Source organism: Spermophilus citellus (assembly GCF_964194105.1).
Source record: "Spermophilus citellus genome assembly, chromosome: 7".
Lineage (NCBI taxonomy): Eukaryota > Metazoa > Chordata > Mammalia > Rodentia > Sciuridae > Spermophilus > Spermophilus citellus.
In genome coordinates this window covers 113,031,342-113,175,520 of record NC_138188.1, presented here as the reverse complement: position 1 = coordinate 113,175,520, position 144,179 = coordinate 113,031,342, and the positions used below count along the sequence as shown (strand labels likewise).

At 42.8% G+C, this 144,179-nt stretch overlaps 3 protein-coding genes across 9 annotated transcripts; 1 reads left to right on the top strand and 2 right to left on the bottom strand.

Moving 5' to 3' along the window:
- Positions 1-35,877: 35,877 nt before the first annotated feature.
- Positions 35,878-81,717, bottom strand: TMEM44 (transmembrane protein 44). 6 transcript variants are annotated; one of them, XM_081302928.1, is made up of 11 exons: positions 81,652-81,717; positions 69,116-69,242; positions 67,599-67,692; positions 66,490-66,656; positions 66,169-66,255; positions 63,357-63,527; positions 61,965-62,111; positions 59,714-59,818; positions 53,803-53,961; positions 42,159-42,191; positions 35,878-38,717 (listed from the first exon to the last, which is right to left on the bottom strand). In XM_081302928.1, the coding sequence occupies exons 3-11, from the start codon at positions 67,645-67,647 to the stop codon at positions 38,607-38,609; spliced, it is 1,029 nt and encodes a 342-aa protein (XP_081159054.1). In that variant the 5' UTR covers positions 67,648-67,692; positions 69,116-69,242; positions 81,652-81,717; the 3' UTR covers positions 35,878-38,606. The 6 variants fall into 6 exon arrangements, with proteins under 6 accessions (XP_081159054.1, XP_081159053.1, XP_081159052.1 ...); XM_081302927.1 differs by lacking the exon at positions 81,652-81,717 and adding an exon at positions 72,645-72,717; XM_081302926.1 differs by lacking the exon at positions 81,652-81,717 and adding an exon at positions 72,526-72,649.
- Positions 81,718-90,227: 8,510 nt separating this feature from the next.
- Positions 90,228-123,169, bottom strand: LSG1 (large 60S subunit nuclear export GTPase 1). Of its 2 annotated transcripts, none has more exons than XM_081302922.1 (14): positions 123,041-123,169; positions 121,354-121,480; positions 115,203-115,323; positions 114,949-115,035; positions 109,475-109,561; positions 105,131-105,191; positions 104,315-104,491; positions 100,263-100,676; positions 98,284-98,385; positions 98,054-98,197; positions 96,110-96,233; positions 94,814-94,893; positions 92,564-92,741; positions 90,228-90,748 (listed from the first exon to the last, which is right to left on the bottom strand). In XM_081302922.1, the coding sequence occupies exons 1-14, from the start codon at positions 123,137-123,139 to the stop codon at positions 90,666-90,668; spliced, it is 1,884 nt and encodes a 627-aa protein (XP_081159048.1). In that variant the 5' UTR covers positions 123,140-123,169; the 3' UTR covers positions 90,228-90,665. The 2 variants fall into 2 exon arrangements, with proteins under 2 accessions (XP_081159048.1, XP_081159047.1); XM_081302921.1 differs by having other exon boundaries at positions 90,228-90,751; positions 92,568-92,741.
- A 9,829-nt stretch (positions 123,170-132,998) lies between these two features.
- On the top strand, positions 132,999-137,721 carry FAM43A (family with sequence similarity 43 member A). Its single transcript, XM_081302659.1, has one exon. It carries the CDS (start codon positions 133,225-133,227, stop codon positions 134,518-134,520), a length of 1,296 nt encoding a protein of 431 aa, XP_081158785.1. The 5' UTR covers positions 132,999-133,224; the 3' UTR covers positions 134,521-137,721.
- Positions 137,722-144,179: the final 6,458 nt, after the last annotated feature.

Sequence of the window (144,179 nt, the reverse complement as noted above, 5' to 3'; positions counted from 1 at the left end):
ACACAGAGATGAACAAGCTTTCGGGGGTCTCTCTTTATATATATATATATATGAAATATATATATTTTTTAAAGTTGTGGATGAACCTTTATTTTTATTTATTTATATGTGGTGCTGAGAATTGAACCCATGCCAGGCAAGTGCACTACCACTGAGCCACAACCCCAGCCTTGGGATCTCTTTTATAAAGGTTATTAATCCCATTCATGGGGGTCTATCCAGTGACCTAATCACTTCCTAAAGTCCCCACATCTTAAAACCTTCACCTGGGGAGTAAGGATTTAAACATACAAGTTCTGAGAGAACACAAATGTTCAGACCATAGCATATATAGATACACAGCTAGATGAAAAGGTACACAGGATATGGTCCAGAAGGGTCTTAAACACAGGGGCTTCTGTCCCCATGGAGTCGGGATGTACCATGTGAATGCATTTATCAACTCTAAAGCTCTTTCAGCCTCACAGTTTAAGGATATTTTTGTGGAACCTTCATTTTGTAGGCATGGTTTATTACTAATAGTTCCCAGTCCTCCTCCACTTCCCAGAAGATGGGGGATAAGACTGAAATCTTCCAGTCATGGCCTGGTCTTTCTGGTGACCAGCCTAGTATTCTGAAGATATCCAAGAGCTCATCAGGAGTTACCTCATTAGGACAATAGATGTGCCTACCACCCAGGAAATTCCAAAGGATTTAGGAGTTCTGTGTCAGGAACTAAGGGCAGAAACCAAACATGCATTTCTTATTATGTCGCAGGAAGTAGTCAAGGTTAAATGAGGTCATAGGGTGGGGCCTGATCTTGTAGGATTATTGTCCTTACAGGAAGAGACACCAGAGAGCATCCCCCACCCCCACTCTCCCTACCATCCCTCCCTCACCCTCTTTCTCTCTGTCACCTCAATGCCCATTCTCTAGAAGTGACTTTATATAAGGGGTTTAAGTCACTTTGTATATGGTATTTTATTGTGGCAACCTGAGTTAATATATTTGGTAAGAATATATGTAGTTTCTGTAAGAAACTGACAAACTATCTTTCAAAATGGCCATTTCCTCTTGCCCTCCCTTCTGCAGTGAACAAGAGTTTCTCTTGTCCACATTCTTGCCAGCCTTTGATGTTGTGTTTTGGATTTGGGCCATTCTAATAGATAGGTAGTGTTAAAACCTTACTTTAATTTGCAATTCCCTGATGATATATGATGTTAAACATCCTTTTTTATGCTTATTTGCCAACCCTACAACTTCTAAGGTGAAGTGTCTGTTCAGGTATTTTGCACATTTTTAAATTGAGTTGTTTCCTCCCTCCCTCCCTCCCTCCCTCCCTTCCTTCTTCTACCAGGGATTGATTCCAGGGGTGCTTTACCACTAAGCCACATCTCGGCCCTTTTTTTTTTTTTTTTTTTTGTATTTTATTTAGAGTTGCTTAGGGCCTTGCTAAATTTCTGAGGCTGACTTAGAACTCAGGATCCTCCTATCTTAGTCTCCCAGGCCACTGGGATTATAGGCATACACCAGTGCACCGGAGAGTTGTTTGTTTTCTTACTCTTGAGTTTCAAGTGTTCTTTGATTGTTTGGGATAATGGTCCTTATCAGATGGGTCTTTGGCAAATATTTTCTATGGCTTGTCTTTTCATTCTCTTGGCCTTGTTTTTCATAGAGTAGTTTTTGATCTTAATGAAGTCCAGATTATCAATTTTTTTTTCTTTCATGGATGGTTGCTTTTGGTGGTGTATCTAAAGTCATTACCATGCCCAAAGGTCATCTAAGTTTTTGCCTATGTTATCTTTCCAGGAATTTCATAGTTTGGGCCTCTGATTCATTAAGTTAATTTTTATGCAGGGTCTGTGTCTAGATTAATTTTTTAAATATAGATTTCCAGTTGTTTCAGCATTGTGTATTAAAACAAACATCTTTTCCTCAGTGGTCTGCCAACGAACTTACATTTTTACTCATGTCTGTCTGTTGTCTCTCTAGTTCTTGTCCTTCCATATATTAATGATGAAGCAAAAATAATCAAAGAAAGTAACTGTGAGTCATAATTCCACTACCTAGAGACAACCACTGTTAACGTTTGGACAAACACCTTTCCAATCTTTATCGTGTGTGTGTGTGTGTGTGTGTGTGTGTAGGGTTTTGTTTTTTAATAAAAAACAAAATTGGATGGTCAGGCTGGGGATATAGATCAGTTGATAGAGTGCATACCTCACATGACAAGGCCCTGGATTCAATCACCAGCACCACACACACACACACAAAAGATAATATGTTCTGTTTTGTAACTAAAATTTTCCCTCAATAATAAATCACACCCATGTTTCCCTATCAGTAAATATACCTTTAGAATGTAATTTTTATTGGATGTGTGGTACATCCTTACATGAATATACTGTAAGGGTCCGGCGGAGTGTCGGAGAAAGAGACCACACAAGAGACTGGCTCCATGCAATTGGCAAAAGGGGATTTATTGGGGATCCATTCCAGCGCGCTGGGGCTCCGTGCTCACTCAAGAAGGGAGAGCAGCCCAGAGCCCAGAGCAGAGGTCAAGCAGAGCTTAAGTACACTTTTTGGGAAGGGCGGGGGGGGGGGGCTTTGCATACATCAGAACAAATCATCATGAGGCGCGAGAAAATTGAACAACAACTCTGAGACGTGATTAGCACATTCATTGGCGGGAACAGGTCGGGCGGGGGTGATTGGTCACTCCTAAGCGGGTTACACATTCAAACTGATTGGTTCGGGCCCTGTGACAAACTGCACAGGGCCCTAGGCTAAATGGCCAGTAGGGCGTTGTTTTAACTATCTCAGGAATTTCAGGTTCTGGGTATAACAGAGGATTTAATAATACCTAATCTTTTACATTCAAGCTTTCCAGCTTAGAAACTTTACCCTTTCAATACCACAAGTTTTCCGTCTGTCCTTTGTGGTGGGCATGTAACATGTTTCTGTTTTTCCTTTATGGTCAAGTCTTTACTGACATATTTAACAATATCTTATGACAAATTTCCTAGAAGGGGAATTGTTGGATCAAAGAGAGGAAGGGTGCCCCTTTCCAAGCCTGTGCTCAGGTAGCTGTGTTGGTTAAGTTTCAGGCCACCATGTTCTGGGAACCCAGTTAGAGGGTATTTCACGTGCCCAAGTCGTAGGTCCCATGACAGTTTTCCTTTGTTTTCAAAAACAAAGATGTGAATTTTCCACCTTTCCAGAGCCTTCATAAGGAAATTTAGAGGAATTGCAGTGGGAACTGCTAGCCTGGCATCATTTTGAACTAGAAACATCTTAAATTGGATTCTCTGAGGGTGCCCGATCCCCTGTTGCTGGGCCATCACAGAGCCAGTTTGCCCTCAGAGAACTCAGCCTCCTATGCGCATGGGCATTGGGGGTGGGGATGGCAGGAGTGTACACAATTATCCTGAGTGCTACGCAGACAGTGGAGAGTCCTATTATAAAGTATTCTGACAGCCCAAAGGACAGGGTAATTTAGGGTTTGGGTAGGTGGATTTGAGAACCACGAGACATGGAAAAGACTTGGACAAAGGCCCAGAAATGTGGGAAGACTTTGGGGGTAACAATCTTGTGGTTATAGTGAATGGGAGGGATTGTATATGGTGTATGTGTGCGTACGCTCGTGTATGTGGATCTATAAAAGGATATGGTTTACTATTGTGTAAAATCTAATGTGATGTGATGCTTTGAATGAGAGGCCACCAAAGTTAATTCCTGTGCTACTGGCAGCAGGAAACTAGAGAAGGACTCTTAAAATTAATGCACTGCCCAAGCAGCACAATGAGGAATCCAAAACAGAGCACTGTCTATTAGGCTGTAGACTGGTCCCTTGTCATTCTCCTCCTTTTCCCTCTTTCTGACTGGAGATTAGAGAGCAGAGCTGGGGAGATGAAGAGTACATGCCCCAGAGGTCTTGAGAATGGTCAACAACTCTCCTTTTCATTTTTTGTTTTTCTTTATTTGGGACCCTGGATTGAACCCAGGGGTGCTTAACTACTGAGCCACATCTCCAACCCTTTTTATGTTTTATTTTGAGACAGGGTCTCACTAAGGTGCTTAAGGCCTTGATTGCTGAGGCTGGCTTTGAACTCGCTAACCTCCTGCCTAGCCACAGAGATTATAGGCATGTGCCATGCTCGGCTTTATTTACTTCTCATTCAGACAATACCCAAACCTACACCGAGCCATGCTTCTAAAATCTGTTCAACAGGTTCTAGAAGCTAGTTGCTGTCATTTCTCAATGTAGTCCCCAAGGACAAGGTGGTGAAGAGAGGGAGGCTGAAGGCCCAGGGTTCCTGGAATTCCAATGTCCTGACTTTTGTGCCCACAGAATTCACAATAGAATGAGTGACTCTGCTGCTAGGGAGAGGAAGGAGGACCGACTCGCGGGAGAGAATGGTGGTAGGGCCGTTTAGGAAGTTTTCCTGGGGTTCCAAAATTGCTGGTTCCTTTTGTGGCTGCTCCTAATATAGAAGCCTAGTGCTGCCCCCTCTAATCTCACTGTGGCCATTACCACCTTCGACCAGTCTGTTGCTACATCGAAACAGTGGCCTTGACTGCAGTGGAAATCCAGCATCAGCTGAAAGGCCCACCCTGCAATTTCACACATTTCACTAACCATTGCTGTTTAGAATCCTTTCTCAAAGGGACAAGCTTTAATAAGCCAAGACTTACGATCAACACTTATTGGAGAGTTATTCCCAAAGCTCGAGAAAAGCCGGGAATGGTGGTGCATACCTGTAATCCCAGTGGCTTGAGAGGCTGAGGCAAGAGGATCTCGATTTTAAAGCTAGCCTCAACAATTTAAGGAGACCCTGTCTCTAAATAAAATATAAAAAGTGCTGGGGATGTGGTTCTGTGGTTAAGCACCCCTGGGTTCCATTTCTGGATATATATATATATATATATATATATATATATATATATATATATATATCCCCTGAGAAAGCACTGGAAAAGCATTAAAACAAGGCCATCTCTTTTGCCTTCACTGAAAGGAAAAAGTTCTGGGAGAGCCTGTGCTCCTGAGACAGCACTAGAATTATAGTTTGACATGCACATGACAATGAGGACAGCAGAGTTGGAAAACCCAATCTGAAGTCTCCCTGCAGGCTTGAGAGGTGCTGGGGAAACCCAGGAGATCAATCTTCTCCAGCTTGAATAGGCTGCTTAAAGCAAATAAATTTCCCCAAGTTTATCATAACATCAACAAAAGAAGAAACACTTGAGTCAATACACAATTGCCATTTAACTTATCAACTATCTGCCACCTAGCTGCATGTAAAACACTACTATGGTCATTAGCAACAATTGGTAAGCCATGTTAATCCTTTCAAAATATAAACCATATTTTCTGGATTTTCCTCTTCTTGTTTAGCAACTTCTTCTGAAGAGTCACAGTCAAATAATGTTTACCAGTTCCTTCTCATTTGCGGGGGCTTCAGGATCAGTTCTAAGGGCCTCTTCCGATCTCTGTCTACCACTGCCTGGGTCACGGGGTCCACCCCGTGGCTTTCAGTACTATCACAAACTGACTAAGGCAAAGCTTCTCTGGATTCAGATTTCCAAGTGCCATCAACACAAACCCCTGGATGGTAGATGCTGCAGCCTCAGCCTGTTCTTGGACGGCCTGGATGGCGTAGCTGAATTTTTACCCTGTCCTACTCCTGCTTTTCTTTGAAGACTAGATGCCTGAAGGCCAGTTCTTCTGAGGAGGGCGACAGAAACCAGTTGGATGGAAGATGGCTGCCAGAGTGACCCAGACAGCCTCTGACGTCATCATAATAAAGTGCGTGACTCTTCCTTCCCCTTATTAGCCAAGGATAAAAGTCCCATCATTGCTCAATTGGTCTTGTCATGGGTTTCACAATTCCCAGATGGAAACAGAGCCCAGCTTTGGACTAAAAAATCTGTAAAAATCAAGGCCCTGGGTTCAATCCACAGCACTGAAAAAAATTAAAAAATAAAAATAAAACAAGTCAATAACAAATAAGCATCTCTGACTTCACATTTTACTTACACATAGACCCCCAAAGCCTCTCCTCCCATATAGTCTTCATTTTCTCCATAAATTGGAGCCTCTATTTCCAGCTGGGAAGGCCTCAAACCTTGAGGTCACTCTACATTTCTCTCACTTTGTATATGTCATCAGCAAATTCTACTTGCTCCAACTTCAAAATGTACTGAGAATCTCTCTCACCTCCTCTCTTTTTACCATTTTCTGTTGCTATAACAGAACAACTGAGATTGGGTAGTTATAAAGATAAGAAGTTTATTCAGCTCATTTCTCCAAAGGCATGAAGACCAAGATCAGGTGGCTGCCTCTGGCGTGGGCCTCCTGCTGCATTATACCACACTGGAAAAGCAGAGGGGAAGCAGCACACGTGGAGGAGGGAGGAAGCAAGAGGGCCTGGGCTGGGTTTATTACACCCTGTTCCACTTGGGTGAGAACAACCCAATTCTTACTCACCTCCCAATGACACCAAATGGCAATCAAATTTCAATTTGAGGCGACAAACCATATCCAAGCACCATCCTAGAGTGAGATGTCATTATCTCACTTTGGGTGTATCCTAGGAGCTTCCTAAGGGGGCTCCCTACAGCCCACAGGGGTCTTCTCTGAAGCACTTCAGATCAAACCTCTTTACTACTCAAAACTCCTACCTGGTTCTTTTTCACAGTCTCTGTCCCCTTCTCTCTGAGCTGTTCCCTCACCCTCTACGACAGCCACTCTGGCCCTTCCCTACAGCACCACCCCTTTTTCCAAGCCTCTGTTGAGACATTACTCACAAGAGAGACCTTCCCTGGCCGCTCTGTGAAATGGCCTCTCCCCTTCGATGCACACCAGCCCCCTCGGCCTGCTTTCTTCATTGCACATGTCACCACTCAGTACGTTGTCTGTTCAATTACTTGTCTGTCATCCCCCTACTAAAATAAAACCTCAGGGAGAAAAAGGTCTTCATTTTGTTTGCTGCCATGTCCCCCAGTGTCCAATATCTAGTAAGTAGGTGCTCAATAAATACGTGTTAAATGGGGTGACTGAAACTTCTTAGGGTTCATTTGGTGCAAATGTGTCACTTTATACGTGATGCGGAGGCCAGAGAGGACAACTGTCTGAAGAGGCCACTTAGAAGACTAATAGCTGTGCTGGGACAAGAGCCAAGTGCCCTGACACCCAGCCAGCTCTACTACACTGAGGCCCACAGTGTAGGTCCACACCAAGTGAGTGTGTGTGTGTATGTGTGTGTGTGTTGAATACAATACTAAACTGTCTATGTGCAACATAATCTGATGTTTAATTCAACTCTATTTTATTTTTTGAAAAATACTGACCACACACTATTAAATTCATGAGCTATTAATGAATTGTGACCCACAGTTTGGAAATAATACATTATACAACAGAATAAAAAAAATCTTTCTGCATCTTTTATTTTCCTTTCTTAATAGTACTAAAAAGCATGACTGATGCACAAACACATTTCTTTAAAGACTTTTTAGAGTATCAGAGTAAAGCCAGGTGTGGTGGTGTGTGCCTGTTATCCTGAGTTGCTACTCAGGAGACTGAGGCAGGAGGATTGTAAGTTGGAGGCCAGCCTCAGCAACTTAATAAAATCCTGTGCCAAAATAAAAAAGGGCTAGGGGTATACCTCAGTAATAAAGTGTTTGAGAGCATGTGCAAGGCCCTGTATTCAATTCCAGAACTGGGTGGGGTGGGGAGCAAAAATGTGGGGGAAAAAAGATAAAGAAAATAAAAAGTGTCAGAGTAAAATAATCTATTGGCAGTAATTCTATAGTGAATGCAAGCATGCAAAAAAAAAAAAAGAAAGAAAGGAACTAGCTAAGGTCTGGTTTCTTGGCTCTTACATCTCAGGTGTATTAATCTTGAATATCATCTTATCTCTGATTGCAGCCCTATCTCCCTGTTTACAGTTCTGGATTTCATGCTATGCCATGTCATATTCATTTTCTTGGTTTCGTGTCTTATTTTCTGCACCAACTCATGCTTGTAAATTGCTGCTTTGTTCTTGCAGTCAGAACAGTGCATTCCAAGAGGAGGCAGGAGGCATGGTGGGGGCTCTCACATAGCCGATTCTGTTTTGACAGTGATGGTATCTGGCAGAGTGGGAACTGATTATAGCCCAACACCCAGTCCCATTGTGTACACCGACTATTCATAGCTGGTGGGGGCGGGGAGACACACAGGAGTGTGGGGGTGAGAGACTGAGAAGCTGGTCAAACTGAGGACAGGAAAAATGCAGTTATGCAAGGCATGGAGGTCAAGGTCGTGTTAAAAATCAAGTATTTAAAATATTGGCTCCTGCACAATAACTCTGGTCTAAATTTATCCCACTCTTTCAACTCTCACAGGACTGAGAGCAGCTAGTGTTACCATTCAGGAAAAAGGCAAGACAGGATCCAAATCTGTATCTAAAAGAAGTCTCAGGGCAAGATGCAAAGAATGTGACCCGGCTCCTTCAGATGCTTGGGAAAGATGCTCCGGGTAACCAGATATTGTTGTGGTTGTATGAATCTAAGATGATGATACCATCTTCCTTGTCACTGCTGTCATCAACCTGGTTGGGAATTTCACTGGGAGTGTTCCACCTGGTTCAGGCCATTCAAACTTCTCCCGTGCAGAAAGGGGAAAAGACGGAATGGGACCCCAGGCTCTGGTGCTGGTTATTCTCCAGGAAACTGCTCCCCTGTTGACTGCCTCTCCTGCTCTGGGCCCTCTGGGTTTCCACAACTGTATCACATCACCAGGCTCCCAGTTCTTCTGGCTTCCCATTGGCAAGAGATTGGAGGTCCACACATTTAGTCTTCATTCTCTCCCACCCCATGTGCACTGGGGTTTACTGCCTTTACCTTCTTCTACGACTCTGGCTTGTGTGGGGAGGCCCCTCTCCCATGACCACAGCTCTCCCAGACGCCCATCATACCATTTCTTCCCTCACTTCTTCAGGCCTGCTCCCATTCCCGAGGACCTCACTCTTCATGGTTGGTTTCTTAACTCTGGCCACATCTTTATAAATGGTCCCTTCCTCTAGCTTTTATCAAACACATTTGGGCATGGAACTGCTGCCTGCTGGTACCCCCGACTGGTATAACTTGGTCTCCCATCTATGGATGCTCAGGCCTTGCTCACACTGGATCTTGCAGAGAACCAGGCAGACAAAACATTTTGCTGCTGTGAATCTGACCCCTGTGCCTGAAACAGGTCCTTGGCTCTCTCCCTCTGCCCGTTCAGGATCTGTTTTTTCTGGACAGTTGCCAGCCAGAGAATGCTTGCTGCTGGCCAGCTAAAGTAATCTCTTGGGTTGTTGATGCCATCTGGGGTAGGATCAGAGAAGGTCAAAGCTCACAGCAGTGGTCCCAAGTTTTCCAGGCCTAACTCTCTCCCAAGATTTTAGGAGAGATGGAAATGGGATGGTTCACACTTGTCTCTAAGGGGAAACGACTCTCAGTCCCGGAGAGAGTGGAAAAGGTCATCCAGGCCAACCCACTCAGCTCCTTTTACACCTAGCAAAATTGCAGCCCAGGGAGAAAGCTCCTGGAGGTTTGAGGTAAGGCAGAGAATAGGGCAATCCAAAGCTCCTGGATGTTCCTCAACAAGTCTCCGTCCGCGTTGCTGGTGGGACTGCAAATTGGTGCGGCCAATTTGGAAAGCAGTTTGGAGATTCCTGGGAAAGATGGGAATGGAACCACCATTTGACCCTGCTGTTGCCCTTCTCGGACTATTCCCTGAAGACCTTAAAAGAGCATGCTACAGGGATACTGCCACATCGATGTTCATAGCAGCACAATTCACAATAGCTAGACTGTGGAACCAACCCAGATGCCATTCAATAGATGAATGGATAAAAAAAATGTGGCATCTATACACAATGGAGTACTATGCAGCAATAAGAAATGACAAAATCATAGAATTTGCAGGGAAATGGATGGCACTAGAGCAGATTATGCTTAGTGAAGCTAGCCAATCCCTAAAAAACAAATACCAAATGTCTTCTTTGATATAACGAGAGCAACTATGAACAGAGCAGGGAGGAAGAGTAGGAAGAAAAGAGTAACATTAAACAGAGACATGAGATGGGAGGGAAAGGGAGAGAAAAGGGAAATTGCATAGAAATGAAGGGAGACCCTCATTGCTATACAAAATTACATATAAGAGTTTGTGAGGGGAATGGGAAAATTAACAAGGAGAGAAATGAAGTACAGTAGATGGGGTAGAGAGAGAAGATGGGAGGGGAGGGGAGGGGGGATAGTAGGGGATAGGAAAGGTAGCAGAATACAACAATTACTAATAGGGCATTATGTAAAATTGTGGATGTGTAACCGACGTGATTCTGCAATCTGCATTTGGGGTAAAATTGGGGGTTCATAACCCACTTCAATCTAATGTATGAAATATAATATGTCAAGAGCTTTGTAATGTTGTGAACAACCAATAAAAAAATAAATAAAAAAAAAAAAAAGAAAGAGCCTAAAGGTCAAACAGCAGGATGCCAGTGAACAATGAAAGAACGTGTAGTACGGGGCTTTGCACAACCAGAGGCACAGTGGTTTTGGTGTCCTCCAAACTGTAACCTGGGGCTGTCCAGACAAGACAGTTCAGCTCAGTGTAACTCAGAATGAGTCAGCACCCAGGGAAACTCCTTTCCACTCAGTCACCAAGAGCTCCCCACTCCTAGATGGCAAGCTTCCTGGTGACAGGTCACCTGAGCAGCTGCACAAAGCCTTGGCAGTATCTGATTAAATCCAGTGGCAGGGACTTGGCTGTGTCCAAGTTCTTGGGCAGGCAGCTGGATGGGTGGGGTGACCAATCCTCACAGAAGCCAGCAGGAGCTATGGGTCACTCCTGGTTTCTGGTGCTGAAGAAACAGCTTTGCCTTCATGTTTGTCCATCTAGCCAAAAACAAAGGATTCCAGGAGTGCCACCCCCCAGCGGCACCCGTACCATATATTGGAAGGAGTGAGCAATCAACAAGTCTTTGTGAAATGAGGGAGTGTGGGCGGCTGCTCGTGCTAACAACCATGGTTTCTAGGTGAGACACAGTTCCCACCCATCACTCATGTTTGAAGGCAGAGACATCTTCAAGCCCTCTCTCTTGCTCACCTTTCCCAGCCAGCTGCCCTGCCACAGAGTCTAGCTCCAAGGTGTCTCCCATCGACCCTCTCCTTTCTGCCCATCACTTCCCTCTTCACGTCTGTCACCGGAACTGCTCAAATGGCCTCCAGAGAGAGGCATTCTCCCCCTGAAAGATCCCTTACCACCCTGCCTTTAAAGAGTCCTCTTTAAAGCCTTTAAAGAGTCCTCTGATCCTTTTCAGTTCTCAACAGCACACCTGGCCCTGGCCCTACAATGACCTGGATCCCACCAGACATCGCTGGGACACTTTTCTCAGCAAAGCTGCTGGTGAATATCGACATTCTCCTGGGTTTGCAAATGCACAAAGAAGTCTGTTATCACCTATATTGTTTTAAAGGGACAATAATTTAAGAGCACTATTTACATGTTTTTGATAACAACAACAATAATAGCAATGACAGAGATGATAACCCAGCCTTTTTTCTATTGTAGGAAACTTCCAGCCATTCACCCTATCAATCCCTGAAAACAGTCCTTCCTCTCTTGACTCTTCCCTTCTGGGACACGACCTAGGTTTCTATGTCTAATCTCCAAGATCCTGGGGTGGTACACCGCACACAGATTTTTTTTTTTAATTGCTTTAGGCCGTAGGGGATTTTTCTGCCAAGACAATGACATTTGTGTTCTTTCCCACCCTCCTGGAGGAAGAAACATTTCAGGGGGCACCACACCTAAACATCCTGGAAGTGTCCAGCAAATCTCAGTCAGTGAGGAACTGCAGGGGGACGAATATTGAAGTTGAGGCCTCTGTTACTAAAGGTTTTGAGTTATATTAGCCTATATTGACTCCTCTTGGCTCCTTTTTTGAACCCAGGGGCTTGTGCTTGATAGATGAGCACTTTGCCAGGTAGCTATACCCCCCAGCAATATTGCTCTTAAAGTTTTTAAAGGGTAAAAAGTTTCAGTGATATGATTATATGGCATTGGGGGATGGTGCCTTAGTGACCAGTGAGTGAGAGAATGTGAAGTAGGAGTTTAAGGACAACAAGATGGCAGAAGCAAGATAGAAGAAAAATGCCCACGGGAGTACAAGAGAGGGTGATGAGTTGTCATGTCCCAGTTTAACATACATCCCATTACCATGACAACTCCCACCACTGAGGGCTTATCACCATGGCAACTCCCACCACAGGTTCTGTATTCTAATCAGGTGAAAATCAAGTAACGAATGGAAACTGTTTTATTTCATTCATTTATTTATTTATTTATTTATTTATTTATTTATTTGGTATCTGGGATTGAACACAGGGGTGCTTAACCACTGAGCCACATCTCCAGCCCTTTTCATTTTTTATTTTGAGACAGGGTCTTGCTAAGTTGTTTAGAACTTCATTAAGTGGTTGAAACTGTTTCAACCAACCTTGTGATCCTCCTGCCTCAGCCTTGGAAACTGTATTCTAATTAGGTAAAAACAAAGTAACCAATGGGAACAAAGTTACTTACTCCATGGGATAAGGTCTTCAATCAGGTGGGTACAGGGAGAGGACCAAGACACAGCTCATACAGTATGTCAGACAAGACTCACCCACACACAGGGCATTGAGTCAACTCTCTCCAGCTGCTCACTCTGCTCTACTTTATGGAGTTACTTTCAATAAATCTATGCTCTGTTACCTCTGCGTGTCTTGCTCAGTTCTTTGGGATGCCAAGAACCTGGACCCCAACTGGACACCCACCAGTATCAAATGAGTTATTAACCAATTGAATGAATAAATATAAATGGCAATTTATTGGCTTTATCACCGTGTGAGGTAATGTGGTGCAATGGAAAGTGGGCCCACCTGAGTTAGGAGCCCAGGGCTCCAGGTTTAGTCCTGTTATGAACTTAACATGTGATCATAGCAAGATCCTGTCTCAAAATTAAAAAAAAAAAATTTAAAAGAAGCTGGAGATGTGACTCAGTGGCAAAGTACCTGTCGGTTAAATCCCTGGTACACACAAACACACACACACAACACACACACAACACACACACACACAAACACACATTACAGGTGTCTTTATCTGGTTTCGTTGCTATAAGAAACTACTTGAAACTAGGAAATTTACAAAGAATAGAGATTTATTTAGCTTAAGGATCTGAAGACTTGGAAATCTAAGACCGTAGTGCCAGCATCTGATGAGGGCCTTCTTGCTGTATCATAACATGGTGGAGGGCATCCCGCCTAGTTTGAATCTCTCTGCCTCTTCTTAAAAAGCCTCTAATGCCATCATGGGGCCCCACTTTCATGACTTCCTCTAATCCTAATTACCTCCCACAGGTCCCATTTCCAAATACCATTAACATGAATTTGTGGATTAAGTTTCCAATATGTGAACCTTTGGGGGATACATTTAAATCGCAGAGGGGTTGGACTTGGACCAGTACTTTTCATACTTTCTTGTGGACATAAGTCATCTAGGGGTAGCGTTCAATGCATAGTTGGTTCAGGAGGTCTGGGGTGGAGTCTTAGAGTCTTCAGGTCTAACAAGCTATGCATAATGACAATTCTCTGGTCCATGGGCCACACTCTGATTAGTAGGAGTCTCAATGACCTCCAAGTTTCCTTTCCTAGTGTTTAATGGCTCAATACCCTAGAACAATCAGTTTACTTACCACTTAGCAGTAGATCCTATATAAAAAGCAAAGTTCAATCCTTTGGTGGCTTCCCAAAGGATTGGGAATAAAATCCAATTTTGACAATGTAGTCTTGCAAAGCTCCACCTGATCTGATTTTCCCACCTTATCATTTCTCTGACCCCATCTCCTACTACTTCTTCCCCTTGCTTATCTTCAGCCACCTTGACTTTTTGCTGTCCCAGGTTATGCACAATCCTCATTGTCTTTGCCTTTGCTTTTCTCTCTACCTGGCATACTCCCTAGCCCCATATCTACACAGTTTGATCTTTGTTAAAATGTCACCTTATCAAAAGACCTTCTCTGGTCACCATATAAAAGTTGTTCCCTACTTCCATTTTATCACTCTTTAACTCCTTCCCCTCTTTAACTTTTTTAAGACAGGGTAGTACTATGTTGCCTATGTTGGCCTTGAATTCTTGGGCTCAAGCAATCTTCCTGCCTCAACCTCCCCACCAGCTGGGACTATATCCCTACACCATTGTACACTGCTCCATGCTCAAGTGCATAAGAACTCAGGGCTTCACACATGCTAGGCAAGCAGTCTGCTACTGAACTGCACCTCCAGTCCTTTTTATTTTTTATTTCAGTACAGGGCCTTGCTAAGTTCAAGGCTGGCTTTGAACCTGGAATCCTCTTACCTCAGCCAAGTTGCTGGGGTTACAGGTGTACATGACTATGTCTGGCCTCCTCCTAAATTTTTTATAGCAAATATCATCATCTGAAATCTTACATGTAGATTTTTTTATACTTAGCAATTGTCATATTTAATTGATGGTGTACTCATGTGAAAGTAAATGGAAAATTACATGGAAAACATCATTGAAAGAACCTTTCCAAATGGAACCAGGAGGCCACTAGGAACAATTTGTGTACAGTTCCAGTTGCTGCTTGGATAGGAACTTTGATTAGCTCCACTGTGACTGCAGGCACCTGGACTGATCTAAATGATCCACAGAACCAGACGGTCACATTGTGTCCAGGGACTCAAGATGCATATCAAGAGATTATCTGACTCCGGTTTTATGAGCATTTAGTTCTGTTTATACATTCTTTTCTTTATCTTCTATTAGTCACCCAGCCCTGCTCCTTCTCAACAGTAAGCTCCCATTTTTTCTGCTTTCCTCAGAACACTGATTCAAAGCCATCTGAACCCTGGTCTTCAGAATTGCAATTCTGAAGACCCCAAACAAAACCCTTTTCACTTTTGTAGTTTCTGAGTTTGGATCAATCAACACTTGTTTCAATTATTAAGTATTGATTTGAGTATATGCCCATTGTCTTTCTCTCTCCATTAGAAATGCGAAGTCCATGATAGCAAACAGTTTATCTATTTTACTCACTGCCATCTCCCCAGAACCTCAACAGTGTTCTGCCATATTTGTTGGAAGAATGAATAAATGAATGGATGAATAGAAGAAGTAAGACGTGGACAGACATGAAAAAAGCAACAAGAGGGCTTTATGGTGGGATTTGACCTATTTGCACCCTCTCCATCTGCAAGAAAAGCTGTGTGTCCCTAATTGCCCAGAGGTCGCCAGATAGAAGAAGGGCTCTGCCAGAGAATGGCTAGGGATTCGTCTTAGCCACAGAGGAGGTTCTGTATTCACCATTTACCTGGCTTTCCTTTGCAGCGACTGTCACCTGAGAGGTGCATATCACCTGATAAGAAGATGAATGTATTCGGATCACCAAACTAACTCCCCATCTTGACTCCCAGTGCTGCCATTGGCCTTCTGAATGTGATTTGGCTCCCTGTGCCCATTTCCTATAGCAAGAGAGAACAAGCTGACCCAAGTGCCTGCTTCACCTGGCATTCATGAATCTCACCATAAAGTTATCATTAGGCGCTCTGTCTCATCCCCTCTGGGCTCTCTGTGTGAGCCCACAGGGTGTACTCATGTGAAGATTTTCAGAGTCCCGATAACTTTGGGGCAAGGATGGGTTTCTATGTCTGAGTTTTCAAGTCTGGATCCTGAACACAGGCTACTTCTGTACTAACTGGCTGTCCTGCAGAGGTTCTCAGCAGCTGCTCAGCTGGTACTTTCCAGATACTACTCAGCATTACTACGAGATTTCATATTTTCATGTTGACAGCAATGCCACTTAAAGGAGTTTATATTAGCACCTTAATATCCGAGTCTGTCCCCAGAGTTTGGGTAGGTGCCAGAGCTGCTCAGTCTCTAACCCATATAATACCCATTGGAATTTGCTGCTGATGGTGTCTCTCACTATAATGGTCAAGGGAAGGGTTGGTGACAGAATGGCAGTGGTTTGGTAATCTGCCAAAATCCAGAAGTGGGTGAATCTGTGGCCTCATTTATTGACTACGCTGTTAGGTAGCCACATCTCTTGTTGGAGTCACAAAAGCTACAACTGGTTTGGGTGTGCTGAATCCTGGACCAAGGGCTGGGCTTGTCCTCAGGTCTGTTTCTCACCTGAGGCATGTTGACAGGACATGTTTGTAAGATGACTTGGATGTCAGCCAGGGTCAGGAGAGTCTCCAGGCTCTGATATATCTGATATATCCTTAAGATCTTCCCCTGGAGTATAGCCCCAGAGGGACAACAGAACTTCCTACCACCTGCTCTCCTCAGCCTCATAGTTACCCTGTACTGCACTGGAGAAACAAGCTACTTACAGTGTTCCAGGATGATTAACCCTACCAACAGGACCAAGGGACTGCTCTCCTTAAAGCAAGAAATAACCCCCCAAATTAGTGAAAAACAAGGAATAACCTAATCCCCATCAATCCAGTGTTTTCAATTAAAGTTTATTTATACAATGGACTACTATGCACTGTTCAAAATGAAAATGTAGATCTTTACAAATCATTGAGTGAAAAGAAGACTGTGACAAAACTGCATTTATACTCTTTCCCAAATTTTGCAAAACTGTGGATATGTGAGTATAAATAAATGTGCAGGGAGAAATAATTCAATGATAATCATTAAAATGTTAGCAACAATTATCTCTAGATGGTGAGATTTTCTGGTCTTTTATTATTATTATTTTTCATACCAGGGATTAAACCCAGGAGTGCTTAACCACTGAGCCACATCCCCAGCACTTCTTTTAAATTTTATTTAGAGACAGGGTCTTGATGAGTTGCTTAGGGCATTGCTAAATTCCTGAGGCTGGCTTTGAACTCATGACCCTCCTGCCTCAGCCTCCTGAGCCCCTGGGATTATAGGTGTGAGCCACTGCTCACAGTGAGGATCTGTTTTTCAAGTATCTGATGATGAGCTTCTGTACCACAGTGGTTAAGGGAGAAAATACACCAATAGCATGAATTCTGCTCCTTGAAATTGAGGATCGACCCAACCCTCATCTCACCTTTGTTATTGAAGGTTAAGTCTGGTGCTTATTGCAAGAGAGTCCAACTGGGCATTCACCGAGCCCCACCGGACTTGAAAGAAACCCCCTTTCCATTTGCTCATTCTCTTGGATTCTCCTTATTGCTGACCTCTTTTTCCTCCTCCCCTGGACCATTAACTCCAGCTTTCACTCAGTATTTACTTAAAGTTGTCTCTCCTCCACTTACGCTTCCATTCCTCTGGTAACTCATTTTCAAACTTCTCTGTATTATTTGAAGTTTTACAATGACCATGTTTATTGTTTCATCAGGAAAAAATTATTTTTATTTTTATTTTTCATTTTCCATCAAATTTAGTATACTTTAATGTGCAAAAATGCTGCAGTAGCCTCCAGGATGAAGTTCCCAGGAAACAGATTCGAGAGTGGCATTGACTCTGCCTGATAGTAGCTGGGTGAGTGTGCTCTGGATCGCATGGCTTGTGTGGTAGGTCTGCCTATTTCCAGAGTCTATGATTTTTAAGACGCCAAACAGTATCTCCAAATCAAACTATTTATAAGAATCATTTCCTTCATGATGAGTTGGAACTTCCACTAACTACTTGTATGTTTAGATGACATCATCCCTGAGATTTATGTGAAATGACTCTTTTTCCTTGATGTTATCGAAGAGTTTCAGCAGTTGAGTTCCTTATAGTTCTTTGTGTTTAGATCACATCTGATGAAGCTGTCATTTGTCAAGGTTTAATTGTTTCCATTTTCCCCTCCTGGGACAGTTCCAGAAATTGCTAGGCAGACTTGCTAAAGAGAGCTGCAAAGAAGATAGAGTATGCCTACAGGTTGCAGATTTGAGCTGAAACTTTCCATGTATTTAGCTGCATCTCTTTGATTTAGTTAGTCATTTGTTTTCTGGGCCTTAATTTTCTCATTTATATAAAACTGGGGCAGAGGGAAGAAGGAGGTCAAACAAGACCTTCCCCCCATAAACACATGGGTCAGTTATTTTTAATAAATCCTGTGTGTGTGTGTGTGTGTGTGTGTGTATGTTTATAGGTGGTTTTTTTTTTTTTTGACAAAACCTGACTAATATAGATGGGAAGGAGGGGGCATTAAAGAGAAAAAAATTGACAAGTGTTAGACTCTGACCAAATGTAGATTAGGAGGTCAGGGGGAAGAGACAAGAATGGTTCTAAGGGGATTTGCTAAGAGGACTGTAGACTTAAATGAGGTGAGGATGTCAGGAGGTGGAATAGGTTTGAGGGAGAAAAAAGGGAGTTTGAGAGGGATGAGACCCATCTGGGGACAGATGCACAAAATTCATATGCTGACGTATGACCTGTAGGGTAATGACATTAGGAGAGTAGGAACTTTGGGAGTGATTATGTCTGAGGGCTTAGTGCCCTTATAGAGAGGCCCTGAGAGCTAGCTGGCCCTCTTCTGCCATGTGATAACATAGCAAGAAGGCAATGAACCAGGAAATGGGCCCTCACCTGACCCTGAGTCTGCTGGTATCTTGGGCAGTTTGATCTTGAACTTGCCAGCCTCCATAAATGTTAGCAATAAATCTGTTGTTAATAAGCCACCAATTTTTGGTGTTTTGTTATAGCAGGCTGAATGGAACAGACATGGCAGTGACTCGAGACTAATTCCTTACAGGTCCAGTCAGGAGAAAATGATGGGAATCATCTCTACAGGTGGAGTTAAAATTTTAAGAGTAGACAAGACCACATAGCTGATTTCAAAGATGCTTTCCATCTTTGACACTCTTATGATGCATTTCAATTCTGGGATTATGATTGACCTATCCCATAGTCAATATAACTGGTCTTAAATACTCTTAAAGTTATCTTGGGATGTAAATCTTTCAATAATTACAGAATTATATTTTTGAGTAGCACTTCAGAGGCCACTGAGTCCTTCTCATGCTGCCCTTCTAGGTGACCACTTTGTTTTGCCTAACCAGCAGGGACAGGAAGCTTACTGCCTTCCAAGGTAGTTTGGTTCTCTTTAGTCACAAAGAGAAAATGGCTGACTTTTGCAGGAAGTCTAGGATGGAAAGAATTGGAAGGGGCTTTGCCAGTAAAATAGAGGAAGTAGCAGAGGAACAAAGGAGGTTGGTATTAGGGAAGTCAAAGAAAAGGCAAACCAAGTGGGTCCAGGAGAGTTTAAAGTCAGGTTCCTGTAGTTAGAGATGAGGATTAAAGAGAAGATATTTTCAAAAGTGTGGTAAAGACCAAAGTCAGATTCCAGGGGCTAAGAAATGTTTGGTGGGAAAAACTGAAAAGTACCGACTGCTTTATTTGTTCAAGAAGGGCCTCTTTAATTGACTCCGTGGCTTCTTCCAACAGCAAAGTGCATTTGAGTCTTCCTTGGAATTTGCAGTCAGAAGACCTCTCTTAGGAATTCTCAAGAAAAAAAAATGAATGAGTTTAAAATGTAGGTCTAGAATAATCCATCTTTGAATGATTATTTTAGAAACGGGGGTGGCTCATATCCATATGTAACTAGGCTAGAGTCATCTACTACTGCCCCACAACTTGGGGACATAAAACAATGGTTTATTATCCCATTATTTATATGGGTTGGGAACTCAGATGGAGCTTAGTAGGAAAACTTGTCTCTCTTCCATGATATCTGAGACCTCAGCTAAGTCCCAAAAGCTGAAGGACTAGAATCATCTGAAGGCTTAACTGTGGCTGGAGGACTCACTTCTGGACACGGCTCCCTCATCTGCCTGGCAAGTTCAAGCTGGTAAATTGGTTCCTCTCTATATCATGGGCTCTCCATATTGTTGCTTGAGTTTCCTTACAACATGGCAGCTTGTTTCCCCTAAAGGGAACAATTCAAAGGCTCAAGATGGAAGCTGCAATTAAAAAAAAAAATCTCATCTAGGAAGTCACACTATCAGGTCTGCAATATCCTATTGGTCACATGGATTAATGCTCCCAATGAGGCAAGGAAACCAAGATGTATGGATTATTAGGACTCATCTTGGAGACTGGTTGCCACTCTTGGCATGACAGCAGTTAGTTAAAGCCAGGTCAGAGCAGTACTGACAAAATGTTAAAGGACTGACAGCTGGCAAAGACCCAGGCCTTACTGAGGTGGTTCATTGTACTGGCTGTTCCAGACAACAGACCTATAAATGATGTCCCTGCACTATCGGATTTCCCATCAGCCCAAATAACCTTCCACATGGTGGAGAGTTTATAGTTTTCCAAGAGGAAAGCACCAGCTGCACCTTCAAAAAATAATCACACAAAGACCCATCACTGGGCAGAGTGTACTTTGTGCTGGCTGCATAGCCATTAGATGCCCAGTTTCTGGACCTACATTGTCTGTGGTCACTCATGGATTTAGAGCAGACCGGGAAGGGGAAGTGAAACCATGCAAGCTTCAGAAATGATTCTACACTGGGCAAAGCTCAAAGCAAATGTACACGACAGAAAATTTAGATGATAATAGTCTTCTTCTCCTTTGTAATCAGAAGGTCCTAAGTGTGAGTGGGTGGTGATACACCTGCTCTGCACGAGCCTGCTGGGGTTTTCTTTTTGGCACATCATGGCTAAACACTGGAGCACTTCTGCAGCTGTTCCACTGACCCACAGGACAACTGGAAGCCAAATATTTTTCCTTCTCATCACCTCTTCCATCCCCTGGGTGGGAGCTTTCCTGCCATTTTGGCTTTCCGGATAGAATGGTGCAGCTAGGGACGCCCAAGATAGCTTGAGCCAGGACACAAAGGCAGGGAACAACATGTGAAAAAGCTTAGTAAACACAAGAGAGGTACGAGTTGCCGAAAACAGATGCACAGCTGCCTGTTAGACAGGAAGTGTTCTAGAATGCATTCTCTCTTCTTCCTGGCATGGTAGGAGGGCAGAAGTCACCTCAGACAGGTATGACCCTGTGACGAATGGAGCTCACTGCAGCTGAGACCAGCTGCTGCAGAACAGCTAAGTCAGGGTGAAAAGGAAGGGATTTTCCTCTAGGAAAACAAGGGCCCCGTTTCCATTACACAGCCTCTGCTGTGATCGCACTGTGACCTGGACAAGTCTCAACTTTCCACCTGTAGTTTTACATCGTAGGTAATAATGCTACCTCTCTAGGGAATGGACATGTAGTGATTAAATTGAAGAAGGAATGAGTTACTATCACCAAACTCCAAAGCACTATTAAATGAGAGGCTTATGGGAACTCGGGACCAAAGTGAACTATTTCACTCACCTGTAACTCCCCTGACAGCCTGGGCACCCTGGCAGGGACGCTGGCTGAGTGCAGGGAGGCTGGACACCCCTTGCTCTGCCTAAGAACATATTGCTTCCCTGGGGGCCTGACACTATCAAATAAGGGACTTGACCAGTGAATTCTATAGTTCTGTTTGCTCTAATCTTTCCCCAGCCTTGAGTCTAGAGGCTGGGAAAAAAAGAGCAAGATGGTGTCTGAGAAAATAAATAATAAATTAAAACCTGGAATGACCATGTAGTGGGTTGTGAAAAGCAGGCCAGTTGAAAAATCTAGGTTCTAGCCCATCTCCTTAGAAGAGTTGAGAGATTGTCCTACCCTGCCAGTTTTCCACCCTGATTGTACTATAGATCACCTGGGCGAGTTTGTAAAAACTTATCATTTCCCTGCCTCCCCAAGAACAACTGAAGAAGAAACTGAGGTTGGGGCTCTTCTCTGAGTATGTTTTTTATAAAGCTCCCCAGGTGATTCAAATGTGCATTCAGAACTGAGAATCCATTAACCTTTCAGGATATACAGATCTTGGCAGAAAAAGAGCAGAAAGACACAAAAGCCACCCTCCCTTCTACCTGTGCCTTCCACGGCTGCAGGACCTCACCTCATTCCTACTTTTCCTTCAGAAAACCCACCAAGAGCAAACATAGAATTTGGGGGCCTTTCTTCTTCTTCTTTTTTTTTTCTGCTCTTTTTTCTAGCTGTGATTCAAGATCCTGTAACAGCAGAAAGGTTTCATAGACCAGTAGTAAGTAGGTCTGTATTCTGGTTTTAAATGTCTGACCTTAGATAAATCCCTTAATTCCTGTGATCCCATTAACCCGAGAGGCTGAGACAAGAGGATTGCAAATTCAAGGCTAGCCTGGGCAACTTAGGGAGTTCCTATCTCAAAATAAAAAATAAAAAGGACTGGGGGTGTGGCTCAATGGTAAAGCACCTGATTGAATTCCCAGTACCAGAACAACAATTAAAAAAAAAAAAAAAAGGTGTGTGTGGAGGGGGATCTGGAGCCCTGTCTACCTGTCAGGGTTATGAGGATGCTGATTCTTATTAATGTGTGTGAAAGATCTTCATAAGCTGTACAGACTACCTGAATGAGGATATCTATCTATCTATCTATCTATCTATCTATCTATCTATCTATCTATTTTGCAGGATTGAACCCAGGGCCTTGCTTGTGCTAGGTAAGTGTTCTACCACTGAGCTAAGTCCCCAGCCCTTTTATTTTTAGTTATTTTCATTTAATTTTATTTATTTATTTTTGAGACAGGGTCTCACTACGTGGCCCAGGCTGACCTTGAGCTTGCGATCCTTTTACATGAATCTCCCAAGTACTTAGGATTAAAGGCATGCTCCAGCCACTATGCCTGGTGAGTGAGGGTCTTTATTATTTTTTGGATGGGAACACAAGTAGCCACATGGATTAATTTTTCAGGGAACTGAAATATTCTGCCCAAAGCACTCAGGAGTTGAGAAACAGAGCCAGGGATTCTTTGCCTAAGTCAAGAACTGCTGTAGATCTTTGGAGAAAGCCAGAATCTCCCTTATCCTTTCAGAGTGACGCCTCTTGGTATTTGTGGGCTCTCTGAAGGCACAGAATGGCATACAGAGGGAAGTTATGGCATGAATTTGTCCCCTCCTGGATGGCAGAAGTTATCTTGGAGTCAAGTAAGGCCACTTGCACCTGTGTTGTTGCAAAACAAATGGATGATCTTCACAGCTCTCATCTATTGTATCCAATACCTGCATGATGCCCACAAACATTTATTGAGTGAATTGATTCCTGTATAAAGTAGTGCCCATGCTGAACTGCTTATTCTCTTGAGATCTGCAAACGGTCTAATAGACAATAGAAGTAATAGAAGTAATATTCAATTACAGAAGTAACAGACAATACTGAAGATTAAATTAATTTAGAAAACAAGAAATTAACAAACTAATCTCTTCAATTATAGGTTGATACACCTTCATAGTCTATGCTACTATAACAAAATACCTGAGACTGGATAATTTATAAACAGTAGGACTTTATTTCTTACAGTTTTGGATGTGGGATGTCCAACATGGAGATGCTGGCAGGTTTGGTTTCCCGTAAGGTTCTTTCTTATAGATGGTGGTAGGTGTCCACATATGGTAGAAGGGATGGAAGGGCAAAAGGGATGGGATACCACATTCTCCTGTGGCAGAGGAGATGGGAGGGCAGAATGAAGACTCAGCTAGTTCCCTCCAATCCTTTTTTAAGGACACTAATCCATTCATGTGGGCTACGCCCTCAAGGCCTAATCACGCCCTAAATACCCACCTTTTACTTCCTTCCTTCCTTCCTTCCTTCCTTGTACTGGGTATCTAACCCAGGACTTGGTGCATGCTAGTCAAGTGCTCTACCACTGAACTACATTCCTACCCCATAATTATTGATCATTAGGCTTTTAAAGTTCTTATTTATTTTTACAGTGCTTGGGATCAAATCCAGGGCCTCAGGTGTGCTAGGTGGACACTCTATCATTGAGTTATCCTCGTAGCCCAGATTAACACTGTTACTGCTAAATTTCAACATAAATTTTAGAGAGGACACAAATATACCAACATATATATTCATGTAGCTAAGGCATAGTTGTTATAGGTATGTTATATACACACACAACAAAAAGAAATAGAATTAATTCAGTTTCTTTAATTTTACTAGCAAATATTATTAATATGTGCTCCAAAGTATATTGGGCATTGTTGTCGGAGAATATAAATGAATCACCCACAGTATTATAATTAAGGTGAAAGAATAAATGGCGATGAGGGGTCCAGGGAGGGTTTGAGGCATCAGAGAAAGGGTCCTGGGAGAAGAGTCCAATCAGGGAATTGTAAGCAAATGGAAATTCTAGGGCATGTATGGTTAAGTTACATTCCTCTTCATTGAACTTTACTATGTGAAAGCTAAATGCTTTACATCCACTATTTCATTTGGTCCTCCTAGTAGCTATTCTTATTCCCATTTTACATATAAAGAAAATGGAGTTCAGATGGTCACAAAGTTAGTAAACAGCAGAAGCAGGATTCAGACATGGATTTGACTCCCAAGTCTGGCATGATGGAATTCATTGCTCAGGAGTGATACAATGGAGAACAAGCTCAAGGAAGACCTTGATATCCCTTTGGTGGCAATAAGGAGGTGCCTTGAGGTCCCTCTGGTGGCAATAAGGAGGGTGGACTTACTGTATAGGATAGTATAGGATGAGGGTGAGCAGATCTGCTTGCCTTCAAGCCTTGCTACTCAAAGTGCCATCTGCATATAAGCATCTCTGAGTCACTATCAGTTAGTCAGAAATGCAGACTTGTGAGTGTTGGATATGAATGAAAAACTCCAAAATACTGCAGCCTGGGAAAACAGAGTAAAAAAGAAAGCCATACATTGATAGCATTGATCCTTTCACAATGCATTCTTTCCTAGTGACAAGACAAGCCCTGGAGAAGAAATATCCATCCAAGCCCAGACTAGTTTTCTCTGGGAAGAAGCTGAAATACTGATCCTTCCCCAAATAAGTTCTTTCTCAGTGACAGTACAATGAGATCCCGAAGGACTCAAGACCATCCATCTGGTCCACTAACTGCTGACCCTGGACCCTCCATTAGACACGCTCTGGCAATAATTAGGTTACCTCAAAGTATAACCTATATAAACCCAAACTTCCCTTTTGGCCAGTGGCTCATTTTTCTACCAGGAGAGTGGGTCCATCAGAGGTGTATCACCTCATTCCTGCATACCCTGTTCCTGCATGAAACTTTGTTCCTGAATAAGGAGCTGAGCTGACCCGTGACGTTTGCGTCTGGCCTGATCTTTTTTGTGCTAACAGTGAGCCTCATCCAGACCTACTGAATCCGAATCTACACTTTAACCTTATATTCAGATGACTCTAAAGTACACTGACATTTGACTGGCATCAACCGAAAGGTCAAGAGCTCTGCCGGGGATGGGGGTCTCTCTTCCCAGAGACACATACTTTTTTTTTGATCACAGATCCCTTTGAGTATCAGAAAGAAGCCAAGAAATACCCCAGAAAAAAAATTCTGATGTATGCCAACTTTACCCCAAAACTCTAGGGGATTCACAAAGCTCTGAAGAGCATCAGGACCCTGGGTGTGTCTGTAAGGAATCCCCAACTCTTAATTCATTAATAATTTAGTTGGTGGAGGGATGATAAGGAGTTGGCAATTAAAGAAAAATTTAAGTCTGAAGCCTTGGGCTGTCATTTCAGAGATCTCTCCAGAGCAGCCAGGGCCAAGGCTCAGTTCCCATCCTCCCCTCCTATCCCCTGGCATTGTTCTCAGTCCCCTGGGATCCCAGCAGATACCCTTGAGGGAGAAAGGAGGCCCACCCCGGCTTCCTCCAGCAGAACAGGGCCTGCCTGTGAGCTTTTCTTTAGTCTCAGAAAAGCCAAAATTAGCCTCACTGTTGTTTCTTTTCTCAGGAGCCTCTAAATTGTATCTCAGGAAAGGATTATTGTGCTCTGGGGACCCTATCTTATCATGGGGTGTGGGAGAGGCGATGAGTGAAAGGAAAATGGTCTTTGACAAATTGGTTCAATTCGGACAATCACATGACCTTCCAGTAACTGCCCACCACTGCTTTAGTGAAGCTATTGTTTCAGTTCCCAAATATTTAGCCAAGTAGGAGGCCCAAGAGGGCAGGCAAGTGGCAGAGGTTCCAGAGCGTGATGACATGGGGGGAAGGACTTTTTTTGGGTGATCTCTGCATTTGGCTGGGACTGGTGAGCAGGCCTGTCTTTGCCATTTGAGCTGTCACTAACTCTGAAGGAGCAGGGTAGGGAGACACCTCAGGGTCACTCACCACCTTAATGCTAAGATACGGTGGAGGTTTCACCAGAGCCGTGGGTTCTGCAGGTGGAAGCACTTAAGCCTCCTTGGCCTCAGCTCTTCCCTGCTTCACAGCTGGCCAGGCAGCCTTTCTGACCCCTCTGGAGAGCTGTGGGACTATTCTCATGGTGCAAATACCTCAGAAAAACAAAATCACACCCAGGAATTCAGGGGATAGATGTGACCTAAGCTGTCCAGGTAAAGGTTTCACAGGAGGAATTCAAGGCATGATCAGGTATTTTGCAACTTGTCAAAAATGCCTGAATCTGGTGCCTACATGTAATCCAGCTGCTCTGTCTGAGGCAGAACTGCAAGTTCTAGGCCAGTCTGGGCCATTTAACAAAAGCCTGTCTCAAAATAAAAATTTTAAAAGGGCTGTGAGTATATGTCAGTGGTAGAGTGCCCCTGGGTTTTTGATCCCTAATACAAGGGGTGGAAAAAATCCTGGATCTCCAGGGAAAGAGAGCATGAGCTCTGGGTGACCTTGCTCGCTTGTTCTGTCTGCCACCATGAGTTATTTGAGCTATTCGGGAGACGAGGCTGGGGGTGGGGGCAGCAGCACATGAGAAAGTGTGTTATCGATGGGGAACACTTTTCCCCTGCACTCATGTGGTCATCTGTCTGATATGCCTGTGGGTGGAGGTGGGCAGAGGGGAAGGGAGTGTCCAGTCACCGGCGACAGAAAAGAGCCATGAGGTCATTGGAGCACAAGGCTTTCCTCATGACCACTGCAGCAATTGTCTTCCCAGTGCATTCCCAGGGGCTTACCTCCGCTCCCACAGAGGGTTCTGATATTGGGATCTTGCTTTGGACATACTTTTTCTTCTATCTGAAAATATACCCTGATAGCTAGACAGGAACGCTTATTATTTGGCAAGAGATTTGTGACTTAACTTTGAGAACTGCATTTGTTTCCAGATTCTGATGACAACTCTCACATCTGATTCTGTCTGAGATGCTACTGCTGCCTCTCCTGACTCCCTGCCTAGGCAGGACTGCAGGGGCAGCCCTCCACCCACCTAGCCCATGCCTTCCCCACTCAGCACCCTCACCATGGCACCTCAATAGGATTTGGGCTTTCTCCCCACTCCTCCACCCTCAAAATCTACTGAACCAGTGTCACTGATGGGAAGCGGAGCTAAAACCTGGGAATCCGTATTATAGACACAACACTCTGGGGATTCTACTGCCCGAGTTTGAGAATCATTGAGCAGCTAATCCCAAAGAATCAATGTCACTCCAATATTTGAGGATTGCAATATTCTAAGGGATGAAGCCCCAAATGATACACGCACAGCCACTTGTGTTTTAATAACCGTGAAGTCTCAATCTTCCTACCTAGTGATTCTCTATCTTGACAGAATATGAGAATCATGCTTGGGGTTTTTGAAAATTATACATACTGTGGTTTCTAAGCAGGGGATAGACAAGTGGGATTTTCTCCTTTCTCTATGGAAGCAAAAACTTGCCTTGGAATCTCAGACAGTGGCTCCATCAGAAGTGTAGGTGTTAGCACCTGGTAATTGCTTGAGGAATCTCCTTTATGAGGATCATCACCAGAAGCCATGGGGAACAACCTTCTGAACAGAATGGGGTGTGGGGATCCCAACACCTACCATGGTCATCTCCTTTAAAACAATGGATGCACTATCTAGGGAAAGGGATGTCCTTGGACCCTACAGATTCCAGGATGGCCAAGAAAAGCTGCAGCCCCTAGGATGGATGTCTGGGAAGGAGAAGGCTAGAGAGGTTTTGGTTCCATGAACTGGTGGGGAATCAGTTCTGGAATCAGCTCTAACCTGGCATTCCAGGGCCAGCTGGGAGGAGGCTGTGCAGGTGAAATGCATATTAGGAGTCTAAGCAGGGGTTCCCTTAGTCAAGGTTAGCAAAGGAGGAGGGGTGATCTCTCCAAGGGTCACAGTTGTCCTGATAGGCTGCTTGTAGCAGCCAGAGGGTGCCAGCTGAAGACAGAATAGGACCAGTATGTGATAGTGAAACCATGAGATAATGAGGGATCACAGCAAAGGTTATCATAACTGCTCAGATTTCTTTGGTGTCACTTGGCCAGCATTGATCCATGTGTGTCATGCATTCATTTAATAACATGGAATAACTGTTCTGAGATGGAATCATTATCACCCCCATTGTACAAAAGGAAACAGAGGCATGCAGATTACAGAATTAGAGAGCAGTTTCTAGATTATGGACTCAGGCAGCCGTGTGCCAGAACCCACTCCTGGGCTTTGCTATCTTCCTAGTAATAGACATTATTTATTTATTTCTATGGCACTAACAATTGAATCCAGGGGCACTCTACCTCTAAGCTACATCATCAACCCTTTTTATTTGATTTGAGACAGGGTCTTGCAAAGTTGCTCAGGCTGACCTCAAATTTGCAATCCTTCTGCTTTAGCCTCCTGAGTCACTGAGATTGCAGGCATGTGCAACTGTGCCCAGCATAGCCATCATTTATCCAGCACTTACTATCTGCTATTATATTTTCTGTGCACTTTTATTTATTATTCATATTTTGTTATTAATATATCTTATTTGTGGGTATTTGTAAATAGATACATTTTCATATGGTTTATTTACTAGAAATATTTCTTTTTGTATTTGTGTATTTAGACATGTGTATTAAATATATATCTCATTCTAGGAATATGGTGAGACCATCAAGTCAGGCAGATAAAGCCACATATGTATATGAACAAATTTCCATGTTTTATACACAAACATATTTATATGGCTACATACATATTTCTAGTCATTTCCATAATATACATATTTACATATGTCTATAGAACAATAGGCCATATAGATCTCAGTCCAGCATGAAGGATCTAAGAGACACCTGGAAGCCCCCTAGCAGGGTTACTGGTCTTGTATTTCTCATCTTTCTCTGAACTTTCAGTCTTCACCATGAGCCTATGAGATGGGAATTATTTTTATTACCATTTTGCAGATGAGGACATTAAAGCAAGGGGAAAAAGTAGTGGAGTGTGCTGGGCCTACTGCAATAAAACACATGTGCTTGCTTGCTTCCTTCCTTCCTTCCTTCCTTCCTTTCTACCCTCAGTGCTGGGGATCAAAACCAAGACCTTGATATATAGGACAAGTACTCTACCACTGAGCTACAGTCCCAGCCCTGTCCATTCTTTGCTCTTGATCTTCCCTTTGCTTTTTCTACTTGGAAAATCATGTGTGTGTGTGTGTGTGTGTGTGTGTGTGTGTGTGTGTGTGTGTGTGTGTTGCTGGGTGCTGGAGATGGAACCCACAGGGCCTCGAGCATGCTAAGCTTGTGATCTCCCATTGAGCTATACCCAAGCCCCATGATCTGTTCTTCAAAGCCAGGTTCAAGTGTCTTATTCTTGGTGAATACTACCCGTCTCCAGTCTCCCTCTCTCCCAACCTCCACCTTGGGCATTGTGCTCCCCCCACCAGCCAAGACACACTTGAAGTCAAACACTAAATGGTGTTTACACTCTCTCCCTCCAGACCCAGCAGGCTGCCCTGAAAATAGCAGCCTCTCAGAAAGTGTTAGTTAAATGAATAAGAGGAAAAGAAAGATGGGAGGAGTAAAGACAGAGAGATAGGGAAGACAAAAAAAGATATAAAGGTAATCCTGTTTGGAGGATGGTTACTGAAATTGAGTAACCGTGACCTTTTCCCTGACCTATGGGACAGCCAATCAGTGAACTCACCTGTCACCCTGGAACTGTGGCCCTTACTTAGAAAGTAAGTTGAAAGAGCCCATATGTCATCTGGCCCAACCCTCTGGACAATGGTGCACCTTCCCCACACAGAGGAAGGGTGAGGGACTGTGTTGGAAGGACTCTAGTAATGGGGGCTCCCAGAACCAGATGAAAGTGCTCCCTTATGCTGAGTTAAAATCCTCTGTGTCACCTGTCAGTTCAGTCCCCTCCTCCTAAAGACCCATCCAAAGGCATCAGCTCTCTTTCCACTCCATGGGCTCTGCTCTGCCACCCCTGATCCATCACGGGGACTGAGTCTAGGCCCTGCTTACTCCCTTGCAGCAGAGGATGCCAGCACTCACTCCCCTAGGACACTACTGACTCACTGAGACTAGGGGGGTGCGGTGAGTTACTGCTTGCCCGCGGGGAATCTGTTTCCTGGTTAGGGTGCTATCAAAAACATCCTCTGCCACTCTGCTCACGCAAGAGACAACCCAGCTTTTCAGTGTCTCAATCCTGCCTCCTCAGAAGTTCATCCATCTGTACACACAACTTTATACCAACAATGCACTCTGCCTTAACAGACATCCAGGTGACTTTCAAGGAAATTTGGAACTGGACTTTTAAATGGGGATATCTACGAAATAATTGCCTCATGCTGAGTAAGTAATGATAATAACTGATATTTTTGTGACCCTTAGGAGTTGACAAAGTTCTTTCATGATTTGTTATCACTTTTTGCAACCATTCAGTGAGGCCGGTAGAAGAGGGGTATATATACATATATAGAGACACACATATATAGTCTTTTTTTTTTTTTTTTTAAGAATAAAGGGACTCGGGCACTGGGTGGTGTGGCTAGTGGCTAGAGTATAGAATGTGCTTAGCACGCACAAGGCACTGGGCTCCATCCCCAGCACCATAACTAAGAAGAAGAAGAAGAAGGAAACAAAACAAAACAAAACAAAGAATAATGGGAATCAGAGTTCCACAGCTGGTGAGTGTTGGGAGTCACCACTGGCCCCAGACTTTCGGGATCTAAGGTCAATGGTTCTATCCCGTGGGTAGCAGGCCAGCGTCAGCCCCCTGGAGGCTACGTGCCTCCTCCACGGGGCCTGTGCAAAGGCTGCTCCCTGTGGGTGGTGGCAGCACTTCTCTGTAGCCCCACGCTTTATTGTGCATTATCTTATCTCAATAGGAAAAGGCAATTCAGGGGAAGAATTTCCTTGTCGCGGTGCTCCAGGCTTTCCGTTGTCCAGACTTCTTAGCCAGTCCATCCCCTGGGTCTGACCATTACTCATGTCCATGGAGGCACCTTATCATGACTGTCTAAGATATAGGGCATATTTTTTTCTCAACACCAGACAAACTGGAACCTGTCCACCCTTTAATGCCTGCCATCGTCATCAGCCAGCTCAGAATCTAGTACACTTGGAATCTGCTTGAAAAGCAGCCCCTACTAGTCCAGCTCCTTCCTTCACAAAGTCCCAGGAAGTCTGTTGCTAGTAACACAAAATCAAACAACAGCTCTTGGATGTCGGGGTCCTTTGCTGGCAAATGTGACTGTAGTCCCTGGAAAGCCACCTCAACAAGGAGGCCAATTGTGAGTCTGTTCACTGCTATACGTTCTCCAATGCCTTGTTTTGAAGCACTTCAAACCCACAGGAATGATGAAAGAATAACACCATGAACATGTTTAGACCTTTCACCTAGATTCACTAATTGTCCCCTTTGGACACATGTGCTTTTAATAGCTCTCGCTCCACATAAACCTGAAAAAATTATATATTTATATATTTTTTATATATACTTACACACACACACACACACACACACACACACACACACACACACTTAAGGACAGGGTTTGACTGAGCTTGTTTCAAACTCCTGGGCTCAAGTGATCCTTCTGTGTCAGTCCTTCCAGTAGCTGGGACCATGAATCTGCACCATCGTGCCTGGCTATTTTTCTTTTTCATTTTGGTGCCAGGGATTGGACCCAGGGCATTGTACATGATTGGCAAGCCCTCTGCCACTTAAATCTATCTCCAACACTGTCTCCCATCCCTACCCCAGCTGTTTTTCAAATGCCTTTTTTCTTATTCAGAATAAGAACTCTGGAAAAATTCTGCCCCCTGCCTTATTTTTTTTGGGGGGGGCGGGGGTACTGGGGATTGAACACAGGGCTGTTTAACCACTGAGCCACATTCTTACCCCTTTTAAAAATATTTTATTTAGAGACAGGGTCTCACAAAGTTGCTTAGGGCCTCCTTAAATTGCTGAGGCTATCTTTGAACTTGTAGTCCTTCTGCTTCAGCCTCCCAAGTTACTGAGATCACAGGTGTGTGCCACTATACCAACTTCCACATAATCTATCATGGAATCTAATGATTTCTGATACTAATAAATTTTCTCTTGTAATTACTAATAATGGCACATGCTCTCTTGTGTTCTATCTTTTATAGGGGGAGTGGGTACTGGGGATTGAACCCAGGGGTGCTTAACCATTGAGCAACATTCCCAATCATTTTGATTTATTTTTTATTTTGAGACAGGGTCTTGCTAAGTTGCTTTAGGGCATCCAAAAATTGCTGACTCTGGCTTTGAACTTGAGATTCTCCTACCTCAGCCTCCCAAGCTGCTGGGATTATAGGAATGCGCCACTGCCCTGGCTTGTGTTCTCTCTCTCTCTTTCTCTCTTTTTTAACTTGCTTTATTTTGTAGCTGTTTTTTTTTTTTTTTTTTTTTTTTTTTTTAAACCTGACCCATTCAAAGGATTCAGCTCCCTTTCCACTCCTTGGGATCTGTTCTGTCACCCCTGATCTGTCACACTGATATCCTGGACTGAGTCTAGGCCCTGTTTACATCCCTTGCAGCAGAGGGCTGCCAGCCCTGGCTCCCTTAGGACACTGTTGACTCACTGAGACTGGGGGGTGAGTCACTGCTTGCCCACAGGAATCTGTTTCCTGGTTTGGGTGCTATCAAAAACATCCTCTGCCACTCTGCTCACGCAGAGTTGGCTCAGCCTTTCAGTGTCTTAATCCTGCCTCCTCAGAAGTTCAAACATACATACAACTTTATAACCACCACCACAATAAATTTTTTTTTAAAAAAGGATATTTTTTTTTTCACCATGTGAGAACTAGAAATTCATTATCAGAATAACTTGCACTCTGGCATCGCACCAAATAATTTCAAGGCAATTCAGGTATGTGCCTCAGTTTATTGTCCCACAATCTTTTAGACTTCAAGGCAAAATGTAATTTCATTAAATTATACTATTTAGTTGAACATGATATCTCACATATGTAATCTCAACTACTTAGGAAGCAAGTTTGAGGTCAGCCAGGCCACTTATAGAGAACTTGTCTCAAAAAATTAAAAGGGCTAGGGATGTAACTTAGCCCAGAGAGCCCCTGGGTTCAATCCTGGGTTCAATACTGCACACACACAAAAATAAAGGTGTAATGTTTAATGTTTCCCAATCATGAGGTACTTATCACTTTCCCCCCCTATTTTAAGTAGTTTCATGGGAACATCTTCTTACACAAATAGATCAGTTTTAAATTGATTTCCTAAGGACAGTGTTTCTCAACGAGTGGTCCTCTATACTCTGTGACAGAATCACTTGAGGAGCTTAAGATTCCCAGGCCCTGTCCAGACCTAGGCTGGAGCTTAAGAACCTATATTTGAATATCAGAGCTTTAGGTACACATTTCACAAAGTGTGATGGTTAAAACATTAGGCCTATGAAATGGCTCTCTTCACACGTGGCCAGGCTGTCCTTGGGAAAGACTGTAGTGGTGAAAGTGTATACAGTCCTTTGTTCTGGTAGTGGGGTTAGAAAACCCTGTTTTCCACAGGAGATTCCAAGGGCTAAGATATCTGCAGGAGAAGAGGTAGAGGGATAGAGGGAAAGGTCAAATCCAGAGTAGATAGGTAGAACTTGCCAGGTGTCCTGAAGGCAGATGTCAGTTGGAGTGGGCTCAGATCCAGTAACCTGGGACTCAGAAACTGGGTTCTAGTGGTACAAAGGACTCCGCAGTAACCTGCAGATGTGTAGACAGTTCTTAACACCATTCTCAACATGTCAGTATCCCTGTCCCACCTACTGCACCTCATTAGCCTGTAGTTAATGGATTAAGTTAGAGATAATTTAGCTAAAAAACTATAATCTTAGAACTTTGTTGACAGCAGCTGGGTTCCAATTCAAAACTAATAGAGCCCTATGTGCTTGAGTGAGGCCCAGGGTTTCACACCAGCAAAACAAACAAAACAAAAAATCAATGGAGAAAACAGTTGGACAAAACACTTTGGGAACATGAGAAACTGTGATTGCGAGGAAGGAAAGAAGTAAGCAGGTTGGGAACGGAGGGCCAGGGAATTGTTGTTCTTCATAAAGTTGGTCGGATCTGATTTTCTTTTTTAAACCACGCACCTGTATTATATTTATTTCAAAAAAAATTTTAGTGTACTTAAAGAATGGTTTACAGTGCAGGCTAAGGCTGTTGATTGGTCCCAACTACACTAGGAACCAAAAAATAACTATGTGACTAACTCCCTAAAAACTCAGAGGAGACAGACTGACAGCAGCTAGCAGCCGCTGGTGGTCTCCCGGGCCCGGCTGCGCTGGCAGGAGCCCGAAAGCTGCGGACTCCGCGGGGGGCGGGACTCGCACTCCCAGCGGGAGACGGTCGCTGCGGAGTGCGCACGCGCAGGGCTGCGCCTCTTCCCCTCTTCCCGGAAGTACGAGGTGAGTGGTTTGAATGGGCTACCTGCTGTGTGCCGGTGGCGGGTTCGCCCAGGAGGTAGGTGTGGGGAGACGTGGTTCAGTTCCCACTCATATGGACAATGGGCCACCACCCTTCTTTTGGGGAGGCCATCGACTGGCCCTCAGGCGGTTGTGCAGGAGACAGACCCCTCAGCCGTCATAGCTGCAGACCCTGATAAGGACTAGCAAGAGGAGACCAGAGCCTCCTGCCAGTACCCAGATGGAAAATGCCCTAGGGAATTGGGAGGGCGTGCCGAATTCTCCAGGCAATCAATCGACGGAGGTTCTTGGAAGTTAACGCTGGTTAATGACTTGCCCTGCTCCAAAGGAGCAGTCCCGAATGTCCCATGGTTTGTTTGGCTTTCAGGGTTAGATATCAAGAAAAAGCAGATTAGACTTCTAAGTTATTTTATCTAGTATCGTTCTTGAACTTCTTAAGATCGTCCCTCTCACATGATGACTCTTGAATACTAGGAGAGGCATATGTAAACTTCTTGAAGAGTTCTTCCTGGGCACTGCAGTATAGCTTGGGTTCATTCAAAACAGCCACCTCTGCCAGGGCATTGACCTTAACTTCAGAAAAAACAAAGTCCAAGAGAATAGGTCAGTGCCTGCATAGTTGGAAAATTTGAAGGAGAATGGTAAAGGGCAGAAAAAGGAGTGCAGAGAATTTGGGAAGTATGGTAATGGAGTGTGTGTGTGTGTGTGTGTGTGTGTGTGTGTGTGTGTTGAAGGTTGAACCCAGGGCCTTGCACATGCCAATCACATACCCCACCACTCAACCACATCCCAGCACCAGTATTCATCTTAAATGGATATCTTCAAGGCATATCTGAAATTTGTCTTTAACATTATGTTTCTTTTCTGAGCGTTTATAAAAATGTCCGTTTGTTTGTGGGAAACATACTAACTGGCATATTCACAAAAAAAGAAGAAATAAATCTAACCTAGCTTTCATTTTATAAACGAGGAAACTGACCCAGAAAGGGAAATGACAAATATTACATTGAATCAGACCTGGGAAATGGAGCCTCATCATACTCCTTGGCCCAATGCCTGTCCTTAAACTAGTAGCTCATGTCTACTGTAACAAACATGATGTGAATATATCATCAGATGATGCATTTACTGAATTATCAGAGGGACATAAGAAAACTAGTTCTTCAGGCTCTATACAGGCTCTTTAGAAAATTAGAGTCATCAGAATTCTCCCTAAATTATACAAACTTCTTCGGCAGATGAAATTTCGGTTGTTGTTTTCTTTAGATGAGTTTAAGCAGGGGCTGGATAATCACTTATTGTGGTTATTCTTAAGGAGATCCAAATCTCTGAAATCCCTTCCATCTATGGATCTGATTCTTTGGTTTCACTGTCTTTCAGCATATGTGTCCAAAAATATAGGGAGGAGGGAAACTAATCACTCTTCAAAATCTGCTGTTAGTCGGGTATAATGCACTTCATTTATGGTAATTCACTTAGTCATTACCATAAGCTTTCTAGGGAGGTTTCCCAGTCTGTCTTAAGAGTTCACAAAGGTTAGGTAACATGCTTTGGGCCATGTAGATAATAGGTAAGACAACTAAGACATATTACACCATCTCTTCTCTGGATAGGATGATTGCATGGTTTGTTCCCAGCCCTTCCAGTGGAGGTAACTCTTTGCATTGCTTAGTGGGTCCTCAGGGCAAGGACCTTTCATAGTCTTTGTGGCCAGAGTAATAGCTAAAAATAAAGCTGCTCTCCTACTAGGAGAAAGTCGTTTTGGTTGGTACCTCTTTACAAAGGTCCTGGGGTTCTAGAGCTTTGCATACAGGCAGGTTCTCACTAAACAATAAAGCCAAACTTTACTTCCTAAACTCCCAGGGTGGTTCACTGTGGATGAAGAGACTTGAGACAATCTGCGACCATAATGATAGTAACTGGTTTGTGAAGGGAAAAGACTGGGATGATAGGATATAGGGAGATAAATAGCATCTGGAGCTGAAATAGTTTGTGCTACTCCAAGGCAGCAAGATCATTTAGTGTTCTTAAGAATGGCCACTCCTGGGCTGGGGATGTGGCTCAAGCGGTAGCGCGCTCGCCTCGCATGCGTGCGGCCCGGGTTCGATCCTCAGCACCACATACCAACAAAGATGTTGTGTCCGCCGAAAACTAAAAAATAAATATTAAAATTCTCTCACTCTCTCTCCTCTCTCACTCTCTCTAAAATAAAATTAAATTAAATTAAAATAAAGAATGGCCACTCCTATGAGAACTCAAGGGATTCTGATACCCCCAGGGAGCATGATCCAACCTCCCTTTGAGAAAATGTTTGTGAGTGTGTGTATGCACATGCTAAAGGTGAACTTCAGAAATGTCATCCTATCCCTATGCCTTCTGCTTTTCTCAAGCTGATCCCTCCTCCTGCTTGCGGTTACCACTCAATAGTCTTTAAATGAAACACGTTCCCCATGTTCACTCCATACATGACTATACATTTCTGTTTCCTGAAAAGCTATGGCAATAGAAGTAAAAAACTCACTGAGTAGCTGAGCCCCTCAGCAAGTCAGTCACCCTTTGGTATCTTCCATGGCTAGCATCAGCCACAGACTGAAGCACCCACTCCCTAGCCTCCATGCTCCCGTTTCCTTTCCAGTGTCTTCTATCCTCTACAATCCACACTGCACCATCAACTAGATTCCACCCTTCCCTGCCCCCAGGCTTCTACCATTTCACTTACTGGCTTGTTCCCTTCAACTCCCTTTGCCTTGGGCCTCTATTCACCTCTTCTTCCTCCTTCAAAGTACAGCTGCATTGGCTAAGACCACAAAACAAAGTTGCCTTTAGCAATCGTTCTTTTATAAGACAACCAGGAACCGAAAGCAGATAAATGGAATAAGTAGCTTGGAGTTTTCTGCTAGTTCAGAGGTCACCCAGGGGATTAGGATCTATTCAGAGACCTGTGGAACCAACCCACTTTCCCAGCACCCCCTTCCTCATGCTGCCAGGACTTGCACATGCCCTTAGGAGAAACTGGGCAGCTGCAGCTGAGTCACAGGTCACTGTGAGCCAGCCAGCAGCAGAGCGTGTTTCTTGGCATTTATCCCAGTCCCCCTCATGGCAGACTTCTGTGGCTCTGCTGGGATTCTGACTTACCACTATATTCCAGTGTGAGATGCTTTGAGTCACTCAGTTAAATTTTATTCACTCTAGTGATTGTTCCGACCTTAGCCCCATTCCCTTCACCCTTCCCCTCACATGTGATCACACTACCAATCATCTTCAAATGGGGTTACTGTGCTTGAATTAACATGTCCAGCATACCTATTACCCTCTGTATGCTCTCAGTGACCTCCTAAAGCACACAGTGCCCCTCACCTGTAAACCCTGCCTCCACACACGCGTTGCCAGGCTGGAGGAAGTCCTCTTGCTTAGAGCAACTGGCTTTGCTTGTGCTTGCCATACCACTGATCTCACAGATACTTGGTTGACCAAGCAATCCTATGGATAACTTCCAGCAGATACTGGAGGGCAGAAGCCAGGGCTTGCAGGACAGGCTCTGCTGAGGTCCAAACACACGAGCTATTTGTTAGGTGAACTCATTCCTGGCATCCAGCAGATACTGAGTTTACAGTTGCATTTCATGGGAATAGAGGGAAACGAAAGACGGGAAAAGAGGGCCCATTGTCCTTTGGATGAGGGTTTATCCTTACAAAGCAGGAGCCATCTGTGAGCTTCTAATCTTCAGAACAAATGGCATATCCAGGTCTGTCCATAGAACCCACAATCTTAGTTTTATTCTGAGCCAGGTAGACCAGCCACGCTCAGCTCCAGGTTCCTCACTTCCCTGGGCAGCTTCTTCAGTGGCTTAAATTCCTGCTATGGGTGTCACTGTAGGTCCATCTGTGCTCAGTTTTACTAATGAATGCCTCATCCTGGTCTTTGAGCTGATGGACTGGTTTTTAGAAGGTACTAATCAGCAGAGGTCAAGTCTACTGTCGTCAAAGAGCCCCTCGGCACCTGGAATCTGAAGATCTCCATGTTGTCATTGTTCCTTTCAAATCTGACATCTTCAGGATCCCACTGTAAAGAAAAGACACAAAGATATTTTGGTGGGACAGGTCCTTTCCATCTATTACTATCCCGTACCCTAAAAAACAACTCAATCTTAGTTCTGACACAGGCAAAGACAAGGACAACTGGGAGAGGTCAAGTTAACCAGGCCTCTGTTTCCTGCACCTAAAGAGAGCAAGTACACCTTTAAATCAAGGAATTAATGAGCCATTGCCCTGAACAGACCAGCCCCATTTCCCTTGCCACCTCCTTTCTACTGTCCCCCATATTCAGCAAATTCTTATCTAGTGAGTCTGAGACACGATCCCTTTATCTTGAAAATGTCTACCTCCATGCCTAATTCATTCTTGGAAAAGACCAATAAAAACCCATTCTTTGTTTTGTTTTTTTTTTTTTGAGGATGCTAAGAGTTGAACCTAGAGCCTCATGTGTACTAGGCAAGCATTCTTCCGGTGACCTATAGCCCCTCTTTTTATTTTATGTATTTTATTTTGAGACAAGGTCTTGCTACGTTGCCTGGGATGGCCTAGAACTTTTCAGTCCTCCCACCTCAGCTTCCTGAGTAGCTGGGATTGAGGCAAGTGCCACCATACCTGGCCTCAACCCACTCTTGAGAGGAAATACCTCTTCTGGCAGGAAGCCTGCCTTGGCTATGTTAGCCCAGTGAGCTTGCACCTGCTTCTTCTTTCTTTGTATTACATCTGCTACTCATCCGTACCTGCACATGGATGGCCCCAGTCTTTCTTTGGACATCTGCCTTGTTCTCTAAGGGAGATGATGAACTCCTAAAGAACAGGGCTCTCACTTGGTGTTTCCTCTCAATTTGAGGCCCAGACGATTTGTTAAAAATAAATACTTCAGCCACTGTGCCTGGTGTAAGTGCATGTCTGCAATCCCAGCAGCTTGGGAGGCTGAGGCAAGAGGATTATGAGTTCAAAGCCAGCCTCAGCAACTTAGCAAGGCCCTAAGAGACTTAGCAAGACCCTGTCTCAAAAAATAAAAAGGGTTGGGGATGTGGCTCAGTGGTTTAAGTGCCCCCAGGTTCAATCCCTGGCACTGAAAAAATAAACACTTAAAACCCAATTCAGAATGGTGGGCACTGCCAGTGAATATTTCATCATCTGACTCAGTTAAGTATGGGAAAGGGTAAGGGTAAAAAGTTTAAAAAAAAAAAAAAAGCTGGAACATAGCTTTTATGAAGGTGTTTGCAGATGATGGATTAGAGAGAGAACTTTGCACATGGTCAAGACCCAAGGGATTCTTAGTGCTACCCTTGATGTTCTAGCTCCAGAGGCAAGTGGGGACTGGGCCAAGTCCTCCTTCTGTCACAAACTTGCTTGCTCTTCTTTGGGTCTCAGTTTCTCTGTACATAAGCTGAGGGTTGGATCAACAATTAGATAATAAGACCTCTTCCATTTCTGAGCCTCTATATCTGATGATTTTGAGCCATGAGGTCACATTTAACAGTACTGGGAAACCCAGAAACAAGCAACAGTGATGGAAAATGTGGCAGACTAGGCGGGATTATGTATTTGGACAGAGGTCATAGACCCCAGATTTATGTCCGACAAAGACACTCTGCCGGATGTTCAAACTTGAGCTGAATCAAACAGTCTAGTTCTTAGAGGTCCCAAATAAGGTCTCCCAGATAACATCCATGTCATGCCAGTTACAAAACACACATTATGTCTCTATTTTGAAAAGAAAAGCTGGTTCAATTAGAAATTCACTGATAATAATTGAACCAACTTCTACTACTTGATGATTTAAAAACCCATCATGTTAAAAAGACCCCCAGTGACCCTATAGGCCTGGGGATGAGCTGGATTAGTTGATGCAGTTCTGCCCGCTGTACCAGCCACTCCTGGTGTGAACTCCTTATTTACTTGTGGTTGTAGACTTGGCTGGACACCTTTAAGTAAATTATTCCCTGATGTTATCAAAGATTCTAAGTAACAGAGCTCACTGGCCAGCCTCTGTGACCCACTTGCCCAGTGGCATAAGTATGGGCCCATTCCATTCTCAGAGGATGGAAGTGTGCTCTCTGATGAAGGCTGTTTTTGAGCTGAAGCCTGGGTCCTACATCAGAGTTCTCAGAAGGTACTCTGGACCAACCCCACCAGAAGGACCTGGGCTACTGTTCAAAAAGACTGATGCTGAGGACTCACCTCAGCTCCTACCTGCGGTTTGGCATTTTAACAAGTTCCTATGATTTTTCTTAGATGCTCGGATGTTTGAGAACTATGGCTCCAACTGCTGAAATGACTTCTTAAAAGTTATTCTTGCTAATCCTGACCAAATCAGCTGCCCGCAAACAGAAACAACCTGCCACTTTGACCAAGTGAACTCTTTGAAATGAACTAGGTATTAGACAACATTTTAAATCCCTTTCTTTTGAATAATGTGTTGTAAAACTTCATTTATTTCCATATCTGTAATCTCAGGGGCTTGGGAGGCTGAAGTAGGAAAATCACAAGTTCAAAGCCAGACTCAGCAATTTGACAAGACCCTCTCTCAAAATAAAAAATAAAATAGGCTGGGAATGTGGCTCAGTGGTTGAATGCCCCTGGGTTCAAGCTCTGGTACAAAAAAAAAAAAAAAAAGAAAAAAAAAGAAAAAGGAAGGAAGGAAACACAAACAAACAAAAAACCAACTTCATTTTCTCCCACATGGTATTCGGGATTGAATCCAGGGCCTCATACATGCTAGGCAAATGTTCTACCACTGGGCTATACCCCCAGCCCTATTTATTTATTTTTTATTTTGAGACAGGGTCTTGCTGAATTGCTGAGATTGGACTTGAACTTGTGAGCTTCCTGCTTCAGACTTCCAAGTGACTGGGATTAAAGGTATGTGCCACTGTGCCCAGTTAAAACTTCACTTTAAGTAATAAAAATATTGTGGGAAACCATTCATAAAAATAATTTGAACAAAAGATAATGCATTTATTCTCCTCTCAGAAACCATCCTGGGAGATGACAGGCACAGGCAGTTGTCATAAAACATGTGCTCATCTGCTACTGCAAGGCAAAGATGGCATGGTGACAGCAACCAGGTGCCCCAGGTCTCAGAAAGAAAAATGTGTAGAACTGTTTATCATATCAGCTGCTGCAGCCATATCACACCAGCACTACCATTGGTGACCTATGGCGACTCTCACTTGCTCATAGGCCCTGTTCCAATCCATGGATCTTCACTGGGTTATGCCTGTTTTCTGAGTCCCTAGTGGATAGTATGGGCTTATGTGAATTCCCCCAAAGCAAAAGACTCTGAACTAAGAGAGCCCGGCTAGTCCTCAAACTTGTCTCTTGCTTTTTACATCCTTTTTTTTTTTTTTTTTTAATGGATTTTGTCATGTGCCATCATCTGAGAGCCTCTAACAAAAACAGAAGCTAAAATCAAGCCATAGAAGTCCCTCCTGGAAGAGAGAGACAGCATGATTGTCCATACCTGCTCCGAGTTTAGGGCCTCCCAATACTTCTGCTGCAGGATAAAAAGAGAGACAGAAAAATGTTGGACTGATTTTGCTATCATCACACAGCACAGCAGAGCAGAGCTCAGTGCCAGCCCATCTGCTCAGGGAGCCAGGAGACAGACCCTCAGATGGTTTAGGGGCAAAGGGACAGCCAATTTCAGCAAGCAGAAAAGCACCAGTTATTAGCAGTGACAGGTTAGTTAAATGATCAAAAGAATAATCATGATTACTAAAAAGGGCTGCAGGCCCTGGGAAAAATGACTGTAGAGATTTTTAAATTAATATTACTATAAATTAGTGTTATTAGGGACAGTAATAATAATAATAATAATAATAATAATAATAATAATAATAAAGTTAACCACATGGCTGAGATGATTCAACACAAACTCATAAAACTAAGAAAGAGAGATGCAAATAAAATCCCCACCTTAAAATACGGGGTGTTTGCTACCAGCCAAGATTCAGTTTTAATCAGCATTTACTGCAGGGTTGGTTCTACTCCAAGCCTCAAGTATGTCTGACTCAAGTTCCTGGAGCACGGGCACCCAGGTCAGCGCTCCCTCTTCCAGCACACCTGCGCAGCCTGGGAGCCCTGTATTTCTGACACAGAGCTGGGGGCTGCAGACGTGTTAGGCTGATCTGTGAAATATCTGTTAACCTTACTAACTGCCAATATGAACTGTGCACAAGATCTGGGGTCATTGTCACATGAAAACAAAGACTCTGCTGTTCAACTCCTTCAAATTTTCATTTTAAACAGCTTCTTTCAGTCACACAGAAAAGTAAAAGAGTAATCTAATGAACACTAATGGATAAATCCATTTTATTTGATCTAGTGCCCAAATCTTTTCATTTGCTAAAGTATTTTAAAGTAAATAATTTCATTTGTAACTATTCTAGAATGTATCTCATAGATACTGACTTATTTTTAAAAGTTCTAAACATAATGCTGTGATTATATCTAGCAAAACCAGTGGCAATTCCTTAGCATTCACCTTTTTTTAAATTTATTTTTTAGTTGTAGTTGGACACAGTATCTTTATTTTATTTATTTAATTTATGTGGTGCTGAGGATCGAATCCAGGGCCTCACAGGTGCTAGGTGAGCGCTCTACTGCTGAGCCACAACCCCAGCCCCAGCATTCACCTTTTTTTGAGGGGTGGGATGTTGGGGATGAAACTAGGGTCTCATAGGTGTTAATAAGCACATGCTGTACCACTGAGCTACACCCCCAGCTAGCATTACTCTTTTGCTGACATCTGCTGCAGGAACATAAACTGAACATAAATGGTGTTTCCACAGCACCACAAAAAAACAGAAATGCAGATGATGTAAAGTAGGGGTTGAAAAAGCTCAATAACTTACAAAGGTCATGGAAATAGAGAAATTATTTATTTATCCACTGGGGGTTGAACTCAGGGGTGCTTTACCACTGAACTACATCCCCAGTCTTTTTTATTTTTTAATTTTGAGACAGAGTCTTATTACATTAGTGAGGGTCTCACTAAGTTGCTGAGGCTAGCCTCCTCAGCCTTCTGAGTTGTGGAGATCACAGGTGTGTGCCACTGCACCTGGTGGCTAATAAGAGAAATTAAATAAAAATACTAACCATCACCTTTCTGGGAAAATACAGGTATTCATGCAAAATGTAAATGGTAATTTATGATTATTACAGTTAGTGTATATTTGTTTCTTTAAAAAAATTACTAAATACAATATGGTGTCCTGGATTGTAGCCTAAGAATAGAAAAAAGAACATTAGTGGAAAAACTGGTGAAATCCAAACAAAACCTGTGGTTTAGTTAAAAGTAATATACCAGTGCTAATTTCTTAATTTTGATAAATGTAGGAAGGTTATGTAAGCGAATATTAGGGAAATTGGGCAAAAGGCATAAGGAATTCTGTACTAATTTTTGAAACTTTTCTGTACACCTAAAATTATTCCAAAATAAAAAGTTTATTTAAAGCCAAACAAATAAGAAAGCAAACATAAATAGGTTTTGAGTTCCCCAAGTGGATTGAAATAAAACTTTAGAATTGCCTTTAAAAATCTCCATCATGGGGGCTGGGGTTGTAACTCAGTGGTAGAGCACTTGCCTTGCATGTGAGGCACTGGGTTTGATCCTCAGCACCACATTAAAAAAAGGAACCAAACCAAACAAAATGAAGGTATTGTGTCCATTCACACCTAAAAATAAATAAATAAACCCCCAGCATCGAAATTGGAGAAGAGTGCCCTCTAGTGGAGATAGTAGTCAGGATTTTTTTTTTTAAATGTTAAACTGTTTCAAATGAATTATGATAATATCTGAAGGGACAGTTACCCCAAGTCTTTTTAAGTGAGGTCTCTTAATCTCCCCAAAACTGTATAAATAACATTTTATAGTCTTTTACATGCTTGAATAACAAAATGTAAGCCAGGCACAGTGATGTGCTCCTGTAATTCCATCTACTTGGAAGATTGGGGCAAGAGGATCACAAGTTTGAGGCCAGCCTCAGTAAATCTGCAAGGCCACATCTCAAAATAAAAACTAAAAAGGCTGGGGATGTTATTCAGCGGTTTAGTGCTCCCTCCGCCACATCTCAAGTTCACTCCCAGAACCAAAAAAAAAAAAAAAAAAAAAGCAAAAATGTGTTTATCATAGATAAATTTTCAAAAAACACAAGTCCCATAATTCTATCCCTAAAACAGCACTTCTATGAACTGTTACTAAACAGACCTCTGAAACATATATAATAATATATATTTCTAATGAAATATAATTAAATTATTCAAATAGTTTTTCTCCCGCTACATATAACAAACATTTCCACATATTCTCTCTCTTTCTCTCTCTTTCTTTTTTCCTGAGCTGGGTCCTTGCTGTGTTGCCCAGGCTGGCCTCCAGCTTCTGGGCTTTAAGTTGTCTTCCTGCCTCCAGAGTAGCTGGGACTGCTCCAGCTGGCTCCACATATTCTTAACTTGTGTCCAGGACCATGAATCCATCGTCTCTGTGAGCCACAGCATGTGGCATTCCAATTCACTTCGTTCTTTTTTGTGTGTTCTGGGGATTGAACCCAAGGGAACTTAACCATGGAGCCACATCCCCAGCTAAGTTTTTAAAATATTTTATTTAAAAACAGGGTCTTTCTAAGTTGCTTAAGCCTTGCTAAGTTGCTGAGGCTGGCTTTGAACTTGTGATCTTCCTGCCTCAGCCTCCTGAGCCACTAGGATTCCAGGCGTGGGCCAGCACCCAGGGCAATTCACTTCATCTCTACAAGAGCACTTTCCCATGCTTGTGGGAGCAGCACCCTACAGCTCTATAGTCTATACAGCGTGTGGCAACATTTCTTTCATTCCTGAGGAATCGGAGGTATGGCTAAGTCACTGAGGAAATAAGAGTCAGTGTCTTAAATTCAAGCTGGTGGATCCTCAGAGACCATCTGTCCAGCTCCTTCCTCCTGCATCTGGGGAGAAGTGATCTTCCCTAAGGCTGGGAGGGGAGATGGTGCTAGACTTGGTAGAGGTCATAATGTTTTCATGGCTAACTACACACCAGCTTCAGCTCTCCCAGATTCCATTAAACGAACTGCCTTTTGACCAAGTCCCTTTAAAACATTACAGAAAAAAAAATCTCATCTTTCTATTTTTATTACTTATTTATTTATATTGGGGGGTGGGCTGAAGGTTGAACTCAGGGCCATGACCAATGGGGTGAGTGTTCTGCCACTGAATATACGCCAGCCCTACTTTTAAAGTATATGTAAATACACAGTGCTGGGGCTGGGGCTCAGTGGTAGAGCACTTGTCTCACATGTGTGAAGCACTGGGTTCGATGCTCAGCAATGTATATAAATAAACGAATAAGACAAAGGTCCATCAACCACTAAAAGAAATTAAATATATATATACAACCCAAATTATTAAATATATACAAATTATACAATATACATAAACACAAATTATTAAATATATAAAACCCAATTAGAGGGCTGGGGATGTGGCTCAAGCGGTAGCGCGCTCGCCTGGCATGCGTGCGGCCCGGGTTCGATCCTCAGCACCACATACCAACAAAGATGTTGTGTCCGCCGAGAACTAAAAAATAAATATTAAAAAAATTCTAAAAAAAAAATAAAACCCAATTAGAAATATTGTCTAATTAGCCAACACCATGGACGTACTCTGCATCACCCAGGGCTTCACCCCTCAACGGGCTGTATCTCCTCCTCCCTACCTGCTCTGTTTCTTGCTCGCTCTTCCTTCCTGGGATGTTGTGGAGGGAAAGAACTGGGATGTAAGAAGGGAAATGTTACAGAGGCCCTGAAGTGCTCTGTGCAAGGACAAAACCTGACCCCATGGCTGGTTGGTTTGACCATGCAAATCCCTCTCCATTCAGGTCTGCACAGGTCTTTCCTGAGCAGGATCAGTGACAGTGAAGTTCTGACCCCTGTGGACAGACCTCCTTTATTGAGAGGACATAGCGTCCTTGGAAATACCCCAGGGTTGGAAGGAAAGGCCTACCAGGGCAGTGGAATTGGAAATACTCTAGAGACCACAGAGGCGGGGAGGGTTCTGAGTGGAGCTAGGCAGACTCCCAACCAGGTTAGCAAGGACACTGGCAGAGTATGCTTTTGAGTTGCCCATTTCTTTTCCTGAGAGAAGCCTGTCCAAGAATGACCCACATAATCACCCTCTACCTGCCTCTTCCAACATACACCTTCCACTTAGGGTTCTGTTGCAAGGTGGGCCCTGAAAATGGCCCAGTCCAAAGCTGGAGTTTCACAATGGCCTCTGGGTGGACAGCGCTCTGTTGCATTTCAAAGCTCCTTCACATCTGACTTTGGCCAAGCCTCCTTTACCCTCTGGGGCTCATCATCTCCACTCCAGACCAGGTTGTGAAAAGTGAATGGGTGGTGCCCAGTTCTTCAGCCAAACAGGTCAGAGCCAGTATCTGAGCTCAGGCCCTCCGCTTTCTGCATTTTCCACGGCAACAAGTGTGGTGCCTTGGTAATCTTGCAAAGAGCTGGCAGCACTCCCATTGGACCCTTCCAGTCCCTCTCTGTCATATGGGAGCCAGGTCTCATGATTCCCATTTACAGAGGGAGAAACTACAACCTGAGAAGTCCTGTGCAGGCCTAAGCCCCAAACAAGCCCCTGCATGCACCCCACTCCTGTACAGCCCAGGTTCCCCTTGGGGCCAGTGAAGTCTTCTCCTCACCCCAAGGGGAACAGGCTGCCCACACATTTCAGGATGGACTATGTTGTGCTGGTTCTGATGGCAGGTGCCTTCACCTCCCCAGGGAGGAAAAAGACCTGTGGAGGGCAGAAGCTACATCTTGAACTTGATTCCTGACCTTTGCTGCCTCTTGGCATGTTCTAACTTCCTTCTTCATGCTTACATAAATTTTCTTCCAAAATTGGCAACCTACCCCGGTACTGGGGATTGAACCCAGGGGTACTCTACCACTGAGCTACACCCCCAGTTCTTTTTGTTTTTTATTTTGAGACAGAGTCTCGCTAAGTTGCTGAAGCTGGCCTCGAACTTGGGATCTTCCCGTCAGCCTCCTGAATCAGATCACACCTGTGTGCTGCCACGCTCGGCTTAAACTTAGCACTTTTATTGTCATTTCTCTGTCTTTTTCTCCTAAAAGAATGATTTGGCTTTAAGAATGGCACATGTCCAAGGGAATCTGTCCTGGTCAGCTGGTTCTGAATGTGGTTGGGAGACAGAATAAGCAGTCTTGGCTACCAAGAGCCTGAGGCACAGAATTGGTGAGGACACTTGACCCTCTTCCGACACAGCAGTCTGGCGTTCAGCCCTGTTCTCATGCCACACACACACAATGCTGCATGCATTACATGTGCACCCTTGTGCACACACACACACACACACACGGCTGCAGAAGCTCCTGTCCTGGACATCTCTGCTGTGTACACTTTGTGCCAGTGACAGAAACAGCTCCTTACAGAATTCCTACACAGCTTACAGCAGGCCTGTGCCATTGCTGGGAACCCAGATGGAACAGATTAACTCGCTGCCATAAACACTCTTTGGTCACAAGGCCAGACTCTGTGTGTTCTAGAATCCCACAGTCTAAAAGACAGAAGAAAAGAATAAGAAGCCGTCGAAAGCCACACCACAGGAGCAGCAGTGCTGGGTCCTCTGCAGTTTCCCAAGCCTCTACACTCACACTCTCACCCTGCTGTAGGTCAGCACAGGGGGACACAACACACACATCTTTAGCAGTTCCGGTGCTGGGGAAGGTCGGCCCTGCACTCAGATGGCTTCCTGGAAAGTGACAGGCCACTCCTGTAAGCCCTGCTACTATGTTCCTTTGGCCTCCCACTTGTGGACTCAGACTCCATGAGCTCAGTGACCCTTTCTTTTTTTTTTTTGGGGGGGGGTACCAGGGATTGAACTGAGGGGCACTCACCCACTGAGCCACATCTCCACCTCTATTTGGTATATTATTTAGAGACAGGTTTTCACTGAGTTACTCAGTGCCTTGCTTTTATTTGAGGCTGGCTTTGAACTCCCGACCGCTGGGGTTACAATGACCCTTTGTCAGCAGCTGTTCAGTGCACCCTTTGGACGGCTATGCCAGGACCGAGGCTGCCCTGGTGCTGGACAGTGGGTAATGGCTGAGTGAGTGGATCTACGGTCTGCGGAGGGTGCACCTCCTGGAAGGTATCTGGAAACTACAGGGCCCAAGCAAATGGCCTCTCTACATGGCTGTTGGTCTCACTGGGGCTCTTAAACCATTCATCTGGTACCCTGGCTGATCCAGCCCGGGGGATCTTTGAAGAAAGACAAAAACAATTCAAGCTGTCCCTCCATGGTCCTGTCTCATTCCTCCCTGGATTTATTTGTAAATCCCAATGTTTTACCCTCTGTTACTTAGGACATTCAATGGGAATAATGGATAACAGACATGGCCTGCAAAGCCCCCCGGGTACTAGTCCCTTCAAGGCACTGGAGTGCAGTGGGCAACGTGGGAAGTTTCAAAGTGGATGACACTGGGTTCAAACCCCAGATCTGCCTTCTCTTCTCCTTTCTTTCTTTATTCTCTTCATTCGTGTGGCTAATTAAACTCCTCTACTCCTAGTCTCCTGCTTCAAGGCTGCTTAAACAAAGTCCTGGTGAGTCTTCACTATACCACCCCATGCCCAGCACTTTGGCAAGCACCTTACTTCCTTATGAATGGATTTGGAGATGCTTTGTGAACTGAGTGTGTGGAGACGCTGTGCTGCTGAGACCTGCCTGTCCCCCACTCTCCCTGCACACCGCAGGATGTGGTGCTCAGGACACCGGGCACACAGCCAAGAACACAACATCAAAACCTGGCCTCAGAGGTCAGTTATGAGATGATCAAGGACCTTAGGAGATGGACACATCACCTCTGAGTCCAGAATAGCTCCCAGGCCCCTGGGCCTGGACAGTGGGAGTCGGGAAGCATTCACTTGTCAACCCAAAGGGTCAGGGAGAAACCCAGGAGGTCAGTAAGAGGCAGACCATGGAAGCCAACCTCAGTGGAGTCCAGGGCAGAGGGCAGGGGCATGGGCAGGCAAGAGTGGGGAGAGATGCCCTAGGTTACCTGAGTCCAGTGCCATGAAATATGTGAATTCTGCAAGAGAAGTCACAACCCACAGGAAGTAATACCTAAGCCCTGACATTGACCTCTACACTTTCATCTTGTCACACTCCTAAAAGGAGTGTGCGTGAGGCAGAGGATCAGACTGTGGATTGTGGCCAGTTTACCAAGCACTAGACCCACCAGGCTGGGCAGGCTGGGGCCTATGTGTCCTCAGGTATTCTCCCTTTCAATGTGGGCCTTCAGAACACATCTGCTGAATGAGCCACCAGATGGCCAGCTGAGGGGGACTTGTTAACCATCTGCCGAGCCCCGCCTCCCCACAAGCCAACCAGGATCTCCAAAAATACTACTTCCGAAACCTAGGTGGCATATCAAGCATGCCCAGTCCCACATTGGTTGAGTGGGCTTAATTTTCTTCTTTACTTTTTCTTTTTTTGTTTTCCAAATTTTATACCAAAAACATGTACTACATTTATTTCTTTATTTAGAGACAGGGTCTCACTCCATTGCTCAGGCTCAAACTGAAGAACTCAGGCGAACCTCTCGCCTCAGCCTCCTGAACAGGTGGGCGGTGTTACTTTAAAAACAGACGCCCTGATGGATCACACACCCGAAGAAGGCTCCACAGCCTCCTGCTTGCACACTAAACAATCAATACTGGGAGAGACACAATTCCGTTTGATCTGCTAGTATGTGTGGTTAAGGGGAGGTTATCTCTTTATAGGACCCTGGTGGCCTTATCTACTGTGTATTTATGTTTTAGGGTGTGAAGCAGAAAGACTGCAGGGGAGAGGCGGGGGGGGGGGGGGGGGGACTGGGCTTCTGACTGTTCCTTTTACCATGGACAAAAGCATCATTTCCACTTGCTTAATTTAAGAGTATGACCCTGTATCCTTGGAACTGACATATTTTAAACAACAGATTTATAAAAATGGAGAGAAAGTAGAGTAGAACAACAAGGACTGCAAAACAGAGAAATGGCCCAAACCAGCCACAAGGACAGATCTCTGAATTTTCAGTTTCCCTATTCAGTTCTTGCCTCAGCCGAGGGTGGGCAGCAAGACACACTTGTTTCCACAGAGCGAATGCCGCCCACCTCTCCCCCCGAGCCTGCCCTCACCATCTTCCTGTCCCTTCTCCTCACTGAATTCAGTGTCCAGTTTATTCCTTCTCTCTTAGTCTTAGGCCTTGGCAGACACCCCTGTGGACCCTGGGTGTCCCACATGTTCTGAGACTGGATCCAAGAAATACATGACATGGACTCAAAGTGGATCAAGGACCTAGGAATTAAACCAGAGACCCTGCACTTAATAGAAGAAAAGTAGGCCCAAATCCTCATCATGTCAGATTAGGCCCTGACTTCCTTAACAAGACTCCTCTAGCACAAGAAATCAAGAATCAATAAACGGGATGGATTCAAACTAAAAAGCTTCTTCTCAGCAAAAGAAACAATCTGTGAGGTGAATAGAGAACCTACAATTTGGGAACAAATTTTTACTACATGCACATCAGATAGAGCACTAATCTCTAGGATATATAAAGAACTCAAAAATCTTAACAAAAAAAAAAAAAACCAACAACAAATAATCCAGTCAATAAATGGGCCAAGGACCTGAACAGACACTGCTCAGAGATGATATACAGTCAATCAAAAAATATATGAAAAAATGTTCAACATCTCTAGCAATTAGAGAAATGAAAATCAAAACTACTCTAAGATTTCATCTCACTCCAGTCAGAATGGCAGCTATTATAAAGACAAACAACAATAAGTTGTTGGAGAGAATGAGGGGGAAAAGGACTGCAAAAGGGTGCAACCAATAGGGAGAGCAGTATGGAGATTCCTTGGTAAACTTCAAATAGAACCACCACTGGACCCAGCTATCCCACTCCTTGGTTTATTTATACCCAAAGGACTTAAAAACAGCATACTACAGTGATATAGCCACATCATTGTTTATAGCAGCACATTTCACAATAGCTAAACTGTGGAACCAACCTAGATGCCTTCAGTAGATGAATGTATAAAGAAACTGTGGTATATGTACACAATGGAACATTACTCAGCATTAAAAGAGAATAAAATCATGGCATTTGCAGGTAAATGGATGGAGTTGGATAATATTATGCTAGGTGAAGTAAGCTAATCCCCCCAAACCAAATGCTGAATGTTTTCTCTGATATGAGGATGCTGCTCCATAATGGGGATGGGGTGGGGGGTGGAACCTGGAAGGAAAACTTTAGATAGGGCAAAGGAGAGGGAAGGGGAAGGCAGGGGGAGGGGGGTAGGAAAGATGGTGGAATGAGAAGGACATCGTTATCCTAAGTACATGTATGAAGACATGAATGGTGTGACTCTACTTTGTGTACGACCAGAGACATGAAAAATTGTGCTCTATATGTGTAATATGAATTATAATGCATCCTACTGTCATATATAACAAATTAGAATAAACAAACAAAAAATATATGACATGAACTGACACAGAAATATGACCCAAAGGGTGTAGAAGTCCTAACTCCAACCCAGCTCTTCATGCCCACTGTGTTCCAGGGTTTAGGGATAGAGAAAGATGACAGTCACTCCACAGCTCACCAGACCATGCACACTGCCAAAGTGCAGGTGTGTAAGGGACTGTGTGTTCTGGGCACTCAGTGGAAGAGGCTACAGTTAGGGTGGTTTCTCCCAGGAGGTGGCATCTGGATAGGATTATGAACTGAGGAAATGGGGCTAGAAAGATGAGGCCCAAAGGTCTGGGGACAAAGAGTCATCCACGGTCAGGTCAGAGAGCTGGGTGAGGGCATGGAAGAACAGGAGGCTGGGCAAACAGAGAAGGGCTAGAACATCACACTAAGGAACCTGGACTTCATCCCAAGTCAGTGGCTCTGAGTTTTGGATTTCAGGGTCCAGTATAAGTTTGATAAATCTGGGAACTCAGGACAGATAATGATTGTTTTGCCAAATGAGGCCATTAAAAACCAAACCAAGCAGGTGTAGCACCACTCATCTGTAATCTCCAGAACTCTGGAGGCAGGAGGAAAGCAAGTTCAATGCCACTTTCAGCAATTTAGGAAGACCCTGTCCCAAAATAGAAAGGGCTGGGGATGCAACTCAGTGGCAGAGCACCCCTGGGTTTGGTCCTCAGTACTGGGGGTGGGGTGAGGTAGGGTAGGAACCAAACCCGAACCCAAAACTCAGCCCTAACTACCAGCTATTATTACCATCATTTCAAAAAGGGCACTTAACACCAAAAAAGATGGAAGAACACAAAATCAGAAAGAAAGACGGTCCTTCCCTTACCAAAAAGAGACAGCTGGCCCCCTTCTGCCAACATGCCCATGGCCACCACATCGTCCTCATTCTCTTTTTTTCCTCAGACAAATGGAAACTTCCTCATTGAATGGGACAGAAACCACAGCTATGGGACAACTCAGGCATGTGCATCCAAGATGGGATATGAGTTTTGCTCACAGATACAAAATAAAGCAAAGGTAATAAATAAAGTGTATAGCCTGTGTGCTGGCACGGCAGGAGGAGATGACATTCTCTGGGACAAAGAAAAGCTTCCATGGTCAAATGGGCTGGGGAAGCACAAAGGCTTTCTTCTTTTCTTTCTTTCTTTTTTTTTGCAATGGATGGAACAGGGCCTGGTTCATCTGGTGTACGCTAGGCAAGTGTGCTACCACCAAGCCACACCCCTAGCTTTTAAGACTTTTGAGACTTTAAAAACTAGTTTATTATTTGTGCATTTGCTTCTGTAGGACTCAAATGTGCAAGCGATCTCTGATGACTGGACTCCAAAACCCAGTGTTCCCCCGACCAGATTGACCATGGGGCCTTCTTCTCAGTCCCGAGCTGGTTTGGGAAGCTCCTCAGGCAGACTGGCAGCAGGCAGACTGGCAGCTGTGCAGAGGCGCATTCCTTAACAGCAGGGTGAGGTTCACTGGCAAGATCAGAGAAGAGCACAGCAAGCCCGAGGAGGCAGGGTGAGTGTGGGTGAGCGACACATCCCTGCACCTGCCCGCAGGCAGACCCTGTACCTCCAGGTCTGAGTTGATGGAGGACACCTCAGAGGAGCTGCTGGAAGACACTCGGGCCCGGATGACCTGAACGGGAGGGTACGAGGGGGGCTCTTGCAGTGACGCGTCTCCTGTGCTGGTCTGTCCATCACCAGGTAGTCTCATGGCACCACAGCTTGCCTGCAAGGTGTGTGGGAAAGGGCAGGTGGGGACACTTATTTTAGAATTGTTGAAGCATCCGCACACTTCAGTTTTAAAAGGTCCAAAGAGTGTGCAGTGGTCACCTGGCACCATCATCCCTTGACCACCCCGAGGCAGCCAGTGCCCAAGCTCCTGTGTCCTTCCAAATCTTACACACTCTCACACACACAAACACACACATTTCCCATCTGCACAAATTATAGCACAATTCATATTCTCTTACACACTTAATTTTTTTTTTTACTTAACAATATACCTTGAGATAGTTCTATCTTAGAAGCCTTGGAGCTTGGGGGTACCATTGTGGGTGTTCATATCTGTTCATCAGTCCCCTAGTGGTGAAGGTTTAGGGTGCCACTTATCCCTTGCATTTACAATCAGTGCTGACTGCAGCAAATTCCACCAGACATCCAAGATTTCAGGGTATTCAGAAGATAAATTCCTAGAGGGAAAACTAGTGGATCGAAAGGTGTGTGCATGTGTGATTTAGTCAGCTCTTGCCAAAAATGCTCTCCATCTAGGCTTTACCTTACCTATTCCTGCTGTGGCAGCATACGAGAGAACATTTGGGAGAGTTGGGAGGTAGGGGAAAAGGTAACCTGAAAGATATCTATTTATTCTCTGGCGGGGCTCACAGGTGGCTTCCTCAGAGATCAGAGAAACTCCATCACTGGGCTTTCAGAGTCACATAGGAGTCCAGACATTCCAGGCCATGACACAGAAGCCTCAGAAGGAAATCAGCCCTGAGTTTCAGGTTCCTGATCTCTCAAAGCAGGAGGTGATCCATGCTTGGCCTCTGTTGAAGGAGTGTCACGGGGCCCTGGGTAAATGCTGTGGCCATAGGAAAAGAACGCCTGGGAGTGTTTGTCCCCAAATCAAGCAGGGCTTGGCCCTCAATGGGCTAAATGCACAGTGTCATGTGAGTCATTGGAACAGGCAGAGAAAATAAACAAAGAAATACACTCAGTGTTCAGCCCAAGAACATGGGTGAGGTGCCAGCCCTGCGGCTCTCCTCTCCCGCAAAGGTGCTGAAACAGGAACCTGTGGGCGGAGGTGGGGAAGCAGGTGGCTCCCTGGCAACAATAAATCTTATAATCTGCTAGGGCGAGCCACATCCAAGTCAACAAAGAGGTAGAGTTTTCAAATGCTCCAAGCAAGAATGAGGCAGTTGATCTATGAAGCTCTATGTCCCTCTCTAAGCCTGGCCTGAAGGATGAGTGGCACCCCTGGCACCTCCTCAAAGTCTCCCCTTAGGATTGGCTCTTTGTTAGCAAGGGATGCTGGGAAAGCGAGGAGCATCCCTGTGGCCCTTATTACCCATTTCTAGATGACTGTCCAAACAGGATCCGTGTCAGTGCATATGACCAACTGGGCACCTGTCTCACCACAACCTAGCCCACTGGGGTCATCTCATTGAAAAAAGGTAAAACCAAAAAATCACTGAGCAGGTACAATATGGCAGCAGAGGAAGTATGTTCTCTTTATAAAAGCTCAGGCCCCCAACTCAGATAGGCTTAGTCTGAAACCTGTTTCTGTGATTTCCTAACTGTGGAATTTTAGGTAAGTTACTTAAGTTCTTTGTGCCTCAAGTTTTTTGTTATTTTTGTTGTTTTGGTTTTGTGCTGGGATAGAACCCAGGGGTGTTTTCTCACTGAGCTATATCCCCAGCCCTTTAGATGCTTTATTTTGAGATAGGATCCTACTAAGTTGCTGAGGCTGGCCTTGAATGTGCCATGATTGTCTTGCCTCAGTCTCCCGATTGTAGACTTGCTGGGATTGTAGAATTGCGCCACTGCACCTGGATTTTTTTTTTGGAGACCGGGTCTAGCTATGTTACCCAGGTTGGCACTGAACTCCCAGCTCAAATGATCCTTCTGCTTCAGCCTCTATACAGATAGGAGTACAGGTGTGCACCACCATGCTTGGCTCTGTGACTCAACATAATTATTATTAGTTAAGATTAAAAAATAGATTAATAATAGTAATCTACTTCAGGGGCTGTTGTGATAATTTATATTAATATTAACAACTGTTTATAAAGCAATTACTTGGAGTCAGCCATGGTGCTCACTTAGAGGATGGGCAGCATAGTGGGGCAGGGCACAAGCTCAGGTAGAAGCAGGTCTCAATACTGGATCTACTACCATTAAGCTATGGACCTAAGCAAATTGTATACTCTTTCTGTACCCCAGTTTCCTTGTGTGTAAAATGAGAATAATATCTCAAGGGTTGACAATGAGGGTAAAAATGTCAATCTTTGTAAAGGACTTAGATCAGCACTCTATCCCATAAGCACACCAGGTAGTGTTCATGGTTACTGTTTGCTCAGAACCTGGCAAGTAGCCCTCACTCAGTAAGCAGCTGCCGTGCCAGCCCAGGAGCCTTAGGAAGGGCTTTCTGCCAAGGCTGGATGGACTGTGGGGCTCTGGGCTCCCCTCCTGGTCTCGCCCTCTGGTGGACACAGACGGAAGAGCCGGCAGAAGCTCAAACCAGCTGGGGGCTTCAGTTGCTCCCCATGAAAGAGGAACGTGTGTCCCTAGCAGGGACCCAGGCAACCCTGACTTACAGAATCAGTTACAGTGAACATACCTTTTGCCCCTTCTTTCCTGCGGTGCTGGGGATGGAACCCAGGGCCTTGTGTGTGCCAGGCATGTTCTCTACCACATAGTACGTGCCAGCCTCGTACACGGCTTCTTTTTCAGAAGTTAGTTCCATACTTTAAAATCGTCTAGTGCAAAGCTTTGGCCAAATGCCACCAGAGTTCCCCGTGTCCTCCTGAGGGCTTCCCACAACCCACCCACCCTCCTCCTTATGGTCAGAAGGATGGTTTTGTGGCTGAAGTGGATTCTTTAATTGTGATAGCATGCTCTAACTCTGACCTTCGCTTATCACACAGGGGTGGCTGCATCCAACATCCAAGGAACAACAATAGCCAGGAGTAAAGCTTATAGGTCAGGCCAAACTCACTCCCAGCACCAGTGTCCTCTGGGCAGCTGGGCAGGGACCACATTGCTGAGCATGCGCTCAAAACATCCCTTTACCCAGGAGCCATGACTCCCAGGTTACAGGCACTGGGAGCCATCAAGACAGGAGACAAAGTTCTCTCCCAGCAGGAGATGGCCAGCTCACAAAGGTAAGAGGCAGGGGGAAGAGCATTGCAGAGAACTTCCAGAGACAGCAAAGTGACAGGACAGAGCAGTGGAGGCTACTTCTGTCTCGGAGTTGGGGAAGGCCTGTGGGGAAGGTGACAAAGATCAGCAAGAGGCAGCCATGGTGGGCTGGTGTGTGCTCTGTGGTGGGGCACCCCATGCAGCACTGCTGGAGAGGAGTGAAGCAGGGAGAGAACAGGGGGAGCAAAGCGGGCGTGGCCTGGGCCTGGGGAGCCTGGGAGTTTCTGAAAGGAGTTTAGATTTTTGTCTGGCACAGTGGCGCACGCCTATAATCCCAGAGGCTCAGGAGGCTGAGGCAGGAGGATTGCAAGTTCAAAGCCAGCTCTTAGCAAGGCTCTAAGCAACTCAGTGAGACCCTGTCTTTAAATAAAATATAAAAAAGGACTGGGGATGTGGCTCAGTGGTTAAGTGCCCCTGGGGGTTCAATCCCTGGTACCAAAAAAAAAAAAGGAGTTTAGATTCTATTCTGCATGAAAAGGAAAGCCAGAGGAGTGTTTTAATCAAGGACAAGACAGTAATAGGTTTGTATAAGATGCTCTAGCTGCTGGTGCAGGTGGAGTAGTGATGCAGACTAGCTAGGAAGCTGCCGGCCTATTTTATTATTTCATTTCATCTCATTTTATTTTGTTTGTGCTGGGGATGGGACTCAGGGCCTTGCACCTGCTAGGCAAGCACTCTGCCTCAGAGCTATACCCTGAGCCCTCAAGATTTATTTTAAAGGAAGCATTTACAGGAGCCATAAATGGACTGTGGACATGGGGGTATAGCAAGGCCAAGGAAGGAACTTCTGGCTTGAGCCACTGCATGGACAAGGGTGTCATTTACCATGATGAGGAAAATGGGATTAAAGCCAGGAGAGGCAGGAAATCCAGAATTCTGTGTTGGAGGCAAACATGTGAGATGCTGTGTGGTGCCACCAAACAGGCATCTGGGCAGCTGGGACTGGAACTGAGTGGAGAAGAAAAGGACATAGATGCAAACCAGGGAAGCCAGCAAGAGCTGGGACTGTGGTCCTCAAGAGCACACCCACAGAAGGGGGCCCCCCACTCTAAAGCCAAGCGTGATGGGAGGAGCCAGCAGAAGCCATGGGGAAGGATTAGCTTATGAGCATGGTGGGAAAGCCAGGAACACGGGGACCACAGAAATCACAAGAGAAATGACTAGATTTAGCAACAGGAAGGTCACTAGTGACCTTGAAAAGAACAGTCTGATTGGAATAGTAGGACGATGGGGTGAACTTCTCCCCTCTTCCTCAACCCTCTTCCACCTGAGGACCTGGAGTGTGGGCCAGGACCCTGAGAGTCACCCAGAGCCCTCCTTCCCCTTGACCCCACATCCTTGGCCCCTCACACACTCCGCTTCCCAGCTCTTGATTCCACCTCTGCTTCTCCTGCTGCAGCCTTGGTGCAAGTCAAACCACCTCTTCCCAGGACTTAACACTGCCCTGGCTGACGGCCCTGCTTCTAGGAGGCTGAGGTACTCTCTCCTGCTCACCCAACAAGGCCCAGTGAGGCTCTGAAATGCACAACTGACCTGAGTCCAGCACTGAAGCCTCCCGGGTGGGGCTCCCACCACCCTCAGGGTGATCGTTAGCCTCCCTGGGTGGGGATCTGTACCTTTTTATCTCCCTTATTCTGGGAGGATAATAGAATAGGGCACCTCAAATATGCCTTGTTGGCATATGGATTACTTTGAGTTAAACACAAATGAAAACCAGCACAAGTGGAGAAGATATGCACCTAACTGCCTACAAGTAAAGAAGAGTTGTCCCTTGGTGTCGATGGGGAAGTGGTTCAGGACCCCTCAGATGCTCAATTCCTTTGGCTAAATGGCGTGGTATTTGCATATAACCGGTGCACCTCCTCCATATGCTCTACATCACCTCTTAGATACGCCTAATATCTAATTCAATGTAAATGCCATGGAAATGGTTACTATAGTATGTTCTCTAGGAGACAATGACAACTAAAAAAGACTACATTTTCAGTACGGAAATACATTTTTTTTTCAAATATCTTTGAAAAAGTGAATTGATCAAGGATGTAGAACCCATGGATATAAATGTTCCTTGTAAAGGAAATTTATTTTTACAAAGGAAACTTACATTTGTTCCCTGGGACAAGAGCCACTTCCAGAGACAACTCTCACCACTAGAGACTTGTTGCATTAACAAGACAACCCTTAATCACCATACACTTCCTCCCTCGTCTTTCCTAACTTGCTCCCCAATGCCAGAAGCCCCAAACCCCTTTTCCTGCCATAGTTTTTTTTCGTGAACTTCCGCATACAAGTAATTAAAGTGTGCTCTCTCTTACTCATTTCTGTCTTTTGTTGGTTTGATTCATAATCCTCAGCCATTATACCTAAGAGGGTAGAGGAAAAGCCTTTTTCCTCCACTCTGCTCCCCTCCAGCTGTCCCACCTGCAGCCTTGGAGAGATCCTTTTTCACATGGTTCCTATCAGCTAAAGTATCACCTCCTCCAGGAAGCCCTCCAGGAAGCCTTCCAGGACTAATTCCCACCCTTATGGACACTTAGCCATGGCCCAGGCTGGCCACTCACCTGCTGTATAGGCTCGATGGTCAGCTCCATGTAGTGACTGATCGTTGCCATCGATTTCAGTGACTTGCAGTGTGACAGGGTGGTGAGTGGCACCCAATCTGAAGTCTTTGATGTGGAGACAGGGAGAAAGAAATTTTAAAGTCAGAAGGTATTTTCTAGAAACGAGGTCCCATTTTATTTAAAAGAATGCCTAGGGCATTTTGTTTGTTTTTAAGGTACAATTTCATTTTTGGCTTCCTGTAAGATGTGCTCTCTACTGAGGTCACCCATGGGCCAGTGGTTCCTAAATTTTGCAGTGCAATGAAATCAGTTAGGGATCTTAAAAAGCAACACACTGGTGCTTTGTTGCCACCCAAGGACATACTGATGTAATTGGCATAGGATGGAACCCGGGGCTGGGAAACTTCCCAGGTGGTTCTAATGGGCTGCAGAATTTGTGATTCACTGCAGTGGTGTTAAATAATGCATTTGTAAACTGGGCACAGTGGTGCGTGCCTATGATCCCAGCTACTTGGGAAGCTGAGGCAGGAGGATCACAAGTTCCAGGTCAGCATCAATGACCTAGAAAGATATGATATCAACATAAAAAGTTAAAAGGGCTGGAACACAGCTCAATGACAGAGTATCCCCAGGTTCAATCCCCAGTATTGGAAATAAAAAAAAAAAATGCTTTTGTAAAGCACGGGTTCTCAATCTTTAGCATGAGCTTGTTAAAATACAGATTGCTGGACTCCACCAGAGCCCTAGAATTTTCATTCCTAACAGGTTAGCAGGTGAGACTGGTCCAGGGACCACACTTCAAGAATCACTGCTGCCAAGGATTGCTGCAAGATTCCAAAGGTTTCTACTTCTCTATTCAGAATACTCAGACATGCAGAACTTTACATCCTTGGCTTTCCTTTTGGGGTATGATTTCATACCCCATGCTGGAATAGAATGAAAGTAACTTCCCCTTAGGAGTTTTGTAAAGCCTAAAGAAAAGGCTTTTACTTTTGTCATATACACCATCATCTTCTAGCTATTAACTCAGATCACAATGGTAAGCCTGAAATACTCCAAGGAGCAGCTTTGCTTTTTACCTGTTCAAATACACCCACTGTCTACCTCCCTCTTCCTTCTTCCTTCCACAAAGGATGTTGGCTCACAGTCTCATTCCCATTCTCTCTAAAAGGAACTTAAGGTAGCTCAGGTAACAGGCAAAAATATTCCCCCCCCCAAAAAAAAATTAGTGAAAGAGGGAGCTGACTTATATTTAAGTCCTTACAAGTTTTCTTGTATTATGGGTTACTGTCTCAACTCTTTGGAATCAAGTTCTTTTGATGAAGACAAATTGCCTTAATTAGAATAAGTTCTGGCTATTTGTAGAGGTTAAATGATTGAATTGTTAAAAAAAGGAGGCAAAAGTCTGGGGCATGTGTGGAGCTCCTGCCTAGCATGTGTGAGGTCCTGGATTCAATCCTCAGCACCACCAAAAAAAAAAAAATGGCAGAAGGATCACAGTTCAAGGCTGAGGATGTGGCTCAGTGGTAGAGTGTTCCTGAGTTCAATCCCTAGTAACAAACACACGTGAAGGAAACAAACATATTGATCTCAGACATATTAAGTTACTAATGGTATAACAAAGTCATAAATGGTGGACATTATTGTAAATGAAACTTCTGAAGATCAGCTTTTTAGTAATATCAACTAAAGTGTAGTGTGGTAACAGAGCAGTGCTGATCACAAATAGCACGTGGGTCATTGTGGCTTAAGATACATTTCTAGAATCAGCACTGCACACAGATTCTCACAAAGTCCAGACCAAATGACTTGGTAAGGTGATGGGCTCTGGAACATTGTGTCACGTGGAGGTGATGATATGGGTGTCAAAGAGTCATGTGAAAGTGGGCAGACATATTTTTATAAGATATAAATGGAAATCAAAATTTGAAACTAATACATGGATATTATATATGGCGTAGTATGTGAGTTCATCTGTTATCAAGTAATGGAAGTGGATATTTGACTATTATACCTACGTTATTAAAAGTATATCACTGAATAAACTTGATAGACTTTTAAAACTGGGAAGATGGAGGATCCCATTGCATTCAAGGTCATTAGCTTTGGACAGAAACAGCAGCTTTTTAAGTGACCAGCTGGCCAACGGGGGAAGGACTTCCAGAGCTCCCAAGCCCAGCCCTCTGCGAGGCTCTCTGCCTCTCCAGCTAGCAAACACTTCTGTGGGGCCAGAGGTTTTCCCAGGAGAGACCTTGTCCTTGGTCCCGGCCTCCTGGTCCTCTCCCTCCTCCTCTGCACAGTTCAGAAGGGCCTGGGTGTCGGGGCTCTCTCTGGCTTCTGTGGAGAATCCTAAAGCTTGCCCCATCTTGCTCTTCATCACACACGAAAGGAAGATGATCTGAGATTTGGAAGTTAAGGGACAAGGAAGTGGAAAGCTTCCGGCCGCCCGGCACTGCCCCTTACACCACATGCACCCTCCCCAGCAGCCCCTGCTCCATCCTGCTCACCCTGGGCTCCTGTCCCTTCCTTTCCCAGAATTATCCTGCCTGTCTGTCCCCAGACGAGTGCTCATTTGAGAACAGGGTCAGGTGTCTCTCTGCACTCCTGCCCCTGGCAAATACTCATTAAACAAAAACATTTTGAAAAACATCTTTCCTGACTGGCTCTCAGTGACAGAACATAAAGTGGGTTGCAAGTGTCTCTTGAAAATTCATATCCATCTGGAGCTTAGAATATGACCTTAATTTGCAAGTAGGGTCTTTGCTGATTAAATCATTTAAGAGGAAGCCACAGTGGATTGGGGTGGGTCTTAACATCTAATGACCACAGTCCTTATAAGAAGAGAGGACACCAGAGATGCATGAAGAAATGAAGGCTATATGAAGATACAGGCAGAACCCAAGATGATGAGGCCACAAGCCAAGGGGCTACAGAAGCTGGGAGAGGCAAGGGAAGAGTTTCCCCAGAGCCTTCAACCTCAGGGCCCACCCTGCTGGGTTATTCACACTCCGTCACCAATGCAGGCCAGTCCCACTGCCCACGTCCCCAGCAAACCTGCAGTCCACTGCCCGAGTTTAGCTTGCCCTTGAAGCGCTCATGACAAGGTCACCTGGGTACCAGCACATCAGGCACACCTGGGAGAACCAGAAAGGTGCTCTGCAGTCACCAACAGATGCAGCATTTGTCAGCTTTGATCCTTGCTCCTGCACCACAGGCTCCAGCTCCAGAGAGCAGAGCAGAAAGGGAGCAACTCCCTGAGCAGGGCCTGCAGTGCTGGGAGAAAGGCTGGGATCAGGGCTCATGGGAGTGGAGAGAGTGGCACCAATCCAGGAGGAGATGCCCCCTGGGGAGCTGAACTGAGCCTGGCACCTGGGGCTTCTGACCTCAGGGCCAGGAGCCTGCCACTCCTCTTTGCTGTTTCAGAGAGCCCCAACCAGGAGATAAATTCTTGTTGTTTTAAAAAGGGGAAGCACCAAACCACAAATAATTGCATTTGTGTCTGCCTGTCCCAGGCTTCAAACCACCCCATCTCTCAAGAATTCTACCGACAAGAGGGAAGGAAGGAGTATGGGGATGAGAAACAGGCCTCCTCTGGCTGCAATCAGCTCCCCGCTCCCCGACCCATGGGGCCTAGGGTGGATACAGCAAGGTCCAGAGCAGCACGGCCAAGGGAGGTCAGGAACCAGGGTGTAGCCCGAAGCAGGTACTCGGGCTGCTGGTCATGGGCCACAATGGCTGAGGCGTAGAGGAGGCCCGCCAGGGCAGACAGCAGCCGTGTCCACAGGTGGATGTAGGAGAATGACTTCCCCTGACACTGGGCAGAGAGAGAGAGGAGGGGAGTGGCAGGGGAACCCCAGATCCTGAGGCCCAGGACCCTTGGTGGCACAGCAGGTGGCCTGGGGCAAGCCCTCCACCCCAGCCACTCTCCATGGGCCGTGCTGCCTCTGTTTGGCTTTCAGCTTTTGCTCAAGCTGCTTCCTTTGCCTCACAAACTCCTATGCATCCCTCAAAACCTGGCTTAAACTAAACTCTAGGAAACCTTCCCTGGGCCCTTCCACCAGAGGGGGAGCAAGTAACCCTCTCTTCTGGGCCCTGTCACACTAGACCCATCCCCTGGCAGAGTGCCTTTGCTGAGTATGACTTCACTCTTTACACATTCACAGAGCTCCGTGCTAGGTCCTTGCCATCTCAGTGCCCCAGCTCCTGAGGCTGGACTGCAGGACTTCCTGACTGCCAGCTAGGGTAGGTGTGAGACTGAGTTATAAAACACCACACCCACCCTTCTCCTGCTGGGACCCCCAACTTTGAACCAGGACAAATAGAAAAGGTCAGGAAAATGAGAGGTAGTAGCCAAGGGCACATTTCTGCAGAACAAGTAATGGAAACATATTGGTTCAAAAACAAGAAACATGCAATATTTATATGTTAGTAGACTTCACAAGTATTGAACCACCATATATCTATCTATATCTATCTATCTATCTAGATAATATATATGCATGTCCACAAAACTATTAATTGGATAAAATTACATATTTTAAATTACTTCTATTTATGAATATATAGTATTTTTACTAGATGACCACATTTAGAGGCATTGGGACTTGGCTAAGGAATGGGAAAAAATGCAGGGAAGAGCATGTTTGGGCCAATTTCCTCCCATTTTAGTTCTCAAAAAGAATCCTCATGAATGTGTCTGCATTTCATCTACTTTTGCTCTAGGGCCTGTTTCCAGCCACAATCCACTGGAGACTGGTGAATCAAGACAGCACAGTCAGATACAGAGTACCTGGCCAACAGGGGTGGGCCTGGCCCCTGCCCCAGAGGCTGAGGCCCTTTCCCATGGGCCTTCCCACCTCAGACAGGCAACAGGGCAGCTGGAGCTGGAGGCCTTGGGGTTCCCCAGCCTGAAGGCCCCACTGTGGCCCTAGGGAACACCACAGGCAGTCAGGGTGCTGTTCTGGCTCTGTCAAAGGTCTTCTGCAGTGGGGCTCCCCAGTCCCCAGGCCACCCTGAAGACCCACTAAGTGGACTAAGCCCAAGGCTCCCTGTTTCCCCTCTTAAGTCTGAAGCTGGGACACTTGCTGGTGAGGTCATACCCTGGGGTGTTTCTGGCCTTTAGCAAGGGATTAAACCTTCAGGCAAATGAGCACCAGTCCCCAGTCCCTACCCCCATCCTCCCTTCTGTTATTAAAACATGGTGCTTGGGCTGGGGTTGTGGCTCAGTGGTAGAGCACTTGTCTAGCATGTTTGAGGCTCTGAGTTTGTTCTCGGCACCACATATAAATAAATAAAGTCCACTGACAACTAAGAATATATTAACAAAACATGGTGCTTCTGGGCTTGTGATCCTTTTTAGGCCCCATGATGGGCCTCCTACATTCATGGAGTTAGCATTGGCGCTGTTCCTGAGACAGGAACACCTGTGACAGAGTCTGCCAAGAACACCTGGCAGAGCAGTTGTCACACCAGCTCTGGAGCTTGCCCTTCTCAGGCTCTGAGAATGGTGATGTTCCTGTACCTCTTCCTCTGCCCAACTATCCTTCCCTCACCTCTGCTGCCTCATATCCACTTTCCCCTCTGAACCCCCATGAGAGCTCTCTACTGCTCACAGCCTGGCAGCGGGGATGGTCTCCTCTTTGCATGCTAGAACTGCTTAGGAGCCTTCTCCCTCATCTTCCAAAATACCAAACTTTCTTTTCTACCTTTCTTAGAGCACTAAAATATCTTGTTGCACATTCTGTCCCTGATGAGACTACGGGCTCTCCAAGGACACCCCAACAGGACTGGCCAGCAGGGCTTCCTTCACCCCAGATACTTGCAAAACATCTGCTGATAAGATGCTCTGGGACTACAGAGCCCTAGGAGCTGAATGCACCTGACCTCTAGGTCCTTTGCACTTGAGAGGGACCCTTGTTTGTTCCAGCCCAGTGGCTTTTCCTGGTCTGCTTTTCCTTGGCTGTAAGAAATAGGAAACAGGCTGGTGTGATAGCATACGTCTATAATCCCAGTGACTTGAGAGCCTGCAGCAGGAGGACTGAAGTTCAAGGCCAGCCTGGGCAACTTAGTGAGACTCCTACTCAAAATAAAATAAAAAGGGCTGTGGATGTGGCTCAGTGGTAAAGTGCCTGCCTAGCTTGCCTAGCATGCATGAAGCCCTAGATTCATCTTCAGGACCATTAAAAAAAGAAGAAAGAGAAAGAAATGGGAAAGAACACAGTGGGCCTTCCATTAGAGCCCCAGACGGCCTCAGGACGCCCTGGCTCAGCTGCCCACTCCCTGTATACACACCCTCACTTCTGTCATTCGTTGTAGCTCTTCAGAGAAATGTAAGTGCATGTGTATCACATGCACAGTGACACCACAGCTCCAGGATGACCTGGAGCCTCCAGGATGCTCCCTGTGTCCTGGGACCTGCCACATGACCTATAGCCCCAGCCCCACCCCAGCCTCACGATTCTGGAGAGTGGGGGTATCCGAGAGGCCCAGGCGCCCAAGGCAGCAATGACACCCAGCAGGTAGCCGAGGACTTCGGTATTTTCCTGCAAGAATAGATGACATTCTCAGCACTCTATGGGATCATCCATGTATCCCAAGAAGCAGAAGAACCTGATGGGCACTTTTCTGCTTTTAGAAGTTTCCTTCCCAAAATGGCAAGGGCTTACTGGCCCCCAGCCCCACTCCCAACGCACCCAGGGCATTCAGCAAGCAGAGACCCCAAGGAGGGAGGCAACCCCGCTCTACCCTGTGTGCTCACTGAGGGGGCTCAGCCTCACCTGCAGCAGGCTTCCCAGCAGCCTCCGCTGGGGCCCCCGGACTAGAGCTGAAGCCTTTGGAACAGCAGCCCAGAGAGCCCAGCCTGGGCCCAGGCTCAGTGGCAGAGCCAGGGCAAATATGCCAGCTCTGAGCCGCTTCCTCCTCTTCCTCTTTCTGGTGTGTCGGCCTGCAAGAGACACCAAAATCCCATGTGTCTTCTGGAACCTAGAACTTGCCAGCTTGCTGCATGGGAAGAGCTGGCATGTTGTGCTGCAGCTGGATCCTTCCCACCTCAAGTCCCTGGGGTTAGGCCACCTCTTTGAAATGCCTTCCCTCTTCCCCTAACAATTGGTGCCCTTCACTTCAAGGATGGACGCCATGCCCTGGCCATTTCCATAATCTGCACAGAGCAGAACTGGGCCAAGTTTCATGAATGCACCCATGAGTGAACAGTCTATACCAGGCTCGTGCTTGATAAGCAGGACAAACAGCAACAAGAAAAGTCTTTGACAGTTTTCTCGAGATCTAAGACACACACTCCTCTGAGCATCTAAGAACACTTCTCTGGGCAGCATGGAGCATCTGGGGGCACCGCATATCCCTCACTGGATCAAGCAAACCCTCTTTTGAACAAGGACCCCAGCACACGGCTGTCCCTTCTCAGGAACACTCAGTCTCACATACTCAGGGCTCCTTGTCCATCTCAGTCACTTCCAGGCCCTGTTCTGCCAGGGCTGGTCCAAACTTTTTCTGGTATCCATTTACAGAAGTTTGGGGGCTTTGCTTGGCCACCCAGACTTATGTGCTGTTCATCCCTGCTCCCAGCCCTGGCCCAGGCTGTTCTGTTCACCTGACTGCCCCTTCCTGGGCTCCCAGTTCCGTATTGAGTGCTTCCCTGATACCCGCAATCCATTCCCTCTGGTTGCCCACAGTGTGCACACACCTCCAAGCCGACACTAGTGATTAGTGACTAGCTTAGGGCCCTGGCTGTCTCATCTGGCAGATGTCAAGGACCTCATTCATTTGTGCCTGCCTGGGGCCCAGTTCAACTTGTGATAAGCAGCAGGCACCAAGCCAACTGATGAATGAATGTTTGAATGAAGACAGGAGCACACGGCCACACGCTCACCCGAATGAGACTTGAATTTGGATCCACAGACTGGGAAGAGGACGAACATGAAGTTGGCTAAGTCAATAGTCGCTAGGTAGGCACCACTGAAAACCTGGGGGCAGAAGGAAACCCAGTCTTGGTATTTGAGCATCTTTTCCCAGCAATTATGGTGACTATCAGCCCAAGATCCCCTGACCCTGTATAATCAGTCCAGTGATCCCTCCCACTCACATTTGAGCACATGGGGCGTGCTCCAACAACTGACCCCAAGTTACACAGATGCCCACTGGTGGAGATGGGACAAGAACCCAGCCCTTTGTTTCCCTCCGCACACGTTCCATGGCTGTCTAACTATGGCCCAACCACTGAATCTCCCTGAACCTCAGTTTTCCCACCTGTGAAACAGGCATAACAGAGCCTCCCCAAAACCTGTTGAGAAGATTTCTTGAGATAATTGGTGGAAAGTGCTTAGAACAGCGCCTGGAGAGAGTAAAGGACCTACGGAGGCACCAGTGACTATGACAGTTCACTTAGATTAGAAGCCCGCGTGGTGGAGTTGGAATCCTGACACTACTTATTGGCTGGTGACCTTTCACAAATTATTTAACGTCTTGATGCCTCCGTTTCCACCTATATAGAAGGGGGAGATGAGCACATGCCAGAGGAGAATCTGAGGATTAAATAGGTAATATATGGAAGGATATAGTTAAGTATCTAGTCAACATTAGTTATTATCATCGGACTTGAGTGGGGCCTCATTCTATGGGAATGAGCACCCATAAAAAAAGGGGTTTTGCTTCTGAGAGAACACTGCTCAAAGCAAGGCCTAGAAGTCTCGCAACCTGTGTCCTGACCACTAGGTCATCTCCTTTACTTCCACTTTGGTGGGCACAAGGCCCATGAGGTCCCTGCAGGGGGACCCTGCAAGTCTTCCTTAGAAGATATTTGCAGATAGGATGTTTCTACAGAGGTTTGTGTGAGGGCCTGACTTTTGGGAAACTAGAGATGGCTTCTCACTTGCTCCACAGCCCACATCAGCACCTGGGAAAGGATTCAGCTGCCCTTGAGTCAGCTGGGGCTGGGCTCAGAGCTTTAAAAACCGTAACAACCATAATAACTATTTATTGAGCATCTACTATAAGCTTTCTGAAGTGGTGGGTATGACGGTAAAGAACTCCTTGCCTTGTGAAGCTGATTTTCTGGTGGGGCTAATGGACAATGAGCAATAAGGGTAAGTACGTGGTAAATGAGGGGTTAAGCTGTGGAAAAAAATAGCACAGGATGAGGGGCCCTGAACTGCTGGAGGAAGAGGTGGGTTATGATTCTACACAGGGGTTGGGGGGCTTATTTTGAAGTTGACTTTGAGCAAACACTTGAAGGAAGTCAGTGATGAGCCATGTGGGCATCAGGAAGAAGAGCATTTGACGGGGGCTAGAAGGAACAGAAGGATACAGGCCCTGAGGGGGGAACTGCCTTGCGGTGGAAGGAAGAAAACAGAAGCCACTGTGGCTGCCTCCACGTGGGGCCCAACATACCTGGATTGTGAGCTGTCTGGCCAGAATCGCCCCAATGGTGTCACACAGGCTGGTCAGGAGGCAGCAGGCAGCGCACAGTGGGGACTGACCCTGCCCATGTTTCTTTGTACATCTCAGGTAAAGAAGCCTGGAGTGACGGGTATGCACAGAACACAGGAGCAGTGAGTCTCAGTAGATGTCTAAAAAGGGCAATGTGACTCTGTGTCTCTATGAAGCACTTTCTCCCCTAGGTATGTAGCAGGCGTTTATGGACTGAGTTTACAGATGGGGAAGAAAAGATCAGAAGAACACTGAGCCTCTGGTCAAGAAGCCCAGGCCAGGACTGGGGAGCAGCTCCGTGGCAGAGCACTTGCCTCACATGCTCGAGGGCCTGGTACCAGAGCTCACCCACATGGAGACACCACCTCCTTCTAATGAAGAGGGTGACTTTCCTCCTCCAAACCACGTCAAATCCATGTAATGAGCCACTTCACCCTGACAAGCTGGCTCTTGGGTTTTACTTTCTAAATGGGAAGCAAGAGGGTTATAAAAGTCACCCAAGCACTGCTCTAACTGCAGAGCTAACTGCATAAATTAAAAAGATAACTTGGCCAGGTGCAGGGGCGCATGATTGTAATCTCAGCAATTCAAGAGGCAGAAGCAGGAGGATCACAAGTTCGAGGTCAGCCTCAGCAATTTAGCAAGGTTCTGTCTCAAAATAATACTTAAAACAGGCTGGGGAGGTAGCTAGGTGCCAAACCTATGCAAATACCTGATTCAATACTCAGTATGTGCCCAACATTTGCAGATACCTGGGTTCAATATCGCCAAGAAAAAAAAAAGAAAGAAAAAGATTCTTTGGAATCAAAATGAAATTCCGATCCATCCCTGCCATTGGGTGGCTAGTCTTGGCTGGCTTCTGTCCAACCTGAGCATGTTCTTTACCCAGCACTTTGGGCTGCCCTCCCTCCACCTAGATCCTCAGCTGCTACCAGCTTCTCTGCCTAAGGCTCTCTTCCAGTCCCCCACATGCCCAGGAACACAACCAGAAGGGCAGGACAGGATGGAAGGGCCCAGTGGTCTCTCTGGCAGCATTACTGACTGGGTGTCTGACATGATTTGTTCTAGATGTCTCCTTGTTACATTTCTAGGGAAAACCGAGGCTTGACAACAGCTCTGGGTTCACTTCCTTTAACCAGAAGGTGATACTCACTCCCTACTGTGAGGTTCTGAGCCTCAGCCCTTGGGAATGATAGATGGGGATGGAAGGCTGTTGGGTTCCTAAACATTTCCTGACCCACCAGCCCAAGCCCAAAGCTCATAGTGGTAACATCCACCCTTAACCTGGGCTCTGGGATTCTGAAATCAATTCAAGGCCAAGGAGTTAGGACTTTCAAATTAGGGACTCTCAGAGTTGGAGCCAAATGAGAAACAATTTACTTCAACCCTCCATTTGAGAGAGGAGCAAAGTGAGGCCTATGCTGACAAGGCAGGCTGACGGCAGGCCTTCAGGCTTCCTGTGTAAAGGCCTTGCTCTGTACCCTGTTGCTCTCAGCCATTCTCCAGCTTCAGGCGCCAGAGATCCGTGACCAGGCCACACACCACATGGCCACACACATTACCCTAAGACAGCTGGAGGTTCGGGTTGGCGGGGTCCCGAGAACAGACAGGTTCAGCTCCAGGCAGGGTGAGAATGCAGAGGCCCTATTCTCAGACTGGCCAGCTGGACATTCTCAAGGGAGTTCCTTAACCTCTCCAAGCCTTGGCCTCCATGTGGGTAAAATGCCTAACAGCGCTGACCTCGGAGGGTGACTGCGAGGAGCAAAGGTAATCATGAAGCAGGGTCTCCTGAGTTCCCATTCTCTGATCCACAGTTCAGTCCTCACAAGTCTGCCCTTTGTAATAGGAGCTGGTGCTTTGTTCTCTCAGAAACTCAAGTTCCTCCTCTGTAAGTGCAGTCACAGTGCCTACCTCATGGGGTGTGGCAGGGACAGGGTGAGTGAATGGTACAGCATTAAGCCCACAGTCTTTTATTTTGTTCCAGTCACTGGGAGCATTATCAAGTGCCTGAGAGCAGTTCTAGGGTGAGCTGGTTCCATTCACTCCTGGAGATTGCTGGTCCATTCTCCCCTACCAGGGAATACTTGGCAGCACTATGCCTCTGGATTTCTTTGCCCAGTACAGAGTGGCTAAAGATTTGGAGGCTTCACCCTTAGAATCCAGGCTACTCTGACCATTGGCCAAAACACTAAAGGTGCTACACAGACAAAGGCAAAAACTGTAGCCAGAGTCTGGTCATCGCCATCTCCATTGCACAGCAGCTAGGAGAGCTCTGGGTAAACTGTGGCCAGAAACATCAAAGGACCTGCCAAGGCCCCCAAAGGTTGGTGGCAGAGCTGGAGTGATAATGGTGTTTAATGAGCACGTACTAAGTGTTTTCCCTGTACTGCCTCCTTTCATCCTCCCATCCGTCTTATGATGAATTATTGCCATTCACAAGAGGCCCAAAGTCTATAACTCCATCAGCTCACGCTGTGAGTCAGTTTTAAGAGCTGACAATAGAACCCAGTCGGGGCCCCATTCACTGCACCACCCAGCCTCCTGCTGGCTCACAGCCCAGGTTCCGTGTGCGTGGAATCCGGAAAGAAGTATCCGACTTCAGTTCGTAGACAAATGTTAGATTTGATCCCGGATTTGTGCTGCCTCCTCCGCCCGCCCCCCTTTAATACTCCTTCCTGTGGGTTTCCAAGAGGGACTAGCAGGAAGGTAACGCCAATCCCCCCACTACAGACCGCCACCCCCTCGCGCGGGTCCCAGCCCCATTACAGCGCGTGGGCGGCGATCCAGCAGGAGGAGGCGCAGATCCACAGGCCAAAGGAGATGCAGACGCGGTGGCGGGCGAAGCAGTGGTCCAGGTAGTCCCAGTCCCAGAGCGCAGGCGAGGGCGCGGGGCTGGGCGCCTCCCCCATGGCACCGCTCGGCGCGCACCGCCCGTCCGGAGCTCCAGCCTCCTCCGCTGCGGGCAGCCCGGGAGCCACCCGCGCACCCTTCTCCAGGCTCCCCTCGGCCGCCGCGGCAGAGGTGGGCGCGCCCCGCTCCGCGCTCCCGGGCGCGCGCGGCCACGGCGACACCCGGGGAAAGTTTCCGGGACCGCACGGCTCCCCACCCTCGCGTTATTGTCGGGGGTCGGCGGGGTGCAGGCCGCCCCCCAGCGGCGGGAGCCGGAGCAGCCTCCGCACAAAGGCTGTGGTCCCCGCCCCCGCCACTTCGCGGTGGCGCCGGAGCCCCGCACTCTTCGCCGCCACCCAGCCCGAGTCCTGCAGCCGGACGGGACCGGCAGGCGGGCTGAGGGCGGGCCGAGCTTCGGCAGGGTGTCTTAACGCACCTCGTCCCTTCACTAATTCACATTTTCTGAACCAAACAATACACACCCTTGTCCTGGAGAAGCGCTTGGGAGCTGGCAACCCGAGGTGAGCGGGCCTTGGTCCCCGTTGTTAAAAGGGTGTAATACAAAGAGTGGGTGGGAAACGGGAAGAAAGAGCAAACGCACCGGGATTTTTCCGCCCGACATCCTCCTCTCAGCTCTTTCCGCAGCTGTCAACTTCACCTTTGCCCGCTTCCAGTCGCCCGCCCCAAGGGACATCACCCAGACCACAGCCTAGGAGCGGAGTCTCTTTGGAATCTGCCCCTTCCCATAGTCACACTGCTGCACGAAAAACAAAGGCTGTTTTTCTTGGAAAACACATTGCTATAATTTTTAAATTTCCTTATTGATTTTAGTAAGTTTGCTTAAAGCAGGACGTGACTATCATTTCATTTTAAAAAATGACAGCTTTATATGCACCATAGTTCATATACCATAAACTTTACTTTTTAAAAATGTACTATTCATTGGTTTTTAGTATATCCAGAGTCGGGCAATCAACACCACTAACTAGTTTTAGAACATTTTAATTACTCCTTCCTAACACCTACCTAGAAGTACTCTCCATTTATCCTCAACACTCCTACTTTAGGGATCATAAACCTGTTTCTTAACAATTCTGGACATTCCATATGACTGCAATCATTCAGTGTTGACCTATTTGGGACCAGCTTCTTTCACTTAGCATGTTTCTGAGTTTTATCAATGTTGTAATATGTATTAGCCACATTCCTTGTTGTGGACTAAATAGTAATTAATACATTGTATAGATATATCACATTTTATTTATCCATGCATCAGTTGATGGGCTTTTTTTTCTGGAAATTATGGAGATTATGAACAATGCTGCTATGAACTTTTGTGTAGGATTTTTTGTGGGACATATGTTTTCATTTCTACTTGGGTATATATCTAGGAGTGCAATTACTGGATCATATGGTAAGTTTATGTTAAATGTTTTGAGAAACAATGTTTTCCAAAGTGGCTACACTACTTTGTTGGTCCATTCATTTTTTTAAAAGTTATGATCACTCATAGGAGAAATGAAACACTATGTGGTGTCTTAGGCATTGCTGGGGTCTGAATATTTGCATCTCCTTAAATTCCATATATTGAAACCTAATCATCAATTGGATAGGAGGTGGCACCCTTAGGAGGTGATTGGATCATGAGAGCAGACACAGCTAGAAGTCACCATTTATGATCCAGAAAGCATGCTCTTATTGGATAGCAACTCTGCTGGTGCCTTGATCTTGAACTTTCTAATCTCAACAACTGTGAGAATTAAATTTATGCTGTTTATAAACCACACAGCCTAGGGTATTTTGCTATAGCAGCCAGAATGGACTAAAACAGGTATTGTGCTAGGAGCTTGGGACATATTGTTGAGAAAAACAGTGGTTCCCTACCTTCATGAAGCTTACAGTCCAGCAGCAGAGAGATGTTCAACATGTGAAATATGTTATTAACCAAATGGGACCAAAATGATAATAATAAAATGATTAAAATGAAGTTATATAAAATGAATACCAGTGGAGGCATGATGAAATTAAATTAATAGGAAGAAAATGCATAACTCAAGTTTCTCACAGTCTGGGCAAAACTTTAAAATTGCTTTATTTTTGTCCCTGCCAGCCTGGACCAGGTTTATACACCTAAGCAGTGTGGTGACTCCTTTGAGAATCTGAAGAAAACCTCATCCTTGAAAAATTTCTCAATCTTTAGCAATGTGGGGACCCCTCTGAAATTCAACTCTGGGTTCTATGGAGGAAAGAAGTCCAGCCTAAGTTCCTCTAGTTGAAGGGTTTAAGTTCTTCCCTATGAGTCTCTGCCTGGGCAGTTGGGCGGTGTGGTGCATAGGTTGTCTATCAGAATCACTCTGCCTGCCTGTCAATAAAGCAGACCTATTATCCAACTTTCTGGGTGTGTATCCTTAGAATAAGCATGGCTTCCTGAGGCTTCTGTAATAAATTACCAGAAATAATGTGGTTTCAAGAAACGGAAATGGATTCTTTCCCAGAATGGAGGCCAGAAATGGGAAATCAGTTTCATTGTCCTAAAGTCAAGATGTGGGCAGAGCTGCACTCCCTCTAGGGGGACAGGGGGAGAATCTCTTCCTTTCTTCTTTTCTGCAGCTTCTGGTGACTGCCTGGCCTCGACTGCATCCCTCTGATCCTTCTCTGCCTTTGTGGTCACATTGCCTTCTCCTTTGTGTCTGTCAAATCTCCCTCTGTTGTGATACTTGTAATTGCATCTATGTCTACTCAAGTAATCCACAGTAATCTCTCCATCTTGAGTTCCCTAACTTGATCACAATTGCAAAGATCCTTTTGCCAGCTTTATATGCACCATAGTTCATATACCATAAACTTTACTTTTTAAAAGTGTACTATTCATTGGTTTTTAGTATATGCTCCCTTTACATACATTTAGTAAATGCTCCCTTTACAGGTTGTAGGGACTAGGATCTGAGCCTCCTACTCTGTGTTTCTCCACTGTGTTTCCTGGGAGTCTTGTGGGAAACACTGGTTTATGGAGATGGCCATCAGAGGGAAGCTGCTTCTAGTCATTGGCCCTGGTGGCTCACAGAAAGACTTATGGGAAGAGTGTGGGCTGTTGGGGCCTGCACAAGGTAGACTGCAATACCGCACCCCCCCGCCCCGCCTCCTTGCAGCTGTGACTTAGGGCAGAGCATTGGTCCTCTCTACACTTGTGTGTGTTCCTACCTAGAAAAGGAAGGTTATGGGACCCACCTTAGTGTTGCAGTGATTCTTAGAAATCCTGTAGGTCAAGAAAGGCACATGTCAATAGCAAAAGTTACGACTGTCATTCTCTTGCCTAGGAGGTGCCTCAGGTCCACCAAAAAAGAAAAGTAAATAAGAAAGAAAAAGTCCAAAGAGCATGAAGGTGTGAAGAGGAAGCTCAGCCAATGATGGGGAGACTTATGGCTCAGCTCTTGCTTCTCTTTCCTACCTGCCTCCTGGGGGGTCTCCTGGGTCTTCTGGCTGTACATACTCTGCCTGTGCCTCCCAAATACGTATCTCCAGTCAGACCTCCTACCCCAGTTTTTTTTTTTAATTAAGGTACATATATAGGAAAATGATTACTATAAGAGGAACACAGTCGTCTCACATAGTCACCTACTCCCCCCATCTCACCCCCAATAAGAGCAGCTACAATCCATTCTTTTAGTCAAAGTCCTAAATACATTAGGTCTCCCCCTTGTTCATCCTACATATTTGCTACTTTGTAGTGTCTGATTTACATCTTTCCATTTCCTTACACCCCAACCCTGGTGACCACTGTTTTATTCTTAATATTTTGAACTCATTTTTAAACACATTTCATGTATTAGAGCATGCAATGTTTTTCTTTCTGTGGCTGGCTTATTTCCACTTGGTACAACGTCCTCTAAGTCCATCCATGTTGTGGCAAATGGCAGAACCTCCTCTGCCGCAGTCTTGGCTGGGCACAGAATCACGAGCCACCACACAGCTTTGTAGATTCAAACAGCAATTCTTTATTCCCGAACTCACACCGGCCTCCACACACGTTCTGGGGCAATCCCAGTTCTGCTGCCACCCAATTCACCTACTCCACGAGGCTTTTTTCCCAAAATGCTCTCTGAATCTCACGAGAACTCAACGGGAGCTCAGGCAGCAGGAACGCCCTAATTCCAGCAGCAATAATCCTCAACATCGAACTTCCCTAAAACCCAAGGTCTTAAACTGGGGACGCCCTAAACCCAAGGAGCGCGATACTTCCTCAAACTGCAGGACACACCCTAATCCTGGATCCTCCCTGGTCGTTGAGCAGGGTCACCTTTCTCAAACACACATGCAAGGTCAACAGCGAAATTAACATGGGGTACGCTGGCAAGGAAATTTCGATGCGTCATTCCTACTTGGTAATGGCCCTCAGCACTCCTCCTTTTAAAAGGCTGAATACTATTCCATTGTGTATGCAGTGCACATGCCCCACAGTTTCTTTATCCATTCGTCCACTTAGATTGTCTCCACATCTTGGCGACTGTGAATACTGTTGCAGTGAACATGGGAGGGGAGAGGACTTCATGAGGCGGTGGTTCCGTCTCCTTTGGGTGTATGTCCAAAAGAGGGATTGCTGGACAAAATGGTAGTTCTAGTTTTAATTTAGGAATTTCCATACTGTTTTCTATAATGGCTGTGCCAGTTCATTCCACAGCATATAGTTAGTTCTTGTTTTTTGACATTTATGCTAAAACTTATTATCCCAGGGCTGGGAATGCGGCTCAGTGGTTAAGTACCCCTGGGTTAAATTCCCAGTACCAAAAATCAAACCAAACCAAAACAGCTTTTTTTTTTTTTTTTTTTTTTTTTTTTAAATAAAACACCCCTACTCCCAGAGTCTGGCTAAATGACCCACACTGGCCTCCAATCCAACTCACGGACTTCTTGCTTCAGCATCCCAAGTAGCTGGAATTACAGGTGTGTGCTACCATACACAGCTTTAATCTCTTGTCTTTTTGATAATAGCTGTCCTAACAGGTGGGAGGTGGTATTTCATAGGGGTTTTGATTTGCATTTATCTAATTCTTAGTAATTTTGAGCACCTTTTCATGTACATTTGTCCTCCCCGCCTCTTTTTTTTTTTTTTGGTGCTGGGAATTGAACCCAGGGCCTTGTGCATGCGAGACAAGCACTCTACGGACTGAGCTATATCAGCCCCACATTTGGCCATTTTTATGTCCTCTTTGGAGAGAAATATCTATTCAAACCCTTTTCCCAATTTTTTTTTAGTAAGGCTATATGTTTGTGTGTGTGTGTGTGTGTGTGTATGTGTGTACACACATTTTTTTTTTTTACTGTTGAGTCATATGAGTTTTGTATATCTTGAATATTAACCACAATCTGATAGTCATGTGTTACTTAATGATGGGGTCATGTTCTGAGAGCTGCATCATTAGGTGATTTCAGCATCGTGTGAACATCACAATGAATTTATATGAACTAGATAGTACAGCCTACTACACTTGGTCTATATGGTGTGAGTATTGCAAAAAAAATTTCCCTAAACTCTAGTTATCTTTTCATTTTGTTGATTGTTTCCTTTGCTATGCAGAAGATTTTTAATTTGATGCAGTCCTATTTATTTAATTCTGCTTTTGTTGCTTAAGCTTTTGGTGTGATATCCAAGAAATCACTGTCAAGGCTAATGTCGAGTAGTTTTCCCCTGTGTTTTCTTCTAGGACCTTTATGTTTTCAGATTTTATGTCTTTTCTCCATATTGATTTTTGTGTATGGGATAAGAGGAAGGTCCAATTTCATTCTTTTGACTACGGAAATCCTGTTTATTTTTAGCACTATTGTTTGATCCTTTCCCCACTACGCCTTTTGGTGCCTTTGCTGAAAATTAGTTGACCATATATGTTTGGATTTATTCTGAGCTTTCTATTTCATTGGTCTCTGTGTCTGTGTGTGCATGCACATGCCGTGTTTGTGACACTTGGGATTGAACCTAGGGCCTCATGCAAACTAGCCAAGTGCTCTACTGCTGCACTACATCCCCCACCCTTACAAATTTTATTTTGAGCCAGGGTCTTGCTAATCTTCCCAGGCTCAAACTGGCTATCCTCCTGCCTCATTCTCCCAAGTAGCTGGGATTATAGGCATGCACCACTGCACCCCGTTTATGTGTCTCTTTTTATGCCAGCACCATACTATTTTAGATACTGTCATTTTGTGGTATAATTTAAAATCAGCAAATGCACTCTCTCAGCCTTACCACCATCTTCTCGGAAACTTCTGTGCCATGAGAGCCAAGCAGCAAATGCACAGGCTGAAGTGCAAAAAAAGAAAGATGAGGCAGAAGGTCCAAGTAAACCAACCTGTGCACCGTGGAGGCCAAGGGAGCAGAAATAAGGAAAGCTGGAGACTGGGGACATGGGTACAACTTGTTGGACTGCCTACTACTGTCCAGAATTCGTGTTGGAGGATCTAGAGCTTCTATGGCCATCCCATCATCAACACCACCTCCGAGAGAAGACCCACCTTGCTCATAACAGCCCCTGTTGGTCCTTTGCCCGGGACCTTTGGCATCCTGGACTAGTTTGTTTCTCAGTTGCAGCTGAGTGTAACAGGCACATGATCTCTTCTGTTATTTTAGCTGAAGAATAAAAAATAACTACATAAAATTAGCAAATGTGGGCTGGGGCTGGGGCTGGGGCTCAGTGGTAGAGCACTAGCATGTCTAGCATGTGTGAGGCCCTGAGTTCAATTCTTAGCACTGCATATAAATAAATATAATAAAGATCCATTGACAACTAAAAAACTATTCTAAAAAAATCAGCAAAGGAATTGCTTTCCTTTGTCTATTCAGATAAAAGGCTCTTGTGGTTCCATACAGATTTTAAGATTTTTTTTTTCATTTCTGTGAAGGGATTTTGGTAGAGATTGAGTTTAATCTGTATTTTGCTTTAGTTAATATGGATATTTTAATTATATTAATTCTTCCTAATAAGAATGAACTGTTTTTTCATTTGTGTTTTCTTCAGTTTCTTTCATTAATGTTTCACAGTTGTCATATACATATCTCTGACCTTCTTGATAAATTTATTTCTAAGTATTATAATTTTTTGGATGTTATTGTGAGATTTTGATTTTTCCCCCCTAGGCCACTATTTGTGCATAGAACTGCCATGGATTTTGTGGGGTACAGTGGCCCATGCCTCTAATCCCACCTTCTTGGGGGGCTGTGGCAGGAGGATTGCAAATTTGAGGCTGGCCTCAGCAACTTAGTGAGATCCTGTCTTAAAATAAAAGAAAATTTTAGAAAAGAGCTGGTGATTAACTCAGTGGTTGAGCACTCCTGGGGTTCAATCCCTATATGATGGCAAAACCAGTCCTGGTTGTGAAATGAAATTACAAAAACATTATGGTAAAAGACCAGTGCCTGGGGAAGGGTCAGTTCTGCTCCCCTCTCTCAGCCTTTCTCCAGGAAGCCTAATTAACCTGGGTCCCTACCTTTTGTATTGTAAATTACTGCCCTAGGACTCTGAAATGTAATAGATGCCTGTGAAAAGAGCCTTTCTTCTTATCTGTTACTGTTAACATGCTTTATGTCAGAGATCCTGCACAAAGCCTTCAGCCACACAGATTAGGAAATTTTAAAGAGGAAAAAGCCGCAGTGATAGGATGGGTCTAAGATGACATCAGATAACTATAAATATTATGAGAAACTGTGGATCAGGGCTCAGAATTTGGAGTTTTTGTTTTCCTCTGGGCCCATCGGTATAAAGTAAAATAGTTTGGAGTTCTCCTCCTCTCTGAGTGCTGCTTGCTGTTTCTCAACCAGTCTGTTTCCCACAACACCTAGAACTCCCCCATGAGAAAAAAAAAGAGATCACAGAGTTTTATATGTTGATTTTATGTCCTGTGACCTTACCACTTATTAGATCTCACTGTTTTTTGGAGAAAAGTCTTTGGAGTTTTCTGTGTGTAGAGTCATGCCATCTGCAAATAATCATCTTCCTTTTTGATTTGTATGCATTTTACTCGTTTTTTTATAACTTTTCAAAAAAAGTTTTTTTCTGGTACATGGATTAAATCCAGGGGTCCTCTACCACTGAACTATATCTCCAGCCTATTTTAATTTCTTTCTTTTTTTTTTTTTTTTTGGTAAGATATTGCTGAATTGCTTAGGCTGGTCTTGAACATTCAATTCCCTGCTTCAGCCTCCTGAGTAGTTGGGATTACAAGTGAGAGATACCACAAGGGGCCAATCTAACTAGTATTTTTGGTTCCTCAGGGAATAGAAGTGGTGAGTGTGGCCATCCTTGTACCAGATCTTGAGAGGAAGAGCTTGGTTTCTCTCCACTTATTTTGATGTTTGCAATGGGTTTTTCATAAATGACCTCTATTATATCTAGGCCTCTATTATATTTGATACCTAAACTTTTCAGAATTTTTTCTTTTAATCAAGAAAGGATATTGAACTTTGTTGAATGATTTTCCTGCATCAATTGATGTGATCATGTGGTTTTTGTCTTGCAGCCTGTTAATGTGATGTATCACATTGATTGATTTGCATATGCCAAACCAGCTTTGCATGCCAGGGATATATCCCACTTGATCATGATGTGCCATCTTTTTAATGTGTTGTTGTATTTGATTTGCTAATATTTTATCAAGGAGTTTTGCCTCCATGTTCATCAGAATTATTGGCCTGTAATTTCATTTTCTTGTGTTGTCTTTGTCTGGCATAGGTATCAAGCTGATGCTGGCCTTATAAAATGTGTTAGGAAGTATTATGGCTTTTGGAAGAATTTAGGAAATATTGGTATTAATTCCTCCTTGACATTTTGTCAAGTTCAGCTGTAAAAGCTGTCTGGTTCTGGGCTGCTTTTCGTTGTTGAGAGAGTCCGCTTTTTTTTTTTTTTTTTTTTTTACTAGGGACTGAACCCAGGGTGCTTTACCATTGAGTTACATCCCCGGTCCTTTTTTACTTTTAGTTTTTGAGACAGGGTCTCTCTAAGTTGCTGAGGCTGGCCTCAAGCTTGCAATCCTTCTGCCTCAGCCTCCCACATTGCTGGGATTATAGGCCTGTGTCATTGCACCCAGCTGTTGGGAGGTTTTAAATTATGACCTCAATCTCTTTATTGTTTATTGGTCTGTTCAGGTTTTCTGTTTCTTTCTGATTCAACCTTGATATAGAAGTCATACTTTTTTCAGAATTTCTGTCTTTCCTTTAGGTTACCAACCTCCCAAGTTTTACAGCCATATGTAGCTTCCCACTGGAGAGTTCCACAGGCATGTCTAATTGAATTTGTTGAAAACCAAGCTTTTGATTTTTCCCTCCCAAACCTTCAGGACACTGAATTAGCCTAGGTTTCACAGATTTCGAGCGGAGGAGTTTGGGCAGCCCAGCTCATGCTTTCTGGCACCACCCTGCCAAGGCCTCCTGGTGACCAAAAGAGGATGGCCATAGAGAAAGGCAAACAGCTGGGGTACCACAGCAAGGACACGACCCAAGCAGGGAGTCACTGGCTCCCAGCCACGGGGAATCAGTGCTCCATCCTATGGAGGGCACTTGGGATTATATATATTAGAACCCTTCCCTCCCACCCTTTAAGACCCCTCCCGGAGTCACCCGGTACCTGCCATAGGGCTCTGCACACAGTCAGCCCTCAGAGGTGAATCTGTTCCTTTTCCAGGCTCCTCAGAGGTTCCACAGCTGCCCAGGAGATAAAGACATGTTTTTTGGCCACTGTTCAAAGTTTGCTGAGAAGAAAAACTAACAAGAGGACTGTAGCACTTGTCCCCTTGGGCAGCGGGCCACGTCACTGCTCATTGGCATTTCCTGTTGGCAGCAGCAGCTCGGTCTCGAGCATTGTCCTTGTGAAGAAGGAAGGGTGCAGGAACCTGGGCAGCCTGCAGGAGCTTTCCCTTCTGTGAGGGCTGTTTCCTGCCAGTGTTCTTACCAAACATGTTATTTATTTTTTTTGAGAGAATTTTTTTTTTTTAATATTTATTTTTTAGTTCTCGGCGGGCACAACATCTTTGTTTGTATGTGGTGCTGAGAATTGAACCCAGGCCGCACGCATGCCAGGCGAGCGTGCTACTGCTTGAGCCACATCCCCAGCCCCCCAAACATGTTATTTAGAGGAAGGGCCTGTGGCTACTGGACAAACAGTAGTGACAAAAAACAAAAATAAAACATCAGTCTGGTTTCGTTATAATAAAGAAAACAATTTTATTATTATTATTATTATTTGGTACTGAGGATTGAGATCGGGGGTGCTTTACCACTGAATTAAATCCCCAGTCCTTTTTATTTTAAAGGTCTTGCTTTAGCTGCTGAGGCTGGCCTTGAATTTGTAATCCTCCTGCCTCAGCCTTCTTAGTGCACTATGGTGCCTAGTAAGAAACCCAATTCTATTTTAAATTTATTTTTTAGTTTTCGGCGGACACAACATCTTTGTTTGTATCTGGTGCTGAGGATCGAACCCGGGCCGCAAGCATGCCAGGCGAGCGCGCTACCACTTGAGCCACAACCCTAGCCCCAGAAACCCAATTCTAAAGAAAATATATTAAAAATAATTTTTTAAAGATTGCATTTTGAAATAATGGCATTTCTACATCTCTTATCAATCCCATTGTGGACATGTTGGGGTGTCATTATTAAAACAGGTGGTAGGACTGTTGGGGTCCTACACTTTTCTGGAATTCTGTGATCAATCATTGTATGATCTCCAGAAGGTTGTTTTACACCCTCCCACACAATGAGCCTCATTTGTAACAGGCAATTGCTGAAATTCATTGACCTTATGATGCTCAAGAAGCTCAGAAAGGGCTAATGGAACTGATAGATGTTGAAATACTACGTCAAAGAAAGCCCTATAGTTTTAAAGAGGCAAATATCAACGAATGCTGTTTAATAGCAAGGCGATTTAGTTTTTAGAGAGTCAATTAAATATCCAAGTAATTATTTTAAAGAAATAATAATTTTCACTGCAGCTTACAATTCAGAAAGAAACCAGCTTCATACCAAGTTCATTATGCCAACATGAGTCAGATGAACATACTTCCCCAAACCTGGACACAGGTGAAGGCAGAGAGGGAAGGGAAGATAAGAACTCCATTTGTTTGTTGTGATAACTACTTGGTTCAACTTTATCCATTCTTCTCCTAAGGGCTCCCGAGCCCTTAGAGCATTTCACTGTCTCCTTTTACGTCCCTTCATTTTTTTTTTTTTTTTTGTAACAGGGATTGAACCCAGGGGGACTTAACTACTGAGCCACATCCCCAACCTTTTTTTGCATTTTATTTAGAGACAAGGTCTCGCTTAGGGCCTCTCTAAATTACTGAGGCTGGCTTTGAACTTTCCATTCTCCTGCCTCAGCCTCCTGAGCCACTGGGATTACAGGCATGAGCCACTGCGCCTGGCCTGTCCCTTCAATTTATTGAAAAAATGTTTTGAAAAATTTCAAGCTAGTGGCTGGGGCTGTAGTTCAGTGGCAGAGTGCTTGCCTAGCATGTGTGAGGCACTGGGTTTGATCCCTAGCACTACATATAAATGAACAAATAAAATAAAGGCATTCTGTCCATTTACAACTACAATTTTTTTTTTTAAAATTTCAAGCCTATAGCAAAGGTGAAAGAATACCCACCTAGCATCATCATTTGTTAACTTTTTGCCACATTTGTTCTCCGTTTCTTGCTCCAAACTATTTGAAATTAGGTATCATGACACTTTCTTTCAAATGCATCAACTTATATTTCCAAGGACATTTTCTAACACACCATACTTCTATTACATTGATATAGCAATGTTATCTGATATGTAACTCATATTAAAACTGGCTCAGTTGTTCTGAGAATGGTGTTTATTTCCCAGTTTGGGATTTCATAATTAATTTGTATGTCTCCTTAATCCAGGCCTCTTATAGAATGTCCCAGATCTCTAATTACCTACTTGTTTCTTTGTGATTTGTTGAGTTTCTGTGTTTTTACAAAGACAGTAGAAGGAGGTATGGCACCGGTTAGAGGCACAGCATGCCAGGTGGAGGGGGCACTATCTCTGGTGCCAGTTTCCTCACTTGTTTGATGTCTGATCTCTGCACAGTACAAAGCACTTTCCTTGATGATATTTGTCTGAATCACTGATTTCTTTAGTGATTTCAAAGTGGTGATTATATCATTCCTTCTACATTTACTGACAGATTCTTGTATTTAAAAGAAAAAAACAAAAAAGAGCTTCCTTTCCCCTGCTCTCCATCTTTCTAAATACTACGGTGGGTGCAAGAATTAATTTTTAAAAATTCAACATTTTATTAATCCATATACAACATTATAAGTGTTTTAATATTGTTGGTTGCCTATTTATCCATTTATTTATATGGGGATTGAACCCAGGGGTGCTTAAACACTGAGCTACATCCCTATCCCTTTTGAGACAGGGTCTTGCTAAGTTGCTAAGGCTGGCTTTGAACTTGGAATCTTCCTGCCTCCGCTTCCCAAGCCACTGGGATTACAGGCATGCACCACTGTACCTGGCAATTGCCTAATTTTAGAATTGTCAAGATAAATTATAAGTGTGAAACCTACTCTAGCATCCCCCCAAATCTCATCATCTGCCTTTGATTGCTGGGTCAGGCAGGAGTTCCAGGCTCTCATTGTCTTTAGCTGTGGGCTTCTGAAGATATCTAAAAGCTTGCTACCAAAATGTGATTCCTAGACCAGCAGAATCTGCATGCTCTGAGAACTTGTTAGAAATATACAAACTTGGGCCCCACCCAGACCTAAGCATTCAGAATCTACATTTTAACAAGAATTCCAGATGATTGTATGCACATTGAGTTTAAGAAGTATTGATCTTAGACACTTTAAGAATGCTGGGTTCAAGTGTATAAGACTGAACCTTTTTTTATTTTTAGGTACCAGGAAATGAACTCAGGGGACTTAACCGCTGAGCCACATCCCCATCTTTTTTTTTTTTTTTAAATTTTATTTAGAGACAGGATCTCACTGAGTTGATGAGGGCTTTGCTAAATTGCTGCGGCTGGCTTTGAACTTGTAATCCTACTGCCTTAGCCTCCTGACCCACTGGGACTATAGACATGTGCCATCACGCCTGGCAACATAAGACTGAATCTTAAGCAAAAAAATAGCCCAAATACAAATAGCTGCCAAGTGCTACATGTAGACTTATGTAGCAACAGACAGAGCACATGTCTTTCATCTTGCCTACTGTAAACTAATCAGATTCTATTTTTTCCTGAAATGGCTGTTCTACTTCTCTATTACCCAATAGCTAAGCAACCAAGAAAGTAAAACACAAAATCCCACTCAATCAGAGAAATGACAGCAAGTGCCCAAAACAAGGGTTAAAAACTCTTGCATTTTAAAAGTGTTTTCCAAAATGACTGTCTAAAATAGTTATCCCTTCAGTTGCTGCTGCTTCCAAATCAATCCAACAATAGTCATGGCAATTTCAATGACAGTATTTTAAATATAGAAGCCAAATTGGTTGGTTTTGTTTCTTTCCTGGAATGGCCTCAACTGTTAGCTATGCACTGGAAAACACGACGGTAGTCACTTATTACATTCAGTAATTTAGACAAAAGAACAGAAAACAGTACAATGAAGATAAGAGGCTGAGATTAACGAAAGAAAAAGAACAAAGGCCATATTTACCTTTAAGTCTGTCTAACTGCATTCTTGAGTTGTCTCTGCCAAAGAGACTCAGGTACTGAGACCTAACCAGCACTTCTCCAAAGCTCAGGAGTGGGGTTGAGTAACACAAAGCATCTCTTAGAATCCCTTTGCCCAGGCAATGGATTCAGTTTGAGGAGAAAATATGCTCAGATCCAGGCTCTCTTTGACACTCTAGAAGGACCCTAGACCCTACCAGCAATAGTTTTGATATTATCCACACCTTAATGGGGAGAAGAAAAGTACAATGTCAATTTGCAGATATTTCAGATTTAATGTCAGCACCTCACACTCTTTGTCCCCTAACTAAACACATGGTAAAAAACCTGAGGTGATCCTATGATGCTCTATGATTTATGATGATCTGTGAATTAAGTGCTAGTTCAGATTCATTAGCATCAGGGGCAAAGTTCCCTCTAATCAGAGATACCTGAGCTAGACATGGTAATGCCACTCATAACCCCAGCAACTTGGGAAGCTGAGGCAAGAGAACTGCAAATTCCAGGCCAGTCTCAGCAACTTAGCAAGACCCTGTCTCAAAATAAAAAATCAGGGTTGGGGATGTGGCTCAAGCGGTAGCGTGCTCGCCTGGCATGCGTGCGGCCGGGGTTCAATCCTCAGCACCACATACAAACAAAAATGTTGTGTCCACCGAGAACTAAAAAATAAATAATAAAATTCTCTCTCTCTCTCTCTAAAAAAAAAAAAAAAACAAGGCAAGCGCTTTAGATAGCTGTTTCCCTGCTGTGACCAAAAGATCTGACAAGAACAATTTCAGAAGAGTAAAAGTTTATTTAAAAAAAAAAATCAAAAATCAAAGGGCTGGGGATGTAGCTCAGTGGTAAAGCTCCCCTGAGTTAAATCCCCAGAACTGCAAGAAAAACAAATACCTGGGAGGAAACTGATTGGTGATAACTAGAGAGGTATATATCTCATCTTATTTCCTATAGAAATATATATAGATGAGGAAGGAATGGAAGTAAAATTCATTGTGTGTTTTCTAATGCTGACCATGTTCATACCCAATGACTTCACAATTCTACTTCTGGGAACATGGCCCTCGGAGACGCATACAGAATTCACTTAAAGGCATGCATTAGAACTGTGTTGACTGTAGTAGCCACAAGTGGTTACTTATATTTAAAATATTTAGTAAATCCAGTTCCTCAATCACACTGAGCACATTTGGAGTGTTAAAACCATTGTCTAAAGTTACTTATTGGACAGCACAGATCATAGACCATTTCCATTAAAAACGAATATTCTATTGGACATACTCTGTAGTATGGACACCTTTGGCAGCTCTACTCTTTAAAACCTGTGCCATCCACACATCCAACAGGATAGGCAAACTATGATAATATTCACATTATTCAATACTATACAGCAGTGGTAACTTATGCTCTACAAATCAAACGTTAAGAAGTTCAGTCTACTGGATGCTGTGCACTTTTCACTCAGAATGCCATCTGATTGTTGAAAAGCAAAATTGATATACAGAAAGCATGATCTTTCTTTCCCGTATGTCCTATTCACCATCAACTGGATACCATGTGCAGAATGCAACACACAGTAACTGTACATTAAGGGTGAAAATTCTGAATGATTTCCCTCACATTAGAGACCAGAGAAGGGAAAGGGCTATTAAACACGAGGGCACTGAGTAGATTTCTAGCTTGCTGCCTGATTTTCCAGTTTACTCACCAAGAAAACATACGTGGCTACTGGCTTCTTGACAAACTGATGTAAATTGATGACAGATGTACAGTAGGTTCTGCTTAAAAGGGTGCCATATTCCTTAGAATAAAATGCTGGAGAAATTCAAAATACTATGATAATGATGACTAATTTGTAAGTCTAGAGTACAAACCTCCACAATGAGGATGGCAAAACTTACAAAAAATTCAAGGAATGCTTACAGAGATGCATTTGGTGAAAACAGAAGTTCCCCATGTAGGGATGTCCTAGCTTGGGTTCCTCACACTAAGCAAGGACTTAGGCTGTTAGTTTACTGGGGAGGAACTGGAGTGATGAGGCAGAGAAAATGATAAAAGGGAAAAAAGCAATGAAGGGCGTGTTCAAGAGATGGTTCTAGTTGTGAGCAAGTGGAATGTACCCACTGGTGACATGGAAGCTGAGAGATTTATCAGTCAGCCCCCATCCTTTTATTATTCTATTTATATAAAATGTCCAGAATAGGCAACCTATATAGAATGGAAGTAGATTAGTGGTTGCTTAGGGCTGAGGGAACAAGAAGATTGACTGCAGGGCCTAGGTTTTCTTTGAGGTGAACAAAATTTCCTAAAGTTGATTGTGGTGATGGTTGCATATCTGCGAATAAGCTAAACACCACTGAACTGTAAGCTTTACCGCAAATAGTATGTATGGTATATAAACTATATCTCAATAAAACTGTTATAAAAGTCAAAGCTTACTCTAAATAAGTGTACATGCTTTGCCCATTCATTATGCGGTTCTGTCATATGCCTGTTCCTGGATAGAGGTGATATCATAGCCTACTCATTTTTTTCCCCAAGTCCAGAGCTTTCCACATGCTAATAAGCACGTGCTCCACCACTAAGCTCCATTCCAGCCCATACTCCAATAGCTTGCTCCTCTTCTATCACATGCTTTTTATGCTCTTTTCTGACATAAAAAATGACTGGAAATAGATGTTACAGGACACACAGAATACTTCCAGCATCTTCAGTTTTGCCTCCTCTAGAACAGCCTTGATCTATAATAAACTTTTGCCCCTAATTAAGAATTTGAACACATCCCATTATTCACTTGTATAAAACTTGTTAGCTTATCCCATTTTTCAGAAAATATCCAGAATCCCCTCACAGGCCCTATGGCCCCATATGATGTGGTTTTTGCTAAATTCCATCCCGTGGTGCTTGCTCTTACTTTCAGGACCTCCTCAGCTGTGGTCATTTTCTAGATTGCTCTTCCTGCCACGAGGTGGCTGGTCAATAAATATTTGTGAACATCAGGACACAGGTACAAAAAATTAAGTAGCTATGATGTCAGTACATGATATAATTTCAAGGTCCCACAGTATATACAGTCCATTGTTGACTGAAACATTATGTGGCACTGACTATAAAATTTATATATAATAATTACTATATTTAACAATATTATATAGTCAGCTGCAGTCACTTCTTAAGTACAAACTCAAGGATTAAACAAAGGTATCAGTAAATCCTCTGATATTTTGCAAAATTGTATGTAGGACTTTATATTTTTATACAGAAAGTTTCCTCCAAAATTTACAAAATAAAATAAGGTTAAGGCTCAGTGTGGTGGTGCACATCCATAATCCCAGTCACTTAGGAGGCTAAGCAGGTGTACCAGAAGTTTAGGCCAGCTTTGGTAACTCAACAAGACCCTATATCAAAATAAAAAATTAAAAGTGCTGGGGATGTAACTCAATGGTAGAGTACCCCTGAGTTTAATCCGCAGTACTAAAAATAAATAAATAAGCAAGCAACTGAGTTAAAGGAATAACAAGATGCAGAGAAAAAGGGATACACAAGAAGTGAGGAGCGCTGGGTGCAGTGGCACATGCCTGTAACCCAGAGGCTCGGGACTACTTGAGTCAGGAGGCTGAGATAGGAGGATTGCAAGTTCAAAGCCAGCCTCAGCAAATGCGAGGTGTTAAGCAACTTGGTGAGACCTGTCTCTAAATAAAATACAAAATAGGGCTGGGGATGTGGCTCAGTGGTCAAGTGTCCCTGGTCAAGTTCAATCCCCAGTAACTGCCGCCCCCCCCCACCCAAAAGAAGTGAAGAGCTGAAAGAGCCATAGCGCATTACACAGAATGTGACTATAAAAAGTACAGTGTGCTGGCTCACCCTTAATGGTAAGTACCTAAGGATATCTGGGATCCCTATGCCTAAAATAAAAACTGGTAGAGAGCCACTCTCTGTGGCTCTCTACAGATGAGTTAGCTACAACACATGCTTCCCTCTATCAGATTGGCTCAGGGGAGGGTAATTTGGGAAGGTCAAGTTCTTCAGGGGCATTTTTTTTTTTAAATTTATGTTTTAGTTGTACTTGGACACAATACCTTTATTTTATTTTTAGGTGGTGCTGAGGATGGAACCCAGGGCCTTGCACGTGCTAGATAAGCGCTCTACCGCTGAGCCACAACCCCAGCCTCAGGGCTTTTAAAAATGATATATGCCGGCTCTCCAGCCCTCTGCCATATCAAAGATACGTTGGGCATTTATGTGAAATTTAAACTACTAATCCAAATAATGTCCTCAAAAGAATTCACCTAAAATTCCAGTCATATTTTAATTGATTACAACTGCTAAAAGATCATGGAATGGGGCTGGGGATGTGGCTCAAGCGGTAGCGCGCTCGTCTGGCATGCGTGCGGCCCGGGTTCGATCCTCAGCACCACATACCAACAAAGATGTTGTGTCCGCCGAGAACTAAGAAAAAAATAAATATTAAACATTCTCTCTCTCTCACTCTCTCTTTAAAAAAAAAAAAAAAAAAAAAAAGATCATGGAATGTTCAGCTGGCATTTAATCTACTTAAACAAATGGAAAGATCAATTAGTGACAAATTAATTTTAGTATAATTTCAAAAACGTCCCAACTCAAATTAATATGCATTTTTGTGTATGTTTACACAAACAAATATACATCATCCATTCCCTTATCTGAAGTCCAGCCTCCTATGGGAGTACATTTCTGGGGCTCCAACAACTACTTGAGTCAGAGATGGCGTTTCCAGGAGCCCTTTAGTCTTGACAGCAAGATTGTTGGATGTGGCTGCAAGGCACAGGAAACAAGCAGCTTCTGTTCTTTTCCATCTGCACAGTGCAGATGCCACTTCTGTTGTAGCCCAGGTTCACATATCCAGGTGCTTGTAGAGTCTACGACTTTTCTCTTTTTTATTTCTGTTGCCATGTTTTTTCCAGGGCTTCCCGGTTCCATTTTCAGAGGTCAGAGTAGTCACCAGGCCACTCCCAGGCCTGTAACCCATCACAGCCTGAACCCCTTTGGTCAAAGCTCTCACATTCTCCTGGGAAATAAAAGACATTATATACAAGGTGCCAGATGGCTGTCTCCCTTGATGAACATACACAGTATTGTTTATGGACCACTTCAAGATAAACATGAACATATCACTGAGTGAAGTTTTTTTCTTTCTCTCTCTCCACCCCTTAAATGTTAAGCTTCCCAGAATTCTCTTTGGTTCATTTCATTTTCCCCCTCATCTACTTTACTTAGTCCCATAGGTTTAAATGCCATCTATAACTAAATTCATAGCATTAGCTCTGTTCTGGAAATCTCTGTCTTATCAAAATCCAACCTGCCTCTACCCAAATTAGACACTGACTCTTTTAAAGAAATTTTAAGTTTGTGTAGTGTGAAAAACTAATCCAATATGATCTAATATGGAAAGCAAGAACCCACAATCTTTGTGTAATAGTAAAATATTGGGCTAAAGGTTAGTTATAGAATAAAATTAGTGGTAAGTTTTCAGCTTTCTTATACATGACCCTGCCTGCCTCACAGGCTCATTTTGTGAAACACACAGGTAAAGCACCAGATAAATACCCAACTAGTATCTGGATACAGCTGATTTTTAAAATTTCTTTTTTGCTGTAGCACTCACTTAAAAGCATTTAAAATATATATTAGGTACAATTCTATGATTTAACTCTCTTGCACATAAATCTGTCTTTTAAAATACTACTTACAGATCCAGTAGATATGATATAAGCAATTAAAGCTATATATATTTTTTAAATTGAGGATTGAACCCAGGCATATTCTACCACTGAGCTACATCCTCAATCCCTTTTATATTTTTGAGATAGGGTCTCAATAAGTTGCTGAGGCTGGGCTAGAACTTGCAATCCTACTGCCTCAATTTCCCAAATTGCTGGGATTACAGGCATATGCCACCATGCCTGACAAAGTTGTTCATATTGTAAAGATACAGTAGTTTTTGAATATTTTGAATATATTTAAAAAGTCCCCCCCCCACCAATCATAAGATATGCTGACTCAGAGGAAAAAGGACCTACTAGGGAGAGAAAATATTTGCAAATCAGAAACTGGATAAGGGTCTTATATCTAGAATATATGAAGAATTCTTATAATTTAACAATAATAGACATTTCTTTAAAGAAAACATACATGTGCCTATGAGCACATGAAAACATACTCAGCATCACTAGTCATTAGGGGAATGCAGATCAAAACTCTAAGATACATGCCCCATTGTCAGGCTGGCAAAAATAAAGTCAGAAAATTTAAGTACTGGTAGGATGTGAAAAAATTAGAAATCTCCTACAATGCTGGTGGGATGTAAAATAGTAGCCACTTTAGCAAAGTTGGCAGTATCTCAAATGTTAACCTCAGCAATCCTGCTCCTATGTATATCCCCAAGAGAAGTGAAATATATATCCATATAAAAACTTGTATAGAAGCATTCACAGCAGCATTATTTATAATAGTCATAAAGTTGAAAATGTCCATCAGCTGACCAATAGATATCTAAGTGAAAAAAGTGGGTTGTAAAAGATCACATGGCATATGATTCCATTCATGTGACATGTACAGAATAGGCAAATCTATATAACCAGCAATGGCTGCGGGGAGATGAGAATGAGGAGTGACTGCCAAGAGCATGGAGTTTCTTTTTGGGGTAATAAAATTCTAAAACTGACTGATGTGGTGGTTGTACAACTCTGTAAATATACTGTAAATTACTGTACCCTTTAAAAGGATGAGTGGGAACTTAAATTTTAATTATGGTATGTGAATATCTTAATCTTTACTGTTATAAAAATGTGTTGGATCAGAAGTTAAAGAAAGTTAAAACTTACTTGATGAAAAAAAGTTTTGTCGACTACATTTTCTATCTGTTTTGTTTTTTTATTTCCACCTGGCTGCATTTTTATTTCATCACTTTTCATTTCATTCCTTAGGAGTTGCTGATGTTGATGCTGAAATGTCACAGGATCTCTTCCAGGAGGAGGATGGCAGTATAGTAGTTTCCCCTACAAAGAACATGGAAGATAACAGTGTCTCCTAAGTGTCATATGTGTTATCCCAAAATAAAAATCCCCAGAAGAGACATCTCCACCAGCCACCTCCTTAGGGAGCTTTCTACATTTGATTCAGCTGAGTTGAGTTTGGGTCTACTGCAACTGAAGAGTCCTCACTTTATTACACCAATGTTGATGGTGAAAGTGTTCTAGAGATGGTGCTCTCCCATGGCCCCAAGACTAAAACAAAATCTTTTTTCTCTGTTTCTTTGATTGCATTTCTACTAAGCATTCTTTAGTATACGTTTATGATTATACTTATGGTCAATATTTTCCAAAAGAAAAACCAGGATACAACTAGACAATTGTCACTGTACTAAAGGAACATTAGGCTAGAAATCTGAAATCAAGACAGTTCCTGATTCCTATATGTGGGATTGTAGTTGCTCACTGGGTACACATGTGCATCTTTCCACCCTAGAGGACTTAAAAGTTACACTTTACTCATCTTTGCATCCTTCACAGTTAAGAAGGTAAGAGAATAAATAATCCATATAAATACTATTAACTACTTTCTTCCTGAACTGGAGTCAATAAAACATGGCTGCCCAGTTTTATTTCTATGCTTCAAGAACTCCACTGATGTGGGCTTGAGGAAAGAAAGGAATAAAGCCAAAGCCTCGCAACTTGTTACTACCAGGGCCTCATAATGCTAATTTTGTAAAGAATTACACTTAAGGCCAAAATAATTCTTGTGCCAGGCACTGAGCTTAATGATATTTGTAACATACATATGTTAAAAACATGCATTGTTTTCATAATCTCCCAGAATTACATGAGCTACATACGATTAATCTCCATTTTAATTATGAAGATAATCCAAAATAGCTTGTTCTCATTTGTAACATGACAGCATTAATCCTCTTAAACTTGTTTGTTTACTCATTTATATTTATGGTGCTAAGGAATGGACATCATTCATTCATTCATGGTGCTGAGGGTTGGACCCAGGGTCCAAGAATGCTAAGCATGTGCTATACCACTAAGCCATTCCCCTAACCCCCCTGTCTCTCTTTTTATTTATTTATTTTTTGGTGGTACTAGGAATTAACTGAACCCTGGCATATTCTACTATTGAGCTATATCCCCAGATCCTTTATTTTTTATTTTAAGACAGGATCTTACAAGTTGCTCAGCCTGTCCTTGATCTTGCAGTCCTCGTGCCTGATTCCTGAGTAAATGGGACTACCGGCATGCACCACTATGCCTGATTTGTTACATATTTTTAATGAGATACATATAAAACATCTACAACTCCTATGCAAGTTATCTTTGATATGAATGTTAGCTATTACTACTACTGTTACTAGATAAGCATGGGAAGAAAGGCATGCAAACAGGTAAACCATAAGGAAGATTGTAATAGCAGTCACAATGCGAACAACCAAAAGGCTGTAGAAATGGAAACACCAGAAGCATAAATCAATGAATTTCAGTGATTCCGGGTGTTCAAAGATCTTCATCTTTCCTTTCATAGTATGTTATTAGGCACTTCTGGATTATGAATATAACCCTAGTTATTACTCCATCTCAATGAAAAAAAAATCTCATAAACTTGTAACAGGTTGCCATTAGTTAAGAATATAGTATGTGAGAAAAGACTCACTTATTCAAAAGTAAGAACAGGGCTGGGGATATGGCTCAAGTAGTAGCGCGCTCGCCTGGCATGTGTGAGGCACTGGGTTCGATCCTCAGCACCACTCAAAAATAAAATAAAAGGGCTGGGGATGTGGCTCAAGCGGTAGCGCACTCGCCTGGTGTGCGTGCGGCCCGGGTTCGATCCTCAGCACCACATACAAACAAAGATGTTGTGTCCGCTGATAACTGAAAAATAAATATTGAAATTCTCTCTCCTCTCTCTCTCACTCTCTCTTAAAAAAAAAAAAAAAAAAAGAGTAGCTTGGGAAAGCTGCCCTTTAAAAAAAAATAAAAAAATAAAAATATTGTGTCCACCTAAAAGCTAAAAAATAAATATTAAAAAAAAAGTAAAAACAAACAAAAACAAAAATCCAGGATGCACTTACTTTGACATAATCCTTTAGGATATAGCGTGCAGACCGAGGTTGGTCTGGCTGTCCATGTGCTGTCATGAATCCTCGCATATCTGTGGAAGAAATGAACAGAATGAACTCAGAAGACAGAATATCACAAAGATAATTGAGGTACTGTATATTTAGTTTAAGTAAGCATGATTACTATATTTTAAAAAATTAATTATCATTATATATTTTGTTTAGCATTACAAATATTTGCTAATGCAGAATAAACTATGTAGTTGAATCTGATATCTTAACAATCTCTAGCACCTCACTTAAAGTTACATTAAATTTCTCTATATTCCAGTTATTTCTTCAGTCCCTGGATCTTAAATATTTATTTAAGGAGGCTATCTGAGAATATTATTAGCAAAATAAAAAGCAACAGGGCAAGCTTTATTATTTCATGATACTCCTATTTTTTTTTAGTAGTTTTCCAAACATATGATAAAGATCCTTTTAATATTATTCAATTAATAGATGGTGGCAGACAGGTTGTGTTCAAAACTCAGCGCTCTCACATACTAGATGGATGCTGTTTACAGGAAAGTATTTAGAATCTTAATTCACATCATACAAAAAATAAATTTAGGTAGATTAAAAATCTGAATGTTAAAATAAATTTTACAGGAAGACAATTATTTTGGGGGGGATAGAGAAAGCTTCCCCAAGTAAAACATCAAGCTGAGTCAAATCCAAAGAGAAAAAGACAGTCTATTAAAACTGTCCTCTTCTGTAAGGCTAAAGAAAACCATAAATAAGTAAACACTCGGGGGCGCAAAACAAAACACACACACACACATGCCCACACAGAACAAAGATCTTCTACAAATCATTTTAAGATACAACCAATATGTAGAAAACGGTGATTCCAGAAGAAACATAGAAGGGCAACAAACATATAAGAAGTTCAACCTTCACAATTATCTAAAGAAATACAAAGCAAAACTAGAGTAATTTGGCAATGCCTTTTAAAATTCACTGCAAGAATCCTTAATTCTATATGGACCCGCAGACAGCGGTCTCGGAAACTGTCTGTGGTCATTTGTTTTTTACATCCTGGCTTTTCTTTTATTGGCTTTGTTAAGTAGTACTAGATAAAAAATAATATTTACAATATAAAAAAATAAAATAGCTGGGGATGTGGCTCAATGGTAGAGTACATGCTTACCTTGGGTTTAAATGCCTACATCCCCACAACTCCACAAAACTTCTGTTAACTATTTCTATTAATTAACCATATTGCTATTTTTTGTTCATGTTTTAATATAGAAAACAACTCACATCCATAAGCTGTCAACAGTTCTTCTGAGGTTGGAGGTCGATAGGGATCTTCATCTTCTCTAGGCTTTATGATATTAATGCCATAGGTGGCTTCTAAAACATGTCGTGGAATATTCTGGCATACGTAAACTGGTCAAAGAATCCATTTTTTTGAATTGACCATCTTTGCCTCATGCCATCTAAAACATACTGCTAAAAACAGAGTACTTCAAAAATTTTATGACAAGTGCCCTTTCTTCTCTCCAAATAGTACAGTTTTTCATTAAAGAATCAGTTTTTCTTTTTTTTGAATATTTACTTTTTAGTTGTACTTGGGCACAATATCTTTATTTATTTATTTTTATGTGCTGCTGAGGATTGAACCCAGGGCCTTGCATGTGCTAGGCGAGTGCTCTACTGCTGAGCCACAACCCTAGCCGTCCGTCAGTTTTTCGTTTTAAACAAAGTTTTATTCACCAATTATCACTTCCTAAAGAACTATTTTAAAATATCTCCAAAAGAGGCCTTAAAGATGACATTAAAAAAAAAAAAGATTATAAATAAGCTATAAATTTGTGAGCTAATCCTAATTAAGATATAAAAACATGGGATGTTTTTGTTCCTAGTGCCTACAACTATGCAGATGACTTTTCTTCCCTTTTCTAATCTCCCACAGTTTATCTGTAGTTTCCTTAGGTCACTTACAATTCTATGTTATACACATGCCCACACAGAACAATCTTATACAGTTATTCATGAACACATCTCATATCCCCACAGACTGATCATCCTTAAAAGGCAAGACCCACCCGAGTTATACCTGTTAACCTCCACAGTACCTAGCCTAATCTTCCTTAAATACTTCATACATGTCTATTGTTAATTAGCAGACTCAAAAAAATACAGAAAAACATAAATATTAAGTCCTATGTTCCCAACTAACAACAAAATTTCAACTATTAAAATTATGGTATGGTAGTGCTTGCCTGTAATCCCAACAATTTACGAGATTCAAGCAGGAGGATTGCAAGTTTGAGGCCAGTCTCAATTTAGTGAGACTGTCTCAAAATAAAAGATAAAAAGATCTGGGGCTATAGTCGAGTAGTAAAATATCCCAGCATTCAATCCCTAGTACTAAAAACAAACAAATAATAAGAAGTATTAAAAAATTTAAGCTTTTAAATCATTACACCAGTTCCCCACTCTGCCCCAAGTAAGACCAGTTTATGGTATATCCTTCAGTCCACTTTTTACTTTCTTATACACATATACCTATGAACACAAGAAAACTGTTTTGTGAGATAAAAGTTTTTACAAAAATGGTGTCATACTATATATGTATATGCAGCATTCTAAGGTTTATGCAGGTTGCTATTTGTACTATATTCACTTAGGATGGCCAGGTACTGTCCTTGATGCTGCTTCACATTTAACTCATGGTGCTGAGAGGCAGTGGAGTTCCTAACCTACTACCATCTGTGAGATCTTGGGTAAATGGTTTAACTTGTTTCTGTCCAATGAGAATAATAGCAATACCTGCCTCAAGGATTGACTTATGAGTATTAACTAATACTTAGTAAACATCAGAAAACATTATTAACATCAACTGTGAGGTAGATATTGTTCTCATTTCATAGAAAAGGGTAAGAATTCAGATAGTTAATCAAGTTTTTCTAAGGTCACTCAAATAGTCAAATGACAATATGATAAAGGTTTGCAACTTGGGGCTGAGAATCTAAAGCTGGGGTTCTTCCACTTTTGCAGGTTGATGAAATCAGGAGATAAGGTTCTAATACTTAAGTCCTGATGTAAACTTGTGTAGGTTCTTAGTATTTTATTTAGTGTCTTTAAAATATCAGACCTGAATTCTTCAAATGCCATTGAAAGGCAATGCCCCGCTGCCCCCAATCCCTGAAGCTTTAGTATGTGCCAAATAACCAGTTTTTTCTGGAGCAGAAAGGATATTAGTGATACAGGTGGGACATGATCTCTCATCTGGTCAATTGGGAGAATTCCATTGCAAATCATCTCTGCCTTAGTAGACACAAAAGATGGCATCACCAGGCCCGGGCAGTCACACAAGCATAGGCCAGGCTCCACATAGAGAGTCTGAAAGACAAGAGGTTTATGTTGGATATATAGCAGATGAGGGGAAAGAGGAGCGGTATGTGAATGGCAAGGGGCTGTAGAAATACCTGGAAATGCTTGGTGTGACCAGGTGTGGCAGACACAGATACTTTCTTGTTGCCCATGATGGTGTTGATGGTTGAACTTTTACCAACATTAGGGTAGCCCACCTGGAAGAGACTCAGAAATTACTGAAAAGGCACAGTAGTTACCAAAGACCCAAAGATAGCACATAAATGGCGGCAAGACTAGCATAAGCATCTGGTTACTTTAGAAGATTGTTTGAAATAGATGCTTTGTGTGTTCCTTGACCCCCCTTTCTCCTGCAGTTTGGGTGGGTTTATTCAGTCTCATCTCCATGATGAATAGCTAATTTATACAAACTGTATTTCTATAGCTTTTGCTGTTAACCTACGTAAATCTCACTGCCCCATTTACAGGCATTTCACTGTTCCCATTGCATCTTCCATAAGGAGGTGAAGATGAGTACCAGACAGACATTAAATCACAATATGATTATTTCAAATTTTCAATAACTTTTTAGTTTGGGCCCAGCAGAATGCCTGGCCTGTAGCAGATGATCAAAAAATGTTTTTAGAATGGGTAAATTAACCTTTTTCAGTATTTCTTTTAATATCTTTATTTTTATTTATTTACTTTTTTTTTGAGAGAGAATTTTTTAATATTTATTTTTTAGTTTTCGGTGGACACAATATCTTTATTTTTATTTTTATGTGGTGTTGAGGATCGAACCCAGCGCCCTCGCATGCCAGGTGAGCATGTTACCGATTGAGCCACATCCCCAGCCCTATTTATTTACTTTTATGAGGTGCTGAAGATTGAAACCAGTGCCTCACATGTGCTAGGCAAGCACTCTACCATTGAGCCACAACCCCAACTTGCTTTTCTGGGATTTCTACTATGGCTTTTTCACATATGGATTTTATTATGTTGAAGTTGTTTAGTTATTTTGCAGTACTAGGAATTGAACCCAGGATCTTGTGCATGCTAAAGAAGTGTTACACTGAGCTATATCCCAAGCCCTATTTTCAGTATTTCTAGAGTAACACATTCAGAAAGTGAGAGAGGCTGTTTGTTTCATTAAATGAAAAACACTTGTTGAGAAGCTGAGCTTTCTGATGCATGCAGAAATTAATTTTTAGTAATAAAACATAGAATGAAGCCTTAAAACTCTAAGAAATTAAGTAACTTTTCCAAAGTTCTACTGCATGACTGGGAAAAATGTCAATTGCTTTAGTCATTTTAAGCAAGTTTCTATTGTTGTTGTTGCAGGGCCAGGGAAGTAAGTTGAGTGGAGCTATAGAAGGTTCAAACATAATTAGGATTAGCTTTACTTGATATGCAGGCATGCAACTTAAGAGCCCCAAGACTCCAAACCCGCCATGACCTCCCTTCTTCTACTCTTTGTTCTCCTGGATAGAAGATCTTTATAATAAACACCTTCTCTAACATCTTACATTTCTTTAGCTAAGGCTGGGGCCATTTAGAGCCATGCTTTTTCCCTTTTGGGTATAGGGACTTTCACAGCCTCTGGAATTAGGATATATATATGCTGGAATGTGATCTATTTTCTCCTTTGTGCTATGCAGTGGTTACACAACTAAAGCAGCTGTCATGTTTTGCCTGGCCAAGATGTTGGAATTCTCCCAAATATGCATCTGGAACATTTACAGTATAAGTTGGCAAGGACCTCAAGATGCCAAAAGAATACCAAACTAGATATTAAATGCTTTCATTTTAGTTTCTCTTGGTAATTTGCAAGTCATTAAGAGTTGAACTGGAAGGAGATTGGATAATATATTTAACATAACAAGTGTGTAACATATAAGCCTTGAGGGAGTTCACCCCTCAAGCTGGGCTCTGGCCAACACACTGCTTCATTCCATGATGTCAGTGGGCAATAAGATGGTGATATGCTCCTTATGATGCCAGAAGACTAACTGCTCTTAGGGGTCCTTGTGTAGCTAACAAAGGATGGGGAATAGACACTTAGGTAGTAATAATTTAATGATGTATTTCATCTTACCAGTCCAACAGTAAGTTGTCCATCTTTCACCTTCTTCCCAGTATGCAGCTGCTTAAAGAGCTCCAGTAATTCCTGCTTTGACACCAGGTGGCTAAAATTGTGTATCTGCCTCCTCTGTGGGGTTTTCCTTCCCTGAACCTCAGAATCCACAGTGCAGCTTTTCTTCCAGCCCTGAGCATGGGCTTCCTCATCAGGGCAGCTATCTTCTGAGCATGTCTGCCAATCTTCCTCCTCTTCCTCCTGACAGTCCTCATATTCACTATCATCTTCATCACTAGAGGAATCATTAAATGAGAAAGAATCCCTGTCTGAGAGATGGTCGGTCTCTCTGTGTGGAATTTCATTCTCCTCAAAACTGGAGTTTTCGGATTCAGATGTGTTGGCTTCTCCAGCATCTTGGTTCACTTGTTCCTGCTGGAAAAAAAAAAAAAAAAAAATCACAAAAGTTCAGAAGTGTATAGCTGCACTTTATACTTTAGTGAAGATATTCAATGAGCCGGTTATGTAAGTAAGATGAACAGAGGACAAGAAAATTATGCTGGAGACTGGAAAAGGCAAACACAAGGAGGAGGGAAAGTAAGCCTTTCTATGCAAGGATGTGCATGCAGCCAGTCACCAATAGTGGTACCCTCTGGGAGGGCAGGAGTAGCAGATCTTCACTTTTTACCATATGCATTTCTGCATAATTTGAACTTTGTACAAATGTTATGAATTACTTTTCTAATTTAAAATAAATCTTAAAGCAACTGGAAAACCCTATGTTAAGATGAATTCTTTGGCAGTACATAATTTTGCAATAGGCTGTAGAATAAAAGCATTTTTCATTAACAATAAAACATTTTAACATTCTCCTTTTTGAAAGCAAGAAACTTTTGAGCTTCATTTACATTTGTTAATGTTTAAGGAAATGGCTATTCTTTTGTGTCTGTGGTGCTAGGGATGGTGCCCATGCTAGGCAACTGCTCTCACTGGGACACTCCCAGCCCTGCTACTCTTTAAGTGTCTTTAATTAGTCAAAAAGTACCATGGAGCACAGACCCCTGAGTGTGAAATGCAGAGTAGCAAAACTTCAATCCAGAAGTTGATGATTCATTATCAATGAAAGATTTCCTTTGGAAAAGAGAAAGATAAAAATCACTACTCATGGGTGAGTTAATTCTTCTGAATCCGTCTTGAACAACATAGCAGATAGGAAGTTCTACCGTAGCACTAATTCTTACCTACAAGTGTGAAGTGGTTAGACTTGAAAGTGACACATGTTTTGTATCATTTCTAAGTTGATTTAATACTAGAATGAGTAACAGCCACCAAGGAGGACACAGTCAAACAGGTATCCTAAAAGTTAGGAAAGAAGAAAGAACAACAACATGTGAGGAAAAATAGATATGATTTCACAATGGCCACTCAAAAAGAAATCTGGCCTGTAAGAGAATCCTAAAATTAGAAATAATTTTTATGATAAATAAGCAATGAATCTAAAGAAGTCAGTGTGTCCTTGCTGTGATCTTTTCTGAATCATTTTAAAATATGAAAGAAATATAAAAACAAGAACGCGAACTACAAATCAAGAAATGTGCAGTAGAAAATCTGGCTAGAAGCAGTTCAGCTTTAGAAAAAATCTAAAGACAACAAAAGGACTTTGTAATAATTATGTTAAAAATTAAAAGAATGAGAAAGTCAAGCCTTTGGACAATGTAATTATTAATAGATGACCCAGAGAATTGTATTCAACTAAAAAGAGTTATATATATTTAAATAAGAAGGGGTTGAACAATTAGAGGAAGAACCAAACTCTTCAGAAAGGCAAATAAGCAGTGAACGTCAAGCCATTTTTAATAAATTTTATATTCAATACCCAATTAGATATGGCTACTGATATGAAAACACAACCTGAGAAATCATGGAGAAGAGATTTTAAAAGACTTGGGAGGAGCAAATGGCACATCACTTTAAAAATCAGAAAAAAATATCCCTAAGTCAAGCACTGTTAATGCATAGGCTAATAACTGAAAAAATCCACAAATTAGCTGATGAGCCTTAAAAATAAGACAGACATCAATAGGAAGCACCCATGGTTTCCTGAGAACACATCATGTAAAGAATTTCATTTCTCTCTAGAATCTATTACTTAAAAGGATGTTAAAGACATAGAAACTAATATATTTTTTCCATTTCTGATAGGGTTATTGACTTGTTTTATCAGGACAGAACCATAAAGTGATAAATACTTAATTAAACACTTCTTCAAGACACTTGTTTCCAGGACAGATTTGAAACAATAGAAATAGTGGGCACGTAGGCAAAAGACGGAGCCCGATTGCCAAAGAGTAGGAAGTACTTGCATGCTGCTGAGAGACTTAATGAACAAAATATGTAATGTGTTCAGAATAACAAGCCTGGTAGGGAGTAAGATTCTATTAATATCACTTTTATGGGTTAGTTTTTATTTATTCTTGTGAGTATGTTTATCTTCACCACATAAAAATGCTGAAGGTACAATAACTCTGGAAGCTAGGCAGGAGGTCTGCAAATGGAGGCTAGCCTTAGCAACTTGGTAAGACCCTGTCTCAAAAAATAAAAAGTACTGGAGATATAGCTCAGTGGTAGAGTATTCCTGGGTTCAATCCCTGGTACAAAAAAAAAAAAAAAAAAAAAAAAAAGCTTGGTAGAGAGTGATTAGTAGGTCAAGAAAAGGTCACAGAACTCCTATCTCTGGTTTGATTATGTTTAAAAATGTTATCAATGACTTAGAAGAATATATAGACTATATAGAAGTGTAAACACACAAAGTCTGCAGATGATTCAAAGCCAGAATGAGAGAAAAGAAAAACTGCCCTTTAAAAAATAAACTCTACCTTGATCCCAAACCATTACTGTTACTATCCCAAGTTGAGGTAAAAGTAAACTTTTTCCACATGTAAAAATAGTTTGCTAAATTCTCTTTTTAAAAAACTATTTGAGAAATTCAGTTGACCACAGGTTAATATAAGAAACAGCATAATTTAACTCCTGGAAGCAGATGAAATTAACAGAAAGTTTGAATTAATAAAAGTATCCTGATGTCAAAAAATGTGCACCTTTCTGTATATGCTCTGGGCAATATACTTCTGTATATACTTATGGAGTAATACTGCCAATTTTAATCATAATCCTGACACAAGCAGATAGGCATTCAGAATGGGGGCTCCAAAGAGGGTGTCTATAAAGAATTTAACAGCAGATATTACAGTGTGTAGTCAAGGGAACCAAGAGGACATAGGACAAGTGCTCAGATCAAAGATTAAGGGGGCTAACACAGCTTCACTAAGGGAAGAACTTTCTGAATTTAGGGACTGAAAAGGAATGAGCTACCTGGTCTTGGGACCTTGTCATTGAAAGCAGTCACACAGAGGTAACATGACTAACAGGATGGTGAACTGGAGGTTAGAGCTTGCTAGATTGTGAGTACACCCAGAGGAGGGTGCTGTATTCATAGAACCTAGCTGTATACCCACTAAATGGATGTGTGACCCACAGGAGAAAAGGAAAGGATGATAGGGAAAAAAACATTTACTTGTAAATGTCTATTAATATAAAACATGAGTCTATTAATTTCTTCTCATAGTTATTATCTTATTAGGAAAAAAGCCCTATTTTTGTAAAATTTGGGTTAAAAGATTAAGGAAATAAGAGGGTATATCTAAGTTTAGGGTTAATTTCTTTGTTTTCAAAACAAAGTCAAGGGATTCTGATCAAACCCTGAGATGTTACTACATCTTTCTGTTCTAATTTCTCTTAGAAGTAATTACAAGGTCATTATGAGACTTCCTACAAAATGTCTTATTTAAAAAGAAAAAAATTTAAAATATCCGTGTGCAACAATAGGGATGTTAGAATATTTTAAAACTACAAAAAAAGTAATTTTGTGATTCACTCTTCTATTGGTCATCCTACTATTAGTATTTAGGGGAAAAACCCTGAAAAAACAAAACCAGTTCCCACAAATCTCCAATGGGAAAAACAAAACACCAAAATTCTCCCTGCAAACACCCTGAAAAAGTGCTCCAGGTTACCTTAGAGTTCTCATTCAATTGAGCAGGTTCAGCCAAAGCTGACCAGAAAATAACCTTCACAACTTCTTTTTCAAAGTACGTGGCCCAGGCACTCCGTTGCTCAGCAGTCAACAAGTCAGCCTTGTTTATCAGAATAACATTCTCCTTCTCAGCATCTGTCTCTTTCACATAACATTCCTAGGTGAGACAAGAACACTCAGAAATATCTCTTCAAACAAGTAAAATATTAGTTATTTTAAAGATACCCAAGTTTAAATCTGTAATATATCATTTCATGTAATCTTTATACCTTAGTTACTATACCCTGTGAAATTTTATAAACATAATTTACTTGTAAAATACTACAGGAAATAATAAGTGAAGTGTAAGAAGGGAAAACTTAACAACATGGATTTAAAAGTGAAGTGAATGGAATATGAAAAAATAAGTAAAATGTTATTTCCATTGGTGTCTCTTGAAAAATGGGAAACTGGCAAATGTCTATTAATAAAGTAGCTTCTGAACTAAAAGCTAGAAAACTCATGCAAGTGTTTGTGTCTTCCTATAAATGGAACAATTGTTTCAGAAGAGAAAACATCTGTCTAAACAGTGGCATTATGCAAGCTCCTGACCTTGGGAGGAGAGAGAGGCCTAAACAAACAAAGCTAATGAGTACAGAATGCTTGCCTACAGGGATTGCTGTGAGTGATGCTGTCTTTCTTTGCTACCCCAAAGGTGTTGAATTGAACTTTTATTTATTTATTTTTTGTTCTTTTTAGATATACATGACAGTACAGTGTATTTTGACATATTACAGATAACTTATTCTTTACTTACCAAATCTTCGCATCTAAACAGCAGTGGGTTTCGAGCATCTACTATCTGGACCACAATATCACTAGGAAAAAAAAAAAATAAGTGAGAGAATCTAATCATTGTGAAGTGAAAGGGGTTGCTGCCCATATATCGAGGGAAGAGTAGCAAACACTTTCCGTATATTAAGCACTTGACACATATTTTTAAAAGCACTATTATTCCCAGTTTGTGTGAGGAAACTGAGGCTTATAGTTAAGACCTATAGCCTAGGACCAGCTATAAGCAACTGAGCCAAAACAGGAATCCAGGCAGTTTGGACCAGGGGTTATGCTCTTAACCATAACATTCTACCATTCTAACAATGGCTTAGAGAGACTCAAGCGGCATTTCATTGCTAAAACTTCCACTATAATTTCTATTAAACTCTCCTGGTAAGATAAAAGAGTATTCCACATAGTCCACTCCAAGTTAAAGTCTAAATATTCAGTTCCTAATTTTCATTCATATTGAAGCTTCAAAAGAAAGCTAATAAATCACTTGCTGACAGCTACCTCTATAAAAGCCAAAATCTTATTTAAACCCAGGACTACCACAAAGCCAACAATCACTCAACAGTTCTAAGAACATGCTTCAATAACAAAACAGTAAAATATCAATTTAAGTTGCCATACTGAGCAGGAATCATGAGTTCAACTTCTTCCATCATACAGAAAAGAATATGGAGCAATAAAAAAACTCTCTGTAGTCCTTGAATCCCTCACAAATTGGAGGGGATTGCAGCAGCCTTCCATGGCACTGCAACACTGCAACATTTTTCTCCTCAGAAAAGATCCTCTGCTTCTCTGGGAAGTGCCTCCCTCCTACTCTCCCTCACTCCAGTTTCTGTGGCTAGCAAGATGTTCTAAGGGCCGGCTGTTACTGCCAATGGAAAGAGAAGCTGCAGAGCTATCACCATCTTATAGCACTCTCCCCAAATCCTAATTTGGAAGATCAACCTTTTCTAAGGTAACTCTCCACAACCATACTAAATACCAAGGAATCAAGGTTATCATTTAGGGGAGGGCTTTGACAAGTGAAAGTGCACCCCCCACACAGAATAGTTAAAATTTTAGCATAACCTTGTGATTCAAATTCAAAGAATTCCTAATTTTTGACAAATTGTTTTTAAGTTGTCTTAGCTGGCCCCAGAATTTCCTTTCTAAGGTAACATCTCACTTGCAAACTGAATTAAGCTGAATGTCTGAAAAAAAAAAAAAAAAGGGACAAAGCCTAATAAGGTAAAACCACAGGGTCTATAAACATTACATCTACCTACTAATCATGCAGACAGGATAAATGGTTTCAAAACACCAGAAGGAAAAGAAAACATTTTAAGCTAGCTTATTTCATGCGCTGATTAGAATACCAAGTGCCAACTGTGTAGCAGGAAACATTTGTGAACACAGTGGAAACGCCTTATCTTACTGGAATACAGTGTGCTGCCCCCAGTGCCTCAGCAGTTTCCTGCATTTCAATGGCATGTTATACATCAAATCTTTTCTGATAACTACTGTTGAAATTAAAGAGGCAGATGGCTTAGCCAGCCTGTTAGCAAACAGGAGACATCTGCTGTAGAGAAGTCATCAATAAATATTTCCTGTTCAAGATGTGGTAGTAGTCACTTTATTAATAACATTTCTGTGTAGCTCAGCTCTATTTTCATGTGATATAAACTATATTCCCTGAGTTAGAAATACACTGTTATTAAAAAGAAAGAGATAAATCAATAAAAATATCAAGAGCAAGTAATTCTGTAGTTCAACTAAAGCTAAGGGTTTGAACAAGTGTGGACATACTCTAGAGAAACCAACTGCTATTTTAGGGCATACAAAGTATGTCAAGAGCCTTCCTGTTGAACATGGATAACTGAATACATATAGCTGCCTCTGCTTCCTCTCAAAATGTAAAATCTAAAAGCAAATGATGAAACTCATTAGAACAAGGAGAAAGAAAGAATAGCAGCAACTAAAAAATACTAAACAGTGAGAAAGCTCAGATTAGAAGCATCAGCTCTCTTTAGGATAGAGAATGAGGTATGGGACCAGAATCACCTTCCCACTTAGCAACTTGGTCAGTGCCACTGTACCATTCAGCCAGGCAACTGCAATCCAGCCCATAGCTCCCATTCCTCCACCCCAACAGTAGAGGGTTAGCATTTACCATGGAGAAAAGAATCTAAGAGGCTCTCGGTCTAGGACTTTAGGCACAGGAGATGGTGAGAAAGAGGTGTCTTACATAAAAAAGAAAATGAAACATAAGCCTACATACTGAACTGTGAGGATGCCCAGCCTCCTAGCATCATACCACTCTGTTTGGCCCCATTCTCAGAAAAAGATCATTCTTCACATTAAGAAAACGGTCTTAGAGAAAAAAGGCCAACAGTAACATCTTGGGATATTCCAACCAAATATAATTGATCCCTGCCAAGTCACCTCAGAGAGGTTCATCACTTGGCAAACTCTACCCAAACAGGTAGGTCAATCAGCTTTGTAATGCTTCACCCTTAAATATGAAGGGATGGAGCTGAGGATATAGCTCAGTGATTGAGTGCTTGTGTAGTATGCAAAAGGCTCTGAGTTCAATCCCCAGTGCTGCAAATAAATAAGAATGGACAAAAAACATCACTAGACATATGGGAAAGGCCTTGTATGTGAACATCAGAAACCAGAATAAACAGCATAAAAGAAACAGAGAAGACAGGAAATACAAAAGTAAGAGAAAATCTAAAATAAATACTGGGGCTGGGGATGTGGCTCAAGCGGTAGCGCGCTCGCCTGGCATGCGTGCGGCCCGGGTTTGATCCTCAGCACCACATACAAACAAAGATGTTGTGTCCGCCGAGAACTAAAAAATAAATATTAAAAATTCTCTCCTCTCTCTCACTCTCTCTAAAAAAAAATAAAATAAAATAAATACTGTAAGTATGTGGGAGGAGGTGGAGGGTGCAGCATTGAAGAGCATGTTAACAATTCTTTCTTTTAAAAAAGAAAACAGGCATTCTCACAGCACACACCCTCAACTGCTAGTGAAGCACTGAAGGAGATATGAATCCATTCTGCTCTGCACAAGTTCCCTAGAACAATACTAGACTTCCCAAGCTCCACTCAAGTCTAACTGAGTAAAAGGGGCCTGTGTGGAGCTGCTACCCACAGCAAGCTTCTCCTTTTTACACATTACTATTCCGACTTCTTCATATCCCAGCCCATCAGCCCTCTATCTGCCCCTGGAAAGCAGGAGGTGGGGACCTAAAAAATTGAGACATAATTCATGTATCATAAAAATTCACCCTTTTAAATGTACAATTCAGTGATTTTATCCATACATATCTGTAACCATCACCACTAATTTCAGCATATTTTCATCATCCTTAAAAAAAACAAGTGATTTTTTTACAAGTTTTATTCAAGTCTCATTTTCTTGGTAACAATGCTAAATGTGGGAATATTTTTTCCTGAGAATGAACCAATTAAAGCATCCTATTTCATGGGTTAAAAAAAATACAGACAGAAGGTTCACTATATCAAGTATTAAATTCATTATGGAGTCCTTGAAAATAACTAAAAAACTCTTTTTAGTAAAACAGAAACCTTCTAACTATACTAAGAGGTGATATTAGAGAAAAGTGATTTTATTAACTTTTAACAATTAGGAATTCTCAAGAGTACATGGAAAAGAATGAAAATTTCCCATATTCAACTTATCAAACCCCTCTTTCTTAAAAACCCCAATTAAAAACAAAAAAACAAAAACAAAACAAAAAAAAACCCCACAACTCCTCTTGATTTCCCTGGATTCACATCGGCTCCTTTCTCTGCTTTGGCACAGCCCATGGCCTTTCTATCTGTAACATAGCAGGATTCTTGCTCCTTTTGTATTTTACTAGGTACTGAGTTCTGAGTTCAAGGACCACACTGTGTTCATCTGCATGCCCCTGGTGCCTGACACTTTGCTTGGCGTTACATTGAATTCCATAAGACTGCTGAAATGAGCTCTCATTTGGCTCTTCCCATAACATGCACACTCTTTATAGGCAAGGAACTACCCTTTTTTATGCCCATATTTTCCAAATACCAGAAGAATTCAGAATTCACCTTAACAGAAAACATTCACTGTTCTTATATACCAGTTAACGTACTCCTATAAAAGCAACAAAAACCCACTGTATTTTTAAAAATATATAGTATCATGTTTTCAGTTTATTATAATTCTCTATAGCTCTTTGTATAATTTAATCCCACTCCCCCAACCCAGAGCATGGGTATATATCAATATTCAAATCTAACACAACTACCATATTTTATTACACAAAAGAAAATGGCTACTCACCTTCTCTCAATGACCCTCCAGAGTTGGCGCCAAAAGTCCAAATTTCGTTCAAATGGAGTCAATATTAACTTTTGTTCCTCTTCTAGCCTGGCTTTAGAATGAGAAGTTTATATCTTTGCAGGATTATCATAGAACTGTCTTAGGCAGTATAAAGGTTCAAATTCATTACATTAAAATGTAAGTACACAAATATGATACCAGTATTATTATGTGCCGCTTGCTGAATCAATATAGATAAAAATTTATTCATATCATATTTCACCAAATTCAAATGTTATCTGTAAGCTATTTAAATCCTGAAAGTTTCTCTCTCACACAAAATCACATATTTCTCACACAATTCTTATTGGAAGAATGCTCAGGAGAGCAGCAATCAACTGCAGGGAACCTGATAGTTGCATAGGGGAATGAAAGAAAACCAGGCTAGGAAGTGAACAAAGCCACCAACCCATCTTTGTGCAAAGATGCATAGGCAACTAGTAATGCTCTACTTGCATATGTTACAGAATAGACTTCCAAGTAGAACACTACCATTTCCCTTTTAAAGAAATCAAGACTTCAAAAGGCAAAGAGTAATACAAGCACACCAAATGCCTGAACTCAGGGTTTCAAAATAAATCCTTAAGAGTCTAATAACGTGGGAGGTAATACAGTAAAGGGGGGAAAATAATCAAAGAGGAAAACAAACCATGTTTAGTAACATAAATAAACAAATATGGCTAGAAGAACAACCCATATCTCAATAATAACCCTAAATGTTAATGGCTTAAACTCACCAATTAAGAGACACAGGCTAGTAGAATGGATCACAAAACAAGACCCAACAATATGCTGCCTACAGAAGATGCATTTGATAGGAAAAGACATACATAACTGAAGGTGAAAGGTTGGGAAAAATCATATCACTCATATGGATTTCGGAAACAAGCAGGAGTGTCCATACTCATATCAAATAAAATAGATTTCAAGTCAAAGTTAATCAAAAGGGATAAAGAGGGACACTACATACTGCTCAAGGGAACCATACACCAACAAGACATAACAATCATAAATATATATGCCCCAAACAATGGTGCAGCTATGTTCATCAAACAAACTCTTCTCAAGTTCAAGAGTCTAATAGACTACCATACAATAATCATGGGAGACTTCAACACACTTCTCTCACCACTGGACAGATCTTCTAAACAAAACTTGAATAAGGAAACTATAGAACTCAATAACACAATTAATAACCTAGACTTAATTGACATATATAGAATATTCCACCCAATATCAAGCAGTTACACTTTTTTCTCAGCAGCACATGGATCCTTCTCAAAAATAGATCATATATTATGTCACAGGGCAACTCTTAGACAATATAAAGGAGTAGAGATAATACCATGCATCTTATCTGATCATAATAGAATGAAACTGAAAATCAACGATAAAAGAAGGAAGGAAAAATCATGCATCACTTGGAGAATGAACAATAGGTTACTGAATGATCAATGGGTTATAGAAGACATCAAGTGCTAGGAGCCACAAGCAAATAATATGATGCATGGCACCTTCGGTTGTAAGGTGACGCCAGCTAGCCACTGAGATGATATGATTATGTTAAGATTTACATTCATATGGAAATTGGACTCCTGCTGTTCACCTTGGCCTGCTACGGAACTCATGTTACGGGACTCCTGGAGAGTTCCCATTGGTTGGGGAAGGATAGTAGGAGGGAATTGCGGGGGAGGTGGGGGGGCCCCCCCTTCCGGTAGACGGACACGGGGTGGACCGGTTTTGGCTTGCCGGCGCGTACGGAGGATTGGCGGCTTTTTCAAAAATAAAGTTTTTTATTCCTGCTTGAGTGGCTTGTGATTCTGTGCCCAGCCAAGACTGCAGCAATCAAGGAGGAAATTAAAAAATTCTTAGAGATAAATGAAAACACAGACACAACATATCAGAATCTATGGGACACGTTGAAAGCAGTTCTAAGAGGAAAATTCATTGCTTGGAGTTCATTCCTTAAAAAAAGAAAAAACCAACAAATAAATGATCTCATACTTCATCTCAAAATCCTAGAAAAAGAAGAGCAAAACAACAGCAAAAGAAGTAGAAGGCTAGAAATAATTAAAATCAGAGCTGAAATTAATGAAATCGAAACAAAAGAAACAATTGAAAAAATTGACAAAACTAAAAGTTGGTTCTTTGAAAAAATAAATAAAATCGACAGACCCTTAGCAATGCTAATGAAGAGAAGAAGAGAGAGAACTCAAATTACTAGCATACGGGATGAAAAAGGCAATATCACAACAGACACTTCAGAAATACAGAAGATAATCAGAAATTATTTTGAATCCTTATACTCCAATAAAATAGAAGATAGTGAAGGCATCGATAAATTTCTTAAGTCATATGATCTGCCCAGATTGAGACAGGAGGATATAGACAACCTAAACAGACCAATATCAATTGAGGAAATAGAAGAAACCATCAAAAGACTACCAACTAAGAAAAGCCCAGGACCAGATGGGTATACAGCAGAGTTTTACAAAACCTTTAAAGAGGAACTAATACCAATACTTTTCAAGCTATTTCAGGAAATAGAAAAAGAGGGAGAACTTCCAAATTCATTCTACGAGGCCAACATCACCCTGATTCCTAAACCAGACAAAGACACTTCAAAGAAAGAAAACTACAGACCAATATCTCTAATGAACCTAGATGCAAAAATCCTCAATAAAATTCTGGCGAATCGGATACAAAAACATATCAAAAAAATTGTGCACCATGATCAAGTAGGATTCATCCCTGGGATGCAAGGCTGGTTCAATATACGGAAATCAATAAATGTTATTCACCACATCAATAGATTTAAAAATAAGAACCATATGATCATCTCGATAGATGCAGAAAAAGCATTCGACAAAGTACAGCATCCCTTTATGTTCAAAACTCTAGAAAAACTAGGGATAACAGGAACATACCTCAATATTGTAAAAGCAATCTATGCTAAGCCTCAGGCTAGCATCATTCTGAATGGAGAAAAATTGAAGGCATTCCCTCTAAAATCTGGAACAAGACAGGGATGCCCTCTCTCACCACTTCTGTTCAACATAGTTCTCGAAACACTGGCCAGAGCAATTAGACAGACGAAAGAAATTAAAGGCATAAAAATAGGAAAAGAAGAACTTAAATTATCACTATTTGCAGATGACATAATTCTATACCTCGCAGACCCAAAAGGGTCCACAAAGAAACTATTAGAGCTAATAAATGAATTCAGCAAAGTGGCAGGATATAAAATCAACACGCATAAATCAAAGGCATTCCTGTATATCAGCGACAAATCCTCTGAAATGGAAATGAGGACAACCTCTCCATTCACAATATCCTCAAAAAAAAAAAAAAAAAAAACTTGGGAATCAACCTCACAAAAGAGGTGAAAGACTTATACAATGAAAACTACAGAACCCTAAAGAGAGAAGTAGAAGAAGATCTTAGAAGATGGGAAAATATACCCTGTTCATGGGTAGGCAGAACTAACATCATCAAAATGGCGATATTACCAAAAGTTCTCTATAGGTTTAATGCAATGCCAATCAAAATCCCAAGGGCATTTCTTGTAGAAATAGAGAAAGCAATCATGAAATTCATATGGAAAAATAAAAGCCCCAGAATAGCAAAAACAATGCTAAGCAGGAAGTGTGAATCAGGCGGTATAGCGATACCAGACTTCAAACTATACTACAGAGCAATAGTAACAAAAACAGCATGGTACTGGTACCAAAACAGGCGGGTGGACCAATGGTACAGAATAGAGGACACAGAAACCAATCCACAAAACTACAACTATCTTATATTTGATAAAGGGGCTAAAAGCATGCAATGGAGGAAGGATAGCATCTTCAACAAATGGTGCTGGGAAAACTGGAAATCCATATGCAACAAAATGAAACTGAATCCCTTTCTCTCGCCATGCACAAAAGTTAACTCAAAATGGATCAAGGAGCTTGATATCAAATCAGAGACACGGCGTCTGATAGAAGAAAAAGTTGGCTATGATCTACATACTGTGGGGTCGGGCTCCAAATTCCTTAATAGGACACCCATAGCACAAGAGTTAATAACTAGAATCAACAAATGGGACTTACTTAAACTAAAAAGTTTTTTCTCAGCAAAAGAAACAATAAGAGAGGTAAATAGGGAGCCTACATCCTGGGAACAAATCTTTACTCCTCACACTTCAGATAGAGCCCTAATATCCAGAGTATACAAAGAACTCAAAAAATTAGACAATAAAATAACAAATAACCCAATCAACAAATGGGCCAAGGACCTGAACAGACACTTCTCAGAGGAGGACATACGATCAATCAACAAATACATGAAAAAACGCTCACTATCTCTAGCAGTCAGAGAAATGCAAATCAAAACCACCCTAAGATACCATCTCACTCCAGTAAGATTGGCAGCCATTAGGAAGTCAAACAACAAGTAGTGCTGGCGAGGATGTGGGGAAAAGGGTACACTTGTACATTGCTGGTGGGACTGCAAATTGGTGCGGACAATTTGGAAAGCAGTATGGAGATTTCTTGGAAAGCTGGGAATGGAACCACCATTTGACCCAGCTATTCCCCTTCTCGGTCTATTCCCTAAAGACCTAAAAAGAACATACTACAGGGACACTGCTACATCGATGTTCATAGCAGCACAATTCACAACAGCAAGACTGTGGAACCAATCTAGATGCCCTTCAATAGATGAATGGATAAAAAAAATGTGGCATTTATACACAATGGAGTATTACTCTGCATTAAAAAAATGACAAAATCATAGAATTTGCAGGGAAATGGATGGCATTAGAGCAGATTATGCTAAGTGAAGCTAGCCAATCCCTAAAAAACAAATGCCAAACGTCTTCTTTGATATAAGGAGAGTAACTAAGAACAGAGTAGGGACAAAGCGCATGAGAAGAAGATTAACATTAAATAGGGATGAGAGGTGGGAGGGAAAGGGAGAGAGAAGGGAAATTGCATGAAAATGGAAGGAGACCCTCAGGGTTATACAAAATTACATACAAGAGGAAGTGAGGGGAAAGGGAAAAAAAAATACAAGGGGGAGAAATGAATTACAGTAGAGGGGGTAGAGAGAGAAGAGGGGAGGGGAGTGGAGGGAAGGGGGGATAGTAGAGGATAGGAAAGGCAGCAGAATACAACAGACACTAGTATGGCAATATGTAAATCAATGGATGTGTAACGGATGTGATTCTGCAATTTGTATACGGGGTAAAAATGTGAGTTCATAACCCACTTGAATCAAAGTGTGAAATATGATATATCAAGAACTATGTAATGTTTTGAACAACCAACAATAAAAATTAAAAAAAAATAATAATTATGTCTATATAAATTCTGTTGTCAGCTATAGCTAAAAAGAACCAATAAAAAATTGCAAGCCAATTTTACACACAAAAAGAGTCTAATAACACTCACCGGACAAGCTGACGTCTCCATTTTAGGAAGTTATCTTTCTCTGCTTGTTTAAGTTCTTCTGGGCTAGTTTTTTTGTCCCAGTGTGGTCTGAAACAGAGAGAAAAAAATTCCATATAGAAGTTATCAAAATAAGACAGGGAATTTGAAAATAATGACAGCTGAGGAAAAAAAGCATGAAAAATGTGAATAACTAAAAATTTTACACTCAGCCGCCCTGTATGGCGTGTAGTGATCTAAGTTTTTGCTCAACTCACCTCCTTGGTATACACAAGAACTGTTTGTTTTCTTCATGGAGTTTCTTAATTCTCTGGCTTTCTTCAAAAGACAGCAGTCCAGTTCTAGCCTCAGGGAGCACAAACTTAATATTAAGCTTTTCTGTTCACACAAAAGAAAAGTACTATTATTTAAGATGCACTCTAAATTACTGAGGGTAGGTCATTTTATAAACTTGGGAAACTAACGATATGGAGCCTACATCAGAATTTAAACCGTATTCTTCTAGCCCTGAATAAGTTATAATTTCCAAATGAAGTTTTATACCAAGAGAGAAATTAATAATTCTTCATAAAAGGACCATTTCTAAAAGTACTAATTTTATAAAACTACATATGGTAAATATTTCACTGAAACAAAAAAGAATGGGGAAGGACTGTAAAGATTCAGCACCACCATTTTCCTCCCTTTATATATGGAGAATAATTTTAGTCACTGGGAGTTGGTGAGTAGGCAAAGATTCAGGGAAAAGACTCGCTCCAGTTAGAATTGCTAAACTACTATAGTGCTATAATTTATACAAGATATATTTTAAATTGGAGACAAACACAATACCTTTATTTTATTTATTTATTTTTATGTGCTGCTGAGGATTGAACCCAGTGCTTCACACGTGCCAGGCAAGTGCTCTATCACTAAGCCACAACCCCAGCCCCTAAACAAGATATTTATGATCAGCACTCACCATTAGTGGCTATATCATTAAAAAAAAAAAAAAAAGAAAAAAAAGAAAGAAAAAAGAAAAAAGCCAAACCTATGTATGAACTACAGAGACCTCTACTCTAGGGCTCTACCTCTCTCTGCTCTCTGAGCTGCTCTATGTCTCTCTCTTATTTTCCCCAACACAGCTAATACCTACTCAGCTTCCATAGGCAGTAGTGACTGCACTGGAGACTGGTACCTGGGAAGCTAGCAAGCTTTTTTCTGAAATGGCAAGGGAAGGTCCTATTTCAAAGATAACCAAAAACCTCCTGCAGTGTACTGCCCTTATCAGACCACCACAATGCCATGTAGGCCCTTGCCCAGCCCACTAACCTGGTTTACAGTCAACCCAACCACAATTCTTATCTATGTCATCCTCAATGACAGTCAAAACACAACTCTTTTGCCCCATGCTCTCGATGCCTTTTTTTAACATTAACTTCTTCATGGTGGTCTGCCCCATCTGACTTGGCTCTGTCCACCCTCTGTAAACACTTTGGCTCTTTGATTCATGTTCTTTATCCCAGACCATCACCCACTTTGTAAATTCACTTCTTTTCCTATTTGGCTAAAACTGCATGGTATAGCCCTTCAACCATTCTCTAACCAAACTGTAAAGTTCTTCACTCCACTGCACCCACACACCAAAACTCCAACTATGCATTACCTTTCTCATTTCAGTAGCAATGCTATGTGAACTGCTGTAGGAAATGATACAATAATGCAGCTACCTGCTATTGCAAATGTACAGGCTCCAGAAGCAGCTAAGTCTTTGGGACTTCCCATAGAAGAAAGAAATCCTATATTTTTGGCTTATTTCTTCCATTCTCTAAATGGAAACTATTCTCTTTAAAGCCCCTACACCTCCTCCGCTCGATTCCTTTCCCAAAAGATAGCCTTGACATCAATGAAGAGAAAAACTGAAGCTATTGGATATGCACCCTCTTTTTTTGATACTGGGGATTGAACCCAAGGGTACTTTATTACTGAGCTACATCTCCAGTCCTTTTCATTTTTCATTTTGAGACAGGGTCTTACTATGTTGCCCAGGGTGGACTTGAACTTGCAATCCTCCTGCTTCAGTCTCCCAAGTCACTGGGATTACAGATCGTGTCCAGCAGCACTCTCTTACCTATACACTTCATGTATGCACCCACCTCTGGCTTCTTTCCTCCAGCCTCAGAAGAATCTGTGTTCCCTTCCTACATAAGCTCATCTGTCCAACTTCACTTTTGATCCTATTTTATTCCCATCTCCTTCCAGACTCAAACTTTGCTCCATCTCATTAATCTCTGTTTTTAAAAATTAACATTTTAATTACAAAATCACATCATATAAAATTCTTTGTTAAAAAAAATAAATCAATATTTGTAAGGTAAACATTCTCTCTGACTTAACTCAAATTACCTCTTTATCTCTGCAATTCCACTTCCCTTCTTTAAGGTTATCAACTAAATGTATAACTTTCCAATCATTTTTCTAATATTCACATACATATATACATTGGCCAGTTTTAAAAGAAATATAAATAGTATTAAACTACATGTATCACTCTGCAAATTGATCTTTTCATGTGACAATAGGTCTTAGAGATCCTTCAAATTAGTATCCAGATAATTCACTGTTTTTAATAGCCACAGAGAATCTCAATTTCATAGTCTGTGTGTACCACAGTATATTTGGCCATTTTTGCTGTACTGAAACATTTAGCTTCCAAGTTTTCATAGTCAAAATACAGCATCTTTTGGGATTTTGTTAAAAATGGAAATTATTATGTTCTAGCCCACACTCGCTGAATCAAAATCTCTAGAGAAAGAACCCAGGAATTTGTTCATTAACAAGTTCTGAGTAACTCTGCTGCTCATTAATGTTTGAGAACTACTGCTCTATAATATATACTGAAAAGTGGACATGTTAAATTACAGGATTTGTACTTCAAGTTCCTAATAGCTCCTGTCAAATTAAATGTTGTCTTTTCACCTCCACCATAATCTATGGGCATACTAATATTAAATTTGACTCTACACACACACACACACACACACACACACACACACACACACATTCTCTCTCTCTCCCCCTCCCTCCCTCCTCTAATAAACAAACTAAAATGGTTCTGGCAAAGATCACTAAAGACTTTTTAAAAAACAACTTTATCAAGATATAATTCACGAACCATACAAAACATCTATTAAAAGCACACAATTCAATGATTTCTAATATACAATATATAGTCATGCAACTGTTACCACAATCAATTTTAAACATTTTCATCACCCCAAAGAGAAAATTTTACCTATTGATACTTCTCATTCCCTCTCAGGTAACCACTAATCTATTATGTCTCTGTAGGTATGCTTACTCCAGACTTTTCATATATATGGGATCATATAATATGTGATTTTTGTGTCTGGCTTCTTTCACTGAGCATTTCAAGGCTCCTGCATGCTGCATCATGTATCAGAACCTTCTTCCTTCTATGGCCAAATAATATCCCATTGTATAGGTGAACCACATTTCGTTTAATCATACATTAATTTAAGGAGACTTCAGTGCTTTATTCTCGACTCTACTCTTCTTCACTTACTCCATCCCTTCCATCAAGTCTGGTTTATTTTGGCTTCTAATGTTCTTGTTCCTGTTTTGTTCTTTACTATTCTACTTCAGTTCTGACTTGCTTCTCAATTATTGACTAAAGCAAGTCTCCCAATGCATCTTTCTTCCTTAGAAATCCATCACTGATCTTTTTAAAAATAGAATTTGGTGCAGCCATTATGGAAACTAGTATGGGAGTTCCTCAAAAGGTTTAAACTAGAACTACTGTATGATACAGAAATTCTATATGCAAAATAAATGAAAATTCACAATATCAAAGATATGAAATCAACCTGTGATTATCAATGAATGGACAGATAAGGAAAATCTGGTATACAGTCAGTTCTGTATGAACTCAACCAATTACAGGTTGAAAATATATGAGGGCTGGGGGTGTAGTTCAGTTACAGGGTGCATGCAAGAAGCCCTGGGTTTGAATCCCAAAAATGCAAACAAACCAAACCCCCAAACTTGAAAACATTCCAAGAAAAGCTGATATCACATCTGTTCTACACACACAGACTTTTTTCTTACAGTGTAATAACTACTTATATAGTATTGGGTATTACAAATAATTTACTAATGACTTAAAGTATGCAGGAGGATGTGCAGAGATTATAGGCAAATAGATTTTAAAAAAAGAACTGGAGTATCTATGGGGGGGGAGTGGGTCCTGAAACCAATCCCTACAGATATCAAGGACAACAGTATACATACACAAACGAACATTATTTAGCCTTAAAAAAAAAGAGAAGAAAACCCTGACACTTGAAATAACAGCAAACTGGAAGAACATTATGTTAAGTGAAATAAATGAAGCACAGAAAAAAAATACTGCATGAGCTCACTAATATGTGGAATATGAAAAAGGTGAGCTCACACAAGCAGAGAGAATGTTGGTTATCAGGAGTTGTGGGTGGAGGAAATAGGAAGATGCTGGTCCAAGGGTATACAATTTCAATTAGTAAATAAATTCTGGAGATCTAATGTTTCTCATGGTGACTATAATTAGCAATATTGTACCATATACTTGAAATTTGCTAAAAAAGTAGATCTTAAATGATCTCACTGCATATACACAAAACTAGTGAGGTGATGGATCTGCTAAATAGTTTGATAGCAGATATACACATATATCATATATACACATAACAACAACAACAAACTTGCTGTAACACCATAACTAAATAAAGTCGGGGGGGGACCCCAAACAACAAATCAAACAAAACCACTAGACAATGAAATCTGAAACTATGTTGTTCACTTTCTTAAAACCTTTAAGGCTCCCTTAAGCCTTTATTCTGCTCAAAATCTGCCCCTTGTCCACCTCTTCAGTGTCTGTGTTCATTACAGCCCGCCTCTTTGTGTCTGTAAAGTCAAACTTCTAATCTTTTTCTGAGTAAAACAGGCTGGTGCTTCCCATCTTGCCTTGAGTCCTCTGCCTGCCTGTGTATAGATACCTGTGTTATCTCCTCTATCCTTTTAGTATCTACTCAATATACAAGACTCAGCTCCAAGGTTAGAGTTTCCTTGACTGGACTGTCTTCCTTCAGATAGAAATGATTATTAACTCAATCTTTTATGACCCTATTGTCTTCTATAGATTTGTTTCATAGCACCCAAAACAAAATCTTTTAAATTATTTTTTGGTTCATAAAGTCTTTTTTTTTAATTGCTATATTATAATTTTGCATAACAGTGGCATTCATTATGCCATAGTCATACATGCATATAACATAATCTGGTCAATCTCATTTCCCAGTACCAAAACAAAATCTTGCTAAAACAAAATTTATCTTTTAACACTATACTCTGAGTAGTCAATACCTAGTAGTCAGTACACCTGAGAGTAAATGTTCAAAAAAGCATTTGAGCCAGGTGCAGTGGCGCACACCTGTAATCCCAGCAGCTAGGGAGGCTGATAGTAGGATTTTGAATTCAAAGCCAGCCTCAGCAATGGGGAAGCACTAAGCAACTCAGTGAGACCCTGTCTCTAAATAAAATACTAAATAGGGCTGGGAATATGGCTCAGTTGTTGAGTGCCCCTGAGTTCAATCCCTAGTACTCCTCCACGAAAAACAAAACAAAAAACAAACAAACAAAAAATCCATTTGAACAAATGAAGAATGATTTGCTAAACAACATAATAACATTTAAAAGACATTTATAGTAACAAGAAGAGGACTAGAAATAATAGTTTATAATACTATTTTATAAGAGTGCCAGGTACTCTCCTAAAAAAAAAAAAAAAAAAAGGAAAGTAGTGAATAAAATTATGTACATGCAAAAACTGACCAAAATGCATTGGCTGGTGCTTTAAAAAACAGTCAAGACTGGCATGGTGACACACCTTTGTAATACCAGCAACTCAGGAACCTGAGGTAGGAGATGACAAGTTTAAGGTCAGCCCCTGTAACTTAGCAAGGCCCTAAGAAAATCCTTTCTCAAAAGAAAAAATTTAAAAAATGGGCTGGGGATGTGGTTCAGTAGTTAAGCACCACTGGATTTAATTCCCAGCACTAAAATAAGGAAAACAAAACCCAAAAACCAAACAAACAAAACAAAACCCACAGTCAAACTGCCTAACAATAGCAAGGATGGAATTTTATTTTTTAATAATGATGTCAGAAAACAATTTCTGGAGAATGCCATGTTGTTGACTGGTCATTTTTACTATGAGAGGTTGAATTTCTTGAACTTGATATACCAAGTATAAGAAGTTTAAAGTTATGAGTTTAGCAGAGTCTCAAACACTTCCCAGTAAAACATATTTGTATCTAGTTAGCAAGGTGATATGTGACTAGTGTTACATATACTCAGGAATAAACAACTTACCAGCTATGAACTCTGTTCCTGCAAGTTCTGCAGTCGCAAGAAAGTCATCAAGAGAGCTCTGTTCAGTCACAGACTGAAGATTAAGACGACCCCAATCATAGCCATCATTGAGTTCACTTGTGTGCAACTATGAATAGAACACAGGGTAAGAAATAAAGCTGCTCTCTTCTGCTCTTGACATCCAAACAGGCTCTAAATGTCTTTGCATTTGTTCTGTGTTCAAGATCACAATGTTCTGTGATCTTGAGGGTACTTTAGCCCCTTTCAAAACTATACAACTAACAATCAACACTTAAATAAGCACTTTTTAATCTCATGGTAAGTACTTCCTCTTCATCATTTATTTAATTTTCAGAGTTTTCTGAAGTGAATTTTATTTTATCTCATTTTCTGATTAGAAAAGTGAGATTTAAAGACAAAATAATTTGCATTTAGTTTCAAACTAAGTGGTATATATAGAATTTGAACCCAGACTGTCCAACTCTGCCAGTCACCATTTTTTGATAGACCACAATAAGAAATACATTTTACACAGTGACCCAAAGGTGTGTGACACACATGGAGGTAAGTGTATAAGTACTATTAATTACTGTAAAATGTAAATTAAAAAATCTAGAAACAAAAGTTATCACATACAATACTAATATTTCTTATTTTCTCTTACCAATGTTACTATTCAACTGATTTCCAGAGGGAACCCATACCATAGTCTAATAAAAACACTAGCTATGTCCTTAGTACAGCTACAAATAAATAAAACAAAAAAGTTAAGGGTCCAAACTTAAGGGCCCTTAACTTTACTGATGCTCTGGGTCACAGCATCAGTAAATATTTGAATAAAGATTAGAATCTACATTCAATTTTCTACTTTCTAAAGGCTGCACTAATACATTAATAACGAGTTCCTTCAAAATCAATTAAAATTATTAGTAATCTAATGTCCAGGGTAAGTCACACCTGATATGTACTGAATGCAGATTACTTTACAGCCTATATGGTTGTAAGTCGGATGGCATGATCGTGGCACCAGGATAGTCAAATTCAGCACGTGGGAAAAAAATAACTTTAGCAGAGAATCTTACTGATCACTCAGTGATGTTCTCAAATACTTGGAGAATAAATGACTAGAATGAGAAACAGAAACCAAACCATATTCACTTTTTTAAGGGTCTTCCAGAGGCCTAGAGAAAAATTAGACCTGTCACATCTTGGAAATAAATGGCTCATTAAACCCCCAGGGAGAAAAGAGAGAGAGAGAGAGAGAGAGAGAGAGAGAGGGAGGAGCACAGATCTAGGTTATTTTGTAGTACTCATGGTAACCCAATAGTTTTGGAGACTCAATTCTTTAAACCAATCAGTTTTTAAATAAGTTTTCTTTCCTGCTCAGAAACTTCCAAGCATTTCTTCTATGGCTTGTCTCTAGAGCGAAAATCAAACGCATTTAAGACAGTGTGGCATCCGGGACTTCGCACTCTCACTCCAGCCTCACGGTCATACCAGGTCAGCTTTCAGGCCTTTCCCTCTGGGCCCTGTGGCTGGCTAGGGCCTGCTTCCCGGTCTGGCAAAAACGACAACTTGAACACTGCTTAGGCATCACTGTGCAAAATTTCTGTGACTTCTGACCCCCAATTTTGTAGCACTCAGGCTCTCGAAACTACTCAAAGTAAGATGACAGTGTCTAACTTACCCACGAGTCGGGGTGACGATGGCTACGGCTCTTCTGAGTCTGATGGCGGATGAGGGCCCGGCCCAAAGACCCATTGCCCAGCGCTCTCCTCCGACCCATAGCAATCCAGTTGTGGTACGAACCTCCCAGCGCGTGCCGCTTCCGGAATTCAACTCTACTTCAGGAAGTTACGTTTGGGCGAGTCCAAATAGTTCAGGCCCAAAGATGAGAAGGAAAAGCGAAATGACTTGCTCCACGATGCTTTACAGTATTATATAAAAGAAATTTAAAGATTATTTCTGGGTCTTTCCTATGAATGTCCCTGTAAATATCTCAATTTGTATAGAATGATTCAGTCAAGAGAATGGTACATCCCAGATTTGTTCTTTATTTTTTAGCGTCCGGCTAGAAACGAAGACAACTGGAAAATATGGCCGTTCACATTCAAGGTATGAACCCGCCTCCTAGCCGGTTTCTTCGGGAGTAGGCGGAGACTCCAAAGAAAGGTGTTTCTGCGGCGCATGGTGGAAGCGACTCCCACGCTTTAGTTTCCAACCAAGTGTGGAGTTCCGGAGGTTCAACCCAGAAACTAAATACATTTTTTGTTTACCTACGATTCCCTACCTGCCTGAATGGGAGTTCGGAACGAGAAGTTGAATATTTCCAGAGTTTGGTAAGGTTTCAAGGAAATTCAGTTAGGGTCTGATGTCTGCTTTATTTCTAATAATAATAATAACAACAACAACAACAACAACAACAATAATAATGCTTAGAAGTTCCAGTTAAAATTTCATTAACATTTTTTCAGTAGTTAAAGAGAAAACTGTGAGTTGGTTCCACTCTTCAAAGCCTGTGCTTTTGTTTCTCACTTTATTATTAATTTTATCTATAACGCAAATATGAAGTCAATTTAGAGTGACGTGTGTAAAAGACATTCTCATTGATCCAGAAAACCGCTTCACTATTGTGATGCTCAGAGAAGAGAGTAGTTTTCCCGGGCCATAGGTGAAATATATGCAGCGTCAGGAATCAAACCCATGTCTTATCACTATTGTATAAATTTCTGGGAGGACTGGGGAATGAGGATTGTTAGCATGTATTCAAAAAAATAATAGGATCAAGTTAATGTATATGTTAACTAGCTGTATTTAGCTTTCCACTACCTATAGCACATTAAAACATGATGTACATCATACATATACACATTTTGATCTGTCAGTTAAGACTTAAAAAAAATCACTGGATCAAGGAGCCATCTCCACTTGCGCAGTGGTGCATGCTTATAATCTCAGCAGCTAGGGAGGCTGAGGCAGGAGGATCATGAGTTCAAAGTCAGCCTCTATAACAGGGAGACGCTAAGCAACCCAGTAAGACCCTGCCTCTGAATAAAATACAAAACTGGGCTGAGGATGTGGCTTAATGGTCCAGTGCCCCTGAGTTCAGTCCCTGGTATACATCCCCCCCCCCCAAAAAAAAAAAAAAAGAAACCATCTCATCTAGTACCTCTCAAAATTTAATGTATATATGAATCCCCTGGAAATTTCTTTTAAGTTTTTTAGCTGTAGTGGGACACAATATCTTTATTTTACGTATTTTATGTGGTGCTGAGTTTGGAACCCCATGCCTCACATGTGCTAGATGAGCACTCTGCCACAGAGCCACAACTCCAACCCCCCTGGAAATTTCTTTAACAAAGATTTTGATGAATAAGATCTGGGTCTCTGTTTCTAACAAATTCCCAGGTAATACAGATGCTATGGGTAATACTTTGAGTTGCAAGGGTAGTCCACTCCTTTCTAGTGCAGGCAAAGTCATTGAAGTGGATCTGGCTAGAGCTCAATCACAGCAAGTTAACAGAGTTGGAACACTACTGCTTACCCATTTCTGGAATCTCCCAAGCTCTCTATGTGCTACACCTCATTTGGGAACTTTGGGGAACTCCCAAGGAATTGCTGACAAGCCCTGTGGTGCTTGGTAAGCCTTTGGGAATGTAGTGCTTACAGACGGGTAAAGGAATGCACCAGAACATGATTTCTCCCATTTGCCAACTTAGAAGCTATATGTCTTTAAAATATCTGAGAAGGAAGATGAGGAGAAGACACATAAAATAGAATTAGAGACAGCTCCTGAAATTCTTGCCAAAGCTGAGTGGTTAAAGATACCACTAACTCAAGAAATAAGATTAAGTAGATTTTACATGTTACAACACAACAACATATGGTTTAGAGAAACATGCCATCTCTTCCTATAGGTCAATCACTAACTTGAGGCTTTACCTTAATTTCCTTTTCTAGATCTTGTCATCCAGGATTTTGAGAAAATAAACACTTTGGGTTTCTATTGTCATTCATTTAAGGGCTCTGAAATATCTTGACCAAATAAATCAGTGATAATTTAAGTAGGACTGGTGAGGAGTCAAATGTAAGATTAACTAGCAGAACTGATTCCCAGTTGACAAATAAGTATGAAGCATAGCTTAATATTTTCCCTGAGGCATTACTCAAAGAACTGAGTCTCAGTTTTCTTATCTGGTTAATAGGGATAATAATGATAATCATAACTCCTGTCCAGCAGAGATAGCCAATGAGATAATACTGCAAGATTGCCGTCCATTCATTAGTGGGATGAGTGTACGATTTTTTCCCACCAACTGAGCAATGCAGGTAAGAACCCTGCTGGATAATTAATTGTTAAGTGAGAAGGGCAAAGAGGAAAGAAATGGAGGGTGCTGATGAGACAAAAATCACAGGACCCAGATCAAGGAATAAAGTACATGATTGAGGAGGAGAGTGATGATTGTGGTGAAGGGTTGAGTAAGACTCTGGCTGAAGCTGTAGTGAGGGGGTTGCAAAGATTAATGAGCCCAGGTCTCTAACTTCTAACTACAGAAGTGAGTCCACTCATAAACTTCAGAAACAACACAAATGCCAGTGCCAGCCAAATGCCCCTGGTCTTTTTGTCACACCAATCGAAATACTCATCTGTAGGATTTATGTCTGAAGGATTGGTTAGAGTCTCCCAATCCCCCACATAATGAGGTCCTTCCATTGGAGCCGGAATTCTCTGAACAGCTGCCTCCTGGAGGAAGTTGCATTGATTTGGGGATTAGAAGTCTTGTGTCTGGCTTCAAACAGTGACAGCGGGTGTTCCTCATTCATGGTGTTGCATAATGCTCGATTTACCTCATCTGAACAATATTCAAACCCCGAAACTCACGCCCAGAAATAAACCTTGGAGCACTCTTTGCCAATCCAACTCTACACTGCTGAGCTCTGGGCTCCACATTTGCCTGAGAAGAGTGGATGGTTTCTGTTTTGGTTTGCCTTTCACTCCTAAGCTAAAAGTGTGTCAGTGGCAGAAAAATTGTTCCAAGACAAATATGTAGTAGCCCTGTTTCCCTTCACTCTTATTTTCTACACCACCTCCTTCTGCAATTTGCATAGGTGGGAGTTGTGAAAATAGAAGTCTGGCTGTCTCTGTTGAGTGTCCTTGGCTCAGCAGGGAAACTTCCTTGAATTTTCTGCCATTCTCAGTTTATCCCTGTTGAAAATGGGTGGATTCTCACACACAAGTGAGATTCAGTAATTCAGCAGACTCTTTATTGGTGGGTATTTTAAGTGATTGAGTCACTGGACTCAAACATCAATTGCCTGCTTGTGCAAGATGTACATGCAGAAACAATGTCAAAAGCATGTGGCTTTGGTGACACAGGTTGCAGGATCCTATGTGCACTAGATTTATGCCCATGAGTTTTTCTTAACTCTTATATGTGGAATATATAGGGTCTTTTATTCACAATGACTTTGTAACTAGTTTTGTCCTTCACAACAGTCAAGTGAGAAAGGGTATTTTTGGCACTTTGAGTTGTAGGAATTGAGACCCAATAAAATGAAAGAAAGTAAAACAAAGTAAAGGAGGCTAGAAGGAGGATTAATAAACACCAACTCTACAATCTGTACCTAGAAAGTGTTTCCTTCCTTCCTTCCTTCCTTCCTTCCTTCCTTCCTTCCTTGTACTAGGGCACTGGAGATTCAGTATGGACAAATTCCTGCCCTGATGAATTTACATTTCTAGTGATGATCAGACAGGGTTTAGCAGCTCAAATCAGCAGTAGAGCAATGAACTTTTTACCCACAGTTGACCCTTCTCCACCAGGCCTTCTCAGGACCCAGGTTTTGCTTTTTGTCCCTAAGTGTGACACTTCCCCTTAAGTCATTAATAGGAATTAGCATATCAGTCTGAATGAGGATGGAACGCAGAAACATGTCCTATGAGACAAAGGTGATGGAAGTATGACTGGCTTGGGGAGGACACCAGGGCTATGTGAGGACTATTTCCATTTTATGTGCAGGACTGTCACAAGGAAGGGAGAGAAGATTGAGCAGACACAGGGCAAGCAGAACCAGAACACATGGGAGAAGCCACAGAGTTGCAATTTTAGGTTTAATTGGTCTGAAACTTCTTAGAATTAGGGTGGTTCAAGATGGAACGTGCAGCTTTGGACATTCCATCTGCTAGTCCGGGTGTTGAAGAGAAGGCTACCTAACCAGGTGTCGGGATGTTCTAAGGGAGGTTAATGCAAGAGAGTGGGTGTTGGATGGATGACCATTGAGGTGCTCTGCCAGACCCTTGACCCTGATACCTCCCCTTCTTCTTCATGCTACCCTGCCTTTCACCCAGGTATCTGAAACAGCAGGGATAATACTGACAGCCTCACAAAGGGTGCCTAGGTTGGCAAGAGCAGGCCAGTGCCTTTATCATGCAACTCAAGGAGAAGACTACACCTTGCCCTTTCTGTCATAAGAGGGTTGAGGGTTCTGTGAACCACCATGTAGAAGATGCATTCATCATCAGTTACCATTGTCACAAATGGAAATGTCAAAAATAAACACTTTATAAATAAAAGCCACAGAGTTTCTGCTTTAAAGCTAACCATGCAGGGTTAATGATTTTTCCTCCCTCTACCTTCAGAGGGGACAAGCTCTTCTAGTTCTTTCCTGGCCCCTTTGGTGGCAGTGATGAGAAGGCTCTCATAGGCTTGTGGCTTCCCTTCTTTTGGTTTCCTTCTGTGCCTTTGCATTTCTGTATTTTGCCTTTGTCCTCGTGGCAAACATTCTGAGCAAGCAGCCCAGGAAAGGAGAGGCTCCACCGCAGGGGGCACAGCAAGCGCATTTCGCATTTCGGGGGTGCATACCAAGGATAGGAGTAAGGATAGGAGTTTGTGGACTTCTAACCTTGGTCCTCTATTGTTCCTCCTTGACTCCTGCAGTTTCCTGCCATAGCCCCTGTTTTGTGTTGAGTGGTATCCCTCAAAAAGAGAAGTCCTAACCCCTAGGGCTGTTGGTGTGATCTTATTTGAATAAGTGTTGTAGATGTAATCAAGGAAAGAAGAGATTACTGTGATTAGAGTGGTGCCTCATGCCAAGACCCCTGTCCTTAGAAGAGGCAAATTTGAAAAAAACAGAACACAGGGAGAACACCACATGAACATGGAGGCAGAGCCCACGGGGAAATGTCTATAAGCCAAGGAATGTCCAGAACTACAGGCAATCACCGGGCTCTGGGAAGAAGCAGGGAGGTTCTTCCTGTGAGAGGACACAGTTCTGTGGTTTTAAGCCCCCCTCTTCAAGGTAATTAGTTATGGAAGTCCCAGGAAATGAACAAAGCTTTCTGCAATCTTTAGAACTAGAAGGAATTTGCACAGCTCACAGAGAAGCAAATGCCCTGAGAGGGGGCAGCAGCCTGTTCTGGGACCCCCAGTGTGTTAGGGCTGCTTAGAGCTTTGCCTCTGATCCCAGTGCTTCCCTGCTCCAGCTGCTCTAGTGCCCCCCAGTGTGGAAAAAGCCTTCACCTGCCACTCAAGGTACTAGGGAGGCAGGCCTCTGCCAGACCAAAGCACAAAAAAGAATGGTGCTTTGGGGACCTTGGGTAAGTTATTCAACTCCCCCATGCCTACTCCTTTCTCTCTGTAAAAGGAAGAGGTTGGCGCACACCTCACTCGGCACAGTGACATATGCAGGTGCTTAGTACACTTGAGTTTCCTGCTTTTGTCCTGTCATTTAGTGTTCATATGAACTACTTTCTGCAGGAGCAGTTTTCTCTCTCTGGGCTTCTTTCTCCCAGCAACAGCAATCTGCCCCCCCCCCACCCCAGCTTTCAATGCTTAGCATGAAGTACATCCTGCCACAAAGGGGTCTCACTGTTTGCTAGACCTTCTTTTTCCTTCTGAGACTCTGGAGTACTTAGAGTGAAGTTTATCTGTCATCATTACTGTGAGGACCCCGCTGGCCAGCACAGGCCAGAGCACTTTCCCCTGACTCTGTGCACCTGGCTCAGGCTCTTCTAGAGCTCTGCCCAGAGAGACACCTTCCAGACTACGCTTCTAAACCAGCCGCCTTCCATCCTTAGCACTGTTTCCTTTCACCTTATCACCATCTGATATTTTATTAGTTGTTTGTTGATTCTCTGCCTCCCTATGGGCTATAAATCCCATGAAGGCAAACATCTCTGTCTTCTTTACAGTTCTATTCTCAGAAACGACATCAACATTCCCTGTAGATTCTCAACAAATATTTGTTGAACGACTTTGAAATTTCCAGATTTGTCATTTGTCAGCTCTGAAGTCAATGTCCATTCTATAGGATATTGGCGGAGGAGCATTCAGCATCACTTAAAGTGGCAGAAAGCGGGTCCAAAAGCCTTTTATGAGATAAAAAGCTGACTCTTCAATGCCAAACTATGGCCTGGGACTCCTTGTGGCAGCATTTCCTTCCAGCTGTGACTTGGCGGTAGGTGCATTGATTCAACCACTGGCTTGTACAGTTTTATGAGAAACTTTCCCACCAACTGGTACTTCTGCCTGTCACCAGTAGATGGGGCAGTTTCACAAAAAGTACAGTCTGCAGTCTGACCCATTTCTCACCTGACTTTGCTGTGGTTCAGTTCTGGAAGAGCCCTGTGTCTCAGATCTCAAACAGTGCCCTCAGCTTTCCCGGCTGAGGAAACGCAGCTTCAGTTGTGACTTGTGTCTTCAGTTGAATGGGGGTGGCCAGCTTCTTCACAAGATAAGGTGGGCTCGAGAGGTTGGTTGGTCCAGGCTCAGGCCAGGAGGAGGCTGTCCTGTTTCCCTCCTGGGTCTTGGAGCACAGGTAGAAGGCATAACTCACACATTTGCCCAGAACCTTTCTGTTCTTCTGAGGTTAATAATCTCTCTTGTATTAAAAAGGCAGTTGAGGCAGGACATGATCTAGTCACCAGGAACATCTCTGTGGACCTGTACATCTGGGACTGGCCCAGTTGGCCCGTGGATGCCTCCCTGTCACTGTAATTCCCTGCTCTGTCTTTTTTATCATATAAATCCCACAGTGGTACCTCCTGCAGAGAATGAAATCAGCCTTAAATTTCACTACTGCTCCTCTTTTCCCCTTCCAGAACCTTCTGGCCCTTGGTCCTCTGAGACAGTTAGAAATGCTAACCACTTAAGTACAATGTCTGCTTTTGTGGAGTTTTGATTTCAAGATTATAGACCAGCTAAAGATCACTTAGCACAGGTTAATTTGATGTGTTTCTTTCAGAAATTTTTTTCGCTTTGGAAAAGTTACTGTCTACTTCATTGACACTGCAAGATGTTTCAGAAATCCGAGAGAAATTAATGTTGGTTTAATGGTGTATAACAGTCCCACCTCATTCTGGTGCCATGTCTGGCATCCTTCCATTAACCCATCAGGGCAGCTGAGGAGTAAGGCATGATGGCTCTGGTAGAAGGTCATAGGGCCAGCCGGTGTGAGAGGGCCATTCCTTCCTTCCAAGAGTACAGAGAGTAAGAGGGCCCAAAAAGTATTATGAGGAAAGTTTTTCTTTCATTGTTACAGTCATTGAATTCCATCCTACTCTGCACATGTACATGCTTTTTCATACTTCTATAATTTTGCCATCTTGTATACTCAGAAAGACCTCCAATCCTTTGTTGTTTTGAGAAATCCTGTTCATCTTTCAAACATCACCACCTCCATGGAGTCTTTTCTGATTTTCCTTGTCATAATAAACCTTTTCTTATCATAGCTTCTCTGAGCATGTCGGTCTTTCTGAAGGCATTTAGACCACTCTGTCTTCTTATTCACATGCATGTCTCATTCATAAAAACAACAAACATTTATTGTCTCTTTGTACCAGTCACAGAGGACACAGGGTACTTTCATAAAACCTACCTTGCAGGGGAAGCTCAGACAGAGTTTAGTGGCATTTACATCCTTCTTTGGACCAGGAGCTTCTTGGGAATGGGATTTGGGTCTACTCTTAGCTTAGGACCTGTCATCAAAAGGTAATTCAGTACCCATGACTCTGATAAACCTGGGTTAGAATTCAAAGAAAGGTTAAAAGATAGCAAATGTAGGGCCAGGGAATTTCCAGGAGCCACAGTGGTTCTTAAATGAAGATCCAAGATCCCCAGTGGCCTGGGCCTAAGAAGAGAGACCATTGTCAGCCTCCAGGAAGAGCCAGGGAGTTTGTTGCAGGACCATCTAGACATTTATCACACATTCATAATGTGTCAATGCTATAATAAAACTGAGTGACAGGCCTGCCAAAGTAAACTGAGGTCTAACCATATACAGCATTACTTAAAATTGTACCTATCTCAGAAAATTGCTCTACTTTGAGGGCAGGAAGAGGGTGGAGGAGGGTGTTAGGAAGCACCTAATTTATTAACTGTATACAATATTGTTCGCTCTAGTCATCTTACCACTCACTTCACTACCAGCTGTTTACCTGTAAATAACTGGCTCCAAGAAAGTAAATAAAACAAGTCTTTGCCTCTCTGTTGTATTATTAATTAATTATTAATTCTGAAAATAATATTAAATGGCACCCTGAGATTCTGAGAGAGCTGTCTCACAAGGGGAAGGGGACTATTTTCCCAGCCATTTCCACAGGAAATTATAGTTCACAATTTCCACTTCCACTACCTCCCCCAGAAGTTTCGATCTAGACATACATTTATTCAGTGAGTTGCAATTCACCCTGGGGGTGGAGTGTGAGAGATCAAGTTCCTTTTGCTGCGGGGTAACCCCAGTAATTCGTGGTTTCTGTATATAAATGAGATACTGCTAAATTTGAGGCATAGTTGCCAGAATGGATCTGTCTTCTCTTTCTCTCGACCAATGCGTGCAACCTTGTCCCTTTAAGAGACCAGAAAACCGTCGGGCGTCGCAGCTCGAAACTGATCCTCTTCTCTGCTCCTCCCCTGTCCCTGCGCGGCGAATGGTTCATGCCGGCCTATATTTACCCGAAATCTTCCTTCCCTGACGGCAATGATGTGAGGGCAGCCTGCTACCGCTTGCAGGACTGAAGAGGGCGCGCTGCAAAGACCGGCAGCCGACCGTGGAGAGCCCGGGAGTGGAGTTGGACAGTCCTCGGAGAGAAGAAATGAGGTAGCGGCGATCCCCGAAGCCGACCATGCGTGCGCCCCGACCTTGGAGCCCAATGCTGCGGTGGTGGAGCTGGTCTGGACAGTGAGCTGGCGGAGCGTGAGTCCCCGGCATCCCGCTGGAGCGAAGATGCAGTGAGCCACCGCGGGACTGCTGCGCGGGGCCCGCCGCGGCCAGCCGGACCTATCATCTAACCACACTTTGGGCTTGCTACTGATTCCAGGACTTGCTCAGCTGAGGGGTTCTCGGTCTCCAGCACCCCTAGTAGGTGGGGAGCCCTGGACCCTGGGCAAACTGCTTAAGAGTTTCCGCGGCTTCTGGCCCCAGGCCCGGGGTTTGTGTGTGTGTGTGGCAGGGGGCCCTGTTCACGTTGGCCGGAGTTCCTGCAGATTCCCGCACCACCCCGTTGCTTTTGCCAAGGCTCCCTCTATTTATTTGTATGCGCGCACCTCGCTTTTCTTCTGACATTTCCCGCTCCACTCTCCTTCCCTTTTCTCTCGTTGTGTTGCTTGCCTGAGACTTTTTGCCCTCGTCCTTGACCAGGCTGGGGTAAAACTCGAAGCTGAATATTTTCCTTAAACAATTCTTCCCCACCCGCTGCGGGGATCCCAGGCACTATCCGTTCTTCCCTGCCCCCCCTCTTCCTACCACTGGCCGGCTCCCAGCAGTTTTATCTTTCGGTCTTGCCCGGGCCAAGCCCGGCCGGGGCTGGTGGCTCAGCTGGGTTCAGACCCGGGGCTCGGCCGCCGCCGCCCAGCTGCGCCCGGGTGCCCTCCAGAGATGCTGCCCTGGAAGAAGCACAAGTTCGAGCTGCTGGCCGAAGCGCCGCCGCGGCAGGCGTCCAAACCCAAAGGCTACGCTGTGAGCCTGCACTACTCAGCGCTCAGCTCGCTAGCGAGAGCGTGCCCCGAAGGCGCGCTCAGTCGGGTGGGCAGCATGTTCCGCTCCAAGCGCAAGAAGCTGCACATTACCAGCGAGGACCCCACATACACCGTGCTCTACCTGGGCAATGCCACCACCATTCAGGCGCGCGGCGACGGCTGCACCGACCTAGCGGTGGGTAAGATCTGGAGTAAAAGCGAGGCGGGCCGTCAGGGTACGAAGATGAAGCTCACGGTGAGTGCGCAAGGTATCCGTATGGTGCACGCTGAAGAGCGCGCGCTGCGCCGCCCGGGCCACCTCTACCTGCTGCACCGCGTCACCTACTGCGTGGCAGACGCGCGGCTACCCAAGGTCTTCGCCTGGGTGTACCGGCATGAGCTGAAGCACAAGGCGGTAATGCTGCGCTGCCATGCCGTTCTGGTGTCTAAGCCGGAGAAGGCGCAGGCCATGGCCCTGCTGCTCTACCAGACTTCGGCCAACGCTTTGGCGGAATTTAAACGCCTCAAGCGGCGGGACGACGCGCGTCACCAGCAGCAGGAGCTGGTGGGTGCGCACACTATCCCGCTAGTGCCCCTGCGCAAACTGCTCCTGCACGGGTCTTGCTGCTATAAGCCGCCGGTGGAGCGGAGCCGCAGCGCGCCCAAGCTCGGCTCCATCACCGAGGACCTGCTGGGCGAACAGCAGGAGCAGGAGCTACAGGAGGAAGAGGAAGAGGAGCACCCTGAGGGCTGCCTGGAGGAAGAGGAGGAGGAGGAAGAGGAGGAGGAGGAGAATCGTGTGGGGGTGGAGGGCCCAGCAGAAGAGGAGACCGAGGCACAGAGGGCACTGGTGGTGGCCATGCACTTCCAATGTGGGGACTTGCTAGACACCATGGAGAATGGGAGCGAGGAGATGCTGGGGGGCGGCGTCGTCTCGCTGGGCCCTGGGCTGGGGACTCCACCTCCGCTGTCGTGCAGCGCCTCAGAAGTGAAGGCTCAGCTGTCGCAGCTTATTAACGACCTGGGAGAGCTCAGTTTCGGCAACGATGTGCGCACCCTGCAGGCAGACTTGAGGGTGACGCGCCTGCTGTCGGGCGAGAGCACTGGCAGTGAGAGCTCCATCGAGGGCGGAGGCCCGGACGCAACCTCCACCTCTGCTGGGAACAAGTCTGGCTCCGCAGACAGCTCCAGCCCCGATGAGCCCCACTCGGGTTGAGCTCCCAGCAGACTCCTCGGTGCTCCCCTGGCACCCCACAGTGGCTCCCCAACCTTTGTTCTAGCAGTCTCCCTATTCCCCGCCTGCATCCAAGGGAAATCGGGCACGTGGGGCCCTGTTCCTGGGTTCCCTATGGTCCTCCCCATCCACCCTGCGCCCTAACACTTTTTGCTCTTTTGGAGGCGGCTCTGGTTGCGAGTGGGGATGTGGGAGATGTGAAACAGAAGAAAACCCTACGGAGGAGAAAGGGGTAGTCTTCTTGGTGGTGGTGAAGAGAAGGGCCGCTGAAGTTCAAAAAGTCCAGGAGGGCAGTGTGAGGTGCCTGTCCGCCAGTTTCCTGTTTGCTAAGCAGCTGGGGCCTGAGGAGGAGGGGTTAACTTCCTCCCTCAACCCCTCACTGGGCGAGGCCTTGCCCTGTCATTGAGATATCATTTAAAAAAAAAATCTCTCTCACAATGTTTAAGGTTTAAATACCACCCTTTTGCACCCAGTTCTTTTTGGTGAGAGAGCTTGGGCTGTTTACCTCAGACTCAGACTCTTGAAATTCTGCCAAATTCCTCAAATAACTATTGGGGGGGGGTGTTATGAAAGAAAGCAGCATTTTGTTTACAGTTAAAGACATCAAATATCTAAAAAAAGAGTTCTCCTTTAGAGCCACATACACCTTCCTCCTGCCCCAAATATCTCACTCCATGATGCTGTGTAAAATATTTTTGCACTGTTGTGAAGTATTTTTGACATTTTTTGTACATAACTGTGTTCTCAGAGCTGAATGTTTATATCTTTTGCTGTGCAAAAGAAACATGTAAAATGTTGTTCAGTTGTATATATGGAAATGTGTATAAAACATTTTGTTATTTTTTGAGTAGCACTGCTCTGGTTCTGTTGGCATGCCATGGGGAAGAGAATAAATAGGAAAATTTAACAGAACAGGTGAGCATCTGGAACTGCTACAGGAGGTGCTCAGATCCAAGTTGTGCATGGTCTTGGGCCTTTCTGGACGACACAACTCTCGGTGCTGTGTCTGGGACCCAACAGTGTTCCATATTCTTCATTTAAATTGTTTGAACATGGGCTTTTCCTCACCTTTTTGAGCTAATTTTCAGAGAGGTCAGGGTGAGCTCCATTTCCCACTTTCAGACCTGAGAGGTTATGTGTGGAGGAGTGACATTGAGGTCTGCTAAGGTTTTGCCACCTCTTCTGTGGGTTGCCTTAATGATCAAGGATAAGGATACTGCCTGATCTATTCCCTTACAGTCAAGGAGTTTTAGAGATGAATTCCAGACCTAAAGGAAGTTGCCACGGGCTCTCTGAGGAGTGGGGCAGTCTCTGCTTTTCCTGAGAGGAAAACCAAGTAGAGAGAAAAGTTGTAAGTTCCAATCATGTGTGAATGAGTCATGTGCAGGTGGGGTGGGGGTGGGTAGCGGCTTGCAGAGCCCGTTTCCTTCCCCTCTACAACCCAGCCTGGCCCAGTGGGAATGGTATGGAGGGCAAGGCAGAGGGGCTGTTAGAGAGCTTGGTCTGGGTGTGTGTTGTAGGGTTTTCATTTTTTCCTGTGCGCTTGTTTCTGTTGTAAACTCCCAACAGATGTCTCTAGTTGGGCTACACCCGATCAGCTGGAAGTTGTAATAAGATGCTGCCACAACTGTGCCTTCTGCAATTTATTTTTCCCCTTTGCCCTTTTGGGCCTCCTTTGTTATAGAAATGGATCTCCCCCCCCTTCCCTGATGTTTTGCTTTGTTTTTGTCATAAATGTGTTCTGAGCAGTTAGAACCAGAGATCCCAAGGAGTCTGGAATTCACAGAAAACAGAGAGGAAGGGAGGGTGAAAGATTTTTTCCCCCTAATTATTGGGAGTGGTTCAAGAATAAGACTGTCTTTGGAAGAAGAAAAACACCAAAGGGATGGGTGGGAAAAATTTTTTAAAATTTTTTATTTGTTTTAATTAGTTATACATGACAGTAGAATGCATTTATGCACTTTGATATATCATTCATAGATGGGATATAATTTCTCATTTTTCTGAGTGTACATGTTGCAGAATCATATTGGTCATGTAGTTACATATACACATACAGTAATAATGTCTATTTCATTCTACTGACTTTCCTATTCCCACATCCCCTCTCTCCTCTCCCATCACTTCCCTCTACCTAATCTAAGGTAATGCTATTCTTCCCTAGTGCCCCCCACCTTACTGTGAATTAGCATCCACATATTAGAGAAAGCATTCAGGTTTTGTGGGATTGGCTTATTTTGCTTAGCATGATATTCTCCAACTCCATCCATTTACTGCAAATGCCATAATTTCACTCTTCTTTAAAGCTGAGTAATATTCCATTGAGTATATCTACCACATTTTCTTTATTAATTCATCTATTGAGGGACACTTAGGTTGGTTCCATAGTTTAGCTATTGTGAATTGAGCTGCTATAAACATTGACATGGCTGCATTACTATAGTATGCTGATTTTATTAAAAAATATTTAGTGTCTTCTTAAGGACCTTGGGATATGGGCCAGGCCTTTGAATCTGTTTTATTTGTTTTGGAAGAGTTCCTATTCCTCTCCCTGAATACCTGAGATACATATCGTTGAATGGCGATTTATTTAATTTAATTAATTTATTTATTTGTGGTACTGGAGATTAAATCCAGAGGTGCTCTACCACAGAGCTACATCCCTGGCCCTTTTTGTTTTATTTTATTTTGAAACAGGGTCTTGCTAAATGCTGAGGCTGGCCTCCAATTTGTATTGCCTGCCTCAGTCTCCTGAGTGGCTGGGATTACAGGTTATGCCACCATGCCCAACTTGGACCATACTTCTAAATGCCTAGTAGAGATCAGGAAGGTCAAAGCCAAGTCTACCTGCATACCCACATTGATGTGGCCTTCCACATCAGCAGATAGCTGTGTGGGCCATCATCATCTTGTAGGACTATATCTCACATTTCCAATTATTTCCACACATTGCCAACTTCACTGCTGTTCAAAAATTGTGAAGACCACAAACAGTGGATATAATATGGCTGATACTTGGGAGCCGAGCAGGGTGTGTCTGCTTCATTCTTATCCAATTTATGTGTCTGGTGAGAATGCCAAGGTTGGCTTTCATTTGTAGTGAATGGGGGTGTGGTAATTGGTCAAAAAGCTCAGACAAATTGCATTTAAATCAACACCATCAATAAATATAAGTCAACTGTCTTTAAAGTCTGATTTTTCCTCTGATACAATTTATAAATAGAAAGGAGGGATTCAAGGAGGAGGAAGAAGAAGGAAAACAGACTGCAAACTAACCAGCTCTCTTCTTCCCTGACCCCTAGTACTCTCCCTTTCTCCTCTTCTGCCCTCTGCTTTTTGGTTCCTATCTCTACTGCACACTGGGGCTCTTGACAGATGTAATTCTAGAAGAGATGTGAAGGTGATACACGATTCACCTCTTGTTGCATCTCAGTCTGCCAGGGACTGTACCTGAGTAAGAAGAGATGCTTCGAACTAAAAAAAAAAAAAAAAAAAAAAAAAGCCTATAAACTAATTTGCTTCGGCACTCCAAAGAAAAAGAGTAGTGTGACAAAAGCAAAGCTAAGTAGTCGATGAAATATATATTCCAGAAAGCACCTGCAGTTTGGTGTACTCATCCAATTTAGCTCTTACTTCCCGAGTTTCTCCTTTACATGACCTGCTGGTACTTTAAATGCAGTGAGACACTTTGCACATTCTTTCCCAGCCTAACTAATCCTCCATGTCCAACAGTGCAGCATTGACTGCCTGGTAGTGAACGAGGGAGGGACTTCCAGCGGCAGGAGAGATTGTTGCAGAGGTGGCAGCATGAGGCCACGGAGCAGGAGTTTGTCAGCCTCTTTGCACAGAGAAATTAGTCTCTACAATTTGTTATGTATGTGGAGAGGAAGGAGGGAGGAGTATGAACTCTAGTACGGCAGACCCTATGGACGATGATTGCTTCAGAGAACAACCACTCCACGAACACACATCCTCTTCTTTAAAGAAAATGTGCCTCTTGCTGCCCCACACTCAGCAGCCCAGAAGATTTTAAACAAATTAGAAGGGCTATGTTATACTAAGAAAGCAAAATTCTTTCCCAGGGGGACACAGCTATGTTTGAGGGTTCTGCTGGTGAAAGGAATGTGAACTGGCTGGAGAATCTATCTGTGGCTACACAATGGAGATTTAAACATCTCATTAGAGTCATTGAGGATCAGGAGAAACATAAAAATTCTATTAGGAGTAAGTTGCCCTCTTTTCTAACAGGATTTAGTAATTTAATAAGCAGACCTGTTTCCTCTGTGTGGCAGGCATCAGTAACCTCAGCATCTGCTGCTAAGTGATGCATGACAGAGCAAGAAATGTGCGTGGACTGCTGGGGCCAGGAGCTGAGGCCAGGGGCCGAATCAGACACATGGAAACTACGCAGGGCCCCAGGCGTGCAGGAGGTTTTTTGCACACAACCACATCTGGATTGGCTTTATTGTTAGCCAGGGCTTTTTGATTCCTGCTGGCTCCCCTGTTTAGAACCCTGGGTTCCTGGGACCGAATCCCTACTGCCAGCTCAGAAGTGACCCAGTTTGAGCAACTTTGACTAACCACCATTTTGGTGATTTGAATTACTAGATGTCCCTGGAGTTTGGCACTTGTTCCCTCTTCTCTCTTGGAATGTTCAGTCGTACCAGCAAAGGTTCTTATTTCTAAGTCCCATAAACAGTGGCCCTTCTGATAGCCTTCTTTTCTGTCTCTCTCCTCATGTCTCTTCCATCCATTTCCTTCTGTTAACTCATCTTTTCTCTCTTGCTTCTCCTATCATTTCTTCTCCTTTCTAAAAAACTTGTTCAGGTCTTAAATCACCTGAAAGCCCAACTATTATTATTATTATTATTATTATTATTATTATTATTATTATTATTATTATTTTTTAGGAGTTGAGGATTGAACCAGGGCCTCCTTATACATGCTAGTTAAGTATTCTACCACTGAGCTACACCCTCTAACCTCTGAAAGCCCAAACTTATTTTTTATTTTTGATACCTGGGATTGAACCCAGAGGATCTTATCCACTGAACCACATCCCCATCCTTTTTAATATTTTATTTAGAGACAGAGTCTCTCTGAGTTGCTTAGGGTCTCTGTAAGTTACTAAGGTTGACCTTGAACTCATGATCCTCCTGCCCCAGCCTCCCCAATAGCTGGGATTATAGACATGTACCACTGCGCTTGGCTGAAAGCCCAAACTTTCAAGGAAAAAAAAATCAAGTACATTGACATTAGCCAGCACCAATTCTGTAATGCATGCTTTGAACCTGTCCCACCACCTAGAGATGAAGAAACTGACAAGAGGTGATATCCTGCCCAAGGTCACATAGGAAGGAGCAAGATCCAGGGGTCTAATTCTTAAACTAACGCTTTTTCTTTTTCTTTCTTTCTTTCTTTCTTTTTTTACATGCGTCTGATTTTTAGGAATTATAATTCAGTTTTTAAACTTTGGGATAGCAGGAACTGGCTGTTGAATTGTTCCTTGTTTCCCCCCATATTTTTTTCATATTTCCATGCTTTATACACAGTAGAAGCTTGATGGTAAGTATTTATGATGCTGTCAGTGCACCTTTCCCTCACCATGTATAAATGAGTATGTACTGGATGTGTGATGCTGGGGATAGAGAGGTCAGGTGTCTTTCTTCCTAGGGGAAAACACTGCTGGTGGGTGGGGTGGTAGCCCCTAGAGGAACTTGATCTCCTGTTGCTTCCACCTTTGAGATCTGGTCTAGCCAGACTCTGCCCTAGAAGAGCAGGTCTAGGTCGAGGGTGGGGGAGCTCTTGCCATTGCCTCATGGTTATTAGTCATCTGTAACCTTCCTGCTTGGCTGCCTTCTTCAAGGACAGGCATGTGTCTTAGGCATTGCACATTCACTCCACTTAACACACAGTTTGGCACTTAGTAAGTACTCAGAAAATGCTATGGAAGGAGTCAAGAAATGATTTCCATTCAGGCTAGGAGAACAGGCCTGATACATGTCAAGGTCATGATACAAGTCAAGGTCATTACCAGCAGGTCTTAAGAACGTGTGGCTGGTGAGGAGGAATGATAGGGATCCATTTGACTCCTCTACATGAAGTAGATTTAATTCCCAACATTTTCCTTGGAATTTATCTGACCTGGGGAGGAGTAATAGTCCTGGTTTGGAGACATATTGTTTATTTGGAATTGGCTTTGAGTGGATTCAGAATTTTAATTTCTACTCATTTCAGCCCCTAGTTTATTGCTCAAATCCAGCCCATTTGTGCCAATGACCTAAGCAATGTGGTATGGCAGAAAGTTTGCTAGGGGAAGGGACTTGATTTTAGGCCCTAAAATGTTCAGAACTCTCTCAGTATGTGAGACAGTCAAGTTCCTTCCCCTTTTCAGCCTTAGGCTCCCATAGGTATAATGGGTGGGCTGACTTTCAGTGAATACTTTCAGTGAAGCAAAAGTTAAAGTCAAGTGTGTTTATCTTCCCCTAGCCTCTAGTAGGACAGAACAGAAGAAACTCTGACTATGGGCTAGAGATTTTCTAGAGAACAAAGCTTATCTTTATGACCAATTACACCCGAACCCTCACAAAGACCTGGTTTGGAAGTAATATTCCCTTGGTCAAGCCAGAGCAGAAGACCTCTGTTACATAACTTTTTCACTTGGAGGCCATGATGTGTCCTGAAATGGGGACTATCACTGAACCTATGGGCCATGCTAGGGTCCAGAGAAGTGAAATTATTTGCCTAGGACCACTCAGAGAGCTCTTGTGTCTCCTGACTCCAGGTCCCACACTCTTTCCCCTGTATACTTTGGGTTGGATATATGTTATTTTGGATGTAGCCCAATCTCTGTCCAAGGAAACTTGGCAGAGACCAAGTGTATGATCGAAGGCCATGGAGCATCTGGCTGTGGTGTATTTTGGTCTCTTGACAACAGAGACCAAGACCTGCCTGAGGCAAGTGTGGGCAAAGAAGGAGCTGCTATTCTGGGGAACATTTCCTCAGCCCCTTGCAACAGGACCCTCTCCAGGACCCATCTCCATCCTGGATCCTTCCCATAGAACAATTTGTTTTTAATTCTGGGTCGGGATTTTCCCTTTCTCTGTTTCATCATTAGTCAATCATGGCTTAAGAGGTCCTAGTTCACTCCAAGGTCTTCTACCTATGTGTTGTCAGAATTTGGGAACCAGACAGAACCTTGGGGCTCCTCAGGTCCAGTTCCTTTATTTTATACTTAGGAAAACTGCCAGGAGAAGGGAAAGGGTTTAGGAACATTGCCATAGGAAGTTTATAGCAGAACTCATGTTAGCACTCACATTTAAAAAATTATTATTTTCAGAATTGGGGATGAAACTCAGGGCTTGGAGGTAGCAAGCAAGCACTCTACTACTGGGCTACCTCCCCAGCCCTTTTTATTTTATTATATTTTTATGCTTAGTTCTTTTTTTCCATATTTTTATTGGTGCATTGTATTTGTACACAATGTTGGGATTCGTTGTTACATATTCAAATATGCATTCAATATAACAATATAATTTGGCCAATATCATTCTTCACTATTTAGCCTTTCCTTCCCTTCCTCCCTCCCTCTGGTTCCTTGTCTCTACTCTACTGATGTCCCTTCAGTTTTCATGAGATCACTCCCCTGCCCCACCCCCACCCCCGCCTTTCTTCTCCTTTTTCCTCTCTAGCTTCCATATATGAGAGAAACCATGTAACCCTGGACCTTCTAGGTTTGGTTTATTTCACTCAACATAATGTTCTTTTTTATTTTATTTTGAGACAGAGTCACACTAAGATGTCTAGCTTGTTCTCAAACTTGCAATCCTCCTGCTTCAGTCTTCTGAGTGGCTGGGATTACAGTTATGTGCCACCATATCTGGCTGAACTCAGGTGTAAAATTTCTGTCTTTCTGTCTGTCTCTCTCTTTGAATAATCTCTCCTATCTTTTCGTTTGCTTATTTGTTGTTGTTTTTTATTTGTTCTTCTAGACATGCATGACAGTAGAGTGTATTTTGACATATTATACATACATGGAGTATAGCTTATTCTAATTATGATCCCATTCTTATGGTGGCACTGATGGTGAGATTCACTGTGGTGTGTTCATTTATGAACATAGGAAAGTTATGTCTAATTCTCCCTAGTCTCTTTCCAAGATGCCCACTGACATCTTCCAGAATTCCCTTCACAGTAATGCAGAGAGCCCCACTGTCTCATGGGACATGAGTCAATTGTGTACAAAGGTCAGGGTTCTCCTCCCTCCCACAACTGGTGAAATCCCCTTTTTGTCCCGAGTTTATAGTGGATATGTAAGATTCTTATCTAAATGACCAGAGAATTGACATTTTAATAAGGGACTCTTGAAGATTAGAAGCCTCTGAGATAAAAAAGCCAAATAAAAAGGGTATTTCAGACACCATGGTGAGAAGAAGCTAACATAGGCAGTAAAATACATTTTAGTTTGGAGAGTACTTCTCATAACATTACAGATATTTTCCTAGCACCATAAATCACATTCCTAAAGGTTCTAATCTTGCAGTTGAACTCCTGCTTGGAGAGAAAGCGTTGTTCCCAAAATCAAAAGAGTTCCAGGAGGGAGGATGGGTAAGGCCACTAGGTCTTGCATCAGCAGACTCTCAGCTCAGGGTTTGTGAATGACTCCCAGGCACAGAGAGAGAAGAGGGGAGGGTAGGGGAGGGGAGGGAGGATAGTAGAGGATAGGAAAGGCAGCAGAATACAACAGACACTAGTATGGCAATATGTAAATCAATGGATGTGTAACCGATGTGATTCTGCAATCTGTATACGGGGTAAAAATGGGAAGTTCATAACCCACTTGAATCAAAGTGTGAAATATGATATATCAAGAACTATGTAATGTTTTGAACAACCAACAATAAAAATTAAAAAAAAAAAAATAAAAAAAGCAAACCACAAAAAAAAAAAAAAAAAAAAAAACACCTACAGATCTACAAAAACACCATCAGTTTCTTATCTGCTGTTGCTGCCTGTCCTCCCCCAAGGCTTCCTCTGCCGAGAAATTTGTCCCAGCCTTTGTGCCAACTTGTCCCCATGGTCCTGCATCCCAGGGATAAATGTTCACTGGTGTCCAGTAGAGGAGATCTTCTCTTTAAAAGGTGCTGTTATTTGTATCAAACCACACTGCCTGTCTGAAAGACAGGAAAGTGTGTCTTTCACATCTTCAGCAGCTAGTGTAATGAAAGAAGCTTTCAGAGTTCATGGTTGCTCAGATCCTTTTGGAGGCATTTGTATCAATGAGATTAAAGCAGATTTCAGTCCATATACTTAATAGTGCTCTTGTTTTCTTGTACTAGGGATTGAACCCAAGTGCACTTTACCAGGGAGCTACATCCCTAGATCTTCCTATCATTTTTTATTTTGAGATAGGGTCTCATAAGTTGCTGAGGCTGGCTTTGAGTTTGAGATCCTCCTGCCTCAGCCTCCCTAATTTCTGCCATTAAAGGCATGTGACACTAGGCTTGGCAGTTGTGTGCCTTAAATTGGCTACTCCATTCCTCTTACCTAGGTCCTGGCATATGTCCAATGTTAGTCAAAAGATGTGGGGTGAGGGTCAGTGGGTGAGGCTGTGAGGTGAAGCTGTGGGTGAGGGTGTAAGG

Excerpts from the sequence above, each read along its gene's own strand:
- LSG1 (XM_081302921.1), bottom strand. The coding sequence starts at position 123,139 with ATGGGTCGGAGGAGAGCGCTGGGCAATGGGTCTTTGGGCCGGGCCCTC. Across the intron at positions 121,481-123,040 it reads ATCGTCACCCCGACTCGTGG|TTGCACACAAGTGAACTCAA; the intron begins GTAAGTTAGACA and ends TTCTATTCATAG. Across the intron at positions 105,192-109,474 it reads TGGAGGGTCATTGAGAGAAG|TGATATTGTGGTCCAGATAG; the intron begins GTGAGTAGCCAT and ends TTTTTTTCCTAG.
- TMEM44 (XM_081302923.1), bottom strand. The coding sequence starts at position 72,063 with ATGGGGGAGGCGCCCAGCCCCGCGCCCTCGCCTGCGCTCTGGGACTGG. Across the intron at positions 66,657-67,598 it reads CAAATTCAAGTCTCATTCGG|GCCGACACACCAGAAAGAGG; the intron begins GTGAGCGTGTGG and ends TGTCTCTTGCAG. Across the intron at positions 38,718-42,158 it reads AGGCCCTAAACTCGGAGCAG|TGGGATCCTGAAGATGTCAG; the intron begins GTATGGACAATC and ends TTTTCTTTACAG.
- FAM43A (XM_081302659.1), top strand. The coding sequence starts at position 133,225 with ATGCTGCCCTGGAAGAAGCACAAGTTCGAGCTGCTGGCCGAAGCGCCG.